Genomic DNA, 105,463 nt, shown 5'->3' with positions numbered 1-105,463 from the left:
GTACCGTGGGGAGTGTGTGCTTTGTTGGCTTGCGTGGGTGGATGGTGGATGGTTAAATAGATGCACCTTGGTGAAAAGGCAGGTGCACAGGTGGGCTGGTGAGTGAATCAATGGGCAGGTGGATGCTCGAACACATGTGCGGGCATGTTGGGAAGGGGGTGGACGAGTGGGCATACAGATGGATGAACAAAGCCGCTTTAGTGGGATTGTTTTGCGCAGGTTACCTGTGCAGCCTCTGTGCTTTGTGGGAATCCCTTGCTAAGTATTAGGTGCCGTGGGAGCAAACCTCATGCCGGCTCAGGAGCGACCAGCGTGGTCTGTGGAGCACGACACCCGGGCCCCGGGGGAAGGGGGGATCTGTAGGGAGCAGCCCAAGAAGCAGAAATAGCCACTGAGTTAGGAGCTGGGATCCGGCCTAGGCCCGGGGACGGGCAGCAGGAGATGGCTGGGGGTAGGAGCCTAGAGCCCCAGGCTCTGCCCTCCCTCCCCCAGCCCGGCCTCCTTCCTGGGGGAGCTTCTAACACCCCGCGGCCCCTCCCCCCGCCCCCGCCTTCCAGGGCTCCGGTGGCCTCCCCCCCTGCAGGCTGACACCTCCTCCCCGTGGCCTGTCTGTGCCCCCCACCCCCAGTCCTTCAATCCGGCAGGGTGCTGGGGCGCAGAGCCAGGCAGCAGGAGCTGTCAGTGCCGGATCGTGGGGAGGGGCGCCTCCGCCAGAGGTCGATGGGAGCGGGGGCCCAGGCTGCGGTTTACACTGAATCCACGAAAATCACCGAAGCTTGAAAAGTGCTCAATACGCCATCGATCGTTCTCTGCTGATCGGCGCCGCGGCAGCGAGCTGGGAGGGAGGGCGGGCGGCCCCCGGCAGCCCCACGCGGGACCGCGGCCATGCACCTGCCCCGCACAGCCTGGGCTCCGGCCCCACTGTGCGCCCGCAGAACCCGGCTGGCTCCAGCTCCCGGGTGGCTGCAGGTGTGCGGACGAGGCACAGCGCCCCCTCCCGCTGCCCTCAGACAGCTCCGACCCGCCCCTGGCCGGCCCAGGGAGCTGTGGCCTCGTCACCAAACGCTTCTCTAGGGGTTTGGGTGACTTGGAAGTGACACAGAAAGCCTGACTCCTCCACTGCCAGGCTGTGTGACTTCCAGGGCGTTTCTCGACCTTTCTGGGCCTCAGTGGCGTTCTCTGTAAAATGGGTATTGTGGCACATGCCCCGTGGGGAATTCAGGCTTCCCCAGGGTTGACCGGTTCTGCATCCCCCTCATCTTTCCGGGGCGAGCGTCCCCTTTCCCTCCTGTCCCTCTGAGCCGCGGGAAAGGTTTTCAGGCGGAGGCAAAGGGCAGAGGCTGGCGGGCTGGACTCGATCTGGGGCCCTCAGGAGATCCGGAGGCCGCGGGGCCTGACCTGTCCTGGGAAGGAGGGTGAGTGGGAGCAAGGTTGGTGCAGTGTCGGGTGCAGCTCCGGTTTTCGGTCCCCAGGGAGGGGGTGGGGATGGGGGGACAGCGAGCCTCGGGATTCCGAGGGACAGGAGCGGGTCAGCATCTTTCCCTCCCAGCTCTGCCGCGTCCAGGCCCGACCTGGCCTCCTCTGCCCCAGCGACAGCGCCCACTGGCCCTTCCGCCTCGGGACCCCTCCCCGGCTGATGCCAGCCTGGCTCCCCAGGGACCTTTCTTTCTCTTTTCCCCCCCTGGGGACCTTTCGAGTCCAATCTGGACCAGCTCTCCCCTGCTGAGTCCTCCCATATCTCCCCATGTCCCACGGCCCATCGAGTTGCACATCTAGCCACCGCCAGCCGTCCTGCTGAGCTCTGCCCATGCTCTAGCACAGCCCAGCTGTTCTCACTGGTGCTGTCATCCCAGCTGGACTTTGTCCTCCTGCCTGATTTCTGTCCCCACCCAACACACCGGAACCCCTCCCAGCCCCCAAGCTTCTGCCCCCCAGGGCCCTCCCGGGCACAGTCTCCCGGAGACTCCAGCGCTGGGGCTCCTTCAGGCTGTGTGGGTGTGTGTCCCCCAGGCCAGGACTGGGGGCTCCCAGGGGCTTGGGCACGTGGGAGGGTCAGCTGCAGCTGGTGAAGGAGAAGGTAGGAGGTGGAAGAGTGAGACATTGTGGCAGAGACTTGGCGGGGGGGCACGTTCTAGGGGACGCAGAGCCAGAGCCTGCCTCCCACGGGTAGGAGATTAAAGCCCAGCTTGGGGGTCCTGGCCCCCGGCCCCTCATACCTTGGTGCCCAGCCCTCATCCAGCCTGACCCTGCACCCCCAGCGGCCCCCGAGAGGGAGGGAGAAAAGGGAAATAGGCCAGTGGCTTCCCTCTCCAACTGGCTTCATCAGGCCCCCTCTCCAGACTCCCAACTCCTGGGACTCCTCCCTCACCCGCCCTGGTGTCTCAGCCCTCGCCCCAGAACCCCCACGGGACCTCTGCTGGCGCAGGGGCCGCCCCCTCCCCACCCCCGTGTCCTTCTCCCCAAAGGTCAGGGAGCTAATTTCATTCCTCTGTATCTCTCACACCTCGATGATTAATAATTGAAGAAAATGTATTTCTTCGGGGGCCCGGGATAAATCAGAAATAACTACAGCATTCGTATGCCGCTGGCGGGCTGGGGATGCCCGGGAGGGGGGGAGAGCCGGGAGAGGGGCTGGCGGCTTCTGAGGGGCGGGCAGTCGGAACACCGCAGGAGAATCATTTCAAAACCATCATAATAGCCGCAGCAAGAATCATTCGCTGAGGACTTGCTCTGAGTGGCCGAGGCACTGTGCTGAGGCTTTTGTGGTAAAGGATCTCACTGCTTCCATTTTACGGATGAGGAAACTGAGGCCCAGATCAAGGGAACTGATCTGCCCAAGGCCATGGGGCTGGGATTCAGACTCGGGGGGTCCTGCCCCACACCTAGGACTCTGCCCAGGACCCCTCTTGGCATCTTCCCTGTAGTTGGGACCTCCAGGCTCAGTCTCGTGTGGGGTGCGGTGGTGGCCCCACATGGGACCTGTTCACTGCCCCAAGTCCTGATAAGATCACAAGTCACTGAGGCACATCCATGTTCACAGCAGCAGGTTCCACATGGCTAAGTGGTGAAAACACCCCAAGTGCCCATCAGTGGTTGAAGGATACACACAGGGTGGTCCATCCACTCCCGGATATGACCCAGCCCCAGGAAGGAAGGGACCCCGGCACCTGCCCCCACGTGGACGGACCCCAAGGACACCGGGCTCAGGGAGGGGACCCAGACCCAGAAGGACGCCTCCCGCAGGACCCCACTCCCAGGAGGTCCCCAGAGGAGGCCCGTCCACAGAGACAGAGGAGGTGGTGGGAGCCGGGGGGCGGGAGCGGGGTGGGGTGTCAGTGGTTCCTGGGGACAGGGTCTCTGTGTGGGGAGATGGAAGGTTCTGGAGACGGTGGTGGGGGTAGGTGTGCTTCATGCTGCTGAGCTGTGTACCTAGAGACGGTCACAATGGTGAATTTTATATATATCTTACAACAATTAAAAAATAAATTCTTTTTTTAAAGATTTTATTTTTAAGTAATCTCCACATTCAGTGTGGGGCTCGAACCCGCAACCCTGAGATCCATCGACTGAGCCAGCCAGGTGCTCCCAAAGGGATGCATTTCTGACATGTGCCACGACGTGGACGAACCATGAAAACACGGACGTTCGGGGAAGGAACCAGGCACACGAGGCCACATAGCGTGTGATTCCGTGTGTGTGAAATGTCCAGAACCGGCTCCTCCTGGCAGAAAGTGGGGCAGTGATGCCAGAGGCCGGGGCCCAGTGGTGGGGAGCGGCTCGTGCGGGGACAGTGTTCCGTTCTGGGGAGATGGAAACGTTGGGAACTGGGTCATGAGGGACAGTGGCGCCCTGTGAACGTCCTAAGCCCCTCTGAATGGTACCTTTTAAAATGTTGAATTTTATGTGCTATGTTTTCGCCTGAACTAAAAAGAAAAATAGACAAGGCTGAAGCAGCACATCCTCCTCACGGGGAGCCTGCCTGGCTTGGGGGTGCTGGCTCCCGATGGGGCAACACGCTTCGATTACTTTGGCTCCAGTTCGAGGTGCACAGATGCGGGCTCTAGTCCCCACAAGCTCATCCCTACGTGGTGCCATCCTGCTCCACTCCCCAGACACCATTTTGCCGTTTCCCAGAATAAAGCGCACTGGGACCAGCCCTGCTGCCCCAGTGGGGCTGGGGGGTGACAGGCAGCCGCGCCTCTTCTGTGGGTGGGATGCTGGGTGCCTATTAAAGGTGATGGGGGAGGAGAACATTCAAAGACATGGGAATATGCCCACATGATAAAGTGAAAGACCCAGACCACGTGACAGCTGGAGGTCACACGAACCATCTTGCCAAAGCCTCAGGCCTCTGTCCACATCTTCTCAGGGTCCAAGCCCAGAGCCAGTTGTCCCCGACAATTCCTGGGACCCTGGAGAAGACCTCTGTGCCCACCTGTAGCGGATTGAATAGCGTCCCCACCCCCCCGAATCACATCCACCCAGAACCTCGGAATATGGATTTCTTTGGAAACATAGTCTGCACGTGCAATCCAGTTAGGATGAGGTCATCCTGCATCACGGGACCCCTAAGCCCCATGACTGGTGTCATCACAAGAAGAGGAGAGACCTACAAAGACACAGAGAGACAGTCACGGGATGATAAAGGGATCTGGGCGATGCATCTAGAAGCCAAGGGATGCTAAGAGCTGCCAAGGGCCCCCAGAAGCCGGAAGAGGCTGGAAGGGCCCTTTCCTGTAGGGGGGAGCAAAGCCCCGCGGGACCCCTCGGTCTCGGAGTTCAGGCTCCAGAACAAGAGACTGTAAATCTGTTGGTTAAGCCACTCCGTTTGTGATACCGCATCGCAGCTGCCCCCCAGGAAACACCACCAGCCTTGGGCAGGGCGGAGGAGGGCAGGGAGGTGCAGGCGGACACGCTGTGGCCTGCTGGCTGCTGGGCGCGCGGGGCTCTGTTCCCCACGTTCGTGCCTCCCGCGACTCTTCATTCCCACACACCCACTGGCTCTGCTTATAAAGAGGGAGGACAAACGGTGCTTTGGAAGGGACAGGCCAGCAGCTGGAAGCCACACAGCAGGCCTGCGGGCCAGGTTGGAGGGCTCTGTCATGGGAGGGGACGGCGAGGGGTGGCTCCAGGCGCCCCAGCTGACCCTGTGCTCCTCCCCGGCCGCGGCCCTCACCCATGTGGGGCTGAGCAGAGGCTGGCCCGGGACTCAAAGACCTTTCTCACGTCAGCACCCAGAGAACCTCTGGGCTTTAAAACCAAAGACCTCAGAGGATGAGGAGGTGAACGGGGGGTGCAGCGAAGAGGGAAAGGCGGAGAAGAGGAGAGAGTGGAGGAGGAGGTGGAGGGAAGGGGACCACAGGGGCCTCGTGCAGGGACGCTCTGGCTTTGCTTTTCCTGTTTCCTCATCTGCTAAGCGGGGACACCTTGTCCAGCGCCCGGGATCTGCCGGAACCGATGCCTTCCACCCGCGAGGCACTTAGCACAGTGCCCGGCTCCCTGCGATGCTCAGTGACTATTATGCAGGAGACGCATCCCAGGCCCCCAGGCCGAGGGGAGGCAGGAGGCCGGGGAGAGGCTGTGCTGTGGCCTCGCTGTCCCTGAGCGGGGACTTCCCTCCCCGGGCCTCAGCCTCCCGCCTGATGCCCACCGAGAAACAAAACAAAGCGCTGCAAGTCACACCTCCCTGAGTCCCCTCGCCCCCTCCTCCGCAGGCACTGTCTACCCCCAGGTTACAGGTGTGACCCGCCGGAGGGGTGGGCAGCGGGGGGCGGGGAACAGGATGCGAGCCCGGGCAGCCCGGCCCAACGCACACCTCCCACCTCCGGGACGAAGCCGGGCGCCGAGCGACCCCTTGACGGATGCGGGGGAGGCCGGGCGCGGTGGTCCAGCAGGCGGGAGGAGGAGGGCGGCCGCCCTTGCTGTTGTTGTTATTATTACCGACGGGAGCGGGAGGGGAGGCGGCGGCGGGGGCTCCCGGGCCCCTCCCTGAAGCCCTTCTCCGAGCTTATTAAGCGCCTCGGGCCGCGGCGATCGATGGCCACTGGGCGCCGGCTGCAGCATCCCTCCCGGCCGCGGGCGGCGCATGCGCGCGGGCGCCCGATTGATCGCGGCCGCCTCGGCTCCCCGGCCGCGCCGGCCCCGCCCCTCCTCCCGCCGCGTTGCCCGGCAACCGCGGCTCGGCGCGCTCCCATTGGCCGGCGGCGCGCGGGGCTCCCGGGCGGCGTGGTCAGTCGGTCAGCGCGGCGGGCGCGTGGCCGGGGGCCGGGCTGGGGCGCGGGTCGATGCCGCCTCCCGTCTGACCTTTCCCGGCGCGCGGAGGGGGCTGCGGGCGGGAAGGGGCCGGGAGGATGCCGCGGCCCGGGCCGCCTCGGAAAAAAGTTTATTGACCCGTTTCTTATCTCGGGGCCGCACGGCTTCCCGCGGTGGGGGCGGCGGCGAGGACCCCGGCCCGGCTCTCCCCGCGCCCCCAGCCCGCCCGGGGCCCGGTCCCCGCTCGCCGCCCGGAGCTGCAAAAAGCCAGACGGCCCAGGGGCTCGCCCCGGGTCACCCCGGGTCACGGGGACCGAGGGGCCAGAGGTGGCCCAGGGGCTTGGGGGGCCCCTCCGCCCCTCCCCCCACCCCCAAGGAGGCCAACACTGCATCCACTGCTCCCACTGCTGGGGCTCTGGCCCCCACACCCTCACCGCCCCTCCCCACCGCCCTGCAAGGAGGCACCGCGCACCTAAAGTGAAATGTGATGTTGCAAAGGGCCGGGATGCTGTGTGATCTGGGGCCTGAGCAGCAGCCCCTCTGTCTCACGGAGGGCCCCGGAGGGCCAGGCCCTGGCTCAGGGCTGCAGACCTCACAACAGACACTGCTTATTGGGGGTGGGGGTGGGGGTGTGTGTGCCCTAAACCTTCCAGCGCAGTGAGAAAACAAAATCCCAAAGTCGCCAACTAACTGGGTTTGTTCAAATGAACAAGTGGAAATAAATAAAATTAAAAATAAATAAATAAATAAAAGGGCAGCCCGGGTGGCTCAGTGGTTTAGCACCGCCTTCGGCCCAGGGTGTGATCCTGGATACCTGGGATCAAGTCCTGCCTCGGGCTCCCGGCATGGAGCCTGCTTCTCCCTCTGCCTGTGTCTCTGCCTCTCTCTGTCCCTCTCTCTCTCTCTGGGTCTCTGGTGAATAAATAAATAAAATTGTAAAAATATAAAAGTTTAAAAAAATGAACAAGTGGATTTGGTCAAAGGAAACTTTATTGTAAAGATAAAGATGCTGTTTATAACATGCTAGGGTTCCCTGGATGGGGGCAAAAAAGAAAACCAAAACATTTCTTCCTTTTTCAGGGGTGAAAAACAAGACTGGATCGCTAGCTGTGAATGGGTGGGTTTTTTCTTAATTTAGTGTACACAACGGTTTTGATATGCATGGCGTGCCAGGTCCAGTGCTGAGAGGTTTGTTTAAATGATCCCAGTTAACTCCCACCCCCACACCGGCTGTATCACTGTGGTTTTACCAACGGGGAAACTGAATGCGTTGCTAGTACCGCTTTGGAGGAAGTGGAAGAGGACAAATCTGTTGGCCACTACCTCGCCCACCTAAAATCAGCTGCGGTCACTTTGCGGGGTGGGGGGCCTGGCTGGTGCCGCTCACAGACATGCTGTACAGGGCTGCTGGCTTGATGTTGCCCCCACCTACAGTTTGCATTTATGTTATTTTATTTTTCACATAATGCTGCACCTGAGGAGTGTCCAGCCCCTTCCGCGGCCTTTGCATTTCTAATTCTTAACAGCTGAGGAAGGCTGCATTGACTGGTGGATTGTGTGGGGGTTATTTTTGAAAGCAGATGCTGGAATTCAATTTTTATTTTAACCTGGTTATTGAGTGGGGAGGGGGAGGGAGGCGGCGGTTAGCCAATTCGTGTGCAAGATGAAAAAGCTGGATTTTATCAAAGGATGAGCTATTTTGAAAATGGCTGCTTGGGTCTGTAACACGTGAATGGCTCAACAGCAGCTCTGAACGAGTGTGTGTGAGTGTGTCTGAGTGGGAGTGCGAGTGTGACTCCATGTGCCTTTTAGTGTAGGATCGTGCAAGCAGATGTGCAAGAGTGGGGTTGTGTGTGTGTGCATGCATGCGTGTGAGCAGGTGCCTGTGCATGTCTGTGTCAATGGGCACGAGTGGGTGTGTGTGCACTGCATGAGGGAGGGCAGGAAGGAAGGGAAGTGGAGGCTGTATGCAGACATGTGTGTGCCTGTGTGTGTAAGTGTGCACATTCATAAGTGTAAGGGGTGAGTGGGTGCGTGTGTGTGGTGTGGGTGCATGAGTGCATGGGAGTGTATGGGTGCCTACATATGAGAGCATGCCAGTGTATAACTGTGTGAGCGTGTATGCACGCGAGGTGTGGGGGGGTGATTGTAGGTTACTTGTGAGTGTACATACGCACGTGCCTGTGTACATGCATGTGCGTGTGAGGGTGTGTGCAATATGGGAGAACCTGTGTGTGTGTCTGCATGTGTCGGGGACGTGTGGGAGCACGTAGGTGGTGTGCACGTTGGTGCGTGTGTGTAGGCGTGTGTGAGTGTGCCTCGGCCCCCCGCTTTCTGCAGCTGCTCGCCCCTGCCTGGCTCTGCCTTCTCTCCTGCTGTCCCCACCTCAGGGTCTCTGGTCTGTCCCCACCCTCTGCTCACCTGCTCATCCTCCCTCCTGGGTCTGCCAGCCCCAGGTGCCTCGCCCAGGGAACCTTCCACGGTTCTACTTAGGCGCTCATTTGGTAAATGCTGGCGCTCTCTGAGGGCGGGGGCCTGCACCGGAGCCCAGGACGGGCCGGCTGGACAGTCGTCGCTGGGCCACGACACTGCCAGCCCCGGCTGCACGCACCCAGCACCCGGCACCACCGCCAGGGTGGGGGCCCCCTTGATAGTGGAGAAGCTGAGGCCCAGACAGCGGGTCTCCCACCCCAGGGGGTGCCTCCTGGCCCACCCACACACCAGGCCTGACGGGTGTCGGCTCCTAGAACGCTGTCCCCGTTGGACATGCCCGGGCGCATGGATTTCCGAAGTCATCTCCCCATCTGGCTGCTTTATTAACCCAATTCGACTGATCGAATGATTGACATGTTTGCTGATTGGCTTCTCCCGCCCCTCCAGGGACCTGGGCCAGGTGCCCCCTACCTCCATCTCCACGAGTCCAGGAGGAGAGGGGAGGGAACCAGGACCCCCTCGCAGCCCCGTGACACACACACACTCACAATTACGATGATACACGTCTGGTGATTGGGTCAATGTATGTGATCTTTCTGGAAGGCGATGTGCCAACATCTAACGAAATTAAAAGGGCAAAATCAAGGTGCAAGGGTGGTGAGGACAAGAACGTTTATCCATCATGTTCCCTGCTGGGTCCTGACAGCTACGCCCAGCGCATCGTAGGTGCTCCCTAACAGGTAACTGAATTTCCCCAGCCCGCGTGTTCCACTAGAAATTCGTCCCATGGTACAGGCACAGACGTGTGCCAGGATTGACGGAAGGGTATGCTCCCCGCGGCCTTCCCCGAGCCAGTGCCACTGTGGATGCCACCCGGGGCCGGCCTCAGGCGGCTGGCGGGGCGCAGCACAGGGCGCTCCCCGGCTGCACCCAAAGGACGGTGCTGACTTGGCGAAAGGCCGCCCCGCCCCGGAGGGGTTGGCAGCTCACGTCCACGCAAAAACCTGCACGTGGACGCTCACAGCGGCTTGGTAGTTGCCCAGGCTCGGGTGGCCAGGACGCTGCCACGAGGGTGGACACGCGGACCGTGCTCCACGCAGAGGCGGGAACATCGTTCAGCCCCGAAAGAAGCAAGCGGTGGAGCCAGGCGGAGCGCAGACCAGAAGCCGCACACGCGTGGCTCCAGGTCTACGACCTTCTGGAAACAGCGACGGGATCCGCGGTGGCCGGGGTGGAGGCGCAGGGGGATGAACGCAGCCCCGGGTCCCGAGGGAGGCGAAACCCTCCCTGCGAGGCCCTAACGGCGGGCGCGGCGTCACGTGCAATGAAAACAGTGGAAAAAAAGAAAAGAAAACCGTGGAAAGTACGAGGCAGGGTGGGGACCCTAATGTTCCACGTTAGTTCATGTGCGAGCGTCCTGTGGCGGCCCTAACACAGCCGTGACTTAGGCAATAGACATTTTTTTAAAAAGATTTTATTTATTTATTTGACAGAGAGAGGGAGAGGGGGCGAAGCGGACTCTCCACTGAGCAGGGAGCCCGGCGCGGGGCTGGATCCCAGGACCCCGGGATCACGACCCTCCCGCCGCCGCAGCCCCGGGCGCCCCTAAGCAACAGGAAGGTATTGTCCCTGAGCCCCGGAGGCCAGAAGCGCAAGGGGGGGCTCCGGCGGTTGGGGGGGATCTGGTGCTTGGAGTCCCTCGGCCTGTGGAAGCCTCGCCCCACGTCCGCCCTCACGTCCACCTGCTCCCCGTGTGTGTCTGTGTCCGAACGTCCCCTTCTGAAGAGGACACAGGTCGTGCCGATGAGGACCCACCGGGGCCCCCTCTCCACCCGCCCGCAGAGCGAGCCCCCGCGCCTCCGTGAGGCCACGGGCACAGGCCCTGGCGGTTAGGACGGCACCACCTGCTGCGGGGGCCACGATTCAAGCCGCAGCCGTTCCTAATGATGTGGAGTATGGTTCGTTCATTATGACAAGCGCGGAGGAAAGGGGGTGCTGCGTGTGAGGCCCCGCGCGGCTCAGCTCTTCTGCAAATCTAAGGCTATTCTGGGGGCGCCTGGGCCGCTCGGTCGGTGAAGCGCCTCGGGCTGAGGTCACGATCCCGGGGTCCTACGTGGGGCTCCCTGCTCAGCGGGAGCTCTGCTTCTCCATCCGCCCCCCTCCTCAAATGAATAAATAAATTCTTTCTTTAAAAACATTTTTTAAGGGGCAGCCCGGGTGGCGCAGCGGTTTAGTGCCGCCTTCAGCCCAGGGCGCGATCCTGGAGACCCGGGATCGAGTCCCACATCGGGCTCCCTGCGTGGAGCCTGCTTCTCCCTCTGCCTGTGTCTCTGCTTCTCCCTCTCTCTGTGTCTCTCATGAATAAATAATAAATAAAATCTTTAAAAAAATAAAAACATTTTTTAAAAACGAAAGAAAATATAAATAAATAAATAAATAAACAAATAAATAAATAAACGTAGCAAAAAAAAACGTGAAGATCCCTCAGGCCCCTCTGCTCTTCGGGCGACTCTGTGGGAGGCTGTCTTGTGCCCTGAGACCCCCGAGACCCCCCTCTGTCCTCCTAGCCCAAGAGCTTTGAGCGGGAAGGGGGCGCAGCGCGTATCTATGACTCCGTTCCCCTTCTATACACGAAGATAACGTCGCCAGCCTAACTGAAAACAGCGCTTATTGTCACTAAGAAAATAATAGTAACTGAACCCCGTTCCACCTCGGCTTCAGCCCCTGTCCCGGCAGCCCCTCACTCTCAGGGCAGGGACGCACCCCTCATAACCCCAAGCTCCTCCGACTGCCGGGCCTTAGCATACGCTGTTCCCACCTCCGGGAAGGCTGTTCCCGTTTGTCTTCTGAATTAATGCCCGCTCGGCCTATGGGTCTCAGGGCAAACAGTTCCCTTCTCAAGAAGCCTCCAGGGCCCCTGCCCAGCCCCCTGCCCAGCCCCCAGCCCCTGCCCTCAGCCACTGTTGGCTATAAGATCTGCACGCACCCCCCCAGGAGCTCCCCAGCTCCCTGCGCGCACAGTAGGTGCAGGAAAGATGCTTCCAGCAATCGCAGGCCAGATGAAGCGAAGCAGAGAACCCGTGGCTGCAGGCAGGGCCCTTCGCAGCCGTCTGGAGCCCCCTCCCTGAGCCCCCAAGCCCAGGGGAGGGGGAGCAGAGGCCCCTTTAAGGGCCCAGCGCCACCTTCTTTTCTCAGCCCCGGGCACCCACCCACCTGAGCGAGCCTCAAGCAGCCCATTAAGCGATTTTTTTCCTCCACTTACAGCTACCGGCATCGACAGGGATACTCAATATCTGAGGGGCCGCTGGCCTTGGAAGAGAGATCGCAGCCGCCTCAATAAAATATTCTCTCTTGTCAGTGGCTCCCCCACCCCCGCCACGCCGCGTGCCTCATCCCCTCCTCTAATGAGCTCCGCTCTCCCCTCTCTCCCTCCCCGGCCCCTCCTCAGCCCTCCAAGCTCAGCTCCACGCTTGGGGGGTGGCGGTGCGGTGGAAGGAGAATCATTCCCACTTCTTACCTGTCCAGGTCCTGGTGGGACCACTTCCCCCAGGAAGTCCTCCCGGATCGCTGCAGCCCAGGCTCCAATGCCCGCAGCCCTGATCATCTCAGGCTGTGAGGTTGCGGGGGCGGCGGGTACACAGAGTGACTGGGGTCCACGTCGGGTCGCGCAGAGGGTCCAGGTGCTGAGATCCTCCCCTGTCCATTGGCCCAAGAGGGAGAGGCAGAGGTGGGCTCCGGTGATTCCCAGCCCCCGGGGGGGCCAGGGCTGAGCCCAGGCAGAGCCAGGCAGGAGAGGGTGAGGGCGGGGGTGGCCAAGACTGCATGCAGAGGGCAGCGGTGATGACCTGGGGGGGCAGACAGGCCCAGTAACGGGGGTGGGCCATCGACCCGCCGGGGAGGGGGAGGGGACCGCGGGGCCTGAGCCCAGGGGCAGGGGGGGGACTCAGACGGCAGCCCCTCCCAGCCCCCCTCCCTAGGCCCGAGCCGCCGTTCAGCTTCAGCACCAAGAACAGCTCCTGTACCCCGACCTGCCCCCCCCCCCCCCCCCCCGCCGCCTGGAGGGCCCCCCACTGCGTGACCCCTAGATGGACCCCACTGCCTCCTGGCCGGTCTGCTGGGCCTCCAGGGACCCCCTTGGGCCTCAGTGTCCTCATTAAAGTCAAAACAGTGCCTCGTCCTCAGGAAGCAGGGAGGATGGGGGCAGCAGGGGTCAGCATTGTTTGCAAACTAGGGTTCCTGGTTGCGGCTGCGTTTTCCTCAGCACCTAGAGCACCCCAAAGTCTTCACACGGAAGGGACTCAGGCGCACATGAATGTCTCCAGGATTTCTTTTCTTTTTTTAAGATTTTATTTATTTATTCATGAGACACACAGAGAGAGGCAGAGACCCAGGCAGAGGGAGAAGCAGGCTCCATGCAGGGAGGCTGACGTGGGACTCGATCCCGGGTCTCCAGGATCGCACCCTGGGCCGAAGGGGGCGCTACACCGCTGCGCCACCCAGGCTGCCGGTCTCCTGGATTTCAAATCGGATCCCGACCCCTTGTTTATAAAAGGGGAAACTGAGAGTGCAGAAGGATGGGGCTCAGCCCCTCCTTCCTGGCGGGATTCCAGAATCTTCTCTCCAGGCCTACAGGCCTACTGCACAGGGGGAGATGGGGAGGGACAGAGGCCTCTGGGGGGGGGAGCACCATCACCCAAGTACTGATTCAACATGTGGGGCAATGCCAAGGTCCCCGAGGGCCAGCTCCAGCCCTGCTCTCAGGAAGCACGCAGGCCTGGGGGGAGCCAGAGGGAAAGCTCCGGGGGGGGGGCTCGGGGGGGGGGGGCGTGAACCCCGCTGGGGCTGGGGTTCTACCTGGGAAGGGAGTGGAAGGTGGAGAGAGGAGGAGACATTGGAGCTGGGCTCTGCAGGTAGAGTAGGAGTTTCCTAGGGCAAGCAGAGGGACAAAGGAAGAGCACGAGGCTGGGCAGGGAGGTGGGAGGACACGGCCCACTGGGGAGGAATGGGGGGGGCTCCCCGCTCCTGGGGAGGACGGAGGTGGACTGAGGGTCAGGCTTGCAGCTGAAGCCTGCAGGGGCTCAGCCTCAAGGAGGAGGAGGAGCGGGTGGGTGGCGGGGGGCGGGGGGCTGGGATCGAGCTGCACAGAGGGACCCAGGCACCCACGGGGGCTGGGGGTGGGGGGAGACGGGACCAAAGCCTCACCCTCCCGCCATTCACCAGACATTAAACCCAGCATCTCCCCCTTCCAGGATATTAATTTTTCAGAGAAGAAAATGCTTTTTATATTTTTTTCGAGGCAAAATATTGATAATGGGCTTAATGTGCCTTTCCTGCTTTTGTGTGTTGAGAGGGCTTTTCCGTCCTGGTTGCTACAGAGGCTGCACACCGCGCCCCCCCGCCCCGCCCCAGCCCCCATCCGCAGCCCCTCACTTGGCCGCCCGAGTCGGGGAGGGGGTGTCGATCGCTGCTGAGGGCTGGCGCAGCCGCCTCCCGCCCCGAGCCCCCCACCTCCGCCTCCACAAAGCCAGACACTCGCCGCCCCACGGTGGGTCGATGCGCCCCGCCAGGGGAGCTGGTGTTTCTGGCGGCTCCAGGCTGAGATACATTTCAGGTTGTTTGAAATCGGCCTTCCTTTCTCTCGTGGCCACGGGAAGCAGGAGGGTGGGGAGGTCCATTCATCCACGCACCCCCTCGGCCATCACCCCTCCCTGTGCACCTACTGTGTACCGGCCGGGCGTGGGGCCACAGCCAGCACTTGGGCAGACCCCGGCCCCTGGCTCCCTGGAGGTGGAGTCTGGGAGGGACAGGAGGGCGCTAAGCAAAACATTCCAGGAAAAAAAAAGAAAAAAACCACTAAATCATGACAAGACCCTTGTAAGAGAGACACGAAGTGTGAGATCATGAAACGGCGAGGGGCTGATTTGATTTCAGGGCCCAGAGGCCTTTCCTAAGGGGGGTGGTGACACTAAGTGGGACCTGGAAGAGCAGGAAGAGTGGCCCCTGCTAAGCGGGACAGTGAGGAGCTCAGCCTTCCTCTGCAGGGAGCAGCCTGTGCCAAGGTCCTGAGGCGTGAGATAGCAGAATCTGCTCCCTCAGTGGTTCTCAAGCGTAAGCATGCACCAGGATCCCCCGGGAGGCCCCCCGAAGCCCAGCCAGCCAGCCCCCCACACCTGGGGATACCCCACAAGTAATTCAGCAGGTGGGATCCTCAGCCGCTGCACCAGCGGAAGAGCACCAGTAGCTTATGAGATACAGGCCTGAGCCAAACCCCGGGGTGGGCCTAGGGGGCCCTGGAGCCAAACGACCTCTCTGTGTGTGTGCTCTGGGGGGTGCTCACGGAAGCCTCCAGGCCTCCACCTCTCCATCCCCAAAATGAACACCATGAGCACCCCAGTTCCCTGCAACTGGAGAAAGGACGGACCAAGAAGCTTGGTGCAGAGCCCGGCACACAGCAGGTGCTCAATAAACGTAAGTGCCAGCAACGAATGTCTGTGTGATTTTTTTTTAATTTTATTTATTTATTCATGAGAGACACAGAGAGAGAGATACAGGCAGAGGGAGAAGCAGGCTCCCTGCAGGGGGCCCAATGTGGGACCCGATGAGGGACTCGATCCCGGGACCCCAGGGTCATGCCCTGGGCCGAAGGCGGCACCAAACCGCTGAGCCACTGGGGCTGCCCTGTGTGACTGACGACGGAGCAGAGCCCTTTGCTGAGCCAGGTGCCCGCTCAAGATGCAGGAAGCAAGAGCACGTCACCCACGTACTCGGTAGCCATTGCTGCGTAATAAAGACGCAGGACCCCCAGCGCCAAGCGAGGCGCATCTATTACGTCTTGGTTTGCAGGCATCACCAGGCTGTGCGTGGCTTAACTGGGCCCACAGGCAACACTCAGAATTCAAGTCCTTGTGGCTGTAGGACTGGCGTCCGTGGCTGCTTCCGGGCTGTTGTCTGGGAGCGGGGCTGCTCTGAGTGACCAGAGCCGTCTCCCGACACGTGGCTCCCTCTGCGGACCCCAAATAACACGGCAGCTCACTTGTTTCTTCAAGGCTAGCAGGAGAGTGTCTGCTAGCACGGGGTCCTGTATCACATGACACGGTCACGGCAGAGAGATCCATCACCTCCGCTCTATTTCGCTGGCTCTAAGAGTGTCACAGTAAGGGGTGGGGGCTCTGCAGGAGGCCACACCAGTCGGCGCTGGCGACAGGGACCGAGCCAGCTTGCTGCTCACCGCCCAGGGCCCGGGCCATGCCTCCCGGTGGCCACAAAACTGTGAATGGCCATAGATACGGCCTCCGTGCAAGTGCTTCTCTTTTTGCGTCGCCTGCTGGGGAGCTCAGAGCCAACCCTGAGGCCCACCTGGGGCAAGAGAACCCCCTGACGCGGGTTTAGTGAATGAGTCTGTCTGCCAGCTACAGCTTCTCTCAATGACATGTCTGATTTCTCCCCCTCTGGCTGCCGTGCCCAACTGCCACCCCTCTGCCTCAACTTTCTGGACCCCGAGTGGACCCCTAAGGACGGCATTTGAGCCCCGATGTCTCAGCTCAGTCATGCAGCCCCCGTCCCTGGTGCGGACAGGGCAATGCTGCGCAGGGCAGTGTGAGAAGCGGCCCGAGAGCCCAGCAAAGAGGTGGGTTAGGGAATCGGGACAGAAGCGGGGCCGGTTCTGGGGCGTCAGGTCTGAGAGCTGGGGCTTCGGGCACCACACGCCTTCAGTCAGAACGTGCACGGAGACGAAGCGACCTCCGGCAGGTTGGACCAACCAGGAGGGTGACGGCTCGGCAGCGACCTCCTGCCCGGGTCCTGCACCCAGGGCTGGGATGGGGGGCGGGGGCTGCCCTCGGCATAATCACGTACCCGCGTGCCTGCACCCACACGTCATGCATCTGCCGGCAGGAGAGTCAGGCCACCTCAGGGACACATGGCGGCTGGGGACCCACGCCAGGCCTGCCCAGGACCCCTCTAGCCATTGAGCCCCCCAGATGGGAGGGGAGGGCCCAGTGCCGCGGCATGTGCTTCCTCACGCTGAGTGTTCAGCTGCCCTCGTGAACTGGACAAGCCCTGACCCCACACTCCGGGTGCAGAAGGGCCGACCCCCACCCCATGCGCATGCTCCTAGTGTGTGCCACCTGGCCTGAGCAGGGCCCGGGACACCAGGGCACCCCGGGCCCTCTGCGTGCCTTCCCAGGACTCCCAGGCTGGGGAGAGAGACAACAGGCAACAGGGAGGGGGCCCGGCAGTGCGGGGAGCAGAGATCCCACAGGACAGGGTGGGATCAGCTTAGGGCCCCCGTCAGGTGCTGTCCTCGGACGTCCTCCGCCCCCAGCCATCCTCTTCCCTGAGCCACCCGCCTCTTTTCGGCCTGGCCTGGCCCCCCCACCGGAACCCAGGGCCAAGTCTGCATGAGGACCACGGCTAATGTGGGTGAGCGCTTCCCACGCACCAGGGCCTGCTCTGACACGCACCTAACTTGTATCAACTCACAACAATTCAATGTGATCCTGTTTTCCAGATGCGGAAACCGAGGCACAACACATTGGGCGCCTCACTCAGAGTTCGTGAGCAGGGCCCTGAGTCCGCACCGCAGTTCTGGAACTGTCAGGTAGCCAGAGAGCCCAGGCGTGAAACGGGACGATCGCCCTGGCCTTGCCCACCTGTGGTGGGGGGGGGGGGGCACCTAAACTGAGGCTGACGGACTCTCCAATGGTGCCCAGGGATGCTGAATCCAGGACCGCCGCCCCACTCTGAGTGACCCCCAGGACGCCTAACTCTGGCCTCTGGCCTGCTTGCCCCACTCTCAGCCCCCTCATCTGCGCCCCAGTGAGAGGAGTCGGACGATGAGGGGGGTTTGTGTACAGAACACACCTGTGAGGCAAAGGCGGGTCAGCCTGAGGCCGCCTGCCCCACCTGCTGTGGCCCTGCTGCTGCCCTAGCAGCTGGGGGGGGGGGGTGTCCGCATGGGCTGTGGCTCAGGCCGCACAGCCTGGGGGGACAAGGAGCAGCCCCCCTGCCTGCCCAGTCCCTCCCCGCCCTGCCCCCTCTTCTCCTCTCTCCTCCCAGACCCAGCTGGAAGCCCAGGCTCGGGCCCTGGTCCTCTGGGTCCTTCTGGCCTCACGGCCCACCTGTTTTTGCTCTCTCAGCCTGGGGCAAGGACACAGCTGGGTGGCCGCACCTGCCACGCGTGGTTTCTGAGCCTCTGCCAGAGGCACCCGAGTTTGCCTGTGTGTGTGGTTTGTGTCCATTCCACGGCTAAGCCAGCGATGGGGATGAGGGGGTGCTAGGCTGGCCCCGGATCCTGCTTGGGCACCAGAAGGCCCTCAGTCATGTTCCCCATCATCGCTGGGCACCAGGGCACCCATGGGACGATGGCACCCCACATGCTAGGGCTCAGTTGCCCCACAAAGCAGCCAGGGTGGGACTCAGTCTCCCCACGCGGGAAATGGGCGAGTGCAGGAAGCCGCCCCTGGGGGGCTGAATCAGCCACAGCCCCACCTAGCCAGGGGGGTGCTCGGGGCTCGGCCTACACACACCGCCTGCACCCCCATCTTCCTTTCTGCATCTGGGATCCGCAGGTCTTTCATCTTCCCAGGCAGCTGAGAGGCACCTGCTCTGGGAGGTGGTCTCACCTGGGACACAAGCAGGGGTGGACCAGGTGACCCTCCGTCCTTCCGACCCCTCCCGACAGGGGGCCCTCCCAACCGGCCTGTGCCCGAAGGACGCCCCCACTGTCTGTGTCTCCCCAGCTCCAGGCAGGGGTGAGGGGAGGCAGGGGCTCCAGGAAGTTCTGTCCTCCACCAAGTCGCCCAGCCAAGTCCCAGGAGAGGTCCTGAGAGGGAACACCAGCCTCCCAGGTGCAGGGATTTCAATAAGAATAGAAATGTGTTGTTGTTTTTGCGATTCCTCTCTCAGTCGCAGAAGTGTGGGGATTTATTACGGAGGCAATGACAGAGGGAACGTGGGGACGTGGGGGCTGCTCGAGGGGCCGAGGTGCTCTGAGGGGCCGGGGTGCTCTGAGAGGGGTGCTCGGGAGGGAGGTGGGCTAATCCGCAGTTACAGCTGTTAGCGGCGGGTGGGGGGGAGGGGGGAGGACAGAGGAGGGAGGAGGCCTGAGAGGAAGAGAGTGGGGGAGGGGAGGGGCAAGAGGGGGGTGAGAGGAGCCGCACGACTCCCCTTCCTTACGTGGCGGGGAAACCGAGGCGGCCCTCAGCGCCCCAGGTCCCGGGGCTCTGCTTCTCCGCCGCCTAAGCTCCCCCAAGGGTCAGCTCCCGCGGTCCAGGTGGGGGTGGCCGTGTCCTTCTGCGGGGGGGGGGGGGGGGGGAGGGGGGGGGAGCCCGGTTGACCCTTCCCCTCTGGGTCCCTCTTGTGTTTTTTTTTTTTTTTCCTCTTGTGTTTAACCGGCTGTTGGGAGGGTCCAGGAACACCCCCCACCCTCGTCCAGGATGTGAGCAGCCCAGCACCCGGCTGCTGGTTCCCAGGCCCCAGATGCGGGGCGGTGGCGGGCTGTCTCTCCCCATCCCTCCCACGGCCTCCCCCAAACCTGCGGTGGGGAGGGGCATGGGTCCCTGGGATTGTCACATGACTGGTCAGAGGAACGTTCTGTGCACCTGAAACCCCTGCCTCCCAAGGTCACCGGGACACGGCGCTGCCAGCTGGACACACCCACGTGTCCACGCAACACGTGCAGACTGCAAGCCCCTGAGGGCGCGGAGCCAGGCCACCCAGCCCTGCAGGCCCGGCGGTCGCAGGTCCGCCAACCTACCTCCCGGTGCCTGTTTCCTCATCTAGAAGGGTAGAAGGGGGTATAATCAGAGCGGCTGCCCCGCGGTCCCACCTCCAGCAGCTCCAGCAGCTCGCAGGAGGCATGCGGGGGAGGGGCAGGCAGTAGAAGGGGGGCTCTGCTGGGCATCTGACTCCCCGGGGGAATCTGGGACCCCTCACCCCTGGGCAGGGCGGAGTGACGCAGGGGAACAGCGCCCACCCCCCAGCAGGGACTCACCTGCCAGGCTCAGCTAAAACCTCTGCCCCCCCCCCACACGTGCCATGGGCTCCGTCCATCCCCACCACATCTTTCCTGAGCCGCACTCGTGCACACTGAGTCTGGGAGCAGTTGTTCTAGAGGCTGCCTGGCCCTCTCCCGCTTGGCATCGGGACTGGCACTCAAGGCTTGGCCCTGACACCGCCCCACTCGGTCCGCTTTATCTCATTGACTCATTCAACAAGTATTTCCTTAATGAAGGCCTGTGAGGAGCCCAGGGACCGCGAACGCCAATCTCCCGGGCCCTGGCCCTCCCCTGGCCCTGCCCCGGCCCCCCTTCCCCGATCCTAAGGGGTCTTTCATCCCTTGCACCCACCCCATGCAACTCCTACACATCCCACAGGACTCAGCCTCAAGGTCCTCTGCTGGGAAGGCCCCTGCCCTGCCCCTGGTCCTTACCAGGAGGAAGAAGGACCAGAAGGACGGTGTCCATCCCTCCTCCCCCTCATCCCTCCTCCCCCAGCCCAGGAGCCCCGGGGAGGGGCAGAGAGGCCTCAGCTCTGGGGAGAGGCTGCCCGGGGAGCTTTGCTCAAATCCAGGGAGCGGCCCAGCCCCGCCCCCCCACCTGTAGGGCCTGCACCCGGACCCCAGCGCCCCTCCGAGAGGGCCCCCCACACCCAGGGAGGCAGCGAGGGGGTGGGGGCCGTCTGCCCTGCGGGATGGACGCGCAGTCTCTGCCTCCCCCTACTTCCTGGCCGGGCGGAAAGGGTGCCATGTGTTCAGATAAATGGCGCGTTAATGGGGCGCCAGGTCGGGGCGAGGCTGCGCAGCCGGATGCGCCCGGTTACCTGGCGCGGGGCGCCCGACCCTCCCCGAGCAGGAGCGCGGCGTCCTCCGCCCGGCTGGGGCCTCGGGCTCCCGGCGCCCCGGGGTCCTTGGCCCTGCGCTCGGGGTGTCCCAGCCGGGGGACCGGGCTCCGCAGGCCAGCGCCGCGCCCCGGGAGAGGCGCCCCGACAGCGCCCCAGGGCCGCCGGCCTCCGCGAGGCCCCGCTGCGCCCCCGCGCCCGCTCCGGGGGTGCGCGCCCCTTTCCGCCCGGCGCGGAGCTCCCCGGATTACATGGACACGTTCACGTGCTTAATTGCTGCAGGAACCTGCCTTCCGGGAAGGGCGGGGGCGCTCGGGCTGCGCGGGGGCGGGGGTCTCGCTGGGCCGCGGGGGCCGCAGCTCCGCGGGGGGCGGCGGGGGCGGCGGGGGCCCCTCCGGAGCCGCGCGCCTGACGCGGGTTTCGCTGCGCCCGGGAACCTCCGCCCTCCGCGCCCGGCCCCCAGCGGCGAGCGGAGCTGGGCAGTGGGGCGGCTCGAGCGGCTCCCGCCCCCTCCCTCAACCCCCGGAGCCCGCGACCCGCGTCCGGCCGACCTGGCCTCAGTTTCCCCGACTGCTCGCCGCTGGGCAGACTCGTAGTGTCCTCTGCAGCTCGCGGAGGAGGAGGGGTGCTCTCGACCAAGCCCAGACGAGACGGTCGGGGCCTGGCGTGGGGGGGACGATGGTGCCCCCGGGCCGCTGGCTGCGCCTCCCCCCCGCACCGGGCCTCACCTTTCACTACCTGGGCGTCGCAGGCTCGCCCCGCCCGGCTCCGGACCGCGCCCGCTGGCCTGGCGCAGAGGAAGGGGAAGCAGGTGGACGAGGAGGGAGGAGAGGGAGCCGACCTCGGGCGCCCCGGGGGGTCACTCTCCAGATGGGGAGACTGAGGCAGGGACGGGGGGGGGGGAGGGGGGCCGGGCGCCCTCCCCTCCCTCCGGCCTCCACCGCCCTCCCCGGAGGATACAAGGGCGCAGCGGGGGAGGGATCCCCTCTAACTGCGTCCCTGCCACTCCCGGCCTGCGGGGCCGCGTCGCCAGGGAGGGGACAGCACCCGGGGCCCCAGGGTCACACACAACCCCGCGCCCCGCAGACGCCCGGCCCCGGTGCCCCCGCGCAAACAAGAGCCGTGTTTGCCGAGAGCGCGGCGGGCGGCGCGGCCCGGGAGCGATGAGGATTCGATGGAGCCGCGCGGCGGGGGCAACGGAGCCCGGGCGGGCGCGGGGATCGATCGGGCGCAGCTGTCGCCGACACGCCCGCGGGAGCATCCGCCCCAGGCCCAGCGCCCCCGGGCACGGCGGACAGCGGGCGGGCAGCTTCGGTCTCCGGCCCGCCAGGGGCGAAGCCCCAATGCCGTGGCGCCCCAGGGCCGGCCCTCGGGCTGTCCCCGTGCCCAGCCTCCGAGGTGGAACCTCTGCGCGCCCAGCCCAGCCGGGCCGACCAGGATCCCCACGGGGCCTGAAAAGCCTCGCACCCTCCCCCCAAATCCAAATCAAGTCCTCTGACCCCGCCTGAACGAAGGCGCAGAAGTCTGGCGGGAGGCTGCGGGCCTACCGAGCCCGGCCAGGATTTGGGGGCCTGGGCAGGTTCCAGAGACTGGAAGTGGGCCGGTGGAGGCCAGGCTGCGGGGCAGCTGGAGGGGGACACCCACCCCCACTATTTATTGAAACCTTCCTCTAATAAAGACCAGGGTGCACAGAGGCTGGTGACTTTCATTTCGGTGGGGACGCATCGAATCACAAAATCAGCCACGGGGCGCGGAGGGACCTGGGGGAGGCCCCAAGGGGAAAACCTACTCTGCTCAGCTGCACCGCCGCAGGGGCCAGAACCAGACGGGAGGGGCTGGACCGCACTTGGTTACGGAGAGTTTCCAGCTTGGGAGGGAGACGTGCTGGAAGCCCCGGAGGCCACTGGGCTCCCGGGGTGGGGAGGGGGCCGGAGCCGGGCACAGAGAGGGTGGGCGGCATCCCGGGGCAGCCCAGCGCGCACCGACACGGGGCCCGGAGTTAAACTCCAGTTTTCCTGTGGGGGATACTGAGGCTGGAGAGCTTCGGCGAGGTGGCCAAGGTCCCCGTATGAGGGAGGATGGGGGTTTCCCTGCCCCCATCCAGCCCACCCCCCACTCCCACCCCCCCACTGCAATTTGCCTAATGACCCAAGATCGATCAGGGCCCGAGCCTCCCGCCTGCCCCGAGCCGGCTCAATTCTATTTTACTAATTACTAAAAGGCCGCTGGAGGGGGAAGCCGGTTCAGGGGTTCCAGGGGCCTCCTTCCTCGCTGAATGCCGGCAAATTTTTGTTCAACCTCCCAGTGGGAGCGCAGCCCCTCTGGGGAGCGAGATCCCTGTTCCCCGAGGGAGTCCCAGGCCAGGCGAGGGGGGGGGGCTGCTTGCGGGGTCTAGGCCCGGGGTGTCGCCCGGGGTGTCCTGAGGCCGCGGGGCTCCGCCTCCGGGCCCCTGCCACTGGCTGGCACCTTTTTTTTTTTTTTTTTCAAAATGGATGCTTTCTTCTTGAGAAGAGCCCTACACGCCTGTGATATAAATGAAGTGATAATGGAGCTGGGGGAAATACATAAAGAAGGAAGCAAAAGCCTGCATGATGTGGGCCCCCATGGGGCACCCTGAGTCCGCACTTGGGGGTACTTTCTTCCGCCTTGGTTTTCCCACCGCGGCTCCTCCACCCTGCCTGAGCTGCACTTCCTGGGCCTGGGATGTGATCATTTTATGGAGCCTGATTGATTTTTAGATCCCACGATTATTTTTAATTATCTGTGATTGTTGGAGGGTAGGAATGGGGGGCTCTGGCTGGGGCTCAGCACTATGGAACCCCCCTCCCAGACTCAGTCTGCATGGGGAGGGGGATACTCAGCGATCTGGACTCGCCGCTCTCCATCTCTGTCTTCCCACCTGGAAGATGGGTGTAAGAGTGGAAAATGTGGAATCACATACAATCCCCAGAACGGACAAGCCCGGGGGCCCGGACCTGGGGCAGTGTTAGCACTTGGACGGAACCCAGGGACCAAGGGGAAGGCCAGCCCGGGGACCACCAGGACCGAGGCGGCGAATGGTGGCTTGACCCCTTCTTGGGACTACGTGAGAAGAGAGTGCGTGGCTGGAAAACAGGAGGCAGCTACTAAAGCTGAGTCGTGAGCACTGACCCACTGACCGGTCTGCTTTAGCCCTATCCTCCCCAGGACTTGGACCAGGCCGTTCTCCTGTGTGATCCCTCCAAGCAGGGGTCCTGCTCATCCAGGCCCCCCAACTCCCTTGCGCTTAGAGACAGCACCCGTCCCCCAGCTGGCTCAAAGGTAGCGGGCAGGAGAGCAGCCCCCCATCACGGAGGGGAAGGCAGACACAGAAAGGGCCCTGGCACAGGGGCCAAGCTCAGCCCTGTTCCACATCCACAGGGGAGGGGAGTGGTGGTGAAGGGGGGTGGAGGGGGGCGAGGGGTTTGCATGGAGTGGGGGCTGGCTCCCTGCCAGGGTTTTCCCTCCCCCCACGCCCCCCCCCCCCAGCAGCAGCTTACAGCCCAGGTCGTCCCTGCTGAGATGGGCCTGCCTGGGGGTGGGTGGGGGCTCCAGCAGAGGCCTCACTGGCTTTCCCCCCAAAGGTTAAAGGGTGGGGTTGATTTGGGGATGCCCTCCCCACTCTGGCCTTGAGACAGAGGCAGTCTTTGGTGACAGGCCTGGTCATGGGGGCTTCCCCCTCTGTGATCCACCTCTTACCCCACTGGAGGGATCCCGGAAGGGGTCGTCCTTCTGAGGGCGGGAGCCTCCCTGTGTTTCCCAGTTCTCAGGTGTCCCTGGGCCTCAACTGTCTCCAGGTGGGGAAAGGAGCACCTTCACGCCCCCACCCAAAAGAGCAACCTTGGCCTTGGACACGGAGGCTTCCTAGGAAGGAGAGAAGACATCTTCTCTGCCCCCCTGTGCTGGAAAAGGACAGGGGCCTTTAAGGGTCACCCCCAAGCTGCTCCCACGCTGGAGATGGAGGAAACTAGGAGAGCTTGTCCATGGGAGGTGCCTTTGGCACCCTGGAGGTCCGGTGCTGCACTGTACAGCTAGGGAAACTGAGGCCCAGGAGCAGCTCCAGACACTGCGGGCAGAGAGCCCCTGAGGACCGGGTTTTCAGCAGCATCCCCTGGAGAGGCGGGAAGGGGCTGTGACTCCCTGTCCAGTGCCGGTTAGGGGAGGCCGAGCTTGCAGGGGACCCTGCCTCCCCGGTCTGTGTGCGCCCGTGGAAGTGGCCCCCACCCAGCCACATTGCTACGCACTCCCTGGAGGTGGACTTGGGGGGCGGCGGGCGGGACAGTAGCCTCCTGACCTGTGCCAAGAGCCGCACACAGAGCCCGCAGCCGCACCTGGGGGCACAGTGTGCCCTGGGAACCCCTCCCCAGGTGCGCGGTCGGCGGAGCCCGGAGCCCGAGCCTGGCCCGGCGGGCGCCCGGCGCTCGAGGGGGCCGGGGCGGGCGGGGAGCGAGGCGGAGGCGGCGGCGGGAGCGGTGGGCGGGGGTGCTGACGTCAGACCCGGGCCCGGGCGCCGGCGGCCGCTCCCCCGCCACATCCTGGTGGCCGCGCTCGCAGCCGGGCCGGGCGGTGCGCCGCGCAGCCGGGCAGCCTCGCGCAGCCACCGGGGAGCGGCGGGGGCCATGCGGCGGCCCTGAGCGCGCCGGCCGGCGCCGAGGAGCGCGCGGCGGGCGGCGGCCGAGCATGGAGCTGAGCCTGGAGAGCCTGGGGGGCCTGCACGGCGTGGCCCACGCGCAGGCGGGCGAGCTGCTGAGCCCGGGCCACGCGCGCTCGGCGGCGGCGCAGCACCGCGGCCTGGTGGCGCCCGGGCGCGCGGGCCTGGTGGCGGGCATGGCGAGCCTGCTGGACGGCGGGGGCGGCGGCGGGGGCGCCGGGGGCGCGGGCGGCGCGGGCGGCGCGGGCGGCGGCGCCGACTTCCGCGGGGAGCTGGCGGGCCCGCTGCACCCCGCCATGGGCATGGCCTGCGAGGCGCCCGGCCTGGGCGGCACCTACACGACGCTCACGCCCCTGCAGCACCTGCCGCCGCTCGCGGCCGTGGCCGACAAGTTCCACCAGCACGCGGCGGCGGCGGTGGCCGGGGCGCACGGCGGCCACCCGCACGCACACCCGCACCCCGCGGCCGCGCCGCCCCCGCCGCCCCCGCCGCAGCGCCTGGCGGCCAGCGTGAGCGGCAGCTTCACCCTCATGCGCGACGAGCGCGCGGCGCTGGCCTCCGTGGGCCACCTGTACGGGCCCTACGGCAAGGAGCTGCCCGCCATGGGGTCGCCGCTGTCGCCGCTGCCCAACGCGCTGCCGCCCGCGCTGCACGGCGCCCCGCAGCCCCCGCCGCCGCCGCCGCCGCCGCCCCTGGCCGCCTACGGCGCGCCGGGCCACCTGGCCGGGGACAAGCTGCTGCCGCCCGCCGCCTTCGAGCCGCACGCCGCGCTGCTGGGGCGCGCCGAGGACGCGCTGGCTCGCGGGCTGCCCGGAGGCGGCGGCGGCGGCGGCGGCGGCGCGGGCGGCGGGGGCACCGCGGGGCTGCTGGCGCCGCTGGGCGGGCTGGCGGCCGCGGGGGCGCACGGGTCCCACGCGGGCGGCGGCGGCCCGGGCGCGGGCGGCGGCGGCCCCGGGGCGGGCGCGGCGGCCGAGGAGATCAACACCAAGGAGGTGGCGCAGCGCATCACCGCGGAGCTGAAGCGCTACAGCATCCCGCAGGCCATCTTCGCGCAGCGCATCCTGTGCCGCTCGCAGGGCACGCTCTCCGACCTGCTGCGCAACCCCAAGCCCTGGAGCAAGCTCAAGTCGGGCCGGGAGACCTTCCGCAGGATGTGGAAGTGGCTGCAGGAGCCCGAGTTCCAGCGCATGTCGGCGCTGCGCCTCGCAGGTAGGAGCGCGGCGCACCGGCCGGGCTGGCTCGGCCTCCCGGGCACCGAGCAGGGGGGCCGCGGGGCACCCCAGCCCCTTCTCCCGCGGGCCCAGGACGCCCCGGCAGGAGGCCGGAGTGCGACCTGTCCCCTGCCCGTCCGTACTGTCGCCGCCGAAAGGGAGAAAGGGCTTGCGCCGCCTCGCCCCCCCGCAGCCCGCCGGCCCTCCCGGCTGGGGAGGGGTCCCCGGCTCCCTCCACACTGTGGGGAGGGTCCCCGAGGCCGCCTGCAGGGTCGCTCATTGTGTGTGTGGCGTGTGCAGGGGGCGGCTGGAGGCGCCGCCGCAGCCCCGGGGCCACTCCCCTCCTCCCGCAAGGCCCGGCTGCGCTTCCCGCTCGGGCGAGATCGGACCCCACCGGCCGCGGCGCCAGGCGGCCAGGCCGGGCCCGCGCTCAGCCCTCGGCCCAGAGCGCGCTTCTTTGTAGCTCGGCCTGGGCGATCGATAGCCCCCTCCCCCTCTCCGGCCGCTGGCAAAGGTCACCCGGAGCGCGGGGGAGGGGCGGCCCCGGGGACCCTCGCCCCAAGCCCGGAGGCCTTCACACCCCGGCCGCCCGCCCGCAGAGCGCGGGTGCCAGGGCTCGGGTGCGCGCCCCCCGCCCCCCCGCCCGGCTTTTCCCTTGTTTCCCTCGTCTCCACCTCTGTCGGGGCAAACCGGCGTCTATTTATTTTTCACCGGCTCTGGCTGTGCTCCCGCTCCTCGTTCCGTCTCCCACTCTCCGTCCCCTCTCGGTCCCTCTCTCTGGCTGACTCTCAGCCCCGGGCCCTTGGGGACCAAGCTCCCTCCCCCCTCCCAGCTGGCAGCAGCTGTGTCCACACCTGCCCCTGGCGAGGCGGCCTGGCCGGGCTCCCTTCTCCTGGGTGCCTGTGGGGTGCAGTTCAGCCCCTGCCACTGTCACCAGGATGGGCCTGCCCCGGAGGGGGTGTCTTTCCTTGGCGGCAGGGGGAGGGGGCTGCGGCCGCCCCTGCCTTGGGGACAATAGCCGGCTCGGGCTCTGGATCGATCGCTTCTCTGCACACAGGGGCAAGTGGCGCTGGAGTGGCTGCCTCTCAAACTAGGCGCCCCTGGAGCAGGGAGGGGGGAAGGATTTGTGTCACGAGTCCACCCGGCGAGGGAGGGGGCTTGGAGGGGGGCGTAGGTTGAGGGATGGAGAGGGGTCTGTGTTCGTTCCTCCCCTCCCCCGGCATACTGGGCAACCCCAGGGAGCCTGCACTCACACCTGGCCTCAGTTTCCCCTTCTGCGGAGTGAAGTCACAAGCTGAGCCTCCCATAGGCTTCTTAGATTCTTCACTTGAGGGAACAGGAAAATAAATTCTCCTTGCTCTGTGGCAGGTGACCCAGCGTGCGGGGAGGTCGCCGTGACACGTTAGAAATGGCGTTAGGAACCTAGGCGGGTTTTGTGGAAGGGAAAGCCTGCTCCCGGTCACCCGTGCAAGGACGCGGGTGTGCTCACGGAGCACGCTAGTCACACCAACACACAGCCACAGCCTGCTGTGCCACAGAGGTGACAGTGGTAGCCTAAACACCCGCATGCCCCGCAGGGCTCTAAGGTGTTAGACACTAAGTGACATCCTCCAGACCTGGCCGACGGGGCATTACATATATGGCCATAGCAGCCACCTTCTACCTCCCCCCCCAGCGCATGTATTTTGGGGGACATGGTGTCTGGCTTGGGTGCACCCCCAAAGAACGGAGGCCACTTTCCATTTTTCTCACAGACACGTATGGGGCCACACAATTCAGGGCTCCCCGGAGGGTGCGCCAGGGCCCCCCAAGCCACAGACACACAGATCGCGGGTCAGGCAACCCCGCAGAGGCCCATGTGCACTTGGGGCGTCCCTTCCGACTGCTGGTAGCACTGCAAGAGGGGAAACTGAGTCCTCATTGGCATCCTGGCCTGGCCTCCTGGGTTCTTGTGGCTGTGGCAGCAGGCTCACCTCCGCGCCCCAATTTCCCCTTCTGAAGAAGGAAAATCGAATCCGTGGTGGGGTCAGGAGCGCCTGAGGGGTGAGGGGGAGCGCAGGGGTCGCGCCTGGGGCGGGGTGCTCCGCCTGGGACTCTGCTCCTCCCGCCGCTGCCCACGCGGTGACCGCACCCACCCGCGGGCTCGCAACCGCGCGCTCCGGGCCACGTCCACTCCGCGGGGCTCGGCCTGAGAGTTAGAGGTGGCGGCGGCCCAGGGCGAGGGGTAATTAGGCGCCGGCGGCTCAGAGGCCTTTAGTTCCGGTCGCTGCGCAAATGAAAAGCGGTTAAGTGGCGGCAAATCGCCCCGGTTAGGGGGAGGCAGCGGGGCGTCCCCTCCCCGGCCCCGCGCCCGGCTCCTGGCCTGGAGGACTTCAGCCCGCGCCTCCCCCTGCACACTCCCGGGCCCCCCTCACCCCCTGCACACTTCTGCCCCCACACCCCCCTGCACACTCCCGGGGGCCCCCCCACCCCCCTGCACACTCCGCCCCCCACCCCCCTGCACACTCTGCCCCCACCACCACCCTGCACACTCCCGGACCCCCCCACCCCCCTGCACACTCCCGGGCACCCCAACCCCCCTGCACACTCCCGGACCCCCCCCACCCTCCTCCTGCACACTCCCACCTCCCATCCCGCAGGACTCGCAGCCCCACAGGCCCTGCCCGGTGCTCCGCTCTCCTGCCTCCGGCGGGGCCACCCGGTGACCGCAGGCACAGGGGCCACGAGACAGACAGGGCCCATGAGGGAGGAGGACCCACGTGGAGAGATGGACTCGTGGAGGCAGAGACGGGTGGGGAGAGACAGAGACAAAACAGAGAGAGAGAGAAGATAAAACTGGAGAGACGGAGAGACGGAGAAGCAGAAACAAAGAGGGGGACGGAAGAGAAACCGAAGCAGAAAGAGAAAGACAAAGAGAAAGGGAGAGAGACAGAGGCAGAGACGGGAAAGCTCCGAGAAGAGGGGGGCCGCGGAGGGCGGTCGCGCGGGGTCCCCCCAGCCCGGTGGGTCCCCACCGCCCCCCAGCTTCCCACCTCCCTCCTTCCCAGATCTGGGCCCGGGGCAAAGGGCTGGTGGCTTTGCTTCTGTGAGGCACCTGAGGAATCCGGCCAGGGGGCCCCAGGGTGCCCCCCCTGCTCTGTGCGCCTCAGTCTACCCATCTGTAAAATGTGTGTGCGGGGACGGGGGCGGGGGCGGGGGAGCCAGAAGGTTCTGGGTCCGAGATTCTGGGACGGGACCCGCGAGTCCGGAAGGCCCATCCTGCAGCCCCCTAACCGCTGCTGGGGGCCTCATCTGCCCACCCCACCCAGGGTCCTCTCGGAAGCCTCCCTGGCTCCAGCTCAAGCAGTGACTCTGGGGGGGCCTGGGGGAGGGGGGCTCTCGGCTCTGGGGCGGGGTGGTCGATGAATTCGAATTACCGTCTCTAATTCATCACCGCCGCGGGTCGATAGCTTTGGCCGGCTTCAAATATTGTTTAAATTGCAACTCTGGAGGAAAAGTATGTTTTGTAACTGATCAGAAAAAATATATATAAAATAAATACCGGATGGAGGCGATTGGCCTCCTTCTTGCCTCGCTGGTGAGTCAGGTGCCCACAGCCCTGAGGGGTGGTGGAGACCAGCAAGGGGAAACTGAGGCAGGGAGGGGACCATGTCTGGAACCAAGTTCCTGAGGGGGGGTGGCGGCGTGGGGCCAGGCTGCGGGTCTGGAGGGGAGGGTAACGGACAGGAAAAGGCAAAGGGGCTCCTCCACCAGGGTAAGGCTGCAGTGCCCCCCAGCCTCCCCCTGCACCCACCCAGCTTCCACTCTGCAGCTCTACCCAGACTGGGGGGCCGGGGTCTTGAACAGGAAGGGACCCAGCCCACAAAGTCCAACAGCGTCCCCCTGGGGGGGCTGGCTGTGCAGCCTCCGTGAGCACCCCCAGGACCCCTGCACCTCTGTAAAAACCTCCGCGTGAGCAGCATGGGGCCCACGCCTCTTACACATCCCGCCAGACCTCCCAGCGGGGGCCTTGAAAACCTGGGACCCCTGGGCTCCCTCACTGACAGGTGGGGTGAGGGTCCAAGGTTCAGTTTCCTCATCTGAGAAGTGGATGGAATAAGATGCCACCTCGTGGGCGCTTGTTGAGGTTTTTCTAATCAATGGCTCCCTGTGACGGCCCTGGGGGTGCCCCCACGGGCTCTGCACCCTGAGGTCACCTTGCTTAACTGCTCCCCATGTGCACAGGTTTCCTCATCTTCAGGGGGGCCCAGGGCACCCGGGATCTGGAGATGCAGAGAGTGGACAGGGAGACGGGTCTGCAGGGGACCCCTCAAGCCCCCACAGGGGTGCATGGAGTGATGGGGACCACTTCTGGGATTGTGTGAGCTCTGCAATATGCCCAGGGTAACCCTAGGTCCCCCCCACACACACATCAGGCCCTCCTCCAAACCACAGGACCCTGCCCCTATTCAGTGCTTCTGTGTCCCTGCCACGCAGACAGGGGGCAGAGGGGAGGGCAGGCTCTCAGATGGGGAGGGGGCTGCCTGGGGGGCCTGAGGCCCTCCCCCTCTCCTTGGCTCAGCCACCAGGGATGAGAGATGGAATCATCTGGAATGACCACTTAGGCTGGATGTGATTGTTGTGCCCACTCTGCAGACCAGCAGGCCGAGGCCCAGGCTCGAGAAAGGAAGGCAGTTGCCCAAGCTCCCCCCTTCCCCGGCACACCCTGTGAGACGGAGTCCGTTCCCCGCGGGAAACGGGGTGCCGGGGGCTGAGTCCAGAGGGGCTACCTCAGAGCTTGAGAGGCCCGGGCTCCCACCTCCTGCAAATGGGGGGACGCTCCAGGTGGGTGGTCCAGCGGGGACAAAGGCTGGCAGAGGCCTCAGTGCCCTGACGCCAAGGACAGTTGGGCATCTGTCAAGGTCACGGCAAGTTCTGGTCTGTAAGCGGCCTGACCGCAGGTGGGCGGTGGGGTGGCTGGCCCAGCCTGCGGCTTCTCCTCGGCCCCTCCACGGGTGACGGCACCCACGTGGGCCCCCACGGACCAGGTGCGGGGCCCAGGCCCCAGCTCCCTCGCATCCGCCCACAGCCACCCCTGGATCCCTGCGTCTGCTTCTCCCTGAAGCTGCCCCTTGGGTAAGTCTGGGCCCAGCCTCGGCTTTCCAGCCCTGCTGGAGCCCAATGCCCCCTCCCCGCCTGCAGGACGGGGTGGTCACCCCCACATCAACACCCCCCCACACCACACTTAAGCACATTGACAAGCCTGCAGGGCGCGGGGGTGAAGCTGGTTTCTTACTCCTTTACTCTGAAATCCCCTTCGCCTGAAATCCCGAACGGGCACTCTCCTCGCCAACTTCTCTCCCTTTCCTATGCTGCTTCCCCATCAGCCATCACCACTCTAGTCTGAGCGACCCACCCAGCTCCGGGCGGCCCACTCCCATCCCCGGTGCTGCTCCTTCAAAGCTGGAGGGGGCTCCTTGCGGTCACTTTGGGGCTCATCACACGCCTGCTCAGCGTCCTGCCACGCAGCCCCTCGCAGCCGCGGGATGTAGGGGAAGCTCCCTGCCCACGGCCCCCGGGCGCCCTAACTCCGCTGCTGGACCCTTGAGGACAAAGGACACGCGGGGAGGCGCGGGCAGCTGCGCGGCCTGGGCTGCTGGCCCTGCGGCTGCCCTGCCTGCGCCTTTGTATGGAGCAGCAAGCCCAGCTACCCGGGCAGCTCTGGCTGGTCTGAATCAAGTTTTTAATTAAATGCGGCCCCTGATCAATAAGGACGGCAGCGCTGTGGGGGAGGGGACAGGCGAGGCCGGGAGCCAGGGGCTGCCTGGAGCCCCCCCCCCACCTCGGGCGGCGCAGGGCACCTGCGGCCTCAGTTTCCCCTCTGCACAGCGGGTGTAGGTGTGGGTGCACTTGGGAAGCGAAAACGTCCTGCCCGTGGACTCTTGCCTTGTGCGCAGACGTGGGGAGGGGTCCCCTTAGACCCAACAAGTCACAGATTCCCAGCACATGGACACAGGGCCAAGGAGAGGCGCTGGCGACCAGCACAGACTGCGGAAGGGAGGTGCGGGCTGCAGATGGAGGTGCGCCGGAGGCTGGTGTAGACCTGCCCACGTTCACAGCGGGACAACCGGGCGCAGATTCAGGCTCAGGAACCCGACCCTCTCCGTGCTCGGATCCGGATCTGGCCTGTTTGAGGCGGCCTGCGGCACTGGACCGCGGGAAGGGTCCCCGTCTCTCCTGGGACCCGTGTGGCCACCGGGAGCCGTCCATGCGCGCCAGCTGGGCTCGCTGGAGCACCTGTCTCTCCCGCATCTATGCAGTCGCTGGACACACTCCCCAGTGCGTGGGGGTTGAGAGGGGGTCGCGTCCACCTACAGTGACGGGGAGGGTGAAAACGGGGCAGCAGGGGCCCCAGCTCCATGTTGGGGGAGGTGTCAGCGCCTCAATGTCCCCTGCGAGGCGACCGCCACCGGGAGGTGTGCCGCCTTCTGCACGACTGTCCTCTGCTGGGTGGGGGGGTCCCCTAAAGCGGAGAGGAGTCTGGAGCGCCCTCGCCTTCCGCAGCCTGGCGGGGTGCGCGCAGCCCCACAGAGGCCCAGAGCCCTGCAGGACACACAGGCCAGGGCAGCAGGGAGCGCAGGGCGCGGGACTGGGCCAGGTGGCGGCCTGCGATGCTGGTGACGCCAGTGACCGTGGACAGTGGCTTCCCCCTGTGCACTTCCCAAATGGAGACTGGAGTCCCCAGGCCCAGCAGTGGGGCCTCCACAAAGCCCGCCCCGCCCCCCGTATTATTTCCAACCCTGGACACATTCGCCTGGCTCCAAATTTATAGAGCAGGACGGCTCCTCCGTCACCCGCCTTCCTGCGAGCAGTGTCCGCTTCTCCCGGAGGCTGCCCTTACTCCCGCCGCTCCCAGGGCGCCTTCCTCCGGTTTTCCTTTTCCTCTTTTTGGACAGAAAGCCCGGTTCTGTTTGGCTTCCGCCTCCTCGACACCCAGAATTTTCCACAGCAGGAGAGAGAGAGCCTCCAGGGTCTGCTGGCTACTCTTCTCGTGGGCCATCCCCCTGTCCCCCGGCCCCCCCGGCCACCCCCTTCCCGGAGGACAGTCAGGCCGGTCCAGACGGTTCTCCCCACCCCACCCGCGCAGGTGAACGCAAGGGCGCAGGGAACCCGGTTCTGGGAGTTGATCTGTTGACTAGTGTCCTAATCACTGACGAGCCGGGTCACGCCCCCCTTTCTGGGTTGGCCTCTCTGTTCTTTTCTTTCTTATCACTGCTTCCTTTCCCGTCATCTTTTTCAAATCTATTTTCAACCGCTGCCTCGGTGACTTCTTAATAGGTTTTTAAAAATCCAAGCCGTGCGCAGGCTGGGTCCGGGTGTGTCCGCGCACCAGCGGGTCTGCCCCTGTGCGAGGGTGTCTGAATGGGGGGGACTCTCCGTGGCCGACAGTCTAAGTGTGAGCTGCCCCTAGACACCCCAGGCCCCCACCCCGTGCACTGCACCCCAGGCGGCCCGTGGTGGGAGGGGCGCCCCAAAGTCCTTCATTTGCCTGATTAGTCTTTGAAAGGCTCAGAACTCCCCTGCAAAGGTGGCCGTTAAAGCCCCGTCTGGCGGAGCAGTGGGGAGGCCTCCCCAAGGCTGGGCGCTGGCCCAGGTGCGCTCAGGAGGCCTGGGAGGGGGAGGGAGGGAGGGGCAGAGTGGGCGCCGGGGAAGGCAGATGAGGTCGGGCTGCCGAGGTCTCTGAGGGTCCTGGCCTAGGGCAGGGCCCGCCCGTGCACCTGTCTCCTTGGAGATGACTCCGCCCCCAGCAGGAGCCCCTTTCTGGCTCCCTCCGGGGTACAGTGTAGATAAACAGGGTCAGTGTCCCTACTCCAGGCCTCTCCTGGTGACTCACTGTGTGACCTTGGGCAAGTCACCCACCGTCTCTGGGCTGGGGAGGCCTTGGCGGATGCCCAGGGCAGCTCAGCCCGGTGGGGACAAGCCGTCGGGGTGGGGGCATCTGTGCTCCCCACATCTGGGGCCGGGGCAGCTGGCGGCTGGGGCGGGACGCGTCGCCAAGGAAACCGGTCATCATCCCAGCCGGAGACCAGGCTCCGTATTGAATTGTCTGCTCTGCGAAGCCTAAGCTGAGCACAGGAGGTGGCCAGAGGGGAGGGGACAGCCCTCGGGCTCCTGCTCCACACCCCTGCACACCCGAGCCTGTGCCCAGGTGGACTGTGGTGGGGGGAGGGACAGGCGCTCGGTGCAGGCGGGGACACAGGAGGGCCCGCTGCACACGGTGTCCCAGCTGAATTCTGGTGCCCTGGTCTGGCTGCTGTCCTTCCCTGGCAAGCCCAGCCCTCCCGGTGGCCCTCTGGCTCGTCCCTGTCGTCGTGGGGCTTCACGAGACGCCCTCCCCCCAACCGGAGACCTGGGCTGGGTCCCCAGGCCCGCAGCGCTGCATCCCCAGCTCCGCCCCACCTGGAGGCCTCCTAGAACCCCGGGCTCAAACCTTCCCCCTTCCCGGAGCCCCGGTGCCACCCCACCCTCACCGTTCCGAGGGGGAGCCTGCACCCTGTTTGGGAACCAAGTCAGCCCTGGCTTTCCACGTCTCCGTGTCCGTGGGATTACTAGCGTGACCCCTCTTACCCATGAGACCGTGGCTGCGGGAGGGGAGGGGGCGTCCTGCCCCAGCTGTCCCCAGCAGCACCTGGCACACAGTAGGCGCTTGATAAATGTTTGAAGCAGGCAAGGAGGGAAGGAATGGGCCGGTCCAGCTCGGGGGCACATTGAGAGCGTGCCTGAGCCTCACAACGGCCACCGCAGGGTGGGACTGACCCGCAAGGACGCAGGCAGGATCACGGGGTCGCTGCCTTCATTGTCCTGGTGAACCAGGAGACCGACGTCCGCAGAGCGTGTGTGCAAGGCCCGGTGTCCCCACCGACCGGGCTGGTGAAGGGGGTGGGCGGGGCCGGGCAGGTGGACGGAGCGTCCTGAGGGCCTAGGTGCTCCCTGGGCTGCCCGCACTTCCCCTGGGGCACCATCCGCCTTGGCTGTCACCCACTGTGTCACCTCACCACACCGTGTCCCCTGCACCCCCGTGGCCGGCTGCAGGCAAGCGTCAGGCTGCTGTCCGCTGGCCCCGGGGCCTCCCCCACTGCCCAGCGACCCAGCCACGCCCTGGGGCCTCTCCCCACCCAGCACCCTCCAGATCCCACACCCCTGCCTGTCACTTGCAGACTTGCTGGGTCACAGGAGGTCCCCGGGCTCACGGCCCTGTGGTTTGTTTACCTGTGGACACCGGCCCAATGGTAGTGAAGTGCACTGCAGACACCTCATTGCCACGTAGCCCCTCACCCAGCTGGGCACTCGTGGCGGCTCCACGTGGACACCCCAACACGATGGGGCGACAGACAGATGCCCGAATGGTCAGCCCAGGGATGGCCCAGGACGGGCACAGCAGCGGCACTCCCCTGCCCCCAGGCACCGACCCCCCCACCGAGCACCTCTGGGGGAGGGGATGGGAGGAGGGGGAGGAGAGGAGCAGTGAGAGGAGGAGGGAGAGGGAGGAAGGGAAGGAGGAGTGGATGGGAAGAGGGAGAGGAGGGGAGGAGGGAGAGAAGGAATAGCGCATCTGCGAGAAGATGGGGGTGACCAACCAGCGACCCTGCTCCCTGCCCTGCAGACCACATTGCCCATTGTCCCCCACCTGCCAGGCCGGGGCAGGGGAGGGGAGACCCCACCTCAGCCGCCTCAGCTGCTCCCTCCCTGACTGCGGATGGGTGCCCGCTGCGGAGGGTGCCCAGGGGTCGCCCCCGGGGGGTCCCACAGGGGGCCACGAGGGGTAGAGGGGGTATAAGTCGTCTCCCATCGGGGAGGGAACTCAAGCTCAGGACTGGGGAGGGGGGGGAGCAAGCCGGGCTCTTCTGGGATCCAGAGAAGGGTTTCCTGGGGGAAGGTCACCGCTGCCCTGGGCCTCGGCCAGGCTGCCAAATCCCTACTCCCTACCTCAGTTTCTCCATCTGGGCCCTGTCCCGGAAGATTTGGGAGACACAGAAGTCTGAGGTTGAGCCTGAGGTGGAGGGGACTTTATGGCCATTCTCTTCCCAAGACCCCCTAGATGGGGCCCCAGAACCTCGTCTCAGCCCCCACCATCCAGGGTCCAGGACGTTTCTAGCTAAATCCCTTCCCCTCCCTGGGGGAGGCAGGGACCAGGATTAAGAGCGTTCAGTTGAGGAAACTGAGGCACAGAGGGCGGATGCAGCGCGGTACTGCAGGGGGGCAGGGCCTGACGGCCCTCCTAGCCTTGGGGGGACCCGGGGGACCAGATGGTCTGCAAGCCCCAGCACTTTCCAGGAAGGCAAAACAGAGAGGCTATGGGGGAACGGTCCAGGGGGTCTGAGGTGGCACTTAAGGGTCCCCCCATTCACCCTGACTCCCACCTGGATGAGGACCAGGGAGCCCACCCCTCCTCCCTGGAGCCCCACCCTGGGCTGGGACAGGCCCTCTTTGGCTCGGGGGCTGGGTACCCGTGAGCAGCTCAGACTTGGGAGTAGGCCTGTGGTCTCTCCTGGGCCACCTGTAGTCTCTTCCCAGGGCCTTGGGGGACCCCCCAGGACCCAGCCGCAGCCCAGCATCATCCCTGGACTCCAAAAAGACAGAGGGAGGTGGGATGGGGGGGACACCAGTCGCTCTAAGATCAGAGCATCTCCGAATTGGTGTTCTTATTATCAGTTTCTGAGTCCCTGGAGGCATGGAGAGGGGCCCCAAACCCACATTTGAGGGGGGCCCTAGATAGAGTGGAGGCATCACTGTAATGCTATGAAGAAAATAAAGGAAAGGAAAAGGGGGCCGTGGAGATGAGAGCAGAGGCGGCGGGGTGGGGGTGGTGGGTGGTGACGGTGCGCTGAGCGTGCTGAGGGACGTGTGACGTGTGTGACTTAGGCAGAGGGTCCTGGTTTTGCAAATGAGGAGTGTGTGTGACACGTGTGTGACACGTGTGACGTGTGTGACTTAGGCGGAGGGTCCTGGTTTTGCAAATGAGGAGCCTGAGGCCCTGTTGGGGGACCGGCTGGCCCAGGGTCCCTGAGCAAGTCTGGTGGCCAGCTGGTTCCTCCCCCAGCTGCCATGGCAACCGTGGTTGGTGGTGAGGGTCTGTGCCTGGGGCCACTCCCTGTCCCCTAAGCACAGGCCCCGGGGTAGAGTCCTCCTGTGATGGGCTCTGCCTTGAGGAGAAGGGCGTGGAGGAGGTGCTGGTGCAGGTGGGGTAACAGGAGGTGGGATGGAGGGAGAGCCCTAAAGACAAAGGTGGTGTGGGAGACTGCAGGGGAGGCCATGAGGGTGGGGCAAGTAGAGGAGGTCAGAGGTCAGAGGTGCCATAGGTGTGGTGATGGAAGCCCAGGTGACGGAGGTGATGGTGTTGGAAGATGTGGTGGTGCTGGTGATGGTGGAGGCGGAGGTGACAGAGGTGCAGGTGGAGGTGGCACTGATGGTGGAGGAGGCGATGATGATAGGATTGGCGCAGGTGGTGGAGGAGGCCATGGAAGCAGAAGTGATAGTAGAGGGTAGAGCAAGCAATGCAGGTGGAGGTGATGCAGGAGGAGGCGATGGGGGAGGTGACGGGGAGATGATGGGGAGGCGATGGGGAGGCAATGGGAGAAGCAATGTTGGTGAAAGGGATGCAGGTGGAGACAATGGTGGAGGAGGGGATGATGGTAGGGGAGGCTGCGGCGGAGGTGATGCAGGAGGAGGTGATGGAGGTGGAAGGGATGCAGGTGGAGGTGGTGATGGTGGCGGAGGTGGTGATGGCAGAAGGGCTGCAGGTGGTGGAGGAGGTGATGGGGAAGGTGACGGTGGCGGAGGTGATGGAGGTGGAAGCCACAGTGGCGGTGCCCGGTGGAGCCCATCGCGGAAGAGGTGGCCATAGCGGTGGCATCGCAGTAGGAAGCCGGTGGTTGGCGCTGTGGGTAAGTCCGGGTCCCCCAGGCGCCCTCCCCGCCCCACCGTGGGCAGCGCGTCCGCCAAGGGGCTCCCACCACAGCCTGCCCTCCGCTTGGGGTGACCTGGCCGGCCGGTGGGGGCATCTGAGTGCCGGGCGGGTGCTGCCCAGGGGAGGGTGGTGATGGCGACAGTGCCCCCCGCCTCCGGGCTGGCCTCGGGCTGGGCTCCGGGCCTGTGGGGGATGGACGCAGGACAAAAGCGGCTCCCGGTAAACAGCTCTGACTGGAGCCCAGATCGATCGGGCTGTGAGGAGCTGTAATTAGATTGAACACTGGGAAGGGGGAGAGGGGAGCCTCTTTTTGCTGCGATCGACAAAACACGAAGTTTTTTTCATGACTCTGCTTGGCCCAGCCCCTCCCCCTGCCCTGGCCTCTGGGGCCCCCATTAGGACTTGACTGGAGAAGGGGAGAGCGCTGGGTGGGGAAGAGGGGAACCCCGAACCCGTGTCTTACCTCCCTCCCCTTCTGGGCTCCGGTCCTGCCCCTGCTGGGACCTGCTCGCAACCTTGAGCATGTGGCTCCCCTTCTCTGAGTAAATCAGAAGGATCCCTGCCTCCTGGAATTATCATAAGAGTAAAAGATAAGAGACGTGCAGGGTTCTTGACGTGTAAAGCTCTTTTTAAAAAAGATGGTATTTATTTATTCATGAGAGACACACACGGAGAGAGGCAGACACACAGGCAGAGGGAGAAGGAGGCTCCTCACGGAACCGATGTGGGACTCGATCCCGGGACCCCTGGATCACGCCCTGAGCCAAAGGCAGATGCTCAACCGATGAGCCCCCCAGGTGCCCCCTGGGGTTTCTTTTTGCAGACAAAATAGGAGCATATGTTCCTGCTCCCCAAGGGCTGCCTGGTGCACTCTTCACCTGCCACGGTGCCCTTCCCCGTCCTTGCCCTTGCACATCCGAACCACACCCCTTCCCTCTGCCAGCTTCGCACTACACGTACAGTCTTTTGCCTGAATCGATACCCAGCGTTACATCGTTATGCTTTCGGTGAATATTGTCCACAGCTGAGCCACACAGAGTACTAGGATTGCATTTTTCAATTCTTATCTGACTGTTTGTTTTTCCAGGAGTTAGTAGTTGCCGATCACAAGTTCTTCCCACAGTCCCCACACAAAATGCAAACCAACTCAGGATTTTTCCATACATATTAGGTCATGTCCCCTTTCCACTTGCCTTGGTGCTGGATGGGGCTGCACTCCATGACCTGGGTGCCTCTGTTCCACAGTCTTCTAGGCTCTGTCCTCCTTGTCATCCAGAGGACCCTTCCCTTTTCCTGAAGGTTGAGTCTCACTTCCTGGATTCCACTTTTTTTTGGATTCCACTTTTTTAAAATAAAGATTTTATTTATTTATTTTATTTTTTAAAGAATTTTTTTTAATTTTTATTTATTTATGATAGTCACACACAGAGAGAGAGAGAGGCAGAGACACAGGCAGAGGGAGAAGCAGGCTGCATGCACCGGGAGCCCGACGTGGGATTCGATCCCGAGTCTCCAGGATCGCGCCCTGGGCCAAAGGCAGGCGCCAAACCGCTGCGCCACCCAGGGATCCCAAGATTTTATTTATTTATTCATGAGAGACACACAGAGAGAGGCAGAGGTATAGGCAGAGGGAGAAGCAGGCTCCATGCCAGGACCCCAGGATCACACCCTGAGCTGAAGGCAGATGCTCAACCACTGAGCCACCCAGGTGCCCCTGCACATTTTTGTTTTTTAATTTCCCTCCTCATTTTGGTGAAACACATCCTCCAGGAGCTTCCTGAGAAAGGGTGCACAGAAGTTGATTTTTGGAGGCCTTGATTTGGCTGAGTAGGTCTTCACTCCACCCTTCTGCTTGATGTTTGGCTGCGTATCCGATTCTAGAATTTCTGTCAGAATTTTGAAGGCATTGCTTCACCATCTCCTAGTTTTTGAGAAGCCCAAAGCCACTTGACTCTCATCCCTCCCAGAACATCCGGCTTTCCTCTCCCAGGAGCTTTTACCACCTTCTCCTCACTCTGGGTCTCAGAGAAGTCACAAGGATGAGCCTCAGGGCATATCTTTATTCACCCATTGAGTTGAGCACTTCCTGGGCTCACTTATTTATCTATTTATTTATTTTTAAGTGTTTTACTGTGCACTTGTTTGAGCAAGAGAGAGAGAGGGAGAGTGCATGAGTGGGGGGAGGGGCAGAGGCAGAGGGAGAAGCAGACCCCCCTCTGAGTAGGGAGCCTAGGGGACTCCATCCCAAGACCCGGGGACCAGGACCCCAGCCAAAGGTAGATGCTTAACCAACCAAGCCACCCAGGTGTTCGTGGGCTCTCTTACGCAGGGACTCCTGTGTCCTCCAAACATGGATCTTTTTCATTATTTACTTGGCAGTCTTTTCTTTTCTTTTCTTTCTTTCTTTTTTTTTTTTTTACTTGGCAGTCTTTTTGTCCAGTTTTCGGTTGCCTCTGAATCAGAAGGCCGGCCTGCTCCATCCACCCTGTATTATGCCCTTTCTCCCATTTCCCATCTCTGTGTGTACTATTTCCGGCGGGGGGGGGGGGTGGGGGTGGGGATGGGGGCGGCTTCCTGGCTCTGGCTTCCAGTCCTGATGTTGATTCCTTCCAGCTCTTACAGGTTTCTTCCTAAGAGCACAGCCTTCCCTCTTCGTTGCCCTTTGTGTTGGATAGCAGCCTGTTCTTGTTTCGTGGATACAGTACTTTTACCCTCCAAGAGCTTTGCCTCTTCTGACAGTGTCCTCCCCCTCTCCTCCTACCATTTTTTTCTCATTTGTCTACTCTGTTTCTCCTCCCTCTTCCCTCCCATTTCTCTCTCCCTCCCTCCTCTTCCTCCCCTCCTGCTTCCTGTCCCCTCTCCTCTTCCCCTCCTCTCTCCCCTCTTTCTCCTCCTCCTTCCCCCACTTAGAGGCTTTTCTAAACTACCCAGTAATCTCCAAACACAACCTTTATTCAACCATAAAACCTGAAAGAGCTGTTGGAAGTGCAGTGTTTCAGGTCAGAGGGAGGCGGAGTGAAGGGGGTGTCGGATCTCAGGGGAGAACCCGTTGTCTCTGAGAAATGAGCCACCGCTACAGGGACGATTTATCTACTTTTGCAGACGTGTGTGGACATTGATCTGGCCCGCCATCTGGTTCTGACTCTTCCAGAACCAAAATACGCCACTGTGGTGTGTGGTCCCTGTGGGTCACGGGGGGCTGGTGGGGGCATCTCCTAGGGTGGCCTGCACCACCAGCACATGTGGGGGTGACAGCGGCCGGTGAGAGTCGTGGGGAGGCAGGCTCTGTGCCTTGTGCAGCCCCTGGTCGTGCAGGGCAGGGAACTTGAGCCTCTGACAGTTTGGTGCCTGAGCCTCCCCACCACCCCTGCCCTGGAGCGAGGTGGTCGCCCCAGCGCTGGCTGGCCCTGCTGCATTGAGGGGAGGGCTCCACTGTGGAGCTGGGGCCCAGAGGAGACTGGGGTCCTGCTCAGGGCCCTGAGGGGGTGCCACCTCCTATAGGCAAACATCCATCAGCCGGCAGCCTTCTCTGTGCCGCAGAGGGGGAGCTGGGTCCTACGTGACCCCCACCCCTCCTTAGATCCCCCAGCTCCAGGGGATCCCTTGGGCACTTGAGGGAGGCCAAGCCCAGGGGTGGGGGCAGGGGTGGGGGCTCAGCTGTGCCAGGCAGGGCTGTGGCACTGTGGGCCTGATGACCCGCCCCTGCGCGCATCAGGCCCGGGAGCACAGCCGGGGAAGGAGGCACAGACTGGTCCCCGGGTCACCGGGCGGGCTCGCCCCCAGGACCCGGTAAGGCGCGCTTCTCCTCCGGGTCTACACCGAGCCTCCCCTCAGGGAGGAAGCAGGGGAAGCGGGGCCTGAGCGCCGGCGGCGGTGGGGTCGCGCTGACGCTGTCCCGTCTCTGTGTCCCCCACGCCCCCCCCCCCCCCCCCCCCCCCCGCAGCCTGCAAGCGCAAGGAGCAGGAGCAGCAGAAGGAGCGCGCGCTGCAGCCCAAGAAGCAGCGCCTGGTGTTCACCGACCTGCAGCGGCGCACGCTCATCGCCATCTTCAAGGAGAACAAGCGGCCGTCCAAGGAGATGCAGGTCACCATCTCGCAGCAGCTCGGCCTGGAGCTCAACACCGTCAGCAACTTCTTCATGAACGCGCGGCGCCGCTGCATGAACCGCTGGGCCGAGGAGCCGGGCGCCGCGCCCCCGGGCCCCGCCGGCAGCGCCGCCTTCTCCAAGGCCTGAGCCCCGCCGCGCCGCCCAGTGCACAAGAAGGGCCCCCTCCCCTCCAGGCCAAAGGGAGCCCTGCGCCCCCCGGAGGGGAGGGGCGGCAGGAGGGGCTCCCCAGCCCCCTCCTTCAGGACGCAGAGGGCCTGCGAAAGCCAGGGCTCCCCCGTGTCCCCGAAAGCGGGTCAAGAAGCACATACTAGAAATATAAACCGGGTATTTAACAGAAGGAATTTTGAGAATCACCCCCCTCCTCGGCCGGGCCCCCCTCCCCAGCCGGAGGAGCCCTCCTCCCCAGCGGCCCTCCCCTGCCAGAGTCGCCAAACCCCGGGGGCTGGGTCCCTCCAGCGCCCCGCCCCCCGCCCCCAGACCAGCCCCTCCGCCGGCAGCACCGCCCACAGCCGAGACCCCACCCCACCCCACCCCACCCCACCCCCCGCCCCGGCGGCCAGGGTTCCTCGTGCCAAGAATCGCCTGCCTTAACGTCTGGGGAGGGGCCCCCGCCCCCCGGAGCGGACGGCCAGCGCACACATGCGGGTACAGTCCAGACGCCTCCCCCGCGCCCCCGGACCCGTCAGGTCACTTTACCTTCAGGCACCTTGATGACACAGGGAGACACGGATCGGGAAACAGAAACAGAAAACCCGCCCGCCCGCCCGCCCGCGCCGCCCCAGCCAGGCTCCACGGGGGACGAGGCGCACGGACGGAGCGCGGGGGCCCACCCGGAATCCGCGCGCGCGCCCCGCGTGGAACCTTCCAGAAGCCCGGCGCTGCGGGGGGGGGGGTGCCGCGCTGGGCCCGAAGGTGGGGCAGGGGCGAGCCGCGCTGAGACTCTCTCCCAGGGGACAGGACGGAAGACGCTGGAGACGGTGGAATCCGCTTGCCCTTTTTTTTTTTTTTTTTTTTTTTCTGCCAAAAAAATTGAGGAGGGCGAAGCAAAGGTGAGAAGGGACGCCGGGCGGCACCCCGAGCCGGCGCCTCCCCTCCGGGTGACCCCCAGGCTGGCCGGCAGCCGGCGCCGAGAGCCCCGCCCCCACCGTTCAACATCTGGAGGCGAGAAGGAACCGAGCCCCCGAGCCCCCGCGCGCCCGCTGCCTCCCAGGGAGGTAGTCAGCCCCTCCCCCCTCGAGAATGCAAAAGACTTTTCTAGAGAAATGCCCTCCCCCTCCCCCTCCCCCAGGTAAAGGCTACCTCACTCTAACGTTCTTGTCTGTGATTGGATAAATCACGCCCGATACCAAAGATTCCCCCCAAGGACCTGTGCTGGATGCTGGAATTCCCGCGCCTGGGACCGGGGGCGCCCCGCAGGTGCGCCCCGCTCCCCCGCCTCGACGGGGGGAGAGAGACAGAGAAAGAGAGAGAGAGAGGACGGAGAGAAGGAGGGGAGGGGAGAGAGAGGGAGAGAGGATACTGAGGTCGATGAGTGCCTTTTTCTGGAACCAAAGATGTGTGTGACATGTTCTCTTGTCCTTATCGACTCGCTATTCTCCCAGCTTTTTAAGCAACCGATCTGAGTGATGCTTCTAGAACCTCTGGGTGTTGGGGAAGAATCCTGAGCGTCCCTGTCCCCCGCTCAGCAACCAACTCCTCCCGCACACGCACACGAACACACACACACGCACACGCGCCGCTGCCCTGAGCGGGCGCCAGGACCCCTCCTTGCACCTCCGCTGTCCCCGGGGCTCCGGGGCGGCGCACCTGCTGGCGGGGGACAGGGCTGGGGAAGGCGCCTGCTCCCCCAGCATTTAAGATCCGCGGCTCACACGCCACAGGTGTCTGTTGTGGCCTCTGTTGGAAAGTTAGGAATTGGGGGGGCCCTGCTGCTGGTGGAACTGTCGAGCTCTGGTGACCTGTGGTCAGGGCGGTCACGCCCCACCGGGCCCGGGCACAGAGGCATCCCTGGACTCCCGGGCCCCCATCAACCCCCCAAACACTCACACACGCGTGCACACACACAGACACACACACACACACACACACACGCCTTCCCCCACCCGCTCCCGAGCCCCCTTGGGCCCCACCCCGCTGTCCCCAACACCCAGCTGGTTGTCACAATACCAAAGACCATTCTCCACGCAGGGAATGACACCTCCAGCACAGCTCCTTAGAGCCTTTGACAATTTTCTCTGAAATACCTCAAAATATTTAATGTATAGTTTATGTGATAAAAAAAAAAAATCCTTAGCTAGTTTTTGGAATACGTGACTTGAAGCTTTATACCGTTAAATTATAATTTTGCAGACGATGGTATGTCATTTCTTTGAAGAGTTCCGTGGGAGACACATTGAATGTCAGGGCAGCGAGCCGGGTGGTGAGAGGCCGCGGGCGAGGCGGCGACAGCAGAGGCCGCGGGCGCGGGGACCGGCGTTTACAGATTTCTTACTCAAAACGAGTCCTTTTAGGAAAGGCAGGAAGAGAGAGAGAGTGTACCTTTCTGTTCTCCGGCGTGTTCTGTTTCTCGTTTTTTGGAGTCGTGTCTGATAAGAGTATTTATTATTCTATGTGTTCTGTGTTCAAATGTAATTTAAGAAAAAAAAAGTAAGAAAAATCCCAAAAAAAGACAATGGAATTTGATTTGCTGCATGACTAATGTACTCTTTCTTGACGCTGATGTGCTGGGGGGCGGGGGGCGGGGCGGGGCCCCGGGGTCCGTGTCGCATGGTTGTGTTTCACGCTCCAGTTGGGTCGTGCTCCTTTGCGCTGCTCTGTGTTCGTGTCCCCCTGTCTGAGGGTCTGTGTCCAGCGGCGGGAGGGGGGCGAGGCCTTGGGTGGGGGGACGGGGACCGGGGACGGGGAGGCGGGGGAGTCGCAGGGCCTCGGCCCCGAGCCCCGTCTCCACCTCCCGGTACCCACGTGCCACCTGCCTGTGCCAACCAGGCGGGAGATCCTGGGTCTCCTGTTCCTGGTTCTTGGGGGGCCAGTGGGTGTGGCCGTCACCCCGGACCCCCTACCCCAACCGAGCTGGTTTCACGTGAGCATGAATTCCCAAGTGTCTTGTTCAGAGGAGAGAGACAATCAGCCAATTCGAGTCTTGTCGCCCAGGGTGGTGGGGGCCGGGGTGCACCCCGACTTCCCAAGATGCCCAGGACCCTCCTGAGACAGCCCCCCCACCCCCACCCCCGCCCTGGGGAAGGCACCCAGGCTCCAGGCCCTGGGCTGGACGTGAGTTCACCTTTCTGTCTGGCCTGGGATGGGGGGAGGCTCAGCCCTGGAGCCCCCCTCCGGGCTCCTCCCAGAAAGATTCCCAAGAGGGGGCTCTGGGACAGTGGCCCCGCCTCTGCTGAGATCCCACGGGGAGGCCCCCTTGAGCCAGGCCCCAGGAAGGGGGCTGGGGGAGGCGGGACCTCACTCTGAAGGTCATGGAGGACCCCCTGGAGGCCGGGGTGGGGGGCAGGCTGCAGGGCCCCTCCCGTCCAGCCCAGCACCACCTGGGATTTGGGCCATTCCACTCTGGAACCAGAGCAGTGTGAGCCCCCCAGCACCCCCTCCTGGGCTTCCCCGCTGGGGGCCCGGCACCCCAAGGGCTGGTCTTTGGGGGGTTCTCTCCAGCAGGCAGGAGGGAGGGAGCGCCAGGAGCCCATGTGGCCCTGAGTGTTTAATCAACACTGGACACTAGGGCTGCTCCCAGGGGGCACCGAGTCCCCCCCCAGGGCTGGAGGGATCAGAAGCCCTCCCCCTCCCTCCCTCCCTCCCTCAGGTGACAGGCTGAAAAGTTAAAATCATCGTCATTGTTAACCATTGCTGTGCTGGATTTGTTGTTTTGTTTTTCTCCAATAAATTATTTTCTACTCACTCAGCTGATTTGCGTGTTGGGGGACCGGGAGTGGTGGGGGGCGGGGGCGGGGGAGCCTGTGTCTCCCCGGGGGTCTCTGCCTCCCGCTTGGGGCCCAACGCGGTTGCTCTGAGGGGGCGCCTTGGGGCAGCCTGGATGGGGACGACCCAGTCCCAGGAGAGTCCCTGCTCTCCGCCTCTGCTGCTCCCCTCCGCGCTCCCCTCCCCGCTCACCTCTCTCCTCCCCTCCCCTCCCCTCTCTCCTCCCCTCCCCTCCCCCCTCCCCTCCGCGCTCCCCTCCCCTCTCTCCTCCGCGGCGCACCCCCAGGACTCTTCCTGCAAATCGCCCCTCGGGCCAGCAGAGGGCGGTGCTGGGGTCGCCCGCGCGGGACGGAGGAGCCCGAGGAGCCGGAGGGTGCGTCATTGGTTTATTAGAGAGGAAGCGGGCGCGGAGCGAGCGGCCGTCACTGCTCCCCGCGGGCCGGGCGCTCGGGGTCGGGCGGCCCCCGCCGGGCCGGCTGCAGCAGCCTCCGCCAGCTGGAGGCCCAGGTCCCCCGGGGCGGCGGGACCCCCCGCCGCGACGCCTTCCCCGGGGCCTCGGGCAGCGGCTGCGGCGAGCTCCCCGCGTCCTGGGCGGCGCCGGGCTGCCGGGCGGGCCGCTGGTCCACGGCGGCGCAGGAGCTCGCCGTGCGCGCCTCGTCCTCCGAGGACACCCCGCCCTGCCGCCGCCCCGGGAGCGACAGCGTCCGCGGCAGCCGCGGGGCCTCCGTGACGCCGGGCGGCGGCTCCCGCGGCGGGTGGGCCTCGCGCGCCAGCAGGTCGCTGTCGGGGCCCGGCGCCCGCCGCAGGATCGTGCCCTGCGTGATCAGGTCCGCGTAGCCCTCGCGGTGGGAGAAGGCGTAGCTGGAGCGCCGGCCCCGCGACTCCCGGCGCAGCTGGGGCCCCTCCGCCGCCGCCGCCGCCGCCGCCTCGCCCGGGGCCGCCTCGCCCGGGGCCGCCTCGCCCGGGGCCGCCGCCGCCGCCTGCACGCGGGACAGCCCGGTCACCCGCGGTCCTCGCCGGCCGCCCCCGCCCCCGCCCCGCCCCGCCCCCGCCCCGCCCTCGGGGACCGACCCCGGGCCGACCCCGCCTGCCCACGGTGCCCCCTGGTGGCGACGCCCGGACAGGTGGGCCTGGGAGGCCGAGTGCGTGGCCTGGGGGCAGAGGGGGCAGGCGGGGGCAGCGGGGGCAGGCTGGGCCCACTGTTCCGCTCAGCCCTGGGGCCCCTCCAGGCGTCCGTCATGGGAGCCGCTGAGTTCCCACACACGCTTTTTTTCTTTTTAGCAGAATACGCGTGACACAAAAGGTACCACCGTAACCCCGAAGGCGCACAGCTCGGGGCTCGGAGCACCCACCCCCCCCACCGTCTCCAGAACCTTCCGTCTCCCCACACGGAGACCCCCCACCCCTGGCTCCCACCACCTCCTCTGTCCCTGTGCACGGGCCTCCTCTGGGGACCTCCTGGGAGTGGGGTCATGCAGGAGGCGTCCTTCTGGGTCTGGGTCCCCTCCCCGAGCCCGGTGTCCTCGGGGTCCATCCACGTGGGGGCAGGTGTTGGGGTCCCTTCCTTCCCAGGGCTGGGTCGTGTCCCGGGTGTGGACGGGCCACACAGTGCGTACCCATTCCCATCGGGTGTCGACAGACCCCAAGTTGCTCTGTCCTGTGGATCCCCAAGCCTGACCATCCGGGGGTGACCCTGGGGCCTGTTACTTGGTGTCCCCCGCTCTGAGGGCACCGGATGTGTGCCCCGGTTCTCCACTCCTCCCACTGCCCCCTGTGTCTTGGAGCTTCTGTCTTCCCACACAGGCTGTGGCTGAGGGGTCCCAAGAGGGTGCAACAGGGACCCCAGGCTCTCACCTTGGGGCGAGGCTTCTTGAGGGCTTGGTAAATGACACGCAGGGCCAGTGTGGGCAGGGTGTTTAGTGACACATTCAGCAGGATGACCAGGAGGATGGAGGGGTGGGACAGCACGTTGCGGTCAGCATCTAGTGACAAGGCAGGGTCACAGCCCGACCCCGGCTGGAGCCTCCACAGAGCCTCCTGACACCCCACGCCGTCCCCTCCTCCCGCCCCCCTGCATGCAACGCTGGGGCAGCTGAGAAGACAGAGGCTCCGAGAGGAACAAAGCGGGTCCCCCTCTCCAGGGCCCACCACCCCACCCCCTGCTGGGGGCTCACACAGAAACGGGAAGGTCTTGGGTGAGATTTGGAAGAGCCAGAAACTCTGGGTGACCCAAGTTACAACCACGTAGAAGAAGAGGCTGAGGACAATGGCCAGCACGGACAGGACCGTCCAGTACTTGATGATGAGTATGACCTGAGTGGGGAGACAGGGCGAAGCCAGGGTGGCACCGAGGACTCCAGTGGGGGCTGGATCCCCGGGGCCCACGAGTGGCATCTGCTAGGGCCCCCGGCAGGGTCACTGCGCCGGGAGACCGCGGTGCCTCGTGTCCCAGGGCCCCGGGTGGGACCAGCTGGTGGCCCACCTACCTCCATGGTGATGGATAGCAGGCCTGACAGGGCCACGACCACCGCAAAAGACTGGTAGTCGCTGAAGCTGATGGGCCCAGCCGAGTCGTGGGTGACCCACAGGGTCATGAAGAAGTTGACCAGGGAGGTGACCATGCCGTGGGCAAGGGCCTGGACAAAGACCCAGTAGTTAAAGAGCTCGTCCTTCTGGCCAGCGACATACAGCTCGGGCAGCTCCAGGCTCCGCTCGGCACTCACGTCCTGGGGGTGGGGCGGGGGCGAGTGGCAGGCTCTTGGGACCCGGTGGGGAGTGGGGTCGGCCCCACGCCCTCGGCCCTCGGCCCTCGTGGGGGAGGCGGACACCGGAGCGTCTCCAGGGGAAGGGGAGGCGGCGGTGGGGCCGAGGGCTGCTCACCTGCTCGGGGCCGGGGGCTGCTCACCTGCTCGAACAGGCCGATGTAGAGGATGGGGAATGTGCTGTAGAGCAGGTTGAAGAGCGCCAGGAACCAGCCTTCATACAGGGGCTGAAAAGTCAAGTTACACACCTGCTGAGACCAGGGGCGGCCTACAGGAGGCTTGATGAAGGCTGGGAGAGGAAAGGCAGAGAGGAGAGGCGGGCGTCTAATTACTGCCCAACTGCCCCCTTTCTGTCTGTGTTGTTTTTGTTTTTGTTTTTTAAAGGTTTTATTTATTTAATCATGAGCGACACAGAGAGAGGCAGAGACACAGGCAGAGGGAGAAGCAGGCTCCCTGCCGGGAGCCCGATGTGGGACTCCATCCCGGACCCTGAGGTCACGCCCTGAGCCGAAGGCAGATGCTCAACCGCGGAGCCCCGCAGGCGTCCCTCTGTCCTTTTTTTTTTTTTAAAGTTCTTTTTTTTTTTAATTTTTTATTTTATTCCTTATGATAGTCACAGAGAGAGAGAGAGGCAGAGACATAGGCAGAGGGAGAGGGAGAAGCAGGCTCCATGCACCAGGAGCCCGACGTGGGATTCGATCCTGGGTCTCCAGGATCGCGCCCTGGGCCAAAGGCAGGCGCTAAACCACTAGCGCCACCCAGGGATCCCTCCTCTGTCCTTTTAAGGTGGTGGCTTCAACGCAGAACCCCAGGAGGAAAAATAACCTGAGGATGTGGGGTATTTTGTCCTTTTAGGTTGCAGGAGATGACCGTGCGGAGGAGCCCTTGGGGCGAGTAGCGCTCCTGAGGACGAATGCAACCCCACTAACGGAATATGGGCTTCAGCTCTAAAAACCCCTTACATGTGCTCTGGTATCGAGCAAACAAGGGACAATAAAAAAATCTTACAAGAATCAGGTTTCTCACTGTTGAGAGAAGAGAATCACAAATGAGAACGTGGCAAAGGCTACGCGGAGCCTCGTCTCGCGGGACTGGAATCACGCGGATCGCTGTGAACTCATAGTTCTTAATATTCAATAAAGATGGATAGACGGATGGATGGGTGGATGGATAGACAGACACCGAGGGGACACAGGTGTAGACGTTCACCTCCACGGGGTTAATACGACGCGGTTACACGGCAGGGCCGGCGAGCACACAGCGCTGAGGTCCCCGTGTCTCAGCACCGAGGGCCAGGGCTCCCCGTGGCCAGGGCTGACGGCAGCGCTGGGGCAGGAACGTACAAAATGAACACGGGGAGTCCTGCAGCCCCGGGAAGGGGGGAGAACGGCGGGCACGTGTCCGAAGGACAAATCAGGGACAATCTGAGCACAAAATACACAGTGAGTAATACCCCGAGTGCACCCTGCTGGGAACACACGCTGAATGGACAAGTAGAGGGGAAGCCGCGGCTCCTCCAGCTGACACGCGCGCACAGGAACCGCCGCTGCCCCGCCCGGGCCGAGCACGCGCGACGCCTGCCTTCAACGCTGCGCGACGTCGCGCTGCGAGTCCTCGCCTGAGCCATCAGATAAGGAAAGGAAATAAGTGCTATTCAGGTAGAAAAGGAAGAAGCAAAGAGATCCCTGTCTGCAGAGGGCATCATCCTATACGCGGAAACTCCCCAAGGATCCACCAGGAAGCTGCTAGAGCCGATTAACAGACTCAGCAAAGTTGTGGGGCTCAGACCAAAACTCAAAACATCACTCATGCTTCTATACACCGGCAGCGACCAGTCCCAAAAGCAAATCAAGCAAACAATTCCATTTATAGAAACATCGGAAAAAGGGGGCAGCTGGGTGGCCCAGCGGTCGAGCGTCTGCCTTCGGCCCAGGGCGTGACCCCCGGGACCCAGATCGAGTCCCACATCGGCTCCCGGCGGGGAGCCTGCTGCTCCCTCTGCCGACTTCTCTGCCTCTGTGCGTGTGTGTGCGTGTGTGTGGGTGTGTCTCATGAATAAATAAATATTTTTTTAAAAAGGAACACCTGAGGAGTACCTATAAACAAGGAGGGAAAACAAACCCACACCCACGCTCGTGTCTGGCGCCTCTGGGCCGCGGTTTCGGGGCCGGGAGCTCATTCCCGCTGGCGCGGGCTCGGTGGCTCCCGCCGGCCACCCCTTCCCAAGCTCCCAAGGGCGCGTGTCGTCTCTGCCGACGGCCAGAGCCCACCCTCGGCCCTGGGGGGCCAGCGCCCGTCCGGGCGGCGCAGCGCACCTGCGCGGTGAAGCCGCTGTAGAAGGCGAACCAGATCTGCACCATCATGCTGGCCAGCGACTTGTAGACGAAGTAGCGCAGGAACTTGCAGACGCGCATGTAGGACCAGCGCCCGTGCACCAGCAGCAGGCGCCTCAGGAAGCTGAACTGCGCCAGCGCGTAGTCGCTGCTCTGCGCCGCCTGCATGCCCTCCTGCCCCGCCAGCCCCACGCCGATGTCCGCAGCTGCGGGGCACGGCCGTCAGCCCCGCCGCCGCCGCCCCGCCGCCCCGCCGCCCCGCCGCCCGCTACCCACTCTTGATCATGTTGACGTCGTTGGCGCCGTCCCCGATGGCCAGGGTCACCACGCGCTGGTATTTCTTGACCAGCCCCACGATCAAAGCCTTCTGCTTGGGCGTCACCCGGCAGCAGATGACCGCTTGGCACTGCGAGGCCAGCTCCACGAAGGCGCGCTCCCGCTGCACGCACAGCATGTCGCTGCTGCTGGAGTCCGCGGCCTGCGGCGCCAGGCCGGTGCCCCGCAGGGGGATCCCCAGGGCGCGCCACATCAGGGACTTGCGCCGGGCCCGCAGGAAGTCCGTCTTCTGCTCGTCCGGCTCCTGCCAGGGCTCGTCCACCTCCACGTTCTCGCTGTGGACCAGCGCCCGCGGCTCCCTGCGCAGAGACAACAGCACCTGGTCCTGGCGGGGGGCGGGGGGCGGGGGCGTCACTGGCCGCAGCCTCGGCTCCGGGGCGCCCCCACCGGCCCCTCCTCCCGGGCCAGGCGATCAGAGGCCGAGACCCCGGTACCCGGGCCCTGCCGCGGCCCTGAGGGGACACTGACCAGGAACTCCCCGGTAATGACCATGGCCACCTTGACGTGTGGCAGGAACTGGTTCTTCCAATGGCCCTTGCCCTTGCCGTGCTGCTCGTTGTTGTTGCTCTCCCAGTAGGCCTCCAGGATCTGCCTGCGGACGGACGGACGGACGGCGGGGTCAGCCAGGCTCGCCGGGGCCCAGGCCCCCCCGCCGCGCCGCCCCAGCTCGTACAGGATCTCCCGCTCCTCCAGGATGAGCATGCTCTCCGACAGCAGCTGGCAGGCAAAGCTGATGTTCACCGCCGTCTCTGCAAGGGAGCCCGCTCAGCGCCCGGCACCCCTGGCTTGGGGCCATGCCCACCCCGCAGGGTAGACGCCGACCCGGCCCCCCCCCCCGCCAATGATGGGCGGCCCTGAGAGGTCGGCGCGGGTCCCCACCGTAGTCCGCTGGCCCAGGCTAGGCCCCCGAGGAGGGGGGTCTGGGGGCCGCGGCCAAGGAAGGGCTCATTAGACATAGCACGGCCACCCATGGGTGCTTCTTGGCACCCACGAAAATGACTTAATTTCTTTTAAAATCAGAAGAAAACAAAGAACACAACCCACTTGGGTATCTGTGTTTATACTAACGCAGCCGCAGGACGTCAGTGCAGGTACCTTGCAGGTCAGCGCCCGGGCCTAGGTCCTGATGCGGCCCTGCTGGCCCCCGAAGAGCCCACGGCAGGGAGAGTCCGGGTGCCCGGGGCCTGAGGCTCCTTGCTGCTGTGGCCCCGAGTCCCTGGGCTGGCCCGCGTCACACAGAGGTGACGGGCCCACACTCCGTGCCAGCCCACCCGAAGGAGATGCCCCCCTGCGCTGGGCGTCGCCGCCCTGGGACCCACCTTGCTTATCACCTGTGAGGACCCACACCTTAATGTTCCCCTGCTTGAGACACTTGATGGTGTCGCACACGCCGTCCTGCAGTCTGTCCTCAATGGCTGTGGCTCCCAGCAGCTGGGGGCGGGGGGCGCGGACTCAGCTCCGGGGCAGGCATGGGGGCTGCGGGCCCCCCCTGCACACGCGGCCCACCTGCAGGTTCTGCTCCATCTCCTCATACACCTGGTGGAGGGCCTGCGCCCGGTTCTGCAGCAGGATGCTGGCCTCCTGGTGCCGCTGGCGCCAGCCCTCGAACACGGCCTCGTCCACCTTCTTGTAGGCCAGGCACAGGGTCCGCAGGGTCTGCTCTGCGAAGGACTGCGGGCCGGGCCGGTGGGCCTGGCACCACCCTCTCGCTGCCCCCCGGCCCCCCTGCCCCGTGGACCCCTGCTCCCCGGCCCCCCAGGCCCCTGCCTCCCCAGCCAGGAATGAGGCCATTCGTAACGGACCCTAAGACCCTCCCTCCTGCCAGGGCCATGGGGTTAGGGATGTCTGTGCCCCACTCAGCCTCCCTCTTCAAGGGCCCTCTCAGGGTGGGGGGGCAGGAAGGAGGGATCCTGCCTCGGGGACATCCTTGCACATCAGAAGAAACAGATAGGCCTTTGCTGCTCTCGTGCCTCAGTTTACCTCTTTGTTCCCCAAGGCAGTTGAGCCGAGCCATGTTGCCGAGCTCCTGGGCTCTGTGTCATTACTCTGTGTGCATGTCCCCAGCTCAGAGTCGGAGACCAGAGGCCACCCCCAACCCCCCCGCAGAGCAGGGAACGGGTGGAGCCCCGGGGGACGGACACAGGACAAGCTCTCCCCAAACACGCCCACGGCCCCCGTGCTAAGTGATGCTGGACACCCAGCAAAGCCCTGGGGGCCTCACAAGGTCCGGGCTGGGCCAGGGAGGACACCTGGCAGGACCCGACAGCCTGTGTCAGGGCTGAGGCAGGAAAACCTCCCTGGAGGTGGGGGCCTCGCATCTGAGGCTTGAGGACCAGAAGATCCTGAGTGACAGACAGGAAGGGGCACGCCAAGCAGAGGGACCAGTGTGTGCGAAGGCCCTGAGGCACCACCTGAGGTGGAGGCAAACTGCCACCTGGAAACTGGGGTCCCAGGAAACCCTCTGGGGACAAGGAGCCACGAAGCTAGAGAGGCCAGCAGGAGACAGGCAGATGGAGTCTCAACAGCCGGGCAGAGGACTTCGGGCGTCACCCACGGAGCAGAAGACTGGAGGCCAGGAGGCCGAGCCTGTGTTAGCACCCAGGCTGGGAAGAGGCGGACGGTGTCCAGGGCCAACGTCCAACCACAGGGTGTCCTTGTGAGACTTAGAAGAGGTGCCCTCTGGACACACACAGCTTAGAGTTCGGCTCCTTCCCAGCCTGGGGCGGGGCTTGTGCAGTGCACAACCTGGACACCTGGACGTGGCCAGCCGGGTGCCTGCCATTCCTTGGCACACTCTCCTCCTCGGCCTCCTCTCCCGGTCCCTGTGCCCTCACCCCCGGTCCCCTGCCTGCCCCCAGCCTCTCCTCCCACAAGGACTCACAGCCAAGGCCTCCTCGGTAGTCCACTCTTGTGTGCCTTTGTTGCGCAAGCGCTGAAAGATGACCGTGTCAGCGCCTTTGGTGTAGAGGTAGATGGAGCCCTCGGGGTTGCGGACTGCAGAGGGGAGGAGGCCTGGCTGCCCACACTGTCCCCTGCCCCCGCCCCCCCCCGGGGCCCGGGCGCTCACCCAGCACCGACATGCGCTTGCGTATGCTGTTGAAGTCCATCATGGCCAGCACCTGGTACACCCGTTCCTCCCCCAGCTCCATCACCGTGATGCTGTCCTGCGTGCGGGCCACGAACACGTAGCCAAAATTCCGGGCCGCGGTGACCAGCGCCTCCTCGTCGGGGGACGCTGCCTGGTACACCAGCCGGTCTGGGGGAGGGAGGCACAGGGTGGGGCGGGCGCCCTCCCGCTCATCCCTAGCGGTCCCGTCACAGCTGGGGGGCGGGCAGACCCGGGGCGGGGGGGACATGGGGTGCCGGTGTTGGGCTGCTGGGGCCGAGCCCAGCGGAGGGGGTGGGCGCTGGGCCTCCGGCCTGGTCGCCCCAGGGCCAGGGAGGTCTGAGGGCCCGCGCCCCCGGGCGGGGAGGGGTCGGCGCACGCACTGTCCCTCTCCTGCGCCATCACGGTGTGGCAGATGGCCAGCAGGCGCCAGAACTCCCGCACCAGCCTGTCCTCTCCCGCGCGGACGGCGCGCAGCAGCCTCGAGTTCCGGTAGAGCAACTTCCCGTCGGCAAACTCGTTCCAGAGGTAGGGGTCCTCCTGCGGGCGCGGCCAGGCAGGCGGGGGCTCGGGGCCTCTGCCGCCCGGCCCCCACCACCCCGGGGCAGGGCGGCCGGGGCTCACCTTAGCTGGGGTGTCCTCGTCCTCATCCGGGCCTGGGGAAAGACCCCGCGTCAGGCCTCGGCTCCCCGGACCCCCGTCGGGTGCGGCCGACCAGGCAGGCCCGGGGCTGTGCGCCGAGGAGGGCCAGGTGCAGCCACAGCTCCCGGGGGCCCACGGGCGGCCCGGCGCGCGGCTCAGCCCATGGGCCACAGCGCCTGTGGGGCCCTCCTGGGATCGGCTCACAGCTGGACTTGGCTGCCTACTTCGAGAAACTGGGCGACTCCGCATAAAAACCTGGGTCCCCAGCCCTTCTAGACACATCAGAAGACCTGGCCTGGGATCCACGCCGCTCGCCACAGGCCCCGCCGCCCCCTATCGCCCCCCGACCCCGGCGGAGGGTGGGTGGAGTTCACAGGAGAGCACGAGCCACCGGGTCCCACCCAGGGGCCCTCTGTCGACCCGCCAGTCTACAAGGCCCGGGGCCCGCCCACCACAGCCCTGCGCCGCGAGCTAAGGAGGCCCAGCAGGGGGAAAGCCGAAAGGGGAACGCGGTCTGGGGACACATGGGAAGGTTTCCGGGTAAAAACCCAGACCCCTCCCCACGTGTGGGCAGATGCCTTGACGATGGACACCCAGTGGCCCGGGGAGGCCGACACCCGGCGCCCCGGAGGTGCACAGCCCCGCTCCGCGGCCCTCGGCAGGACCCGAGACCACGCCGGCAGCTCGGGCAGGTCAGGCTGAGGGAGGCTGAGGGAGGCTGTGGGGGGCTGCCGGGGTCCCCACCATAGATGACGCCCCCGATGCAGCACTTCTTGAAGGTCATGATGTTCTGGGTGAGCGTGCCCGTCTTGTCCGAGAACACGTACTCCACCTGGCCCAGCTGGTCGTTGAGGCTGGTGCTGCGCGCCTTGGCGGGCTTGTCCTGCGGCTCGTAGTACATCTGCACGTCCCAGTTGATGAAGATGCTGTTCCCCAGGTAGATGAATTCCACCCTGAAAGGCAGCCGCGGGGTCAGGCCCGGGCCCAGGAGGGGGGGGGGGGCGGGGGGCGGGGACTCACATGATGAACATGGACATGGGCACCATGACGCTGAGCAGGATGAGGAAGCCCCAGAAGATGACGAAAGTCTCGGAGGCCACACTGTGCATGTAACTGGACGAGACGTAGTGGTGCTTGGCCTTGAACTCGCTCACCTTGAACCAGAAGCCGAAGCTCAGCCCCATGGAGATCAGCACCAGCGACAGGAAGATCTGCGGGGACAGAGGGGCCGCTGGAGCGTGGGGAGTCCTGGAGTGAGGACACCCGGGGATGCACCCGTGGCAGTGGGGCGGGTGGGGGACAGCACAGGGGGGGAGCTGTGGGGGGAGGGGGCTGCAGGGGGGGCTGAGGGGGCTCCTGGGGCCAGGCAGGGGGGCTTCAAGGGGGGCTGTGGGGGTGCCGCAGGGGGGCAGGCAGGGGCCAGGCAGGGGTCAGACAGGGGCCAAGCAGTGGGGCAGGTACAGGGGCAGGCAGGAGGGGGACACTCCTTCAGCGACAAGATTTCAAAAGAGATAAAACGGGGCAAAAAATTAACTGCCAGTCAGGGGAGGCCGGCGGCTCACACCCTGCCCCTGCCCCTGCCCCTGCCCCCTCCGGGGCCTGGGAACCAGCAGCTCAGAGTTCACTGCGGAAGGAGGAGACGTGACTGCCAGACGGCTGTCCTCCGGGATCCGTCCCAGGAGGCGGCCGCGCCATCCACACGCAGGGACACTGAGGCCTGGAGGCGGCCGCGGGGACCTGGGGGACCCCTCCCCCCACGGGCGCCAGGCCCCTCACCAGCACCACCAGCCGGTTCATCAGACGATCTATCTTGGTTCTCTTCAGGTGGACCTTGCCGCAGTTCTTCATGATCTTGGTGTCGAAACCTGAGGGGTTTGCGCCTGCTCAGGCCCCCCCGCCCGCCGCGGGACAGGCGCCGGCTCCCCGCAGACCCCCGCCCCGGGGCGCCGGGCGGCCCTACCCGCGTAGATGACCATCCCGTAGCACGTGTCCGTGTTGCGGACCTTGCAGCCGCGCAGCAGCAGGTTGCCGCTGTCCAGGGGGTGCTTCCTGCCCTTCCACTCCAAGCACCCCACGAAGTGGTGCAGCCGGCTGTTGGGCTCTTCACACACCACCTTGCCTGGGGGCAAGCGAGGTCGGGGCGCTGAGGGCCGGCCCCCTCCCCCGGGCACGCCCAGGCCGGCCCCTCCGCGCAGAAGCCCTCCCCCAGCCCCCTTGCTCGTGGATTCGGCCCTGGGGTGTCCCTGGGCATTGTTCGGGTGCTGGCGTCCCTGACGTCCGCCTTGGCCTCGCCAGCACCTGGCATCCAGCAGGTGCTCAACAAACGTTTGAGGAGGAGAAGAAGGGAAGCACACGGGCATCGGGCACCCTGAGACCACGGGGACAAATGCAGGGGGCACCGCGGGCTGTTCCAGCAGGTGGCGGGAGAGGCCCTTCCCCCACCGCGGCAGGCACATCCAGCCCGCCTCTGTCTGAGAAAATAGGGGGTCACGGCTGGCCCGGGGCAGGGTGAGGATGACGACGAGGTCGGGGCTGGGGCCCGGGGGGACCGAGAGCCAGCGTTCCTCCTGGAAGTGGACAGGGGGGCTGTCCACGGCTGGACCGGCCGGAGAGCCAGGGGCCGGCCCGCGTCTCCTGCCGCCTCTGTGACCTGCTCCCCGCTCTGGAACTGGGGGCCTTGCCCTGCAGGACCTGGGGCGGCCGGGGCAGGTCGGGGCCCAGAGGGAGGCGGCCGCCCCCCACACCAGGGAGGCTTTCCCCCGGGGTAGCGTGACAGACGGGCACCCGTCCGTGGGTGTCGGGAGGGGGCCGTGGCTCAGGGCGAACTCTGCTCCGGAACCCTCTAGACCGACTGCCCCTCGCAGCGGGCTAGGAGAACGTCGGGCCTCCCCCAGCGGACGGACGGACACTAGGGCACCCATGGGTGCCGCCCACGGCCCTCCCACCCGCCCTGCAGGCTCCTTTTCAATCAAACTTCCAGCATCTTATACGTGGAACGTGTCGCCTGATAATACGCAGCCCTGGGAGCGTGACCGCGGGGCGACGGAGGGCCTGGAACAGGCCGGGGCCAGCCGCCTCCCCCAGCAGGTGGGAGCTGGCACCTTGGAACGATGCCATCTTCCGGGGGCTGGTCAGCTCGTGGTGTGTGATGGGTGGCGCCTGCCTGAACTTCAGGTTGGTCTCCCTGGTGGCGGGACGGGGAGCGGGGGAGCCGGTGAGTGGCTGGGGTGGGGTGGGGGGGCCTCCGGGCTCTGGCCCAACCTCGCCGCCCGCAGGGGGACGCTCCAGGTCCCGCTCACCCGTCGATGTCCGCGGTCTCCACGTAGCACAGGCTGCTGGGCTCGGTGCTGGCGAGCAGGAGCAGGTCGGCCTGGGGGGGAAACGGCGTTGCGGGCGGGGAGCGGGGGGCCGCCCCCCAGCCAGCCGCCAGCTCACCGGGACCACGCTGTCTCTGTGCAGGCACACCAGGTCTCCCACGCGCAGGTTCGCCCATTTCTTCCACAGGAAGCTGGGGGGGACGGGCCGAGAGGGTCCCTTTGTGCAGGGGGCCGGCCCTCGCTGACCCCCACTGCAGCCCCCCGCCCCTCGCCGAGCCCCTGCGCCCCGGTGGACGCCCCGCGTCCCCCCCCCCCCCCCCCGCCCCGCTGGCGCCTCACCTCTTCCCCACCAGGATCTGGCAGGGCCTGTTGTTGACGATCCTGTCGCTCCTGTGTCGCCCCTGGGCTGACAGGGGGCGGGTCAGAGGGACGGCCCCGCCCCGCCCTGCCGGGCCCCCAGGTAAGGGCCAGGCCCCGTCCGCGCCCGCCCCCCACTTACGATGTCATCCACCAGGTCCCGGGCCGCCCGGATGATGAGGAGGCACAGCAGCGGCGCAAACAGAGTGAACCAGGGCAGCGTGGAGATCTCGGGGAAGCCCTGGGGGGCCGCGGGGCTCAGGGGCCGCCGGACGGCCCCGCCCCCGCCCCTCACCTGGCCCCGCCCCGACCTGGCCCCGCCCCGCCCCCGGCCCCAGCCCCCTCTCCCCCAGACCTGGGGACAACCACCCCTTCCCTCCGTCCCCTTTGGTCCTCTCTGTCCCTCTGGTCCCCTCTATCCCTGTCCCCTCTAGTCCCCTTGTCCCTCTATCCCTCTAGTTCCCCTCACTGCCCAAAACTTCTCCCCAGCACACTCCTCCCTTCCCGGCCCAGCTCCACGTCACCTCCTCCAGGAAGCCCTCCCAGCCCAAGTCCATTCCCTCCTCGGGCTGTCCCTTGTCCCTCTCACAGAGCACCCCCCCCAGCCCCACTCCTTCCAGTCATCCCTCAGGTCTGAGCACCACCACCTAGCACGGGACCTGCACACAGTAGGTGCTCAGTAAGCATTCAGTGGATCTGTACTCAGAACAGAGGGCAACGCTGGGTGAGGGTCGGGGTGCTCTGGAAACCGCCCAGGGCTGGACCTCGGCACCGCTGCCCTGCCCACCCCACCCAGGCCACCCAGGCAGTTCGGAGACTACCCTTGACCCCCGCTCCCTCCTTGCCCTGGGGTCAGCACCGCGAGGGCTGGGGCCACAGGTCCTGTGTCCCAAACTGTCTCCCCCGGGGGTGGGGGGACCGCGCCCTTCTGGCGCCTAAAGGAGCCACGCTTGCACCTTCGTCATTCAACAAACACTGAGCCCCTCCTGTGTGCCAGGCCCTGGGCCGAGCCGTCGGGCCCCAGCCACGGACCCGCTGACTGTGTGCACCGCAGCCCAGGGAAACTGCCCTGGCTCTACACGGCGCTGGGGCAGGGATGGTCAGGGCGGGCTCCCTGGAGGAGGCACTGCCCCCAGCCCGCCACACCTGGAGAACAATGATGAAGAGGAAGTAGAGATTGGACGTGCGGTGGAACTGCTCGTACAGGTTCAAGGGCAGGAAGGAAAAGACGTTGTACTTGGCCGTGCAGATGACGTTGCTCTGGAACGGAAGCCAGCACGAGATGGCCCGCAGGTCCGGGCCCACCGCCACCCGGCCCCGCCCTCCGGCTGCCACCTGCACTGACTGAGCGCCCACTGAGTGCAAGGTCCGGAGCCAGAGTCCACCGAGTGGCCCCTGAAGGCCCAGCCGTAGCCAGCATTTCTGCGCCCCTCGGGGCGTGAAGACTCAGAGGGCGGAGCCGTGACTCGGAATCCCCCAGGAGGACACACGCATGGGTTGGAGGTAGAGCCCCATCGCCCCGCGCTCTCCAGGGCCCTTACTAACTCATCCTAATGCAAACGGGCGCGGGGCCGGGGTGGGGGGAGCTGAGGCCGAGGCCGCAGTCCTGGGGTGAAGGGGGGGAGCACGGCCGCGGGCCCGGGGCGCCCACCTGATGCTTCTTCTTCTGCCAGCACAGGAAGCTCTTCTTCTTGAACTGGCTGTTGTAGGACCTGCTGTTGGCCTGCACCTCCCAGGTGAACGCTGCGGCGGACACGGCGGGCATCACGCATGGCCGCGGGCACACTCGGGCTAACGACGCCCCAGAGGACGGCGGGTGGCCCAGGGGACCCAGTGCTGGAGACGCTCGGCTCGAGGCCAGGCAGCCGGTAAACAAGCGGCACGGCCCCCCCCGGCCTCCCCGCAGGGAGCCCGCTGGAATCCGTGGGGTGGCCCCTCGTCTGCCACCCCGGGCCCATCCCTGGGCTAAGAGAACAGGCTGTGGGAGACCCACTCTCACCTGTGCCCTCTGCAGAGGCATAAACTGAGGCCCAGCGACGGGCTCCAAGGGGATGGGCTCCAGGCCCCGAATCCTGACCTAGTGTTCAGCCATCAGCTCCGGGGACACGTGTAACCCGACAGGAGCCCACACTGGGCCCGTTGCATGGGGTCCCCTTCGCCCCCCTGCCCGGACCCAGGACACACACCTGAGTTCTTCTCCTCCTCGAAGTCCTCTTGGTAGCGGAGACTGCCCATGCTGGTGGGGCTGGGGTGGGGGGAGCAAGGTCACATGGGGGCCCAGCCCTTGCTGGTCCCCATCGTCCAATTCTCTGCCCTCCGGGAACTCACACCTGAGAGTAGACCCTCTAAAATGTCACCTCCCGTGTCCATCAGCGGCCCCATCCCAGGGCTCAAGTTCCCGCCACTGGCTGGGTCCTCTGGGTGTCCTCAGGCCCAGGGGGGCCCAGGCTGACCCCCGAGCCCACAAGGGGCTCACATCAGCAGCCCCCGAGTTAGCAACTGACGGTTGCCTTGTCTTCCCCATTAAAGCCCAACCCCTGGATGAAGGCTCTTCTCAGGCCACTACCCCCACCCCGCCTCCTCCCCTGGGATGCCCACGTCCACCTCCTCCGGGTGGTCCTCCGGGGTGGTCCTGCCACCGTCTCCCGCCCCAATCCCCGATGCCAGGCCCACTTAGGGGCTTGATGCATGTTTGCTGACTAAGGGGGGGCCCCAGGTTCTATGTCGGATCTGGAGGGTGTGTGGGAGGCCTAAGCATGGTCTTGGGGCAGCCAACCACGGCGGGGGCAGGGGGGGGACAGGGGGCAGACACCACACCTTCTCTGGAGCCTGGAACCTCCCACCACCCAGCTCAGGCCAGACTCTAGCTGTGGGTGCAGGAACCTGGGCCTCCCGCAGCAGCTCCCCTGGGGCTGCAGCCCCCACCCCGAGCCCCTGACCCGCGGTGCCCTCCACCAGGAGCAGCCTCGCCGCAGCGTGTGGGCGCCTCCTCACCCTTCTGCTCTCAGCTCATACTTCTCAGACCGGGCACGCTGGTCCCCGTGCCTCCTCTGGGCTCCCCCTCTCCCTGCGGCGTCCCCCATCCCAGCTCGGGTCCCCCCTCTCCGCTCTGCTTCTCTCCCTGTCTGAGCTGCGAGCTGGAGCCAGGAGCGCGCGGCGCGGAGGTGGCAGGCGTCTCAGGGCACCGAGTCCCCAGGCCCCGAGGGGGCGGGCCTGGCTCAGCGCCCATTCGCCAGACCAGGACAAGCGAGGCTCGGGGTGAGCGGGACCCAGGGCCCGGGGAGGCCCCGCGGGGCAGATGGGTGGGGGGAACGCCCCGTGGCCAGGGTCCACCCCAAGTTCAGGTGGGGCAGGAGGACGTCCCCGTCCTCCCACTCTCGGCTCACCAGTCTCGAGCATCCCGCGGCGGCGGCGGCCCAGACGGTTCCCCCGGGACCCCGGGACCCCGGGGCGGGGGCGCTCCGCGGACTGCGCCCCGCGCAAACCTCCGGCGAGGCCCCCCCGAGGCCGGCGCGACCTCACGCCCTCAGGCTGGGCGGAGTCCAGAGAGGGTGCGCGGGCGCCGGGGGACGCACAGCAGCGGGAGCGCCGCCGCTCACCTGCGCGGGCCGGGGCGGGGGTCCGCGGGCGGCCGGGGCGGTGCGCGCGGCGCAGCTGTTGGCCCCGAGCCAACCGGCCAGAAACGGGCGGCGCGGGGCGGAGCCAGGAGGGCGGGGGCGGGGGCATCTTCGAGGTGGGCGGGGCTGTCGTGTGGGCGTGGCCTGTGACGTGCCGCTCCCGAGGGGCGGGGCCGGGGCCAGAAGGCGGGATGTGGGTGGGGCCAGGGCAGCTCTGGGGGTGGGGTCTTGTGAATTGAAACAGGTGGGTCCGGGGTGGTCGGGGGGGCGGGACCCCCAGGGCGGGCAGGCCCGGGGGGCGGAGCCCCGAGCCGGGGCTGCGCTAGGGGCAGGTTCTGTAAATAGTGCCCGAGGGGCGGGAAGGGGCGGGAAGGGGCGGGAAGGGGCGGGGAGGGGCGGGGCCTTCCGGAGAAGGCGGGGTGGGGGCGTGGCAGAGGTGGAGCCCGGGGAGGAGGTCTCTGCAGAGGTGTGCCCAGCCGAGGGTGGGCCGCGATCTAGGGTGGGCGCTTCGCACCGAGCGGAGGGGTGTCGAGGTGGGGGCAGGCTGGGGCTGGGGAGGGTCAGTGGGCGGGCCGGATGAGAGGGCCTCTGTCCGGGCCAGAGGACTAAGGGGACCATGATTTAGGAGCAGGGCCTCGGTAGGGCGGGTTGGACCTAGCCTGGGTTGCGGAGGGCGGGAGTGGGGCTGGGAACAGGCATCACAAGTGCAAGCTGCGTGCCGTCCTGTACCTGCTTAGGGAGCACCTTCTATGCGCAGGTGTAGTGTTGGGCGCAGGGCGGAAGCCCACGGGGTGCTGGCCGGGGCTCTGGGAGTCTCCCTGAAGTTGACAGGGGTGGGAGACAGCCGTGCAGCGGGGCCATGGCCGAGGCGGGAGCCAGGGCGGGGGTATGTGGGAGCGGCTGCTGACGCTAGGGCCCCCGGAGTGGGGTTCAAGGGGAGGGGCAAACTTGGGCACAGAAGTGGTGATTGAGCGCTGCCTTTCGTATTTTCACTTTTAGACACGGTCTGAAGTGTGGAAATTAGGAAGGTGGTTGGTTCTGGGCTTCCCCACCCTCACCACCCTTCCCTCTGGGCCCTGGGACCCCTCCCTCTAGCCTGTTTCTGAGCCAGTGGACCTGGTACCTGCGCCTGATGCCAAGCCCCAAGACGCCCGGCTGCCTGGCGACACCTGTGAGCAAAAGCTGGGTGAATGAACGAATGAGTGAGTGCGGCACACAGGATGTGACCCCCCCCATCAGGGCAGCCACCTCCCACTCCACACACCCTCCTGGGCCTGCGGAGGAGGGGGGCAGGTAGGCCTCATATTCAATCACCGAGCACACATCCAGCGCCTGTCCAGGGGTGTCCCGGATGATGGCGGAGGGCTCGCACAAATTGTTCTAATTTTGCCGGGACTGGCCATGAGGAGGGGCCTGCAGACCCCATCCCGTCCCCAGGATGTGCAAAGGCCCTGCAGCCTCCAAGAGTCAGCATCTCTGGCCAGCTAGAAGCTGGCACCCATCCTCAGGGCCTCCCTGGGGGCTCGTTAAGCTCTGGGGAGGAAGGAGACACCACCAGGATCACGGAAACAGGGGGCGCCTGGGTCGGTGAAGCACCCGACTCTTGATTTCAGCTCAGGACAGGATCTCAGGGGCCTGCGATCAGTCCTGTAGGAAACTACTACTTGTTTTCAGAGGAGGTGGGAGAACCTCCAATGGTCACAAGAGCACAACAGTGGCTGGTCGACACTTGCCCCCCGGGGCCCCCAGGATCCAGAGGGCAACCAGTCCTCTGCAGTGCTGGCCCAGGACACCTCGGGGGTAGAGGCTGCTGTGTCCTCAGCCTGGGACCCTGCTCTCCAGGCCTTCAGCAGAAGCCTGACAGGGGCCTCCTCCGGGCAGCCCTCCTGCCAGCACCTTTGTGTTCCTGCCTCCAGACCCAGGGACTCCAGCGCCAGCCCCTCCCTCCGCGAGGTTATTTCTGGCTTCACTTTGCATCTTAAATGAACCGAAGGCGGACAGCTGAACAGCCCTGGCCCTTCCACCCCCGAGAGGCACATTCACAAGGCAGCCGATTCCGGGGCGCCCAGGCTGGGCGCGATGCACAGCAGCACCTCCTGGGAGCTGCAGGCCGGGGCACGGTGGGCGGGGGCCACCCTTCCCTTTCTGTGGTAGCTTCTCAGAGGTGCATGGCACAGGTGTGGCTCTCCGGGACTCCTCACCCCCGCCCCGCCCCCGCCCCGCCCCCGCCGGGCGCAAACCCCCTGCCTCACAGGACTTGGCTACTGCCCCCACCATCACTGCACCCCACGGGGGCCACCCGTGCACGCCCCACACCCAGACCGCCCAGAGCACCCCGGGGCCCGGGTGGCAGGTCCCGGCACTGCTCAAGCACCGACGGAGGTCAGGGCACGTCCTGACAACAGGGACAGCCTGCATGGGGCCTCGTCTGGCACAAGAACACCACCGGACGCCAGGGAGCTAAAATCCATACAAACATTTATTCCGTCCCTGCCTCAGGTTGGGGCTCGGGGCTCAGGGCCCTAGGGGGACTGCAGGCCTTTACAGACAGCCCCTGGGGGAGGGCGGGGCTCTGGCAGGAAGACAGGGTCCAGAGGCTGATGGGCCCTGGAGGGGTCCGGAAGGCGAGGCCCTGGGGGTGGGGGGCAGGGGGGCTGGCTTGGTTCCCAGAGGTCACGGAGTCCAGGTGGGTTTGGGGAGGCCAGTTCCCACCCGTCCGGCCCAGGCCGGGCTGGACTCTCGGTCCTGGTGGCTGCCAAGGTGCCAGCTGTCGGCTACCGGCCCCCCAACTCCTCCCCCCTGCCCCGCCCCCCACAGGGAAGGCAGCACCAGGGCTTCTCCAGCTGGGGAAAGACAACTGTGCGAGTAGTCGTCAGATTTAAATTACAAATAATAAAAATAACAATACAAAATAAAAAAAAAGAAACCCCTGTCTCAAACACACCCACGAAAAGCCTGCCCGGCAGAAGGGGCCAGAGCGGGAGGCCTGGCTGCCGGGGAATCAGCAGGGCCCACTGGGTGCCGGGTGGGGTCTGGCCCGGCCTCATGGGGCGTCAGCAGCAGTCTCCGGAGGACAGAAGTCGGGGGCAGAGAGGCGGGGCGGCGCAGGGGGCCGGGTGGGGTCAGGGCTCCAGGTGGTCTCGGCGTGGGCACTCGGCCGCCGGCTCCTCCCGCTCTCTGTTTCCATGTCTCGGCGACGTGGACAGGGTTAGCTCTCGAGATTTATTGCACTGTTTTGGAAGAGGCCTGGGGTAGAGGCCGGGCCGGGGCTGCGGGGAAGGCGGGCAGGCGGCAGCGGTCACCGCTTGGTCTTGGCGTCTTCTCGGATCTTCCAGATCACCAGGTGCATGCAGGCGCTGGCGTCCTCGCTGGAGCTGTGCCCGTCCACTGTGGGGCACAGCGGGTGGGGGATGCGTTGGCATGGGTGCGCCCCCGCCCCCGGGCCCCGCTGCCACTGCTCACCACCGCCCCCTGCTCACCATTGTCCTGGATGATCTGTCTGAGGTAGTCAGCCATGAGGTTCCGCAAGGAGCGCTTGTAGGGGAGGCCCAGGCGGTGCGGGAAGAGCACGGACGTGTCCACCACGGTGCTGTGGATGACCTGTGGGCGAGAGGCTGGGCAGAGACCGCGGGGGCCAGGGCCCCAGGGGGCGGGGGTAGGAAGGTGCCCGGGGCACAGCCCGCCCAGCTCCCAGCGTCCTCCCTCCGAGGACCCCGGGCAAGCAGAGCCTGGGGACGGCAGTACCTTCAAGGCCAGCAGGTCACTCTCCAGGCTGTGTCCGATGAGGACGGTGTCGGCGCTGAACATGCTCAGCAGGACAGCCTGGACGTCCCGGAGCGAGATGCTCGTGTCGGCGAGGTCAGCCTCAGTCACCCCTGAAAACCTGGGGCGGGTAGAGCAGGGGCCCTGAGGGTAGCTAGGGAGGCAAATCTGGGGTTCCCACCCTGGGAGCTGGGGCAGGGAGTGGGGGGTCGGGGCCGCACCTGGTGTTGTAGTCAACAATTTCATTGTCCGGCTTGACGAAGGTGTCGTAAACCACCTGCATGTCCGTGTCCACCACCGTGACACGCGTCAGCTCCAGGCCATACGTGGTGTAGGACTGCAGGCCAGGAGGGGTCAGGTGACCACATGCCCCCCCCCGCCCCCCACCGGACCCCAGGACCACGGGCCAGACACCCTGCACCCCGAGCCCCAGGGAGCTCCAGGCCTTCTGTGGGAGTAGGGGTGGGCACGAACCCGCAGTGCCCTCACAAAGCCCCAACAGCCCCCTGGTTTGCAAGCCAGTCCCGAGGACCTTGGCTGTGTCGCACGGTGCGCCTGGTGTGCCAAGGGGTGAGACGAGAGCTTCTACTTGGCGGTGGGAGAAAAGCTCGCTTTCAGAAGACGCCGGCGTGGCAGCCAGACACAACCTGAGGCACGAGGGAGGCCAGCACCCCGCCGTGGTCCGCGGCTCTTCCCCTCACCTGCTCTATCCTGAGACCCACGCCGGCTCCAAGCTGCAGGTGCAGGTGCCCGGCCGCCACTGAGTGCACACGGCGCTCAACTCACCATTTCACAGTCAAGGGCGTAAATCCCCGGGTGGGCGTCTTCTGAAAGTTCTTTATCGAAAGTCTTCACAAAGCCTTCGAGGTTTTCCTTCCGGCCGTCCTGCACGTGTTGCTGCGAGCAGAGCGGTGAAGGCCCGTGAGGCTGGCGGGTGGGGGGCGGGTGGTTTCTGGGGGACGCCCCACTGTTCCTAAGGCCGCCGTCAGAGGCACACGGATCAAAGGACAGGAAAGGGGATGCGGGCTCTGGCCCAGGCTGCACCTCATTTCCAGCCAGGCCGGGGGTGCTCCCCAGGCGGGGGAGCAGGGCCCCAGAGACCTACCTTGGCGACCTGACAGCCAGTGGAGCCAATGGCAGCCGAGCAGCACGTGTACTGAGTCTCCCAGCCACCAGCCACTGAAATGGAGGAGGAGGTCAGGGCCCGGCCCCCAGCAGCCCAGTCCCACGCCTCCCGCGCACAATCGTGGCACCTGATGTGCTGGGGCAGGGGCTTCTCAGCAGAGGAGGGGTGGCCCCTGTGAGGCGGGCATCTACAGCCTCCTCTCCTCCTCTCCTGGGGGGGACCAGGGCCCCTGAGGGAATGAGGATTCGGGACCCCAGAGAAGGGGCAGCAAGGACACATGTGTCTCGGGGATGGGGTGGGGGACCCTGGCACTCCCACCAGTGGGCAGCAGGCGGCCTGCAAGGGGGAGCACACCATGTGGGGTGCTGAGGGTGGGAGCCAGGGTGCGTGGGGGCTGGGGGTTGTGGGGGGGCCTCCCCACCATCCATGCTGGGACACGGCTTAGGAAGGGAGAGGACACACAGAAAGAAAACCCGACCGCTGTTGGTGCAAAGGGACAGCCTCAGCCTGACCAGGAGTAGGCGGGGAGGTTGTGGGGTGTGGTGTCTGCAGAGAGGGCTCACCTCGGTTCCGGCGGAGCCGCCCCCAGTGGTAGTAGCACTCCTCCTCGCGCACACAGCGGCCCGACGGGGACACGAGGTACTCACTGCCACACCGGCAGCAGATTCTGCAGGAGGCTGTGGGGCGGCACGGGGGCATCAGGCCCTGAACCCACCCTGGGGTGCGCCCCGGCTCACGGCACACTCCCCCTGCCCAGACGGCCCTCCGCAAGCAGGGGGGCACAGTCCACTCACAGTCCTTGGGCTTCTTCTCCTCAGCCGTGAAGATGACGGCGCCCCCTGGCCGCTCAGGGTGTGGGAAGGGGTACCCGTTCTCCTTGAGCTGGTCCTCCGTGAGCAGGTACTCCTTGAGGCGGCCGTACAGGGCGGCCCCTGGGGACAACCGGACACGTAGTAAGCCCGTAGCAAGGCCACGGACGACTAAGCAGGGGGAGGGCCTGGCTGGACGGCTGCAGGGACCAGGCTCACCTTTCAGATCTTCCACCCGGGGGCTGCTTGGGCGGCTGAGCGAGAAGCTGGTTTTGGCGGCCAACTTGCCCCCCAGCACCATCTCATGGGACACGACCCTCCGGCCGCTGGTTTCTGGAAGTGGGGGGACGGTAAGCCATGCTCAGACTCCTTCGTCCCTCCTGAGTGCACTCCCGCCCTCCATGGTGACCTGTCCCCCGGCCAGCTCCTCACCACCCTGTCAGAGAGGCGAGACTGCCTGTGACCTTGGGCAGTCACCCTGCCCCCTCCTAAACTCTTTGGGGACTGGCTGCTGGTTGCCAGAAGCCCCAGGGAACGTAGATCTAGGGGCCTTCCGGGGGCACTGTGGAAGCCTCCCAGGAGGAGCTGTGGGGGCCGAGGCGGGAGCAGGAGAGCAGGGAAGTGTGCGCACTGGCGGCTTAATGTGCCTTCAAGAGGCAGTAATGACGCGTCCTCCCGGAGCTGAATGCACGCAGCAGGCTGGGGGAGCTTCGCCTTTGAAGAGGCCTCCCCATTAGCAGGCGGCCCCCGGCTCGGGAGAGGCGCTCGCTAAGGAGGGCGGTTAAGAGCGAGAAGACGCAGGAGTGAGGGTGTGGGGCGGACGCCACCTTCCATGGAAGCCCGCCGACCAGGAGCCAGCACCCACCTTTTTGTCTGAGAGCCTCCCCGCGCTCCGAGCGGCAGAAAGCCGGCTGGCCAGGGCCCCACGGCCTGGGGGAGAGTGGTCCCCAGCCACCAGCGCAGCCCTGGGCCCCCTGCTAGAGGCACAAACCCGACTCTTCCAGACATTAATGCCCCGGCCACCCGCCCTGGCCTGACTTACTGTTGAGACCAGGCACGGAGCTGGGGACCAGGCCCCGCAGCTTCTTGAGGGTGTTCACAGCGACGTTCAAGTAGATGTTCTTGCTGGGACTGCGGTCATAGGCCACCTTCTCCTCGTTCAGCGCCTGAGGACGGCACACTGCTCAGCCTGGGGGCCCCGGGCCTGGCCGCCCCCGAACTTGGGCCAGCCGTGGCCCCCTCAGCTGACCAGCAGCCACCTGCCAGGGTCACGCACCTTCTCTATGGCCTCCTGGTTTGAAGAGCAGAACTTGAGGCATTCCTCAATGAACAAGTTCAGATACCGCTGGCGGATGACCGTGGGGACTTTGCCCCCGAACTCTTTCGGAATAATGGGCTTCTTTAAACTCTAGGGATCACACAGAGCCATCGGAGGTGGCACAGCCCTGCCTGGTCCTCTGATGCATTTCTCAGAACACACAGGCTATGGCGCACACAGGGCGGACCCCGCCGGAAACTCTGGGCTTCGGTGCCCGTGAGGGCTGCCACTGGCTCATCGGGGCCAACAGACCAGCACAGCGGTGTCGACCAGAGGGGAACCGAGGGCAGGCAGGGTGGTGTACATGGCACCTGTGCCCCCTGCTCTCTCCGAACAGACACTGCCCCAGGGATGAATTCCTTAATGAACAGAAGAGTGGAGGGAGCGGGGAGGGTGCCAGCGAGCCGCAGGGAGGGGGATGCTCACCTGTAAAGATGGGCTGTGGGCAACGCGCTTGGGGGTGACGGTGGTGGTGGTCTTGGACGCCATGCCTGACAACGTGCGGGCCTTCAGGGGCTGGCTGCCTGGCTCGGGGCCATTGGGAGGCTGGCTGCTGCTGGCGGCGAGGGTCCTCTTGGCACCTGTGGGGGCTGGTGGGGCACAGGGCACGTGAGTGCAGGAGGAGAGCACGCCCATCACTGAGCTACAGAGCACCAAGCAGCCGCGGTCATTGAGCGTCAGCAGGACGTGCATCTCGGAGCACAGGGGGAAGGGCTGGGCTGGGGGGCACGGGCTATGGAATGACATTAGGCTCTATCTGCTTTCGGGCAAGTCCATCGAGAAGGGGGAAACACAAATGGGGCTCCGGAGGCCGGCTCAGGCAACGTCGCCGCCGGGGTGGTCCGGCGAGTGGCAGGGCACATGTGGAGCCTTTGCCACATGTTCCGGCCCCCAACTCCGAGGCATTGACGCAGGAGGGAGGAAAGGCCCTGGCTCCTGGGCTGAGGACCAGAGGGTATAGGATGCCCCCCCGGCCCGGTCATTGTGACCAGCCGGCCTGCCCACTGCTGCCTGTGTTCCCTTTGATGAGGTCACAAACCAAACAGTCTCCCGCCCCCCAGGGAGGAGGGTGCCCGCCTGTGGGGCCGTTTCCGAGGGCTCCGGGGCAGGCAGCGGGGACTAGGGGAGGCGGTGGGGGGGGGGGGCGCACGCCTGCGTGAGCTTGGGGCTTCTGGCCAGCCCCGCGCCTGGGCCCCACCCTGCCCAAAGAAGGGGAACAGATGGAGAGCAGAGGGCCCCGACCCCGGCCTCCTGGGAGGACGACGGCACACAGGCTGCCGCAGCTCAGCCCACACCGGGGCAGCCTCTGCTGATGGGGCAGACACGTGAGCTTTTCAGGAAGGAGAGACAGCTTTTAGATTCATTCAGACTTTCCACGCAGCACTCGGGGCACACGTGGAAAGGAAAGCCAGTATGAGCTTCGGACTAGACTGCCCAGACCTCAGGTGAGTCCCCCTGTCGCTTGGGGAGGCCGCCACAGTGCCTGTGGATACTGGACCACCTGCAGCTGACGCCACCCGCCGTGGGCACAGCGAGCAGTGTGCCAGGGCTGTGCTAGGGCTGCCCCAGGCCATCGACGACCTGCGAGACCCGATTGCAGGCAGAAGCTGTGGGTTTGTGAGAGCCGTGTCCAAGGATCCACACTGTTCAGGGCCCTTTTCCCTTGGCCACTGCTAAAGCCCCTCAGCCAACACCTCTCGCCATTGAGTTCTAAGGCAGGAGCTCCAGGGAGGGGAAGGTCAGAACGCAGACAGCTTATCCTGAAGAAGGTTCTTGGCACCAGGGAAAAGCGGGGGGTGGGGGGTGGATGCCTGCATTTGTGGGAGCCTTGTCGGGCCACCATGCAGGCCCCGGTTACTCAAGGGAGTGTTTAAACCAACAGCAAGGGAGGCCCCTGGGAGCCGATCAGGAGGCAGGGGCCTCTCCAAGTGAGGCTGACTCTACATGTGAACAAGCCCACCCCCCCGCCCCACCCCGCCAACATCTCCTCCGTTCCAGAGGCGGCTGCCTTAGAGACTCTCACCCGTCAGACAGCAGAGGCATGAACCGGCTTCCCTAGTAGGGGAAGGTGCCCCTCAGAGCAGCAGGGCATCATGATCTAGCCCGAACCCCTCCCGATGAGCTGAAAGCCTCCCTGATACCAGCTTTGGGCAGGAGCCTGGTGCCTGTCCCCACACACCACCCGGAGGCCAGCTCCCTGTTCCTGGCATCACTGTCTAGAGCCCGGTGCCCACACTCAGGCCCCCACCAGGCCACCCGCCTCCAATACCCCAGGAGCCCGGGGGAGGCAAGGACACAAAGACCAGGGACAGAGGGAGAGTCACAGGGAGGCTTCTGGGTCAGGGCCTCTGAGGGAGGCTCTGGGTCTGCCAGATAGACAAGGGATGGGAGGAAGACAGGAAGACATCCCCAGACTCTCAGCCAGCCGCCCACTCCCAGCACCAAAGCCAGGAAAGGCCCAGAGCCGCTGGGCACTGCACTAGGCCCGACTTGGCCTCCTGCTAACTGTCGGAGAGACCTTTATCCCCATGTCACAGACAAGCACACTAAGGCCCCGGCCAGGCCACCATCGCTGGCAGAAGCGGAGCCCGGCCTGGGGTCCCCCTGTCACTCCCGAGCCCCTGAGCCCTGGGACTCACCTGCAGCCAAGCGGGGGTTGGGGACATGGGCGATCCTCCTCTTCTCACCAGGAGCTGAGATGTGGATGGAGGATGGCTTCTCTGTTGGCTGCTGGGCAGCCTGGAGCCAGGTGGCTGAGTCCCTCTGGGCCTGCTGGGCCCGCCGATAGCATACCTCCTGGGCAGTGGGAGGCCGGGCAGGGGGGGCTGGGCCTTTCCTCACCGGCTCTGCCTGAGTGATGACAAATTCCAGGCTGGGGTCATATGCTGGGGGCACCCAGAGCAGACCACGTAGGCCCGAAGGCTGACAGAGCAGGCAGGAGGGCAGGGACGCCAGAGCCGCGGCAGAGTGGGCTGCCCTGGTGCCCTCCTCTGAGTTCCTGGATACCCTGGCAGGAACCAAGCTCGGCAGGTTAGACCTCAAACTCATGTTGCCTCGCTGTCCCAGTGCACCTCCGTGGTCCTGCTCTCTTGGCTGCTGCCTTCAGAATGTCCAGGCCGTGCCCTTGGCCCTGATATAGGCACAGCCACTACGTGGGTGGGAATCCTTGGGCCCCCTGATTGGATTGGCACGCCAATCCAATCACGCTTGATTCAATCACCTCCAGCCTCCAGCTTCACCAGGGGAGGGGTCTGGCGATTGGATCAAGCAGAGCTCCCAGGTGCTTGGCCAGGAGCCCGCCCTCTGCCTGTCTTCCCCTATGCCTTCCCCTATGCTCGCTCGCCTCAGCCACCAACATCTGCTCCTGTCTTCAGGGTGGAAACCAGGGCTCAGAAAGGTTGGGCCTGTGCCTGCGACCACACAGCACACCTCACAGCCAGCGCTGGGCCTGTCCCTTAGGGGGCCCTCCCTGCTCTGTGCCCCGCTTCCCCCCAGCAGGGAGCACAGCCTGAAGACCGGAGGTGGGCTCCACACACTTCAGTGCCAGGACACAGGAGTGCCGGGTGTACGTGTGCTCATGGGCTCATGGGCAGAGGGACACAGGGATCTGATTCTGCAGACGGGGGCCTTCCCTGCCCTGCCAGCCTCCCCTGGGGACCCAAAGGCAGACTGACCTCCTTGCCTTGCTTGGAGAGATGAGAAATTCTCCTCTTCTGCCCAGGGAACAGAGTGGTCAGAGCAGAATGCCCCTTGTCTTCGCTCTTGTCTTCCTTAGGGGGCTGAAACACATCCAACCCTCAACAAGGCTCCCTCCCTCGGGCCTCTCCTCCCACACCCGTCTAGGGCTCCTCTGGGCTGCTCCAACCACCAACCACCGAGAGCCTAGATGCGGTGAGGTGGAAAGGCAGGAATGTACTCAAGGAAGGGGATCCCAGGTCTTGAAAGAGATGATGTGGGACCCTCACCTCCAGCCAGGGGGCGCACCCCACACGCTCGCAGGTGAGGAGACAGGACCCCCTGCATCTCCTGCAGACACACCCCAGCCCCGAGGGCAACATGGTCTCATGCCCAGACCACTGCCTCGGGCTCCTCTCCCTCACCCGCTCACATGGGGCAGCTCAGAAACGCAGAATGGGAGAACAGGGTGCAGAGATCTGACCGGCCACACCTCAAAGGTCTGTGAACGGAGCAGGGCAGTAAAGGACAGAGCACCCCAGGCGGGACCTTGTGGCCCTCACATGAGATGTGGGTTTCAGAGCAGGGACCAGCTCGAAGAGCTGGCGGCAGGCTCTGTCGACCACAAGCTCCCTCTGGTGGCCGACATGGGGGCACTGGACAGTGGGTGTGGGGGGGTGGGGGAGGGAGGGGAGAGAGAAGGGGGAGAGGTGGGAGATGCACCGCACGACTTTGCCTGATCTCTGCAGAGCTCAGAACACCACTGCGGGACCCTGCTGGGTGGGCCTCAGGGTCCTGGCAGTGGACAAGGCTGGGAGGGGGGATGGCACACAGCACGCAGCCCCCAAGGGCTCCTGACCGCAGGAGGGGAGCACCCCCACAGAAGCCACAGGCCCTGGGCAGGGGGCTCACCTGCCGGGCTAGCCGGCCCCTGTCCTCCGTCTTGACGCTGGTGGACTCATTGAAGATGCGTAGACACTCCTCCATGGGGTCGGAGTCGAAGTCAACCTCCTTCTCCAGAGCCGAGTAGTCCACACTCTCACCGGCCTCAGAGGAGGAGGAGGAGGAGGAGGAGGGTGAGGCGGGGGCGGGGGTGGGGGCGGGGGCGGCGGGGGCGGGCTGGGCAGGCAGAGGGGCCTTGAGGCGCTTCCGGGGCCCCTGAGCCGCTGAGCTGCCCAGGCTGCTGTCGGAGTCTGAGTCGGAGTCCGAGTCGGAGCTGAGGTGGGGTGGGGCGGGGGGCGCTGTGGGCCCGGGGCCCTCGTCTTCACTCTCGTCCCCGAAGAGGTCTGCGTGGCTCAAGGCCCGCTTCTGCAGCTTAGGGGCATCCCGGGAGGCACCCTCGTCCAGCGAGCGGGCCTTCCGCTCGGCCAGCTTCCCAGATGGGGTCTTCCCACCCGTCCTGACTGGCAGCTGGTGGGCACCCCCGCGGTCGGGCCGGCTTTTCCCTGAGCTGGCCACTGGGGTGGCCGAAGATGGCTTTTTCTTGGTCCCTTCGGGCTGCTCAGCCCTATGCCGGGGGCTGCCGGCCTGCGGGCCCCTCCGGTCTGCCCCGGGCTTCCCGGCCGGCCTCCCGTGCTCTCCATCTCTGCCCTTGTCCTTCTTCCGGGCGCTGTCCTTATGGGTGGTGACAGGCAGTGCCCCACTTTTCTTCTTCTTGGGTCTTCCCTGCTTGGGGCCACCAGGCTCCCGGGTGGCCTTGGCAGGCGAGCTGGGCTTGGCCACAGGCGCCCCAGCAGGAGCCTTGGGGGGCTGCCCGAGGTCCTCCACGTCGTACTGCACTGCCATCTCCTTGGTCTCCCGCAGGCCACCCTCCTCAGTGTCTTGGACCTCCCTGGAGCCGGGCTGCCCAGGGGCCTTGGTCTCAGTGCCCGACTGGGCCCTGGGGGGGCTGGTGGTGATGGGCCCGTCCACTGGAGCTGCGGTGGCATCATCATCTGAGTCTGAGAACCTGGCGTCGCAGCCGGCGAAGGGGTCGCAGGGCTTCTTGAGGGCAGGCGTGTAGGGTTCGCTGCCCCGGGAGCCCCTGGGCCTCTTGGGGGCCCTGTCATCCTTAGAACTGGCTCTGCTGAGCAGCCGGGCAGAGAAGTTGGACAGAGGGTCATACTCCAGGTCTGTGGATGGCTTGGAGTCATCCAACACGTACTTGCTGCTGGGGATGGGGCGGCCGTATCGCTGGGGCTGGCTCACAGCCTTGGGGACGTACTCCAGGGCACTGCCGCCCCCCCCACCATGGCCCTGTGCCCGATCCAGAGAGGCCAGCGAGTACTTGCTGCCTGCCTCAGCAGCAGTGGCCAGTGGGGTGGGCTGGTAGCTGGCATCAGGGCTCGACAGGCCGGGGCGGCCACCAGGGTTGTAATCGAATGACAGCGGGAAGGCGTCCTCATCCAGGCCAGCGGCGGAACAAGCGGTGGGGCCTCGGGGTGCCACGGCGGGGGCTTCGGCTGAGCTGTGCTCACGGGTCGTCTCCAGGAGCTCCTGGTACCGCCGCTGCTCAAGCTCCACCTCAGAGCGCACGGCCTCGATGGCCTGATTGACCAGCTCCAGCTCCAGGATGTCCGAGCGGGGCTCGTCCCCTCTGCCCAGGGCTCCATTCTCCCTCTGCACGGGGGGCTTGGGCAGCTCGGGGTTGTACGGATCATAACCGAGCCCTGAAACGGGAAGCAGGAGAGAAGAGCGGTGAGCGGGCCCCTAAACAGCGACAAGCTGGCCACCCCCGACCTGGGCATCAGCCCCGAAGCCCGAAGCTCAGAACCAGCAGAGAACCAGAATCGATGGGGGGGCTGGGCCTCCAGCAAACCCCTAGGGAGGCTGTGCCAGAAAGGCTGAGGAAGCACAACTGGGCCCCAGAGCCATGGCCGTTTGGCCTGCACACCTCCTGGCACAGCACAGCTCGCGGTGCAGGTCGTGGCACTGGCACGATGGAGGAGGGACATTTCACTGGCTGGACATGTGAAATCCAGGAGCTGGGGCCAGAATGGGATTCCCCATGGCCCCAGCCCTCAGGGAAGCCGCAGCACGCTACTTCCTGCAGACAGGAGCTGGGCGGGTGTGCAGAGAGGGCCTGCCAGCCTGGCCGGGCACAGACACAGTGGGGCCGGGGGGTGGGGAGGGTACGTCCAAAGCTTTCCCTGGGTCAAGGCTTGGGTGGGAGGGGAGCAGAGGGCCGCCGCAGAGGTGTCACCTGTAGGGCTCTGTCCCACAAACATGCTCCCTGCCTCCCTGCAGTGAAGTCCACGGGGCTGTGCATATGCCAGGAGAAAGTGGAAGCCCACCACCGCTAGGGAGCCCGACAACACTTTTAAGGAAAAAGGTGAGGCAGAATGGTATCTGCTAAGGGTCTCACGGTGTAAAGAAGAAAGCATTGTATGTTCAAATTCCACTCTGAAAACACCAAGTGGGGTGGAGAGCGAAGCTGATGTCCTCATAACTTCTTAATTTTTTTTTTTTTTTTTAGTAATCTTTACACCCACCGTGGAGCTCAAGCTCAGGATCTTGTCCTTTTATTTTTAAAGATTTATTTATTCATGAGAGACACAGAGACGCAGAGAGAGACAGAAACACAGACAGAAGGAGAAGCAGGCTCCTCACAGGGAGCCCGATGCAGGACTTGATCCTGGATCCCAGGATCACGACCTGGGCCAAAGGCAAGTGCCCAACCACTGAGCCACCCAGGCATCCCAGGACCCCGTCCTTTTAATGTTCATATCAACCTGAAGGGTCCCCACCCCTAGCAGCGACGGTGGGATAGATGACTCCGGTTATGTACCATCTTCCAGGGCTTATGCTATGAGCCCAGCACCCATGTCACCAATGTCTGCACAAAACTCCCAGAAGACTCTCACTTATGGACAGAACTATGGACACTTTAAATAAAACATGAGCAAAAGAAGCCCAACATTCCAAGAAAAGGATAACATGCCATACTCAATACACCATGTTCAAACATTCCAGAATTGAACGAGTTCATCATTAGAAATCCTATCTAAAATTTAACAACACATTTTATAAAATGACATAATGGAATTTTTGAAGCACTAAGTTGTACACCTGAAAGTAACATAACTTCGTGTATCAACTATATACTCAAATAACTTTTTAGGTCTCACTAGAGGTCACTCTGAAGCGTCTCAAGAGAAAACCTCCCTAGATCTCACACCCTGCCCGCACCTGCAGGGAGCCCAGGGGGACCTATCCTGGACCTCCGCCCTGCAGAACTGTCCGAGAAGGAGTCTTGATTTAAGGGCCCCCATCCAACGTGACGAGCTACGGCAGCCCCAGGAAACTCCAGCACCACGGAGCGGGAAAGCCGTGGAAAGAAACCGGCGCAGCTGGGCACCGGCCTTCACCACAGGAAGCTTTGTAGGGCACAGTGGCTGGGCCTGGGGCCCAAGGGAGGGAAAGGGATCATTGTGGGCGTGTTGTTTAGCTTTTACCCTGGAACCCAAGTTTAGATCATACTTAGAAGAAAGAAGCGGGTAGCTTCACTTCAGACCACCGAGGACGAGCCAGGACCATGGGTCAGAGAGAGGGAGGCCGGTCCATCACCCACCACCACCGAGTGGGGCACTGGGGAGTGGTCATTTCCCCTCACTCGGGGCAGGATGCGTGGCCGCCGCTGCTCAGAGGTGGAGGGACCAGCCAGATGGAAGGCCATCGTCCCAGCCCACCCTGACCCACCACCAGTCCAAACGCACGGATGGGAGGCCCGCTCTGGGCCAAGTCCGCCGGGTGAACAGAGAGGAGCCAATGCCTTCCCCTCGGAAGTCTGGGCTGCCAGCAAGGAGCGAGGGGCTAGGTTGGCAGTTCTCAGGGGGCCTCCAATCCAGCCCAGCTCATTCCCCATCCTCCCTCCTGTGGCTAAGATTCCTGCCCCTGCTGTGGGGACGAGAGTGCAGCCTGCCTAGCAGGGATCCCCCTCCCTCAGGGGCTGTTCGGGATGAACGGAGGGTCCATCACTGGGCAGAAGGGCCACAAACAGTATGCACATCACCAGGAGCCCCTCAGCTGTTTCAGAGTGATGAGGTCCAAGTTCACACCTCAGGCCACTTCACACTTTGAAAAGAAGAGTTCTCCCCCAAGTGCATCTGTGCTTAGGGGGGACCCCAAGGGAGGGAAGGAGGAGGGCCTGCAAAGGGGGGGCCCTCAGGGGAGGGGACCTGAGGCAGGCCTGTCTTCCTACCCTGGAGCCTGTACTGACATTATAAGGGCAATCACACCTGCTCCACCTCCTCTAGCCTCCTGGCAGCCTGGCCTCTCACATGGGAAGGGGCAAGTGCACTCGGGGTCCCAGAAGCTCAGACTCTGAAGGGGGTGCAGCTCCTGGCTGAGCCCAGTCCAAGCACCCAGCCCCCTGATACGAGCATTCCCGAGCCTGCCAACATGCGGCATTTTCAGCCCCAGCTGGAGGCTGCCTCCCCTACCATAAGGCAAAAGAAACTGTCCTCGGTGTGCCTAAGAAGGTCAAGACCCTGCCCCACTGGGGCCTCAGGTCCTGTAAGACTTCATCAGCAGCCTGAGGGGCTCCAGACAGGTCAAGAACCTTCGAGCATAGCTGCCAGGAGCTGCTACAAACTTGTGGCTTAAAGTGAGCACACGGAGCCCAGAGCTAGGTTACCTGAGGCTTCTGGGAGGGGGACCCTCGTGGCCTCTAGCCCCCTGCCCCACCCTGCTTCCAAGGGCCGGGACCGTGGGGAGCCTGTCAGGACTCAGTTGGTTTACGAGCTGCAGGTGCCACGGGCCACCTGACGGAGCCCACTGGAGAGCTCTGGGCGGGTGGCAGCCACAGAGGTTGGGAAGGGCCATGGGGCACCTTGGAAGGCATCTCCTAATTATCGCAGAATTAATCTGGAAGGAAGCCAAGGGGCGGTTCCTTTGGGGGTTTGCACCTGGTAAGCATGCGTTTGGTAAACAAGATTAATTAGGCTGAGGAAGAAGTCACGAACCCCTCTTCCCACACCCACTGCCCACCCCCAGCACACCTAGGCCCGCCTTGCTTCTGTGCCCGCAGAGGCCCCACACCCCCCAAGCCCTGCCCAAGGAGAGAGCTGCCCTTCCCTGGCTCCTGTGTCCCGACTCTCTGACCATTCGCTCCTGGGACAGGCTTCCAGCAAAGGGGGACGCCAGCACCCCGACCCCACAAGGAAAGGCCAACCCCCGCTTTCCAAGGCTGCAGATCCCTGAGTGCAAAAACTCACACAAGGCTGGGGCAAGGGTCACTGTGGAGACCACACAGGGCTGAGTGAGCAACAGACGGGGCAGTGGTGTAGCCGCCTCAGATCCCTCCCAACCTTACCTCTGCCGGGAAACCCCTGGGCCTGGGCCTCATCCGTGGCTCTGTGCCCCTGCTCCCACTGCACCCCACCTCCAGACAACACTACACACCCTCCCGTAAAGGCACGTGGAACTAACGACGGCCAAGCACAGAGGCCCCACTGGGGCGGGTCTGTGAGCCCCACCGTGAACCTCAGGAGCCGCTCAGGCTTCCCCTCACATCGTCAGCCCCAAGTCAGCCCATTCCACGGATAAGGCGGCCAAGTCTTGGCCAGCCAAGCTGCTCCCTAAGTTTCACCCAGCTGGTGAGAGGGCTGACCCCAGAGCCTAGGTCCTCTCCCACCTGGAAGGGAGACCTGGTGCTGCCAACGACCATCTCTGCCTTCCTAAGGGCTGGCTGTCGCCCCAGTCCTCCCACCACTCTGCCCAAGGTCCAAAGCCAATTAGCACACAGTGCACAGTGGTCCCACCCTGGCTTCGTGCTCTGATAAAACATTAGTGGGACGGTCTTCCAACCCCGGTGAGAGCCGTAGCCTGCTGACCCTGCATGGGGGTGTCAGGGACACAGGGAGGAGTCAGTCCCTCCAGCACTCGAGATAAAGCAGGACACAAGGGTTCATCAGTGGAGAGACTAAACCCACCCAGGCTCTGGGAGCTGCGTAGGGGGCAGAGGCCTTACAAGGTGGTGGTGGGGGGGGGATGTACCCATAAGACCACAGTGGTAGGTAGGGCACTGGCTCACAGCCAGCCCTGGCTTGGCTGGAATGCAGGGTGGGTGGCCAACTGGGGCTCAGAGGGTCTAAGCACCAACCCCTTACTTTGGGCTCTTCTGGCCACTCCCCAATTCCTCAGAGGCACTAGGAGCGTCACTACTTCCCTCCAGGCCCAAAGGCTCTATTCCTGAGGACCTTCCTTCTGTCCAGGCCCAAAGTCTCCCCTGGGTAGGACGCCCTTACACCTGGACATCCAAGTGCCCCACAGGGCAGGAGCCTGAAGCCCAGGATGAAAGTACCTGGCCATTCACCCATTCTGGAGCAGAAGGGAGAGTCCTGGGGCACGCCAGACCCGTAGGAAGAGAACGGCGACAGCCCATGGAAGTAGGTGCACACGGGGAGACACATGCTACGTGCCTGACAATGGGGCTGGGCTGTGCCTCGGGGAGCAGAGCCTAAGGTCCACCTTCACCTCCAGGACAGTCTGATGACACTGGACAACCTCCCCTCGCTGCCCTCAGCTCTAAAGCCCCTCCCCCCAAGCAAGGACAAGGCCAGGGTTCCCAGGGAAAGAAAGAGGACCCCCGCCAGGCCTGAGACCACCCCCCAGCTCGGCTCCCTCTGGGCATCACTGGCCACCCCGAGGCCTGATCCCGGGAGGACCAGGACAAGAGTGCCCTGGAAGCAGCCACCGCCCGGCACACAGCCTGCTTGCCATCGTAAACACACCGGGGGCTCAGCTACGCTGCAAACATGCAGGGAAGCATGCGGGGCAGGATAAAAACCAAAGGAAACCCAGGAAGACACAGAAGAGCATGAAAACGCAGAAGAAGAAAAAAAAAAAAACGCAGAAGAGCGCCAGAGAGACCGGCTGCAGCGGCCACACGGGCCTCCCGGCAGGGGGCCTGCTCTCTGCTGCCCTCATAACGGGGCTGGTTACGCCCCATGGGCTGTGGGGGGCATGAAATTGCTTTCACGGTCCCCAAACAGAACATTTTACGGATTCTCTCACTCTGGTCCTGGGACGCTTCCAACTCCCCAAACACGGGTGGCCAGTGGCTATCCCGGGGGTCACCTTCCTCCACACCACAGGCTCCTGGGAGGTGCCCCGGCCAGCGGGAGGCCCAAGAACACTGCAGCATCCTCTTCCAGGAACATGAAGTCAAGACATGGGGGCAGCTAGCTGTGTCCCCCAGGAAAGAGCCCACACACCAAAGTCACACATGAGCATCAGTGCCTTTTATTATTTGACCACACAGGTAGGTGACGGGGAAGAGTGGTGAGGGTAGGCTTTCCAGGTGGGCCAGCCCTCTCCTCTCCTTCATACTTGGAACCAGCTTCCTGCCCAGAGCCTGATGGCCTCTACCTCAGCGACTCCTCCAGGCAGCCCTCCAAGATCCTCCCTGCAGGACTGGTAGGACTAAGCAGCTCAGGCAGGCCTGTGCTCTTCCCTAGGTACCCAGCACAATGCTGTAACAGTGGCGCCTGGGGAGGAGGCCCCAGGGCTTTCGGGTCCTGCCTCCTGGAATAGTACCCACATTCCTGCTCTTTGAGGGCTCTCTGGGCCACTCGGCTAGAGAATCGGACACACGTCTCTCAGGACAAACAACTGTGATGTGTGACCAACTGGGTAGGGACAGATCTGGCCCTGAGGGACAAGCATGACCAGGATGTGCCTAGAGTGAATGCAGCCCCAGTGCTGCCCAGATGTGCCCTCCATGTCCCCTGCTGTCCCGGAGCTCGACATGCTGACCACCTGGCTCCTGTCTACACCTCGGCCTCCGGTGAGCTGGCCGGCACAAGTGTCTGCAAAGCTTTGTGGGCGGAGGGAAGGAGTAAAAGAAATACTGGCCGAGGGTCACAGGCCCTCCATGCCTTGAGTGCATGCACTCCCGTGACACAGGCCCCTGTGGTGACTGGAGGACACGGTCCCATGGGACAGTCGGCCCCCAGCAGCCACACAGGAGATCCAGTGGCTCCGCGCACAGCCCCCCATTTGCACAGCCCCCTATTTAAGTCTTCCAGGGCTGAGTGCCCAGGCAGCAGCAGCAGCAGCAGCAGCACCAGCAGCAGCAGCACCAGCAGCAGCAGCAGCAGCAACAAGCTCCAGGACAATTGGCAGTCAGTGTGACAACAGTGACCCCTGCTGGACCCGCTGGGGGCGGCAGCAATGCTGGGGAGCAAGTGCCCTTCCACTCCATCCCCAGCCCCTCCAAACCACACAAGAGAACATTCGGGCCTTCCACTGCGCTGCATCCCTGCCCCAATCCTGGATTACCATCCCCCCACCACCACCTCTGCTTCCAGCCACGAGGCAAACTTCTACTCATCCTTCAAAGCCCAGCTCAGTAACCATTTGTTTGGGGAAACCTACCTGATGTCCCCGCAACCCCTATGCCAACTGCTCTCTGCCCCCAGCCCACAGGTAGGTACTGAATTCAGACGCATCCAGAAGAGCCCTAGGAGGGTCCCAGGGCTAGCTCCCAATTTTGCAGAAGACCTCGAGGCCCAGGTACCTCTGTGTGTGAGCACGTGTCAGGCCCAAGCCCCAGCGCAGAGCACCCAGGTTCTGGGCCCCCCAGCAGCCTCCCACCCTGTTTTCGTCCAGTAAACTAAAGCACAAGCGGGCGTGCAGTTTCCCCCGGAAGTGCTCCGGGCTTTCCCTCCTGCTTGCCCCCCACCCAGCCTGCTGTGGCCAGGTGCTCACGCAGCCGTTTCCAGAAAACTTCAGTACCTGGGGAAGCCGCCAGACCAAAGGCCCTCAAATGGCAAGCACACACCTGCTTCCTAAAAAGACACTGGCCAACCACGGCAGAAAGTCTGAGGAAGGCTGAGATCTGGGAGGGGGAGAGCAAGCAGACAGAGACACACACCCCCCCCATGCCCCGCAGGCCCCAGATGGCTCCAGGGTCACTGGGGCCCCAGGGACCCGAGCACCTCCTTCCCCGTCTTCGCTTCCCTCTTAGCATCCGGTTCTCGGGTGTGAATGAGACCACACCAGCCGGCCGCCCCGCTGCACATGCAGGCAAAGAGCTGAGACAATCCCGCGCGCCCACTTCAGTGGCACCCAGTGTGACCCTGAAAGGGGGCCCTGAGTGCACAAGGGGTGGGTGGGGACGACGACGCAGGAGAGCATTCCCACGACACTGTCCGTGGAGAGCCCAGGTCATCACCCGTTTCACAGAAGGGCTAAGTGAGGCACAGGAGCCACCACCAGCAGCTGGAGGCCAGGCCAACCCCTCCCCCAAGATAGGCTCTTTGCACAACAGAGAGGGAGCCGGATGCCTGCGTTTGGGGCTGCCCTCCACCTGCGAGGGCTGAAAGCCAGCCATGGTGCTCGCACCTCTCCTCTGGAGCCCCTGGAGAACTTGGGGGGGCACAGGTCCCCCAAGCTCCTCTCAGCTGCCCCAGGGGCTGGGTGCTCATCAGGTTCCTCCATCTCAGTTCAGGGCTGGACAAACCTGCGTGTGTAGGGAAAGGGGCACTCTGGGCACTGCAGGGGGCTGAGCAGCATCCCTGCCTCCCCCCCACCCCAGGGCACCACTGAACTGACAACCACACACTTCCCGAGGCGCCACTCCTGGGGGCAGGTTTGCAGGGAGAGACTCAAGGCTCTGCTAACACTAAGCAGATACACTTTCAAATAACAAAAGCAGGGCAGCCCGGGTGGCTCAGCGGTTTAGCGCCGCCTTCAGCCCAGAGTAAGATCCGGGAGACCCAGGATCGAGTCCCATGTCGGGCTCCCCGCAGGGAGCCTGCTTCTCCCTCTGCCTGTGGCTCTGCCTCTCTATCTCACATGGATAAATAAATAAAAATCTTAAAATAATAATTAAAATAACAAAAGCAGCTTTCTGGGCAGACACAGCAACACGTGTGTGGCTCAAGCGTAGATCAGGGCAAGAAGGCGTTTTTTTTTAAGGCTCTCAGGCCATCCAGAGAGGCGGCCAGGTGTGGGAACCCAGGAGGTACAGTCCCAGGATGGCCTCACGCCTCAGAAAACAGAATCCAACTTAATCAGTGCACAGGATCACGACTACAAAGGGCACAAAGCCTCTTCTATCGAAGGCGGGGAGGGAGCACAGCAAGCTGGCAGGGGCAGGACTCGGGGCGATTTACAAAACACGTTTCTTCTGACTTTTCAGTATTGTCCAATGTTTTAAAAATGAATGTTACTCTGAGCCCTGAAGAAAAGCGCTATGAACAGAAGCAACGGGTGGGCCTCACCGGCTGGACTCTGCCCAAAACCACAACTGTGACGCAGCCCGCGGTAAGCGGGGAATTCAGCGCTTTGAACACCCCAGCACCTCGCCTCTAATCCCATCCTTACGAAAGCCAAGAGCTACGAGACAACGAGACAATGGAAGCACCGACGGTGCTGCAGGCTTCTCCTCTGGGAGCCCGCACGACTGTGTCCCTGGGGGCTGTGGCTTCCTGGGGAAGCGGGGGGGGGGGGGGGGGGGTGACGCTTGAAAAGAAAGTAAAGGGGCCTCAGCAAGAAACAGCCTGTGACCAAGAGACGCCAGGCGATGCCTAGGGACATCTGTCATCGTCGCAACCAGGGTAGGGGGCGCCACAACTGGGGGTGCTCCTGGCATTGAGCAGGCGGGGGCCAGGGATGCTGCCCACCCAGAGCAGGCCTGGCCCCAATGTCCAGTTCCCATTGTTCCTCCAAGCAGCTTCAGAGTTCCCACCCCAGACTCAGCAGGAGGCCCCAGTGGGCCGAACTCAAGGCCACGCTGCCCACCGGCTAGCAAAGACACTCCAGGTTCCTTGCAACCCCCGCCGGGCCTCCAGGCACAACAGGCAACGCTGCTGGCTGCTGAGGTCCTCTCAGGATCCGTTCTCTCTCGGTATCAGGGGAGAGAAATCTCCCCAGAATTCACTGGCGCTGAGAAAGTGCTGGATGCAGGAGAGCACACTTCCACTGCACCTCTGAAGAAACCATCACGTGACAGTGAGAAGTCGCCCCCACACGAAACCCGCTGGCACCCTGCCCGAGGAGGGAGCAGCTGAGGGGCAGCGTGGCCGGCGGATCTGCTCAGCGCAGCCATGCTCCGGGGACTGCCTGTTACTGCGGCTGTACCCCTCCTGCTCCAAGCCAGCTCACACAGAGGAAAGAAATTCCACCCTTTGCTCGAAGCCTTAGTTCTCTGGCTCCATCCCCCTCTCTGCCTGACCTTCCGGGCTCAGAGCTTCCCTGAGAAACAAGGCTTGCTCTCCAGACCATAAGCTCCCCCCAACCACGGCCTAAGAAGAGGCCCAGGGAGGGGGGGCTGTCCCCACCACGTAGCCATGACCACCCCTGTCCTCAGGTTTCAGCGCTCACGTCCTACTGCTCTCTTTCCGAGGTCTCACTGTTCCCAGCCAGCCCCAGGGCAGAGCATGGGCTGACACACACGGGGTGCTGGGCTGTGTGCTGGACTCACAGGTGCTTGGCAGCTGGCACTGGAAGGAAGAGGTGAGTGGGGCAAGGGCCTGACTGCCCAGACTCAATCCCATCCCCCACTTACCAGCCATGCACACACAGGAGAGTGGCTCCCCATCTCTGGGCCTCAGTGTGCTCATCTGTAAAATGGGGACAATCACCCCTACCATTGAGAGTCCTAGAGCCTACCCAAGGGTGTGCTGCCAACTGGACAATACCATGCAAGAGTCTGGAGAGCCTGCAGCCCACATGGGGTGGGTTGGGGGCAGGGCTGGAAGGGACAGGATCCCGGCCCAGCGCCCTCACTGGCCTCAGACTCCACTGCAAGGTTCAGGTGCCCACTGGCCCAAGACTGGAGGTGCTGGGCCTCACAGGGACCCCCACAGCCCACCTGCAGGCAGCTCCCACCCAGCACCTTAGCAACTTTGTTGCTTAAAAATGAGTTCAAGCAAACCGGGCCCAGCCCACCCTTGCCAGAGCACCTCTGCTTGGGCCTGCACATCTGGACTGCTGCAGCCTCTTCCAGCTGAGAGGAAATGGGGCCTGTCAAAATCTGGAGCAGGGGAAGCGGAAAGGGAGGGAAAGGACGAGGCACACACGCTCCCCTGGCCTCCGGAGAGGGCAGCGACCCCATGAGCATGCCACAGAGAAGGAAACAGAGAGGCTCCCCAGCAAGAAACAGGCTGAGCTGGGAACTGACCCTGCCCCTCTGCAGGGGGACGCAGGGTTCTACCAGAAAGCAGACCCCCTTCCTTTCCTTTCCTGCAAAAGGAACACGCAGACCTGCTGCGGAAACAGGTAGGCGGCTGCGTTTTTTCCCCACCGCAAGCGGGGCAGACAGGACCACATCACTAAACAGGTTCCCCAAAATGATCCTTCGGGAAACAAACTGGCCATCTGTGAGGCAGGAAGAAACGTAAGATGTGACTTACCGTGGGAAGAACGTATGAGGCGAGAAATCAACACCCCAGAGTTTGGGAGGCTGGAAGGCAACATGTGGACTTGGGGCCGAGTCACCGTGTCAGAGGCCTAAGGGTGTGGTCCTGCCCTCTTTGGACTCACCGTGAGGACCCCAGAAATCAGGGGGCTCTCTGCAAAGCACTACATACACCACCAGGCGGTAAATAAACTGCGCTTCAGCGGGAGAGCTGGGCGCCGACTCCCCGCCCTCCCTGGCCCGCACCGGAGCCGGGAGTACCATGATCCGGCATCCAGGCACCAGCGGGCACACGTGTCCTTTCTCCCCGACACCAGGTTCCCCAGGGGCCACACCCGGCGCTCACGCAGCTCTCAAGCCCCCGGCCCCCCGCACAGGTGCAGAGGCAGACAGGGAGGGACTGCTCCCATCGGGCTGGCTGCAAACAGCTGCAGGTGCCAGGGGGCCCGAGCACATTCCCGTGAGATTAGAAAATCCTACTTTTCTTTTCCTGACCACACAGGGCAACAGGCCTCTGGGTTGAGGCTAGCCGCCGCACTCCCCTAAGGAAGAAGGTTCTGAGACGATGATCGCTTTTTTGGGGAGAAGATTCGAAGCTGAGACACGATGAGGAGGAAAAGGAGAAGTGGGTCCGGGAGGGCAGAGGTCACCCGAGGGAGCCCGAGCCGCCCCTAGAAGGGAGGGGCATGGCAGCACTTAATCCTCCCGGTCACACCTCCTCCAAGAAGCCCACCGCACCGCGGCCTTCCGCAAACTGCCATGACGGTGACACCCAGCGCGAAGGGACGACGCGAGGTCCACCAACGTCCTCTGCGCAAACCCAGGCAGGCCTGGAAGCCCGCGCCCCGCCCGCCCCGCCGCTCGGCTGCGGCTGCCTCCCGGTCCAGCCGCGTCGGACTCGCAGCAGGTGCTCCTACGACCGCGGGACACGGCAGCGGCCGCCGCGGGGGGCGGGGGGCGGGGGCACCGGCGTCCGGCCGCGCTCGCCGTTCGGCCTGCGTTAGTGCCTGCGCCCTCGCGACGGCCCAGGACGGCTTCCCCGCCCGCCGTTCTCGCCGTGCGCCCGCGGGCACCGAGGCTCCCCGACACCCCGCGCCGGGCCCGGGCTCCCGGGGGGGGGGGGCGGTCCCGGCCGCGGAGACGACGCCCGCCAGCGCGTGGGGAGACGGCTGGGCCGAGGCGGCGGCGCCGGGAAGGCCGCGGCCGTGGAGTCCAGGCCTGGGCCGGGGAGCCGAGCCGGCTCGGGCGTTACCTGCTGCGGGGGGCGCCGCTCCGCCGCCGACCAGCGCGCCGGGGCCCCGGGCCCCGCGGTGCCGGAAGTGGCAGTAGGGCCGCCGGCAGGGCCCCCCGGGCGCCCCAGCCCAGTAGGGGCAGTCGATGGCCCGGAAGAAGCCGGTGGAGCGTAGCATGGTCCGTCGCGAAGCCGGACCCCGGCCCGGAGCCGCCCGGGCCCCCGGGCCGCTCACTGGCGCCGCGGTCGCCGCCGCCCGCGCCTCACGGACCCCGCCGCCGCCATCTTGCTCCGAGGCCCCCGCAGGCCCCCGGGACGCCGCCGCAAGGGACCTCGGGAGCGGCTGCCCGCGGCGCGCCTGCCCGGGAACGCCTGCGCGCGAGGGACCGAGGCGCGTCGCGCACCCCTGGGCCGGGACAGGCGGCCGCGGGAGCGGGGATGGGGGCCGCGCGCGGCCTCCGGGAGCTTCGCCGGCGCCGCCGCCCGGCCCTCCGAGGCGCCCGCACAGCCATCTTCGGCCCGAGGCCCCGACGGCGCCGGGGCTGTCCACCGCGCGCCTGACCAAAAAGAAAAAAAAAAACCTCCCTCAGGACCCAGCTGTCATTCACTTGCTTCTAATTTGCGTTTTATTAGTGTTGCCCTGAAGTGCCCCCTGCTGGAGGAGGCGAGTCCCGCGGGCGCATCTCCCTGAGTTCCCCCCAAAACCCACCCCCGCCCTGCTGTACAGTTGGCTGTCAGGGAGGGCGTCGTGCCTCCCACCTGCACGCCCACCTGCACGCCCACCTGGGCTCCCACGTGCACGCCTACATTCACAGCCACCTGCACGCCCACTGGACTCCCACGTGCACGCCTACATTCACAGCCACCTGCACGCCCACTGGACTCCCACGTGCACGCCTACATTCATAGCCACCTGCACGCCCACTGGACTCCCACGTGCACGCCTACATTCACAGCCACCTGCACGCCCACTGGACTCCCACGTGCACGCCTACATTCACAGCCACCTGCACGCCCACTGGACTCCCACGTACACGCCTACATTCACAGCCACCTGCACGCCCACTGGACTCCCACGTGCACGCCTACATTCACAGCCACCTGCACGCCCACCTGGACTCCCACGTGCACGCCTACATTCACAGCCACCTGCACGCCCACCTGGGCTCCCACGTGCACGCCTACATTCACATCCACCTGCACACCCACCTGGGCTCCCACGTGCACGCCTACATTCACACCCACCTGCACGCCCACTGGACTCCCACGTGCACGCCTACATTCACACCCACCTGCACGCCCACTGGACTCCCACGTGCACGCCTACATTCACACCCACCTGCACGCCCACTAGACTCCCACGTTCACGCCTACATTCACATCCACCTGCACGCCCACCTGGACTCCCACGTGCACGCCTACATTCACAGCCACCTGCACGCCCACTGGACTCCCACGTGCATGCCTACATTCACGTCCACCTGGCACCCCCCTGCACGCCCACCTGGGCTCCCACATGCACACCTACATTCACGTCCACCTGGGGTCCCACATGAACGCCTACATTCACGTCCACCTGGGCTCCCACATGCACGCCTACATTCACGTCCACCTGGGCTCCCACATGCACGCCTACATTCACGCCCACCTGGGCTCCGACGTGCACACCTACATTCACGCCCACCGGCATGCCCACAGGAATCCTGCTCTCACTCATTTGCTCACAAGAAACCGAGTGCTTGCTGTATGTGAGCCTCTGCCCTAGATTCTCCCTTGAACCAAACCAGGGACAAGGTGGGCCGAGGGCAGGCTCACAGCCTGGTGGGGAAGGCCAACAACATCCTAATGAAATATTGAGAAGGGGGTGTCAGGTGGGCTCAGTCCACGGGCCCTGTGACTCTTGATCTCAGGATGGTGAGTTCGAGCCCCAGATTGGCCATAGCGTTTACTTAAAAAATTTTTTTGAGACTGACCCATTGCTTGATGGTAGGATTACAAAATGCTGCAGCCAGTCTGCAACACAGGATGGAGGGTCCTCAAAAAGTCCAAAGCTAGAACTACCATATGACACAGCAATCCCACTTCTGAGTGCGTATCGGAGAGCATGGAAAGCAGGGTCCCGAAGAGTTATGTGCGCACCCCTGTTCACAGCAGCAGGATTCACAGTAGCCAAGGAGGGGGAACAGCCATATCTATCAACGGGTGACTGGATGCACAAAATGTAGATCCAGCTAATGGACTGTTACTATTCACCGAAGAAAAAAGGAAGGGGCCCGGACACCTGCCCCCACGTGGACGGACCCCAAGGACACCGGGCTCAGGGAGGGGACCCAGACCCAGAAGGATGCCTCCTGCAGGACCCCACTCCCAGGAGGTCCCCAGAAGGGTCCCGTCCACAGAGACAGAGGAGGTGGTGGGAGCCGGGGGGGGGGGAGCCGGGGGGGTCAGTGCTTCCTGGGAACGGGGCCTCCGGTGGGGAGATGGAAGGTTCTGGAGATGAGGGTGGGTGGGGGGTGCGCGGCCGGGTGAGTGCTCCGTGCCCTGAGCTGCCCTCAGAGACAGTTACAATGAACATTTTATGTGACGTATTTTTACCACAATTACAAAATAACTAAGCGGTACAGTGATGGAGGGCAGGTGGGATGGAGAGGGTCAGAGATGACTCTCCAGAGGACACAATCTAATTTTTTGTCCAAAATCTGTTTTCTGGAGACCCCTGGGAAGCTCAGCGGTTTAGCGCCGCTTTCAGCCCAGGGCGTGATCCTGGAGTCCTGGGATCGAGTCCCGCGTCGGGCTCCCTGCATGGAGCCTGCTTCTCCCTCTGCCTGTGTCTCTGCCTCTCTCTGTGTGTCTCTCATGAATAAATAAATGAAATCTTTAACAAAAACAAGACAAAACAAAACAAAAACAAAAAACAAAAATGTCTTCTGGCTAGCCAGTGGGCCCTGGGGCAGAGACCTCTTGCCTCTGCGGGCCTATCAGCAAGAGTCCCTGGTTTGAAATGCAGTGAGTGTTGACAGTGGAAGGCTGCGTGCAGTATTGCGGGGGGGGGGGGGGGGGGGGAGGGCGATTCTAGGCATGAGACTTTCTTTTGTTTAAAGATTTTATTTAGTTAATAGAAAGAGCAAGACAGAGCCTGAGCTGGGCGGGGAGCAGCAGAGGCAGACGGAGAAGCAGGCTCCCTCCTGAGCAGGGAGCCCGACGTGGGGCTCGACCCAGGACCCCGGGATCATGACCTGAGACGAAGGCTCAACCAAATGAGTCCCCCAGGCCCCCCTGCCTGGGACTCTCTTGCACAGGCACCCAAGCGGGAGAGCTTGGGGCTGTGACTGTGTGAAGGTCCTTGTCCGAGGCAGGAGGGTGTGGGGAGCCACGCGGGTCACAGTGAAGGACGCAGGTGGATTTCTTCCCGCGACACTCCCCTGGCTCCCCGGGACGCACACCGGCACCCCGCAGCCCCGCAGGCCCCCGCTCTCGACCACGTGGGGATTTCATTCTCACCTGCCAGCGGTCCACTCACCGACCCGGGACCTCAGGGTCGGCACCCAGCCGGACACGGGGGCTACGACGCGTCTCTGTAAAATGGGTCAATGACTGTAATGCAAGGAGCATGGCCTCGACTCTAAGGGAGATGCAGAGGACTGCACGTGACACATGCCCCCTGGGCTTAGACTCTGGTGGGGACAAAAAAGATTTTATTTATTCTTGAGAGATGGAAGGAGAGACAGAGCCAAAGACACAGGCAGAGACAGAGCCAGAGACACAGGCAGAAGCAGGCTCCATGCACCGGGAGCCCGACGTGGGATTCGATCCCGGGTCTCCAGGATCGCGCCCTGAGCCAAAGGCAGGCCCCAAACCGCTGCGCCACCCAGGGATCCCCCGTTCCTTTGTTTTATTTAGAGGAAGTTCACATTAACAAAATTAATTACTTTATTATTTTTTAAAAGATTTTATTTATTTTTTTAAAGATTTTATTTATTTATTCATGATAGACATAGAGAGAGGGAGAGAGGCAGAGACACAGGCAGAGGGGGAAACGGGCTCCATGCCGGGAGCCCAATGTGGGATTCGATCCTGGGACTCCAGGATCACACCCTGGACCAAAAGGCAGGCACCAAACCGCTGAGCCACCCGGGGATCCCCTAAAAGATTTTATTTTTAAGCAAGCTCTACAGCCCCCATGGGGCGTGAACTCACGGCCCTGAGATTGGGCGTTCTAGAAGTGAAAATTCAGCGGCATTTGGTCCATTCGCTATTCTGCACAACTGTCACCTCTATGTCGTTCCAGAGTATTTTGAAACCAAAAAGAAACCCCGTCCCCATCAGTGGTCACCCCTCCATCACCCCCCAGCGCCCCCCCAGCCCCTTCCCCGTGCGTGGACGAGCCCGTCCTGGACGTGTCACACATGTGGACTCCCACCTGCGGGGCCTCCTGTGTCTGGTGCCCTCCCTGAGCGTCGGGGACTCGGGGTCCGTCCGTGGGGTGTGTGGGGGCCTCGCTCCTGCTCGGGAACCGGGGACGTGCCCATGGGAACATGGCCCACGTCCTGCGTGTCCGTTCATCTGTCGAAGGGCACCTGAGCTGTCACACCTCCGGGCATCGTGCAGCTGCGGACGTGCGTGCGTGTGTTTTCAGTGTGTGTCTGGGCACCAGGGGTTTTTTCTGAGAACGAGTTTTTCAAACGACGCTCTGACTTGTTGGTCGCCCAGGTTTAAGACCCGGGGAGGGGATCCCTGGGTGGCGCAGCGGTTTGGCACCTGCCTTTGGCCCAGGGCGCGATCCTGGAGATCCGGGATCGGGTCCCACATCGGGCTCCCGGTGCATGGAGCCTGCTTCTCTCTCTGCCTCTCTCTCTCTCTCTCTCTCTCTCTGTGACTATCATAAATAAATAAAAATTAAAAAAAAAAAAAAGACCCGGGGAGATGTCGCATAAACAAGGCAAGTCCCAGCCGCTCTGTGAACAGTTGGCCCCTGGGGCCACCGGCGCCTGATTGCCTTGGGCCCCCACACAGGGGTCCCCCAACACCTGTCATCACCGGCGGCAGGGAGGCAGGCCCCGGGGCGTGTGGGGCGAAGCCAGGTGCCCCCGCGAGCCCACCTAGTCTCCATCCATGCTCCCAGGCCATGGCCATCCACGGGGCAAATATTCACCGAGTACCCACCACGTGCCAGACCCGCTGCTGGAGACGTGGGCGAACCAGGGAAAGATCCGCACCCTGCTGGAGGTGGCGCTCTAGGCCGCGGAGGCAGACAGCTGGAAATGTATGACGTAGGGACCCCAGTGCTGGGGAGGAGAGGTGTCCGGTACAGGGCATAGACTGAGAAAATAGGTGGCCCACCTAGCAGTCTGGGGAGGGAGGGTGCGATTTGAGCAGTTCTGAGGAAGGTCAAGAGGGGGAGGGCAGCCCAGGCAGCGGGCACAGCCTGTGCAAAGGCCCTGGGGCAGCACCGGGGCTGCGTGGTGGAGGAACAGAGGAGATCCGCGTGGCTGGAGCAGAGAGAGCACGGGGGAGAGAGGAGGAGTGCACGGCGGGGGATGGGGGCAGGCCGCACAGGGCCTCGGGGACCCTGGTGGGCCCCGGGCTTTCCCCCAGGCAGGCGGTAGGGGAGGGGGGCGGGACCTGAACGGCGCCCCCCGGTGGCCGCCGCGGGGAGAGCGGACTGGGGGGGGTACAGCGGGGACGCGCGCCCAGGGGGACCAGGTGGGCAGAGCGGCGGCGCAGGACGGGGTGCAAGTGGGCCGATTGGGGGGATGTGCCTTGACGATAGGGCCGTGCGGTAGGAATGGATGTGGGGAGCCAGCAGGGGTCAAGGTCGGGTGACCCCAAGGATTTGGGCCTGCGCCCTGGAAGGGCAGAGGTGCCAGTGGCAGCCTGGAGCCGACGGTGAGGCCTCGCGGGTGTCGTGGGCACCACCGGAGGTGCGCGCCTGCTAGGGGGGCCGGAGCCCGCGGTTGGGGGGATCCGGGAGGGTCAGGGGTCCCGAGGCCGCGTGACCGGGGAGCGCCCAGACGGTAGGAGGGGACCCCCTCGGGCTGTTCGGAGCCCGTGGGACAGTGTCCGAGAGGCGGGGGGGGGCTGCGTGCGTGCGCCCCGAATTCCAGGGACTCTCCCCAAGGGGCGGAAAAGGCAGCTGGAGAGGGAGGGGGCCAGTGGCACAGGGGCCCGAGGAGCAATGTCCGCGGGCCTGCAGGGCGCAAAGGGGGAGAAGTGAAGCAGGGGCTAGGGGGGTGCGACTGGGCGGCCCTGCTGGCCTGTGGGCCCCCTGCGGTCACCCCCCACCCCCGCAACACCCCTAGGGGCAGGCGGAGGGCGGGGTCCCGGGCCCTGGGGAGGCGCGGTCACGCCCACCCGCGGCCGGGGCGCGGCTCCCCAGCTGGCGGCGGGTGCGGGGTGCGGAGGGGGCGGGCGCCGTGTCACCGCGCCGCGGTTGCCGGGTAACGAGCGGGAGGGGGCGCAGCTGCGCGGGGCGTGGGTGGCGCGGGGCGGCAGCCCCTGGGGGGGGCTTAGGGCCGTGGGGGCTACGCGCGTCCCCAGGAGGGGGCCGGTGACCCGGGTCACAGGGACTCCAGGCAGAGGGGGCAAAAACGACGCAGACACCAGAGTCGGGTTTAAAAAAGGGTTTAATTAAATACAAGGAAGAGGCCAGGCAGGGGCGGGGGTCACCTGAAAGCACGAGTCCCTGGGAGCCCCTCCCCCTCCCCCCTCGCGATGCCACAGCTCAGCGGCTGCAACCAGGTCCCAGTGGCCCCGAGCTCCTTGGGGGAGGAGGGGCACGGGTCTCTTCAGGTCCCTGGACCCGTCCTCAGCCTCCTGGGCCCTCGGACCCACGGTCCCTCCCCTGTGAGAGGCACCAGCCAGGGATGGGACGATCCAGAGGACGTCCATAAGACACAGGGGGAAAGGGGACCTCAGCCTGCCCCCGCAGACTAAGGCATCCCGCCGGGCGCTGGGAAGGAAGGTGTGGGCACAGACGGGCCCGCCGGGCAAGGATTCCCCCCCCCCCAGACTGGCCAACGAGACCCTTCCCAGCGCTGCTGCAAAACGGGGGTCTTCTCTGGCCCCCTCCCCAGGACCCCAGGCACCCATCCCTGGATCCTGCCAGGCCGGGTCCAGACCACACCAACGCCACCAGCCCTCAAAGAGGAGACAGAAAGGTCCTGGAACCCGCATCGGGGCCACAAAGCTCCGGCAGCCAAGAGCAGGACGCAGCCCAGGGACGGGGAGGGGTCCTCCCCCTTCTAGGGCGGGGGTCCTCAATCCCTGTCCAGAGTGAAATACAACCAGAGCCACAGCGGGAAGACCCCAGGAGAGGCCACGGGGCTCACCCCTGCACACCCCGTTCAGGTCACGCAGACCTTCCCCCAACACCCACACCCCCTGAGGACAACGGACCACCCACGGGGCCCAGATCAAGAAAGGGATTGGGGCCTGAAAAAATATTTTACCCGGTCCAAAAAAACGAGCTATCCCACGGGGTTCAGGGGTCAGCCCTCGCGCTTCCTGCCCTGCAGGCAGGCCCTCGACCTCCGTCCAGGGGCACCCGCCAGGAAGAAGGGCTGGTGGCAGGATGGAGCCGGCCCCGGGCCTCCACCTGCCGGGAAGGGGCGCCTGACGCTCGATGGCTGTCCTGGTCCCAACGGAGGGACTGATTGTCACGCGATGCTGTGGAAGGCCAAAGTTGGGGACTGTGCCCTGCCAGGAGCGGGCCTCACTCACACTCACACCCACCCACCCACGGGGGCCGCTCGCTGACCCCCCCTCCTACCAGCAGAGACAGAGGAAAATAAATAAGTAGGCATTTGCTGCAGCGCAGCCCGGTATCCACCTCCCCTCGTGCGAGTCACATGCTCTTTGGAAGAACCCGTCTCTCCCCTCCCTACCCCTGTCTTAGGAGCAAAACCTGGACCCTCCTGCCTCCCCCCTCCCTGCCTCCCCGCTGCCCTCCCGCCCCCTGCCGGGGAGCTGGGTGGCAGGGGAGAACCTGTGGACACCTGAGATTGAGTACCCGGATGGGGGCGGCCGGAGCCGCACCCCGGATCCCTGAACATCTCCAATGGCTTTCAGTGGGGTGGGGGTGGGGGGCCGCGGTGACCCCTGGTTCACCTATGGCTCTTTGAACACGTCGTCCCTACCTGGAGGGGGGGGCTAGGGGGCCAAGTCTGAGCACTGCTTAGGTGCACCCCTCCTGGCCGCGCCCCCCCACACCCACCCTCTCCGAGGCTGGGCGGTGGCGGCGGGGGAGGGGAGCCTGCTGGCCGCCCCGGGGTTCCTGGTTAACACAGAGGAAGAGTTATCCGACAAGGCTATTTACAGACCGGCGCCCCCCTCCCGGGCCACCTGCGGTCCAGTGCTGCGTGGCCGGCCCCTGGCTGTGGCCAGCGGGCGTTTTGCTGGTGCTCGGGGCCCAGGCCCAGCAGGGGTGCGGCAGGGAGGGCTGGGCCAGGGCCCTACAGGCCGGAGGGCGCGGGGCTGGGCGCGGGGCTGGGCGCGGGGCTGCCGGCCAGGCTGCAGGGCAGCGAGTCGCTGGGCGAGGTGCTGCGGGCGCCGGGGCGGCGGAGCAGGTCGGGCCGGAAGCCGGGGTGGCGGCGCGCGTGCTTGGTCAGGTGGTCGCTGCGGGTGAAGCGCTTGGAGCAGAGCGGGCAGGGGAAGCGCTTCTCGCCGGTGTGGGTCCGGTGGTGGCGCGCCAGCTCGTCGGAGCGCGCGAACTTCTTGTCGCAGCCCGGCCAGTCGCAGGCAAAGGGCCGTTCGCCTGGGCAGAGAGAGGGGAGACAGACAGACAGGGGCCGTCAGCGCCCGGCGGTCTCGGCAGATCCCTGGGGTCCTGGGCATTGGCCCCCCCACCCCCCACCCCGTGCTAGGGGCTGTGCTCTGGGCGAGAACTGAAACGTGTCACTGTGCAAAGAAAAGCCCCTACGGAGCGGCCCTGCCTCCTGCCTCCTCTGAACCTGCAGGAAGCCCACGAGCGAGCGGGCGCCCCCCTCCCAGGGCACGACCGCCACAGGCCCCCGCGGGCACAGGTGCCGCTCAGCGGGGCTTCTCCCCATGCAAATGGGTCCTGCCGTCCCCACCCCCGCTGTCCCGAGGGGCATGCAGGAGGCTCTGGGGGTTCACCGCCCCAGCAACCCTCTCCTTGTGAAGATGACCACCTCGGCGCAAGGGCGGGTGGAGGGGGGTGTCTGGGCAGATTCCCACCCAGATCCGCCCACGGACCCTTGGGCCCCTCTATAGCTGCAGGGACACGTGAAGGGCCCCAGGACCACCTGCAGCCCCACAGACCGGCGCAGAGGGTGGGGGAAAAGGACACAAGACCCCGGCAGAGGCTGTCCCCGGCGTGTCACAGCGGGGCCAGGAAGGGGAGGGCCTGCACGGCGCCACCGGCTTCACCCCGCCCCCACGGAACAGACTGCGGGGAGGGGCGGGCAGGGCGGGGCGGGCCTTCACCCAGCGACTTCCTCCGCAGACCCCTCCCACCTCCCAGGCCGGCCTCGCCCATCCTGCCCCGGCAGCCTCCGCCAACCCCGAGTGCCTGTCCCCCCCCCTGCCCTCACCCCCCGTCTGGGGTCTGGGCCCCAAAGGGTTCAGCCCGACCCAGCGAGCGCTGTCAGCACCTTCCTGGCGGACCCGGGGGCGCCCAGGGCCCACCTTCAGGCTGGGTGCACCGAGGGCCCCCCCAGGGCCCAGGCCCAGAGGCCGAGAGGATCCCGCAGCTTGCACCCCTGCACCCTGCGCCAGGGACCTGGGACCCTGGACTCCCCAGCCGCCCTTCGCCCAGGAGTTTGGGAGGGGGTGCGGTGGGGGGGTGGGCAGAAGGTGGCCCCGAGAGCCGCGGCGTCCACCGTCCCGTGCAACACCCTTGGTGGCACTGGACGGGCCCAGACAAAGGCAGCGGGCGGACTCCGGGGCAGCCACGCGCTCAGGCTGGGCACCCGCGGGTTACACACTGGGCCGCGCTGGGCGCTGTGGGGGCTCAGGGCGACCCTGGGAGCGCTCCCAGAGGGGTGCTCGGCCTGGGACCTTGCTCAAGGCCCCCCCACACACACACAGGCCCCAGGGAGGCCTAGAGGTAACCAGGCCTGGCAGGCAGGACAGCGCCGCGGGGGCGGGGCGGGGCCTGGACCCCCAGGGTGACGCAGTGACACCCCTGCTCGAAAGCTAAGGGGCTGCCCCGCGGTGACGGGCGGGAGAGGCAGGGGGCTCCAGGGAAGAGCTGCACCGAGCGCTCCCTGCCCCTCCCTGCTGCCGCCACCCCCAGCACCACGGCAGGAGCGGGGCTCCCGGCCGCCAGTGCCCCCCTGCGGGCGCCCTGCCAGGAGGCTGTGACCGGTGTGCCAGTGTCACCTGCGGGAGGGAGAGGGGGGCAGGGGCGCTCACACGACTGTGCGCGAGACCTCGGGAGCGCGTGCGCCTTCCCTGGAACAACCCCGGGGGCGGGGGACAGGTCCAGGGAAGGGCCCGGCTGGCGGCCCGGGTCGCGGTGGCGGGCGCTGTCGCCATCTTGCAGGGCGCAGGGGACCGGCAGGGCCTAGGGCTCCCTCCCCCGCCGCCCCTCCTCCCCTCCGCCGCCAGCAGGTTGCAGGAGCTGCAGGAGCGGGCGCACGCGGCGCCGGAACACAGCTGCCGCACGTAGCCCGGGGACAGCGGCCGGCTCGCTCACGTGGCCCCTCCGCTGGGGGGGCGACTCCCGGCCCCGCCCCACACCCTCCGGGGAGCTCACGTGCGCACGTGGGTGGCCCCGGTGCAGGCCCAGCCCGCGGACACCCGCCTCCTCTCCCACGGTGGGGGGCGCCCAGGAGGCTCAGAGGCCACAGGCCCAGACGTGACCTTTTGACTCGGGCTGGGCTGGGGTGACCGGGGGCAGCTGGCGTCACCGCGGTGCCAAGCAGGCTCTGAAACATACAGGCCAAGAGGTCCCGGGGACCTGATGCGGGTAACACAAGGGAGCCACCTGGGCCAGGTCGGCTTGGCCGCCCCGGGGTGCAGGCCCTCTGGCCCGGCTGGACAGCCAGCCTCCCCCGCGACCTCCTGAGGTCCTGAGGTCATCCCGACAGGGACAGAGGAACGTGTGACCGCAGCTGACCTCCACAAATGCCCCCTACCAGGTGGCCCGTGGAGCACGGGGAGGCTGCTGCGGAGGGCAGGGAGCGCCAGGGGCTTCCGGAAGAAGCCCGAGGAGTCCCGAGAGTGCCCAAGGAGCAGTTGAGGGGTGCAGAGGCTGGGAAGCTGAGGAGGTCCAAAGAGCAGGGCACGGTCCACCCGCAGGTGCTAGGGTGCCCGAAGTCCTCCCCACGCCCACCGCGGGCCCGAACTCCTCACCCTGAGACCAAGAGCCTGATGCTGCCAGCCCCTGGGCCCCGCCTGCCCCCTCCCCCGCACACCCAAGGCTTTCCACCTCCCCCCACCTACTCCTTTCAACGGCTGTGCTGTTACCATGGCAACCTGAGGCGGGCACCTCCTGGCCCACCTGAAGCCCTGGTCTTGGCCTGTATGGTCCCTGGCAGCGAACCCCACTAGTAGCCCCTTCCTGCCACCGCCAGCCCCCACGGCGGCTCGGGACTCTGGCCCTCTCGCCCGGACTCACGCAGTGGCCCGTCAGCTGTGGCTGAGCCACCCAGCGTGTGCTGTGCCCCAAAACCTCCCAGGGCGACTCCCTGAGCCGAGATCAAAGCCGAAAGGGTTTACCTGGGTCCCCTCACCGTCCGTGGGCTTCTCGGCAGCCCACCACCATTCCTCTCCCACCCCAGGTGCTGCACCCCACTGTCCCCTTTCTCAGCTTCTCTGACCTTGTGCGTGGCCTCTCCTAGGTACCTGCCCCCTCACCTGGAGGCACAGGCGGCACATGCCATGGGCACCCCCAGGGTCTCCGGGCAGAGTCTGGCCGCAGCAGCAGCTAACAGTCGTCCATCATCTTGCTCCCCCCTCCATGAGCTGCTGTCCCCACCGATTCTTCAGAAGCCTGGCCCCTGCAGCCCGGCCCCCCAAGGCCCACACTGCCTCGGCCCGCCGCCCACCCAGACTGGCGTCTGGCACAGGGGCTCGCCGTGCCTGCGGTGAGGGGTGACGACTGCCACAGCCCCCTCCCCGCCCCCTAGCACGCGTGACGGGAGACCTGCTGCCCTGGAACAGCCTGGGCCACGGTTAAAGGCCGCCCCCCACCCCCCACGCCCCTCACGCCCAGGGAAGCCAGCTCCTCGCACTGGTATCATCCGCCAGCTTCCAGGCCATCTGGGCCAGCTTTATCAGGGAGCCTGGGTGGGGGGTGGTTATCGCCCCCCACAATGTTGGGGGCCCTCCCCCACTCCCCAGTTCCAGCTGCACTCTGCCAGCTGGAGGTTAGGTGGAGCTCACAGGCCACTCCCACCCCCCCAGGCCTGGCACTGCCCTTCCCTACCCCCCCCCCCCAGGCCACCAGTGCCCTGGGCCCACCTGTCCCTAAAGGAGCTCCCAGTGCTGCCGGGGGCAGGAAGGGAGGGTCTGCTGCCCACTCAGCCCTCGGAGGGCTGTGGCTATCGCCCCATTGGGCCTCAGTTTCCCCATCTGCCTCTCCCCTGGGGCTCTCTTCAGCCAAGAACACTGCCGCTGCCGCCCTGCCCCTCTCAGGCTGCTCAGAAACACTAGGGTTTGCCCAGGCCGCCTCCCACCCTCCGTGCCCTGGGGCTTCTTCCTTGCACCCAGTCTATGGGCTGGCCCACCCTCTCCCTCCTAGGCCGGCAGCCTGCCCTCCTCAACTCCTCTCCAGGGACCCTAATCCCTGCTCCGTAAACGGATTTTCCTCTGCAAAGCCGGGCCTGCCTTCCTGCCCACCCTCCACCCTGCCCTTGGGATTAAATGGAACCCTTCACCTGCTCTGACCCTCCCCACCTCACCCTCATCCTCAAAACTCAGGCCTCAGGGCCCCTACCACCAGCCCCTGCAGCCAGGGCATAGTCCCCTGTCCCGGGACACACCCCTTCCCGCCCCACGGGACCCCTCGGCATCACCAGGAGAGGCCTCTTCTCCATCCCTGCTGCTGTCACCTCCTTCCGCAGGCCCCAGGCCTGGGGCCCAGGGGCTGGCTTGTCCCCACAGTACCCTGCACACACTACGTGCTCACCTAATGATCCTCAAACTTCAGGAGACAGGGTTTTAGAGGAAACCGGGGGTCTCGCCTAGTGGTGAGCCTGCAACTCCCTCAGGGGGCACTTGTCACTGTCACAACTGGGGAGGTTTCTGCACCGAGTGGGTGTGGCCAGCGATGCTGCTGAAGCCCCCACGTGCCTGGACGCCCGCAGAGAAGGCTGGGCCCTGGGGATCAGACCTTGGCCTAGAAGCTCCACGTCCACATCCGAGCTCCCTTGGGCCTGGAAGGAGCCTGAGACCCCGGGAAGGACACGGCTCGCCGCCTGCTTGGCACCGGCACGGGCAGGGGCTGCGGGGCAGGACACGGATGTGGAGGTTGGGAGAGCAGGGAGTAGACAGGCAGCCTCTCCTCCGCCCCCGCCCCATCTTTCCTCTCTCCGTCTCCATAGCTACGGCGTCAACTTTTCCTGAAGCTTCCAAAGTCCCACCCCACCCCTCACAGGAGAGCTCCACGCTGGGGCTGCAGGCCAGACCTGGGGGACCACACGGCAGCCCTGCCCCTGCAGCTGGAGGCCCTGCCAAAGGGCCCATGGCCCACCCGGCCCCCCGCCCCATGCCACACAGAGCGGGGACACGGGGTGTCACACTCGGCTCTGGCCAGGCCCTGCTCCGTGCCTCGGTCTGCTCCTCTGTAGAATGGGGCGAGGCCGAACGGGTTCCCTCCACAAAGAGGGGTCCTCAGGCAAGAGGGGAAGGCAGGGCTCTCTCCCCAGGGCCCTCTGCGGGTGACCCAGCTGACCTCGGGTCACTGTTCCTCATCAATCTGTCGCCAGGCCTGTCCCTGGCGGTGGGCAGCACCACCCTGGCCTTGGGACGCGGCGCCCAGCCGTGCAGAAGGGCAGCGTCCCCTCTTCCAGGACCAAAAACGCCTAAAAGGGCCTTTAGGCCTCGTGGCCCTGGGGGGTGGCAGAGACGCTGAGCGCCCGGTCTCAAGAACATGGGTGCCTGGAACCCTCTGGAAACAGCGCCCAGGGCACCCACGTCAGGACTTCCAACCTCCCCGGCAGCAGCCGGCCCGGGACCTGCGCCCTCTGGGTTCCCCCGCCACAGCACAAAGGGGGGGCTCGCACACAGGACCCCAGAGCCACGGCTCCCCGGGGACTAGGGACCCGGCAGGGATGGCGCCCTTCCCGGGACACCCCCGGCCCAGCTGAGGAACCTCAATTCCTCATTTAAAACACGAGCGGGGGATCCCTGGGTGGCGCAGCGGTTTAGCGTCTGCCTTTGGTCCAGGGCACGATCCTGGAGTCCCGGGATCAAGTCCCACGTCAGGCTCCCGGGCGTGGGCCTGCTTCTCCCTCTGCCTGTGTCTCTGACTCTCTCTCTCTCCATGTCTATCATAAATAAATAAATCTTTAAAAAAAAAAAAAAAAACACGAGCGGCAACGTGGAAAGAGGCGCCCCCACCGCCGGGCCCACGAGGGTCCGCAGGATTCGGAGACACCCCGCAGAAACGCCTCCTGGGACCCGACCTGGGAGGTGGCCTAGCCGCCCCCTCCTGCCCACCCGGAAGTTGGACAGGACCCAGAAAAGGGAAAAAACAGATCATGACACTGGGGGTGGGGGGCTCACCACCCGACAACTAGCAAGGACTAGTGACAGGACAGATGCGGGACGACAGGAGGATCACGGTCCTTCTCCGGCCAGCCTCCCACCGCGGCACCCCTGCACCCAGACGGGCCAGCAGGGCCCTGCTCAGACCCCAGTGCCCCCCATCCCAGGAAGGAATCTCCCCCCTGGGCCCCAGAGAGCCCTCCCCCCATCTCAGGGACTCCAAACGTCCTTCCCACAGACACGCACACCTCACTGCGGCTCAGGGAAGACGGGGGCTCCAGGAGGACACAGCAATGCCACCCCACGTCGGCCCTGGCTGTGCTGCCCTCTCGTGTGTCCACAAGTGGGGCAGAGCATCTAGGCCCCGTGGACAGGGATGAGGGTGGCCCAGGAAACAGTGCGCAGGCCGAGGTTGCCTGCCTGGCATGGGAGGCCGTGCAAGGGGCCTGGGGCTGCCCAGGCTGCGTCCCCACCACCACACCCTAGGGCCAGCCTGCTTTCTCGAACCCTCTCTACAACTGGAGCGTCCACAGCACCAGGGCTGCTCACGACCCCCGCAGCCACCCCCGGAAGGCAGAAGCCCACGCACCCTTTACACAGATGAAAACACTGAGGCCCGCAGTTCGTCACGGACCTGGAAGTGGCAGAGCTGGAACCCGAGTGCATCCTCCAGCCGGTGCCCAGACGCCCACCCCTGCTCCCCTGCCCTTCCCGGAGGGCAGGACCCCCCTCAATCCTCGCGCCCTGGCCAGGCACCAAGGCCCACCTTCCCCGAGCCCCCACCCAAACCCTCAGGGTGCACGATGGGGCACCCGGAGGGGCACAAGGAGGATGACAAGGGTCGCTGAATCCTCCCGATCCTCCCTGCCACCTACCGCGAGGACCTGAGTCCCCGGAGGCTCCCCCCCAGGCCCCGACACGCACTCCCAGCCCCGCCCCCCGCCTTATTAAAAACAAGAACCGCGGGGAGCGCCCCCAGCCCGGCCCCCGCTCCAGGCGCTCTGCTGCCTGCCGGGGCGGATCCTCGCTGCCACCCGGAGGCGGCCTCGCGGCTCCTCCCCCGCTCCACGGACGGGGAAACCGAGGCAGGGGCCGGGAGACGGCGCAACCCGCGAGCTGCGCGCCCCCGCCACGGCGTCCCCCCGCAGACACGAACGCGCCAGGACAGAGGGAGAAGCGGGGCCGCGGGGGAGGGCACGGCCCGGCGCCCCGCGGCCGCCCACGGACCCCGCCGCGCCGCGCGCCCCGCGGCCCCACCGCCTCGCCCGCCAACCGCGCGCCGCCCGACCGCGTGGCCGCCACGCCCCCCGCGCGCGCCCCACCCACCGAGGCCCCGCCCTCCCGGCCGGCGCGGCGGCGGCCCGGGCGCGCCCCCCTCCCCGCCCCCCACGCGCCACGCAGTTTGGGGGTCCCGGAGGGGGCGGGGCGCGGGGGCCGCGCGCGCGGGCCGGGGCGCCGGGGCTCACCTGTGTGCGTCCGCAGGTGCGACTTGAGGTGCGAGGACTTGTAGTACGCCTTGGCGCAGCCCGGGAAGGGGCAGCGGTGGCTCTTGGCGGCGGCGGGCGCGGCGCCGGGGGCGCGGCCAGAGGACGGGGACGAGGCGGCCGAGGACGAGGAGGCGGGCGAGGCGCCCCCCGGGGCGGCGCCGGGCCCGCTGCGCAGGTCGGCCAGGATGCTGGCGGCCAGCAGGTGGGGCGCGGCGGCGGCGGCGGCGGCGGCGGCGGCGGGGCCCGGGCCGGAGGCGGCGGGGGGCGGCGGCGGCGGGCCCGGGGGCCCGGGCGGGGCGGCCTCGCGGCGCGGCGCGCGCACCTCCAAGCCGGCGGCGGGGCCCGCGCCCTCGGGGCCCGGCCGCCCGCGGTGCACCACGGCGCCCGAGGAGATGGCCATGAGCACGTCGGCAGCGAAGTAATCCACGCACGCCACGGCCGCCGACATGCCGGGCAAGGGCGCGCGGCGCGGGCGAGCGGCAGAGAGGAGGCGGCGGGAGCGGTGCCCGTCCGGCCGGCGGCGGCTGCTCGAGTGCGGGAGGCGGAGGAGGAGGAGGAGGAGGAGGAGGCCGGCGCGCGCCGCCGCCGCCGCCGCCCGCGCTCGGCCCGCCCCGCCCCGCCTGACGCGCCCTGACGCACCGGAGCCCGCGGGGGCGGCCGCGGCCCGCCCCGCCCGGAGGACGCCCCCTCGGGGCGCACGGCCACGCCCCCCGCCCGGCGCGCCCTCCGCCGCCCTGCCCGCCGCGCGCGGCCGCCGGGGGCGGGGTCTGGGCCGCAGGAGCCGCCCCCGTCGCGCCCACTCCGCCCGCAGCGCGTCCCCGCCTGCTTCCCGGAGCGCGCCCTCCCCACGCGGGGCCCCCAGCCCGAGACCCCGCCTTTGGAGCCTGCGGCGCGCGCCCCCGTGGGCTCCTCGGAGCACCCCCTCCCCACGCCGGCAAGCTCCGCCCGTGCCCGGGGCGCCCCTCCCTCCCGGGCGCGCCCCGCCCCTCCCGGCACGCCCCTCCCGCCCTCCCGGCGCGGCCCTCCCTTCTCGGCGCCGCCCCGCCCCCTCGCGGGCGCGCCCACCCCACGCCAGGGCGCGCGGCCGGCGGGAGCCCGCCCCTTCCCCGGACGCTTCCACCCTGGCCCGGGGCGCGCCCCCGCTCTGGATGGGGGAGGGCTCCGCGCCCCACGTGGCCGGGTGGGGGTG

The 105,463-nt window shown here is 65.2% G+C and overlaps 4 protein-coding genes across 6 annotated transcripts; 1 reads left to right on the top strand and 3 right to left on the bottom strand.

The window, feature by feature from the left end:
- The first annotated feature begins 25,171 nt into the window (after positions 1–25,171).
- ONECUT3 (one cut homeobox 3) lies at positions 25,172–43,337 on the top strand. Its single transcript, XM_072721936.1, has 2 exons — positions 25,172–26,401; positions 42,294–43,337. The coding sequence occupies exons 1-2, from the start codon at positions 25,222–25,224 to the stop codon at positions 42,581–42,583; spliced, it is 1,470 nt and encodes a 489-aa protein (XP_072578037.1). The 5' UTR covers positions 25,172–25,221; the 3' UTR covers positions 42,584–43,337.
- Positions 43,338–46,800: 3,463 nt separating this feature from the next.
- On the bottom strand, positions 46,801–62,314 carry ATP8B3 (ATPase phospholipid transporting 8B3). Its single transcript, XM_072722147.1, has 27 exons — positions 62,226–62,314; positions 61,418–61,476; positions 60,883–60,974; positions 60,378–60,491; positions 59,374–59,472; positions 59,214–59,275; positions 58,993–59,065; positions 58,857–58,927; positions 58,659–58,741; positions 57,518–57,676; positions 57,334–57,440; positions 56,578–56,768; positions 56,302–56,510; positions 55,295–55,490; positions 54,877–55,112; positions 54,691–54,803; positions 53,316–53,480; positions 53,129–53,240; positions 52,483–52,558; positions 52,278–52,401; positions 51,750–52,134; positions 51,456–51,679; positions 49,284–49,367; positions 48,865–49,104; positions 48,553–48,691; positions 48,233–48,360; positions 46,801–47,334 (listed from the first exon to the last, which is right to left on the bottom strand). The coding sequence occupies exons 1-27, from the start codon at positions 62,312–62,314 to the stop codon at positions 46,801–46,803; spliced, it is 4,164 nt and encodes a 1,387-aa protein (XP_072578248.1).
- A 2,995-nt stretch (positions 62,315–65,309) lies between these two features.
- Positions 65,310–88,430, bottom strand: REXO1 (RNA exonuclease 1 homolog). Of its 2 annotated transcripts, none has more exons than XM_072721934.1 (16): positions 88,136–88,430; positions 74,451–76,186; positions 73,538–73,642; positions 72,503–72,713; positions 70,290–70,453; positions 69,822–69,953; positions 69,588–69,711; positions 68,765–68,878; positions 68,531–68,668; positions 68,300–68,413; positions 67,716–67,789; positions 67,397–67,507; positions 66,832–66,947; positions 66,593–66,731; positions 66,328–66,448; positions 65,310–66,235 (listed from the first exon to the last, which is right to left on the bottom strand). In XM_072721934.1, exons 1-16 carry the CDS (start codon positions 88,290–88,292, stop codon positions 66,147–66,149), a joined length of 3,645 nt encoding a protein of 1,214 aa, XP_072578035.1. In that variant the 5' UTR covers positions 88,293–88,430; the 3' UTR covers positions 65,310–66,146. The 2 variants fall into 2 exon arrangements, with proteins under 2 accessions (XP_072578035.1, XP_072578036.1); XM_072721935.1 differs by lacking the exon at positions 88,136–88,430 and adding an exon at positions 86,032–87,728.
- Positions 88,431–94,724: 6,294 nt separating this feature from the next.
- KLF16 (KLF transcription factor 16) lies at positions 94,725–105,011 on the bottom strand. Of its 2 annotated transcripts, none has more exons than XM_072721933.1 (2): positions 104,254–105,011; positions 94,725–96,866 (listed from the first exon to the last, which is right to left on the bottom strand). In XM_072721933.1, exons 1-2 carry the CDS (start codon positions 104,720–104,722, stop codon positions 96,565–96,567), a joined length of 771 nt encoding a protein of 256 aa, XP_072578034.1. In that variant the 5' UTR covers positions 104,723–105,011; the 3' UTR covers positions 94,725–96,564. The 2 variants fall into 2 exon arrangements, with proteins under 2 accessions (XP_072578034.1, XP_072578033.1); XM_072721932.1 differs by lacking the exon at positions 104,254–105,011 and adding an exon at positions 98,489–99,400.
- Between the last annotated feature and the right edge of the window lie 452 nt (positions 105,012–105,463).

Source organism: Vulpes vulpes, chromosome 9 (assembly GCF_048418805.1).
Source record: "Vulpes vulpes isolate BD-2025 chromosome 9, VulVul3, whole genome shotgun sequence".
In the NCBI taxonomy this organism is placed as follows: Eukaryota; Metazoa; Chordata; class Mammalia; order Carnivora; family Canidae; genus Vulpes; species Vulpes vulpes.
The sequence above is the reverse complement of the archived record's forward strand: the minus strand, read 5'-3'. Positions and strand labels throughout refer to the sequence as shown.

Excerpts from the sequence above, each read along its gene's own strand:
- ATP8B3 (XM_072722147.1), bottom strand. The coding sequence starts at position 62,314 with ATGGGGGACGCCGCAGGGAGAGGGGGAGCCCAGAGGAGGCACGGGGAC. Across the intron at positions 58,742-58,856 it reads GAGACCGCGGACATCGACGG|GGAGACCAACCTGAAGTTCA; the intron begins GTGAGCGGGACC and ends TCCCGCCACCAG. Across the intron at positions 52,135-52,277 it reads TCATTACCGGGGAGTTCCTG|GACCAGGTGCTGTTGTCTCT; the intron begins GTCAGTGTCCCC and ends GCCCCCCGCCAG.
- KLF16 (XM_072721932.1), bottom strand. The coding sequence starts at position 99,012 with ATGTTTCAGAGCCTGCTTGGCACCGCGGTGACGCCAGCTGCCCCCGGT. Across the intron at positions 96,867-98,488 it reads GAGGTCTCGCGCACAGTCGT|GCGAACGGCCCTTTGCCTGC; the intron begins GTGAGCGCCCCT and ends CTCTCTGCCCAG.
- ONECUT3 (XM_072721936.1), top strand. The coding sequence starts at position 25,222 with ATGGAGCTGAGCCTGGAGAGCCTGGGGGGCCTGCACGGCGTGGCCCAC. Across the intron at positions 26,402-42,293 it reads GTCGGCGCTGCGCCTCGCAG|CCTGCAAGCGCAAGGAGCAG; the intron begins GTAGGAGCGCGG and ends CCCCCCCCGCAG.
- REXO1 (XM_072721934.1), bottom strand. The coding sequence starts at position 88,292 with ATGCTACGCTCCACCGGCTTCTTCCGGGCCATCGACTGCCCCTACTGG. Across the intron at positions 72,714-73,537 it reads TCTCCAAGCAAGGCAAGGAG|GCAGAGCCGGTGAGGAAAGG; the intron begins GTCAGTCTGCCT and ends GTCATCACTCAG. Across the intron at positions 70,454-72,502 it reads CAACCCCCGCTTGGCTGCAG|CCCCCACAGGTGCCAAGAGG; the intron begins GTGAGTCCCAGG and ends GTGCCCCACCAG.